The sequence below is a fragment of the Ahaetulla prasina genome, chromosome 1 (assembly GCF_028640845.1).
Source record: "Ahaetulla prasina isolate Xishuangbanna chromosome 1, ASM2864084v1, whole genome shotgun sequence".
Taxonomy (NCBI): Eukaryota; Metazoa; Chordata; class Lepidosauria; order Squamata; family Colubridae; genus Ahaetulla; species Ahaetulla prasina.
The window spans coordinates 315,192,930-315,337,108 of NC_080539.1; the positions used below are offsets into that span (position 1 = coordinate 315,192,930).

Sequence of the window (144,179 nt, forward strand, 5' to 3'; positions counted from 1 at the left end):
CAGCAAAGTGTGGATTCCAAAATGATGCCATGTACACTATATCATCACACAACTGCTATAACATATTTCTATCCTTACATCAGATGCAAGTTTGCAAGTCATAGCATTTGTGCTATCACATTGTAACTTGTGTGTCGTCATTTTCTCTCTCACATCCCTACAGGTACCCAGAACCACAAGCATCCTATCCCATATTCAGAAAGGATTACTTTGAACATCAAAGAGACTAAAAAGGAGAGAGAGAAAACATAACAGATCAACAATCAAAAACCATCCTGATAGTTTAAGAACAATACGTTAATTCTGCAAACAGTACTACAGTATCAGGTCCATTCATACTTCCTCCAATATGTATTTTCCTAGGGTCACAGACCCAGAGTTTTTATTTTTAGGGGGAAAAAAAGTTATTTCCATTTAAACCGTCTTTGGAAATGCTTTGATCTACAGTCTTTTAAAAAGTTAATTTTTTTACATCTCTTTTTTTAGGTGTTTTTTTTCACCTCTTCCTCGACTACGTCTCACTCACACATAAGAGTAGTTTCGATGAGCGCCTACCTTCGGTTACAATCATTTCCCTGGAGAGCTTCTCGCCGCCCCGCCGTCGTTCCCCCGCATCGGTTGTTAAACTCAGTTGCCAATGTGGCTTCTCTCTCCTGACGTGTCCCCAGGCTCGGCACGCTTTTTGCCAGCCGCCAACGCTCCCTAAGGAAAGAGATTCTTCTCACCCATCTGCAGCCACCTCCGCCTCCGGAGTGGGCGAGCCCGGCCAGCCTCTCCCGTCCGGCGCCAGGAAAAGGAGGCAATCAGGAGCTCCGGCAACTCGGGGAAACTTACCGGCCTGCAAGGGAGTCGCTGCTGGGGGAAAGCAGGCGGCACAGGGCGGGGTTCTGATCGGGCTGCCACCGCGCTGGGATCGGAATTCGCCCCTCCGCCTCCGCCTCTCCCGGGGAAACCCGCACCCTCCCTTCGGCCAGGAGGAGGAGTTGGTGGCGGGGCCACCTTCGTCCTCTCCCCCTTCCCCGCTTGGATGGCCGTTTAGGGCCGCCTAATCGGCCCCGGAGCCATCGAACGGCGGCGGCGGCAGCTGAGCGCGGCTCTGCTCCCTCTGCCAAAGCGGCCAAGCTGTGAAGTTGCTTTCTCAGACCGAAAGAGAAGCTGTCGGTGGTGTTTTTTTCCCCCTTCCTCCCGGCGCGACCCCCTTCTCTGCAGCCACTCACACGGCCAAAGCACCGTGGCTGCTGCACATCTTTTAAAATTTCAATTATCCTGAACCGGAAGTTGAGGAAATGGCTTGATCTTTTTATTTTATTTTTTGGGACAGTACTGTAGTGAAGCTGTTTACTTTGGTTTTCAAGCCTTTCAAGTCCTGTGGGTCTCTCGTTTTCCCAGCTGGGCTGAGAAAATGCTTGTGCTTCAATGCGCTGTTGGAAACGGGCCCAGTTTTTATGACTTGAAAGGCAAGTCATTCCACCACCCTGCTTGAATTTCTTCGTGGCTTCAAACCTGTATCCCGTTCATAAGGCTCACCAGCTAAATGTCATTCCTGTGATGTGAATACCTGTGATGTGAATTCCTGCGATCAGTTCATAGATCATAAATTCATAAAACTCTAGCTAAACATGACTCAGCATATTGTGGGAAGAGCCACTGCATTTGAGGAGGGAATTATTACCCAGCAGAAAATGTCTCCATCCTTTAACACAATATGACCGAGCCTCTGTTCACAAAATGTGTTTATTTCATTTGCACACCTTGGATGTGCAGATTCTGTCTCAAATAGCCTCAAATATAATCTGTGTCCTCAGATTTATGGATTATAGCTAGCATCTTGAATTACATTTGGAAACAAATCAGTAACCATTTCAACGCTTTTAACAGTGGTGTATCAGTGCTATAATAGGTGTGACAGGTTCTGTGTGAGCCAAAGATTTAAGGCTATATAGAAAGAATTGTAGTATTCCAGATGACAGATGACAAGTGTATGAGTTTCACTGAATGCCTCTAATTTCAGAATCAATGCCTCTAATTTCACAAAAGGCAGCAATTCTCAAGAGCTGGTTAAAGGGTTTCTGTCACAGCCGCCACCACTTCTCCAGTAAAATCTGTGACCTCCAGAATGATCCAAAGAGCAAGCAATTTTTAAAAATCTGAACTTCATTCACATAAATCCTGGTCTCCTTTGTAGCCTGAGTCAATTTTAGAATTGGCAGGGAGGCAATTTGAGAATCATATTTTATTTCAATTCACTCATTTGAAAGTCAAGAACTACAGAAGTTATACCACTGTACTGAAGACATTAACAAAGGAGACAGAGGTGGAATTTAGGCCCATATTAGGAAGATAAGAGGTTAACCATGCTACAATCCAGCATCTATAGACGCCATAATCCTGCCCAAAGTCCTTCCAAAAATCTCCAGAATTAAAGTGTTTATTAAGAATTATAATTGCAAAGATAAAGATACAAATATAGAACTATTAATCTTCTCATCGTTCCCATCACCAATCTCTTTCCATTTGTGACTATATGACTGTAACTTTGTTGTTGGTAATCCTTATATTGATATTGATTGTTCCTGATTGCTTATTTGTACCCTATGATTATCATTAAGTGTTAAATTGTACCCTATGACCATCATTTGTGTTGTAAATGTTGTACCTTGATGAAGGTATCTTTTCTTTTGTGTACACTGAGAGCATATGCACCAAGACAAATTCATTGTGTGTCCAATCACACTTGGCCAATAAATTCTATTCTATTCTATTCTATTCTATTCTATTCTATTCTATTCTATTCTATTCTATTCTATTCTATTCTATTCGAAAAAGAAAAAATGCAGAAAATAGAAAAAAATAATGTAATGAAAAAGAAATATATAAATTGACTTTATCACAAATATAAACAATGTTAGTAATTTATTACCTTCTCTTAGAAGACAATAAAGTATCTTCTCTATGGAAGGGAAAATGAATTAAATATGGGAATTAGATATGTAATTAAATAAACAATTTAATTAAAGTGTTGTTCTTTAATTTTAATATTTAATAAATCCCTAAAGCCTTGTCATTTCAGTCCTGATCAGCAGAAGTCCATTAAAGATTACCAGAAATAATAAAGTATCTATTTTAACATTAATAAGCATCGAATAAACCAACTTTATATTCCTTACTTTTAACAATCTTGATCTTCAAATAATGTTTTAGAATGTGAGTTCTTTTCATTTTTTTCTTTGTGCTTTCTAACAAAATTCTTCAAAACTTTAATAAGCCTCTTTTGTAAATCCAATATAAGAAAATTATCCAGGTCACTCTCTTAGTTTATTTGTATGTTCCTTTTAATTAATAAGACATCATCAAGTTTCCTTTGTAGTTTAGTGTGGCATCTTTTCCCATATCATTCTTATAGGTTATCGTTACTAAATATACTTTAAAATAGGTCTCAATGTTATCAGGCAAAACCTGTTCCTCTTCCAAACCATTTTTAATACTATCTAAGGAGCAGACACTCTTAAAATTAGCTCCTAGGTCCCTGGTTCAAAAATATCTTTCAATATATCCAATATTAAAATATTTTGCTTCGTTCTGTATTAGTAAGTCACATTTAAGTGTTCTTTAATTTTAATATTAAGTTCCCTCTGTTCCCTGTAGTATTCAAAGTCTCATTCAACCATGTTTTTAAGAATTAAAAAAAAACATTTTCCTATGGTAAGGTCATGATCAATTCCAAAATCTTTTCAAATCCATCTGGACCCTTTGTTTTTAACTTTCCAAAATCAAAATTCTAATTACCCTTTTCCTATTTATTAAAAAAAATGTATGTGTGCATACATGCATCTCTGAGATTCCTGGCAAATGCCTGGACAAGTTTTTGTGACACAATTTCAGAAATGATTTACCATTGCCTGTTTCCTAGAGAGAAAAAGAATGATTGATCCAAAGTCATTAAGCGGTCTTTCATACCTAAGACAGGAATAGAACTCATGGTCCCCAGCTTCTAGTCCAGGGGTGTCAAACTGGCGGCCCTGGTTGCATCACGTGTAGGCCACGCCCACTCGTTTCGCGAAACATCATGTGACGGCAATGTGATGCCGCGAGTTTGACACCCGTTTTCTAGCCTATGCTAGAGCAGTCTTCAAAATTGCAAGCACCTATGCTACTGCCATTCCAGCCTTTCCCCCACATCAGCACAACAGAGATGCCAATAAAGCAACAATTTTGACGCAGGTGTGGGAGGTGAGGTGTGTTTTTGGAGCTCTGCAGCCACCAGTAAACTGAGAAGTATCGCAGCCTTCTGTTTTTCCTACAGAGGCAGTGAATAGTCAGAAAAAATATGTACCCAGGAAAAGAAAGTACCCAGGAAAAGAAAGCACAATTTAGTAAGATGCAAGAGCTCTACCTACTGGCCATTAATAGAGTAGAAAAAAAGAAGAAATCCCAGAGAAAGGGAATAAAAGTTATAATAGGCTCTGTAAGAAGGAACCATTGATGCATATATGATATAGATCATAATCTATAGATAATAATAGTGTAGAGTAGAATAAACATTGTGATAATAATAGAAGATAGGATAGAGGTAATAGGAAGTATGTAGTCTCTCTGTGTGTGGGTATGTGCATATTTGTAGACCCACGCAATCGGCTTGTTTCCGCTTGCCTAATTGCTGCTTCTTTCGGGCTCGCTAAGCCTTCGGCTGCTGCAATCAGTTGCATCAGCTAGCAACTGAATCTGCCTGCCTGCAATCCATCTCCTCGGTGAGCAATTCAATCTGCCTGCCTCCAATTGGGTAAGTAACTGGGGGGAGGACTTTAAAAAATAGTTAATTGGGGTTTTTTAAGGAGTTTTTTTTTAGACAGCAATTTAAAGTTAAGGAAGTTTTAAATTTAGCTGCTTTTATCTAAAAATATAAATAAAATAAAATAATAAAAATTTTGTGCAGCTTTCAGAGATTTGGTGTTTCTATAGTTTCACTCTAACTACAAAAACACACAAAATCTCACAAAGCTGTATGTGGCATTTTGTGTGTGTGAGTCAGTTATGTTGTGTGTGTGTAAAGTGTGAAAGTTGGTTTTTGAGCTTTTTGTGGCTGTGTGAGGTTCCTGCTTGTTGCAGGGGCCATTTTGGGTGAAGTGCAGCTGCTTTTACATTGTGTGTGAGTCAGTTGTATTGTGTTGTGTTGTGTGTGTGTCAAGTGTGAAAGTTGGTTTCTGAGTTTTTTGTGGCTGTGTGAGATTCCTGCTTGTTGCAGGGGCCATTTTGGGTGAAGTGCAGATGCTTTTACATTGTGTGTGAGTCAGTTGTGTTGTGTTGTGTGTGTGTATGTGAAAGTTGGTTTTTGGTATCTCTTATTGTTTTGTGTACTTTGTTTATGATTTTTATTATTGTTATTGACCACGCCCACCTGATCACCTGACCAAGCCACGCCCACCAATTATGCTATGCCCACAGAACCTGTAGGGAAAATTTTTAGATTTCACCCCTGCATGCAGGATAGAGATAATAGGACTGTGTGTACATACAGTGTGCATGTGTGCTTGTATATACAGTATGTCACAGAAGTGAATATATCCGCTCACATTTTCTAAATATTTAAGTATATCTTTTCATGTGACAACACTGACTACAATGTAAAGTAGTAGCTTGTGTAACAGTGTAAATTTGCTGTCCCCTCAAAATAATGCAACACCCAGCCATTAATGTCTAAACTGCTGGCGACAAAAGTGAGTGCACCCCTAAATGATAATGTCCAAATGGGGCCCAAGTAGCCGTTTTCCCTTCCTCATTTCATGTGATGCGTTTAGTGTTTCAAGGTCTCAGGTGTGATGGGGGAGCAGGTGTGTTAAACTTGGTGTTATCACTCTCACTCTCTCATACTGGTCACTGAAAATTCAACATGGCATCTCATGGCAATGAACTCTCTGAGGATCTGAAAAAACAATTGTTGCTCTACATAAAGATGGCCTAGGCTATAAGGAGATTGCCAAGATCCTGAAAATGACCTGCAGCACAGGGGCCAAGACCATACAGTGGTTTAACAGGACAGGCTCCACTCAGAACAGGCCTCACCATGGTCGACCAAAGAAGTTTAGTGTCTGTGCTCAGCATCATATCCAGAGATTGGCTTTGGGAAATAGACGTACGAGTGCTGCCAGCATTGCTGCAGAGGTTGAAGGGGTGGGGGGTGTTGTGACCTATGCCCAAGCAGTTATTACCAGACACAATCTGTCCTAAACAAACATATTTTATTAGAACAGCTGAGAATTACTTCATTCTCAGCATAGTCCAAATTAAGTCCAAAACAAAGTCCTTCAGACTTATCACAAACCTTTGTCTTCTTTGGCACCCTGCCAAAGGCTTTTCTTGGCAAGAACAAAGTTCAGAAACAGGAGACAAGAAACAATTGTAGCAACGTTGCTTTCCTACAAAGCATCCAAGAACCGCTGCTGCTCTTTTAAGCCTTATGGGAGGGACCAATCATCTCCTGGCCTTACTCTCGAGTCATCCTTTTTGCTTTAGCTGCTCTTTTTTTTGTTGTTGTTTACATTTATATCCTGCCCTTCTCCGAAGACTCAGGGCGGCTTACAGTGTGTAAGGCAATAGTCTCATTCTATTTGTATATTTACAAAGTCAACCTATTGCCCCCCCAACAATCTGGGTCCTTATTTTACCTACCTTATAAAGGATGGAAGGCTGAGTCAACCTTGGACCTGGTGGGACTAGAACCTGCAGTAATTGCAGGCAGCTGTGTTTTAATAACAGGCTTCTTACAGCCTGAGCCACACCGCGGCCTTCTGGCAGCTCTTTGCATGCGTGCACTAGGAACAGGTTCCTCCTGTTCCTCTGCCTCTCTGCTGTCCGCCTCTGGAGGCTCCGGAGTCCGCGCATCGCTCCCAGATGGCCCTGACCCCATCTCTGTCTCTGACGCAGAGCCCTCATCCAGGCCAGCTCCGCAGGCTGCTGCCGGACCACATCAGGGGGTCAGCCTGTCAGTGCTCAGACCATATACCACACATTGCATCAAATTGGTCTGCAGGGCTGTTGTCCCAGCAGGAAGCGTCTTCTAAAGATGATGCACAAGAAAGCTTGCAAACTGTTTGCTGCAGACAAGCAGACAAGCAGACTTAGGACATGGATTCCTGGAACCATGTCCTGTGGTCTGATGAGAGCAAGATAAACTTATTTGATTCAGTTGGTGTCAAGTGTGTGTTGCGGCAATCAGGTAAAGAGTACAAAGACAAGTGTGTCTTGCCTACAGTCAAGCATGGTAGTCATGGTTTGGGGCTGCATGAGTGCTGCCAGCACTGGACAGTTACAGTTCATTCAGGGAACCATGAATGCCAACATGTACTTTGACATATTGAAGCAGAGCATGATCCTCTCCCTTTGTAGACTGCGCCGCAGTGCAGTATTCCAACATGATAACGACCCCAAACACACCTCCAAAACGATCACTGCCTTGCTAAAGAAGCTAAGGGTAAAGATGATGGACTGGCCAAGCATGTCTCAATAAGGTTTAGATCTGGAGACATGACCTATTGAGTATCTGTGTCGCATTCTGAAACGTAAGTGGATGTGGGCAAGGTCTCTAACATCTACCAGCTCCGTGACGTCAGGGAGGAGTGGAAGAGGACTCCAGTGGCAACTTGTGAACTCTATGTCTAAGAGAGTTAAGGCAGTGCTAGAAAATAATGGTAGCCACACAAAATATTGACACTTGGAGCCCCATTTGGACATTATCACTTACGAATGTACTCACTTTTGTTGCCAGCAGTTTAAACATTAATGGCTGTGTGTTGCGTTATTTTGAGGGGATAACACATTTACACTGTTATACAAGCTGTATATTCACTACTTCACATTGTAGCCAACTGTCATTTCTTCAGTGCTATCACATGAAAAGATATACTTAAATATTTACAAAATGTGAGGGGGTGTACTTATTTTTGTGACATACTGTATGTCTATATATGTGTATAAGTATGAGTTTGGGCAGAAAAGAAACTATATAGATTAAGAGTTGGCTGAAAAGATTCATGGACCAAAACAAAAGTTTCTTCTGTTGAAGGTTTTTGTTTTCCATGATAGAATTATTGTTTGTTTTCAAACTATGATAAATATGAAATATGAGATAATGTAGCTAAAAATAAATATATTAATATGGACCTAAAGTTACTGGTGGAGATTTCTATTTTCTTTACATACAAACATTAGCATCAGATTAAAGATATTGTTACCTGTAGCACATGTCTCAAAACTCAATCTGATGGGTGAAAGGTCCATTTGTATCTACTCTTAATACTTGTCGGTTTCCATATGTGCCATGCTTCAGGACTACACCAGCTTCTGCACATTTGACATTAGCAGCCAGTTCCTTTTCACATTGAATCACAAACTGGGAATAGAGTTCTAGCCCAATTTCTTTTTCAATGTTGGCATGATATTGCATTCTTCTTCCTTTCAATTTACCACCCAGTGTGGCTTGTGGTATTACAAGTATGCTGCCTGGCAAATCCAAAACAGACACGTATTTGCCATCTTCGCATTCACTTAATTTCACATTCAGGATTGTATTGACTGCAAAAAATAGGGGAAAATACTTGATTAGTAGGTTCAAACACATCATACATTATCAATAACCCATGTTTAAATTACCTTTATTTATTGAACACATTTATACATTTATGAAATACATTTATTCGTTTTTAGTATGAAAAACCCTTAAAACAGGGATGTCCAAACTTGGCCCCTTGAAGAGTGGTGGACTTCAACTCCCAGAATTCCCCAGCCAACAACTTGCTCATATTTATAGCTCATGCTGGCTGGGGAATTCTGGGAGTTGAAGTCCACCACTCTTCAAGGGGCCAAGTTTGGACACCCCTGCCTTAAAAGAACCCACTTGTAGATTAGTAAAATAATACAGACCCTGCTCACATAGTCTAAAAAACATGATAAAGGAAAGAATGGGGAGGGGGAAAAATGAAAACATTCATGCACCAGTTCTTAATCATCAAATACTGTATAAATTGAAATGCGAGTACTGTGATGTTTCCTATACCAACTAAAATAAAACATTTATCTATATGCTAGTTCCCTCTACTGGCTCCTTGAAGCATTTATTTTTCTACACAAAGTCTAAAAATATTTGGAGCAAGGAAATGATTAAACTTCAACTAGATGACTTAGAGAACTGTTCTTTCTAAAAGTTTCCATCCAGCAAACAGTAAGCCCCATGACTTCAAACAACTTTCTGTAATATTGAGATGCCATTCTCAATATTTATTTACTAGTTGAAGTAAGGTCCAACTAAACTGTTTCTAAAGACTACTTCCTATGTATTTAATTACAGATTAATTAATTTAATTTATTATGTAGGAACTGATTTTGTTAAAACAATAATTTAAAAACTATAAAAAGATAAAACAGAATGAGGTACTTGTCTAACTTCTGGAGGCTTGGATATAGTGAAAACTAGACTAGCTCAGGTTTGCCGAGTTCTCTGGCACTGGTAAGTAAGTTGTGTGCCTATGATTTAGCTGTCTGCTGTATCTGTGTTGGTAGTACCTACAAAGCTAACCTGCTTCTGGTGCTTCTGGATGGAAAGTATTTGCTGATGATTTAACTGACTCATATACAATATTAGATATAGGGCCTCAGAAGCAACAAAGGATTTTGGCCTTATCTGTACTTTTAGAAGAGGATGTACAGTAATTGTACAGTACAGCAAAATAAACTGCTAGAAGTAGTTGATGACGTAAGAAAATCTCATCCCCGTCCCATTGATTTCTTAGTTCTAGTTTTAGTATAGTTTTAAAAAACCTAATCTGTGCAGTTTTAATGTTTTAATTATTTTTTCTTCTTGTTTTATAACCTGTAAGCAGCTGAGAATCACCTGACAGATGGGCGGCATAAAACTGTAATAAATAAACAAATAAAAATAAATAAAATGTTGATTTTGTGCCACTTCCCTTGTTTATTTCCAAAACAAACCCGAAAAGATTTTTTGTTAAAAAAAATTACATATAAATGATACTTAGGTATAAACATAAATATAAGAATTTTATTAATGTTTGCTGCCTATTAACAAGAACTGGACATACTGTATGTACAAGTGCAGTTTAGAAGGAAATGTCTGTTGTGGTTACAGAACAAACTTTTGTTTGAGCACAAACACAATAAACACTGTAAATAATCACTAGTTCTAAGAATAATTTATCTGAAAAACCTACCCATTTTGGGAATAATATCTTCACTGGCCCCTTTGAAGAAACATACATAGATAATAAGACCACGGTGGATCTATATAAAATGACAAAGATATATTGAAGTATTGTTACATATGAATTGATTGATTTGGATAGCGTGATTTACTTTTAATGTAATTTAAAAACAATATTCTGAGTCCAAATAGTACAACTCTACAATCCTACAAATTTCAATTTTTTAAAATTTCTTTTGTCACAACAGTATACACAAACAATTGTCATAGATAAAACAACATGTCTTGAAGAAAATATATAAATAAAAAATATGCATCAACTATATTAATTTGATATAATGAAGGGAACAATAGGACAGGAACGGTAGGCACTATTGTGCTCTTATGCATGTCCCTTATAGTCCTTTTAGGAATGGGGTGAGGTCAATAGTAGACAGTTTTTGGTTGAAGATTTTGGGATTTTGAGTAGAGACTATGGAGTCAGGTAATGAGTTCCAAGCATTAACAACTCTGTTACAGAAGTCATATTTTCTGCAATCAAGTTTGAAGCGGTTGACATTTAGCTTGAATCTATTTTTTGCTCTTGTAATATTGCGATTGAAGCTGAAGTAGTCTTTTATAGGAAGGATATTGCAATAGATGATTTTGTGTGTTAAACACAGGTCATGTCGAAGTTGTGAGATTTAAAACCCAAATTTGATATTCACAACTCCAAGACAAGTCTGATTAACAAAATCAAAGATTTATTGTAAAAAAATATGAAAATAAAATAAAATAAAAAAAGCGGTTGCAAGCGCGGCCTCTTAGACTCTTCCCAATTGGATTGAGTTCAAAGAGCGCAAGAAGCAGTTTTCAAGCTACACATTTTATACTCCTACACAATGCACGCCACGCCTAAGAAATTCCCCCCTTACCCACTTTGTCCTTTTAGTTGTTTTACACCTTTAAGGGTCATCTTGGCAATTTCCGTCCATTCTCTGATATCTTTTCTTATTTACTTATAATTTTCACCTTGGGCCGATGTTCCTGTCTCCTGATAGGATTTTTGGCTCAGGTGTAAGTTTCTGTCTCTGGGGAACTCTTATCAAGTCATAATACATTGTCTCCACAATTGATTACATTACCAATTGTAGTCACTTTGCATAGTCAGAAAACAGCAAACAAATAGTCTCACACTTTGGTATTACATTTGTTACAATTTATAAAAGAATAACCTTTATTTATTTCCTTTAATTCCATTCTTTTTCTCTTCTACCTTAATTATTCTTTTATACTTTTAATAATTCATAACTCCCTATGTTTTCTTTAGGTTCCTGTGGAAGCAAGTTTTTATATTCTGAATCTTCTTTCCCCAACCCCTGTTTTCCTACCTTCATTATTAACATTGTTTCTTTCCTTCCACTTTCTATTGAAGTTGTTATTAAAGTCATGCTTTTCATTATTAGTTTTATCATCATTTGTATGAGAGGAATCAAACATGGTAAAAACATAATAGCCAAGAATCCTAATATTGCAAATTTTGCTAATTCTTTCCAATTTGCAAACCATCCTCCGAACCAGTTATTTACCCCATCTAAGGTCAATCCTCTCCAGGTTTGGACTGGGACATGAGCTAATCTTATCTGTAATTTCCTTTACTACCTTTCCACTCTCATCTATTTCAGTGCAGCAATTACTCAAATTAATTACTTCGAGCACTGCTTGCAGCCAAATTACCCTGTTTAAATGGGCTCTCTGGTACCTAAAGTGCCATCTTCCACCCATCTAGCAGGTCCATAATAGTGGATGATCCTCTCTGGAGTCCAATCATCACCCTTCCAACTTCCGATTTTTATATCGCTTGGTTGTATGGCTCTTTTTGCTCGGACTTTATCTGATAAATCATCATACACAGTTAGTCCTAGCAATTGTTTCTGTTCAATGGGGAGGAGAAAAAACTTGGCTTTATTATTCCTAGGATGCAAGATCCATACCACCCCTTGGGTAGATACCCATAGGCATATTTTCCACATATCCAATACATACCTTCCGGGGCTACCCAGTCCAGGGTGTCGTTTTCAGGATCCTTTAAATAAGCCATCTCAGTTATTTCACTTAATATCTCCTCCTTTGATATTCCACTTTCCCCCCACCAACTGTTATTGCTCCATACAGTCAAGCAAATCATGTCCCCTACTGCTATTCTCCTATTTTTCCTTTTTCTTTCATAACATACTTTCCCTACTAAATTCGTAGTTAATGCCCAGGTCCCCTCTTTTCCTTTTGTGAAATTGAGAGTTTTATTTTTCCACATATTTATCACAATATCATGTTTCAATTCTTGAGCTTCCCATGGCCATTGTTCTCCCATATTTGTTCCTCCACACACAAAACAATTACTTACGATTAAAGTTTTAGCAATTTCTTCAGCCAGTTGCACAAACATATTCACTGCTTTCTTAGGAAATTCAGGTAATTCTAATTTCTCAAATTCCTGGTAATATGACCAAAAGATACTTTTGTATTGATTTTACCTTGGTTGTTTCTATTTTTAATACTAGCCACCCCCATGGATCCTTTCCGGTTCCGTCTATTCCTATTCCAAATTCTTTATATTGGATTCCTTGTTCTGTATTAAATTTCATTTTGTATGCAATCTGTTAAGTCAGTTTGCAAACAATCAGGAATCATAGTGTGGTATATCATTGTGTTCTCAATCTTCCCCTCTCTCTTTGTCATTTTTACGCATGGCTCTAATGGTTGGGCAGGTTTTAAGAGTATAATAAGACGGCTTTCCCACACGTACTACCTTGTAATGTGCCAATACATCTACTATGATCTTAATATCACACTCTATTTTACACCCTGTACACAGAACACAATCAATACAGTGAGAACAACAACAATACCCACAAAGGCACCTGCAAAACCAGCACATCCAGGAGATAGTGGATTTTCTCACTCTTTGTTTCTTTTGGTTGAGGCAGAAATATAAACAACAATACAGTTCTTGATAGAAAAATTTGCAAAGTTTTGATCCTTATGCCTCTATTACCCCTCCTTCTTTCAAGAAGATTGACTATTGGTACATTAAGTCCTTTGAACTTTGTCTTGAGTGGGTCTCCTTGGTGAGACTCCACCTCCCACCTCTCTGGGGCTGGCACGGGTCCTTTCACTCGAGTGTAGTGAGTCCAACCCTTCTCGGCTGTCTGGACTGCAGTTTCGGAAGTGAGTAGTACTTGGAATGGTCCCTCCCACTTCGGGGTTAACTTTTCCTCCTTCCAGCTCCAGATCAGCACCCAATCACTGTGGTGGAATTTGTGGACTGGAAACTCCAAAGGTGGTGTTCGAGCCAATAGTCCTTTTTCCTAAGAAAATCAAAATATCTGGACAGTTTATGCACATGTTGTTTCAACACTTTGTCTCTGGTTTTCAGGGAATCCATGCATATGCTTCCTGGATTGAAAGCTACTCCAAACAACAATTCATATGGTGATAATCCAATATTCTTTCTAGGTTGAGTGTAACAAAACTCTTGACACCACTGCTGCTGTAGCATTACTGCAGGGAAAATCTTCAACCCATCCTGTGAGGTGGTCCACTATGACCAATAAATATTTTACTCTCCCCACTTTTGGTAATTCTGGAAAATCCACTTGAATACATTAAATATCTGTCTATAATTGACTTTGCTACAGGATAAATTCCAATACAACCATAGCATTTTAAAAGTTCATCTACAATAGCTTGAATTCCCCAATGAGTCCCTTCATTAAGTTTTTCTATTTATTTTGGTGCTATTGGTTTACTTATTACTTGCCTCCCATCTGGGAGGAACCACTTTCCCTTATTGTTATTATTATTATATTTGGCCAAAGGCATATACTATCTCAAATGCACATCTGGAATCTGTGTATATTGTCCCAATTTTCCCCTCCAAAATACATAAGAGTTTGATTTAGTGCATACAATTCACAAGTTTAAGCAGATCAATTTTGAGGCAAACCCCCTGCTTCCAGGATCTCTTTAGTATGCCAGTTTATCTCCTTTCTCCAGGGGTTTTTCCTCCAATTCAGGCCTTATTTTAGTTTGTAAGTTCATTACTTCAGAACAATAATTTTCTAACCCATACTGATCCATTGATCTGGTGTTGGCTAAGAACTATGCTGGATTCAAATTGTGATCTGTAATTAAAACCCAGTCTGTCTGCTGCATCATATTTTAGATGGGGTGCTCACAATGAGGGCTCTCCCAAAGGTCAATTTCCTACTTTCTTAGACCAATATTGCGGTAGCAGCAATTGCTTGAATACATATTGGCCATCCCCTTATTATTGGATCCATTATTTTTGACAAGAATGCCACAGGCTTCTTTTGTCCTGCCCAGTCCTGAGCCAACACCTCTTGTGCAATTCCATTCTCTGTGTTTACAAATAGATGAAATGGTTTTTCCAAATTTGGTAAACTTAATACAGGAGCCTTGGTTAAAGCTTGTTTCAAATTTTCAAAGCTTTCTTTCGTATCCTCCCATTTCAAATTCCAAGGTTCAGATTGCATTAACTTTGCATACCGATTTGGTGAGATCAGCATACCCATCAATCAATCCAGAGTCTGCAGTATCCAACCAAACCTAATAATTTCCTTAGTTCTTGCTTGTTTTAGATAGAGGCTGAGATGCCACCTCTTCTATTCTATCAGGAGTGATTTTCCTACTCCTTCACTAATTGTGTATTCTAATGCTTTGTCCACTTAATCTCATCTCTGCAGTTAATACTGATATCAAAGCACACTGCCCGGTGTCAATTAAAAACACCACTTCCTCTTCCTTAGGTCCCACTACTAAATTTATCATGGGATCTCCGTGGAATCCAAAAAGGAATCGCCCCTGACACCACTACTATTGACTTTCATCTTCTACCATCATATTGTACACTTATGCCTCCCTTCTTCTGATCAGGCAGTCTTAAACTCTGTTCTCCCTGCCCCACCATGTCTTCTTCCCATTATCACTTGATTCTACCCTTGCATTCCTTTATTCCTTCCCTGTCTGAAGGTTCCCTGTGATAGCTAGCTGGGGTTTCAGATTTCCCTCTATCACTTCCTTACCGTTGCTACCATGTACAACATTCATAAGTTTCCAACATCTGCCTTCCATCCAGTCCTACTTTCTCTAACTCCGTCTCATAACATTCCTCCTACCACTGCCTTCCTGGCTTCCAAGTCAGCTATGTCTATGCAGATCAACTTCTGGCTTCCATCAAAACATCCTCTCTCCCTTCTACTATTGCATATCCATTACTTTTGTCCCCCTTCTCCCACTTGGGAGGATCCCTCTATAAACAAATTAGCTCTTTCTCCCAAGGGAAAATCCATTAAACCAAATTTAACCTTAGACTATAATACAACTACCCCAACAAAATGATGTTCAAGATCTAATCCTCAACTCCTTCAGGTGTTATTTTTGTAGTTCTTACATTAATCAAATGTATTTTGATTAATGTAAGATCCTAAGTATTTTATCTTTCTTTCTACATATTGTAATTGCTAACTCATGTTTGAAACAATTCCTAAAAGGGCAACAACTATATGCTGCTAACAAATAATGCCTTAGAATGGAGTACCTAAGCATTCAAAATCAGAGTATCCCACACACAGACATTAGAAGTTAAAAAAAAAACAGCTTCAAAAAAGAAAACACAAAATCTAAACGAGGTATTTTGGATCAATGCTCTGAAATATATTCGGGCCAAACTTTAGTATCTATTATCTGTTTTAAGTAAAATGTGAGTCAGATTCAGATTCCATTCAGATGGAAGCATATTCTCATTGAATAGGTTAAAACATTTGCAAATATAAGCAAAGTCTTTCAAAATAATTTCTTTTATATATAGGTTTAATTAAGCATTCTAAACAAAAATTTCCAAAAGAAAATAAAATCAAAATTGTATTCAGAGCAGAAAAGAAAATATATCTGCATAGCTTTTATATGCAGATGAAAGAGACCAAAACAATGAGAGGCAAGGCTGCACAAGCAGGTCTCCCATTTGCCCCACCTTTCGCAGACAGGCTCAACAGAGTGGGGGGGATGTAAGAGAAAAAAAATGGTTAAAAGGAGCAGAAAAGCCTCACTCCCCCTCCCTTTCCTACTTCTCTCTCACCTCTAAGGCAAGAAGGTCCTTGAGTAAGAGAAAGAAAAGTAACAACCAGCGAAAGGAAAAAATGTTTAAAACACTGCACAGAAATCTCACCCCTTTCCTCCATTCAGCAGTCTCTCAACAAAATAATTTTCTCCGTTTCTCCTTCTCTTTCTAGCTTTAGTAAATCACACATTTTTCCCATATTTTCCATGGGATCTTTCTCATTTCTTTTCCTTGCAACTTACTGTTTCTTTATACTAAAGAGAATTAAAGTACATTCACACCAACTTTTACCCTCAACATACTCACATTTGCACTGCAATCAAACTGCTTGTGTAAACCAATTTCACATGCAAAAATCCCCTTTCATGAAAAACAAACATTACCATTATTTCAGGGAGCTTTTTCACAAACCAATGAGCTCCATTTGCTAAATAATTTTGTGTACTATTATCAGAGGGTTTCATCCTCCATCTAGGTCAATCTGTAGCTCGTTCCTCAAGCGGTGGGAAAACTCAGGAAGTGGTTTTAATCAAAAATGTGATTTTGGGCCCTAACCACTGCCAGTTTCCCACAGCTTTAAGCCCAAGCTGAAAAATTTACTTAATTTGCTGGCCAGCCAAACATATCACAATCAATTCAATCCCATTCAATTCTACATGCACATCTAAGAATTTTAACAGAAATCACATCAAATTGTTCAAGTCAAATTACATAAAACATAAACTAACCATATCTTCTTTGGTCAGCCCGAGCTTCTAAATCATCTTACTGTATGGAGGGGCTTCCCCAACCTCTTAAGTATTTTTCCCTAAAAGACTATTTACAATTTGGGGTTCTTCTTAATTGTTTCAGTGAACTTCTCACTTTTACTCAAAGTTACATCCATTGTTCTATCTCCTCAAGCACTGGATTGTTGCTAATTGTTTTTGCCCTGAGGATGTTCTGTCCCTTCTGATTCTAGCTTGAATCTCCCAGCCAGCGCTGGCTTATTTTTAAAGATCCAGACTCTTCTCTATCTAGTTTGCACATCTCCCTTAGCAGCTGTCCTAAAAGACTATTGGAAGGGATTTCTACCTCCCTATTTGTTAGTTTTACAGTTACTTTCTTATTATTTGCTTTACAACAACAACAACTGTTTTTACAACAACAATTACTTAGACTCTTGAGAGTTTTCCTGACTATGGTTCCCTGAGGTTCTCGATCTTATGGCCACTCAAAATCCACAACACCAATTCGCTTCCCTTCAGGCTGGCCTTCCCCCTCGCAGGAGTTAAGGAAACGCAACCTTTCAGGTCCTCACTCGCTCTGGACTTACCAGTGTTCCCAGAACACAGTCCAACACACACACACTGCCATTATCGCAGAAACCTCCCATAATCGCTCTCCTGACCACCCAGGTACAATTGCATGTTTCCCTCCTTCGGGGCAAAAGTTTCCTACCTGGGACCTGTGCACTAGGATTACTTGGTCGTCCTGGACCTCTGTTGTTGACTTTCTTTCTCTTTCCTATTCTTTGATTTTGTAAATCAGAGTTGTTAATTTATTTTGGCTCGGAACCCGCAATGGGAAACTAGATCTCAGGCAACTCCAGGCAGTTGAAAACAACTGGCGCGCTCCTGGATTTTACTGAGAACAGCATCCCCTAGAGATTCTTTGAGCCCCACACTGGGCGCCAAGATTGTGAGATTTAAAACCCAAATTTGATATTCACAACTCCAAGACAAGTCTGATTATCAAAATCAAAGATTTATTGTAAAAAATATGAAAATAAAATAAAATAAAAAAAGCGGTTGCAAGCGCGGCCTCTTAGACTCTTCCCAATTGGATTGAGTTCAAAGAGCGCAAGAAGCAGTTTTCAAGCTACACATTTTATACTCCTACACAATGCACGCCACGCCTAAGAAATTCCCCCCTTACCCACTTTGTCCTTTTAGTTGTTTTACACCTTTAAGGGTCATCTTGGCAATTTCCATCCATTCTCTGATATCTTTTCTTATTTACTTATAATTTTCACCTTGGGCCGATGTTCCTGTCTCCTGATAGGATTTTTGGCTCAGGTGTAAGTTTCTGTCTCTGGGGAACTCTTATCAAGTCATAATACATTGTCTCCACAATTGATTACATTACCAATTGTAGTCACTTTGCATAGTCAGACACAAATAGTCTCACATTTTGGTATTACATTTGTTACAATTTATAAAAGAATAACCTTTATTTATTTCCTTTAAAGTCGACGGAGTTGTAAATTTTCTAATCCCAGGATTTCAAGTCTGTTGGTATAAGGTATTTTGTTGTTTTCAGAGGAGTGAAGAACTTTTCTAGTGAAATATTTCTGGACTCGTTCTATTGTATTTATGTCAGAGATGTGGTATGGGTTCCAGACGGATGAGCTGTATTCAAGAATAGGTCTGGCAAATGTTTTGTATGCTCTAGTTAGTAGTGTAGAGTTTTTAGAAAAGAAGCTGCGTAAAATTAGGTTTACAACTCTTAGGGCCTTTTTTGCTATGTAGTTGCAGTGGGCTTTGGCATTAAGGTCATTTGATATGAGAACTCCAAGATCTTTGACAGGGTGGGGGTCATCAGTTAGGTAATGTCCATTAAGTTTGTACTTGATGTTAGGGTTCTTTTTTCCAATATGTAAGACTGAGCATTTGCTGGTAATTAATTAATTAACAGCAAATTAACAAATTAAATTAATTAATTTGCTGATAATTAATTAATTAACAGATAAGATTTACCAAGTTAAATGAAGCTTGATTTCTTACTGAGTATTCAGGAAAAATAATTTATTTCAAAATACATTGATATAATGTTTGTATATCTGTTTTCAATGTTCGGCATGCTAAAAGCAAGTTTCACGAAGGAAACTCTTGAAGAGTTTATGCTAGACTAATTAGAAGACTTCCCTATTGAAATTCCAAATATTACACATTTAGAAATATATTTTAGTGACGAAAGTTTTAAATATTTTTATGTTCTAGATGTCCTGAAGACCTGTATCAAATTTTTACACGTATTTTGAAATATATTCAGAATAGACATATGGCTGCCGTTCTATCAACAGCATAAGAAAAATCGGAAGGTGCCTACATATTTTTGAAAATAAATATCATTTAGTGGGTTTAGTACAAGCTGCAGAAGAGATGTGCGTTATGTCAGTAGATGTCACACTAGTCAAAGCAAGCGAATTTTCACATGCGGTAAAATCCTAAACTATTAAGTATTTTTTTCAGTGCCGGAAATATTTCTAGTAAGTTAGTTTGGGCACCAGAGGGCAGGTATGTTAATAACCAGGTGAAGTACTTCCGTATTATTAAAAATTCGTTACGGATTACTGCAATAATGCACATTATGAGTTCCTGTTCCTTTCAGGAAGGCAGATTACATAAATATGAAAATCTAATCTGCGGTGTTGTAGATAGAGATGGGAACTCCGGATCTCTGCGAATCTCGGAGACCGGTCTGTAGGGGAGTTGCGACGAGAGTGATACAAGCATGCAGCAAAGCGAAGAGAATTTGACCATCAACCCGCAAGATTTGCAATGCTAATATTACCTCTACCCATCTGGCTTCGGAATCTGGCTCAGCAGGCTTCACTTGCAGCTGCGCGTGCAGACACTGCTGCAATATCACACGAGCCAGTGGACTCGGGTTTGGGTCAGCCATAAACGCACGCACACAAACAAACGAGCAACTCAGAGGAAAGCAAACGCGGCGTCTAGTCTTTTTCTCAAACTCCTCCTCCAGTTCCTCCTCTAAGATGACGCAAACTGCTCCCGCTTGTTTTCTTCGTAGCCCTTGACTCTTCATTGAGGGGTAATTCGTTTTTATGCCCCCTTCACACAATGTACTAAACTAGAAAGCAGTACAAATCATCCATTGAATTGGCTGAATTTAGAATTATTTCACAAAACTTGAAAACACAAGAGACTCTTAATTGGTTCCTCCTGTTTTCTAAATCAGGTATATTTAGAATAGAATAGAATAGAATAGAATAGAATTTTTTATTGGCCAAGTGTGATTGGACACACAAGGAATTTGTCTTGGTGCATATGCTCTCAGTGTACATAAAAGAAAAGATACGTTCATCAAGGTACAACATTTACAACACAATTGATGATCAATATATCAATATAAATCATAAGGATTGCCAGCAACAAGTTATAGTCATACAGTCATAAGTGGAAAGAGATTGGTGATGGGAACTATGAAACGATTAATAGTAGTGCAGATTCAGTAAATAGTCTGACAGTGTTGAGGGAATTATTTGTTTAGCAGAGTGATGGCCTTCGGGAAAAAACTGTTCTTGTGTCTAGTTGTTCTGGTGTGCAGTGCTCTATAGCGTCGTTTTGAGGGTAGGAGTTGAAACAGTTTATGTCCAGGATGCGAGGGATCTGCAAATATTTTCACGGCCCTCTTCTTGATTCGTGCAGTATACAGGTCCTCAATGGAAGGCAAGTTGGTAGCAATTATCTTTTCTGCAGTTCTAATTATCCTCTGAAGTCTGTGTTTTTCTTGTTGGGTTGCAGAACCGAACCAGACAGTTATAGAGGTGCAAATGACAGACTCAATAATTCCTCTGTAGAATTGGATCAGCAGCTCCTTGGGCAGTTTGAGCTTACTGAGTTGGCGCAGAAAGAACATTCTTTGTTGTCCTTTTTTAATGATGTTTTTGATGTTAGCTGTCCATTTGAGATCTTGCGATATGATAGAACCCAGAAATTTGAAGGTTTCTACTGTTGATACTGTGTTGTCAAGTATTGTGAGAGGTGGAAGTATGGAAGGGTTTTTCCTAAAGTCTACCACCATTTCTACGGTTTTGAGTGTGTTCAGTTCCAGATTGTTTTGGTTGCACCACAAGGCTAGTCGTTTGACCTCTCGTCTATATGCGGATTCGTCATTGTCTCGAATGAGACCAATCACTGTTGTGTCATCTGCGAACTTCAGTAGCTTAACTGATGGATCATTGGAGATGCAGTCATACATTTATGGAACATTATTAAACTCAACTCTATTTAGTATTTTTTAAATGTACTGTGACACAGCCAAATGATTGAAAGAGAAAGGAAGACTGATTTTTATGGAAGTCAGAGGACTGCAATAAATTTGGTGAAATGAGTAAAGGTGGTTCAAAGACTAGTTAAAAAGGCAGGAAATATCTAGATACTAGGAATCTGGATGCCTGGAGTGTAATTGGCTGGAGATATAACAATGTACAGTTCAGGTACAATGAGCAGTGGTTATAATGCAGTACCGCAGGCTACTTCTGCTGACTGCTGGCTGCCTGCAATTCAATTCTCACCGGCTAAGGTTGACTCAGCCTTTCATCTTTCTGAGGATGGTAAAATGAGGATCCAGATTGTTTGGGACAATATGCTGACTCTATAAACTGCTTAGAGAAGGCTGTAAAGCACTGTGAAGCAATATATAAATCTAAGTGCTATTGCTATAAGGGGAGATGGGTAACTTGATGATGAAGTGAAATAAATAGGTTCTCACTTTGTGATTCTCACTATAGTGTGAAGAGGAAGAAACAAAGCTTAGAGATTGGAAAACATCCAAAAAGATGTGGTGGTGTTGGTAGGAGATGCATGCAGATCATGGACTCTGGAATAAGTTAGTTTTGTCCCAGAAGGAAAGTGATTAGCTGAGGGAAGCCAAAAAAGAGCTAGAGTTCCACTGAGTCACAAGGATTTCTCAGGAATGGAAAAGAAAGAAGGCAAAAGCTGTAGGTTGAATAAATGGTGACTTCTGCATCAAGTAGCTTAAGAAAGCAAAAGGGAAATAAAGCAAAGGTTCCTTGACAGAAGCCCCCTTGTCTGTTTATTGGTGTGCCTACCTCCAACTTGAGCTCAAGAGTAGGTAAATTCCAACCAGAAAGGGAATCAAACGGGTTGGGGAGGTTTGAGACCAAGAAGCCATTTGTATGAGGGATGGATGAGCAGGAGGTACAAGAGGAGCTGATGCAATAGCAAGAGGAGAAGAACTCTGCTTTAGGAGATATTTGCAATGCTGTTGAATTGTATCAGCATCTTTGGAAGTAAAATTTATTGAATTTCCAAAAAGGGCCTCTGTGGATTTTGGATGCCAGGGAGAGATTGCATTCTCTAAGCAAGCCTCCCATCACTTCAAGTTGGGATTCACTCCCACTGAGCTCAATAGATACTGTTATGTCAATTCAGTTGTGCATTTTATCTGTGTAATTTGGATTGTAGTTATGATTGTCATCTGATGCAAGTAGTAAAATAAAGCTGTTCTCAAGTTTTTGGTTCTGAAAACAAGAAAAATATATAGTTTGTTCAGAACAAGAAATGTCATGGGTTGTATTAGATATAGAATGAGGGATGCCCTATAGAGCACCCTGCTTAATAGGAGGCTGAAAAAAGGATGTTGCTTTCAGATTGGAGTCAGGAAACTGACCCAGACTTTTTTTGGAGCTTCATTTGGGGTATAGTTTTCTCAAACTTTGATCTAGTTACTGTGTGAAAAAGAGTGTCACCCAAAGAGTCATGTACTTTAGAGGGAAATTTATTGTTTCTGACTCCATCTTTTACATCCAAGCAACATAAAGGGGCAGCAGGCACCAGCTGCAATCATTTTTAAAATGTATTTCCTTTCTTAGGTAAACTAGCACAACTATGCTAGGACACTTGCTTTTTGTATGGGAGGAGAAAGTGGGATGGATAAAAAAGAACTAAAAACTTTAAAAGGCAATTTAAAAAAAATGATGCCATGGATACTAGACTGTTTTAGAGATTAGTAATATTGGGGGTTGCAACTCTTGCAGTATTACTTAATTAATTATTGATTGGCATTGGGGGCACTCCTGAGGTGCTCATCGCCTAGAAGCGCCCAGCGCTAGTACCTCCAACCCCATTGGGGAAAAGCAATGAAAGCGTTTTACTCCGTTTTGAAGAGGTTTGAATGACAGGGGACTCTTCCCTCCATGTCCCTCCTGTGCCTGTGTTCTAAAGATGCTTATCTTTAGAGGGAAAAGCAAAGAGGTTTGCTTTTCCAATTCTCAGAAGATCTGGTTGGGGAACTCTCCATCCTTACAGTAATGAAGATGCTGTATCTTGAATGTATCCTTTCACAGCTGTTAATAGTGCGGTGGGAATAGGTGGGAATTTTTTGACACTCTGGTACATAACAAACTTCTCCTAAAACTAAAATCCTACGGCATCTCCGGACTCCTCCACAATTGGATAACAGCGTTCCTGTCAAACAGACAACAAGTGGTCAAAATAGGCAGTGCCCTATCAAATCCTGCTCCTGTCAATAGCGGTGTTCCCCAAGGCAGCGTTCTAGGACCAACACTCTTCATATTATACATTAATGATCTCTGTGACCATATTATAAGTAACTGTATTCTCTTCGCTGACGAAGTTAAAGTATTTAACACTACCAACAATACAGCTACCCTTCAAAAAGACCTTGACTTTGTGTCGGAATGGTCAAAAACTTGGCAACTCCAAATCTCAACCAGCAAATGCTCTGTCTTACACATTGAAAAAAAGAATCTAAATACAAGCTTGATGGACTAATTACCTTGTAGTTGACCCCCACCCCATTAAAGACCTTGGAATTTTCATATCAAATGATCTAAGTGCCAAAGCTCACTGCAACTACATCGCAAAAAAGGCTTTAAGAGTTTTAAACTTAATCTTAATCTTCTCCAGAAACACTACACTACTAACCAGAGCATATAAAACATTTGCTAGACCAATTCTTGAATACAGCTCGCCTGTCTGGAACCCATACCTCATTTCGGACATTAATACAATTGAGCGTGTCCAGAAATAATTTACAAGAAGAGTTCTCCACTCCTCTGATTACAACAAAATACCTTATGCCACCAGACTTGAAATCTGGGTTTAGAAAATTTAGAACTCCGCCACCTTCAACATGACCTGAGTTTAACTCATAGAACAATCTGTTACAATGTCCTTCCTGTTGAAGACTACTTCAGCTTCAGTCACAACAATACACGAGCACACAACAGATTTAAGCTTAATGTGAACCTCTCCAATCTTGATTGCAGAAAATATGACTTCAGTAACAGAGTTGTTAATGCCTGGAATGCACTACCAGACTCTGTTGTCTTGTCCCAAAATCCCCAAAGCTTTAACCAAAAACTATTTATAATTGACCTCATCCCATTCCTAAGAGGTCTGTAAGGGGCATGCATAAGAGCACAATAGCGCCTACCGTTCCTGTTCTATTGTTCCCTGTGATTGTTATTACATACGTATGATTATATTTATGCTTATATATCGTATAGTTATTTCATGCTTATGCTTATATATACTGTTGTGACAAATAAATAAATAAATAAATAAATAAAAGGTTTTGCTGTCGCAGTCTTTAAAAGATTCGAGACTGTTAAGGAAGGAAGAAACTCATTCAATCGGTGTTTCTCAACCTTGGCAATTTTAAGATATGTGAGGTTTAACTTTAACTCCTAGAATTCATCCGCCACTGTCCTGAATTGCCAAGGTTGAGAAACGTATGAAATACAGCGCAGTGGGCGAGGAAAACGCTGGAAGAGTCTTTACTGTCGCAAGTGCCGTTCTAGCCAATACAGTCTACTCTATAGTTCCCCGAGATAAAAAAAAAAAAACACAAAAGAACAGCTCTAGCTTTATTGTCCCGGAAATGATTTAGCAAAAACTGGTGCCTGGAAGTGCATAGTTTGCAGTTTCTCACCGGGGACCCTTCCGGTTTGGTTCCTTTTATTTCCTTTAAGACTTAGGGTGAGCGCCTCATCTCAGAATGCAAACTCTATCGTTTTAACTCTTTAGCTGTCAGATTCACCTGAGCGCTAAACTGCATAGTGCAATTTCCTTCGCAGAAAACTGTAGGGGAGCTGCTTGAGAATAACTCCTGCTAATACTGAAGGGGATTTCGAACAAGATAAATGGTTGGCAATCGGTTCTCCGTAAGGCTGCTAAACCGAGTGGCGGCAAATTTGAAAAAAATGGTAGGCTTTTAAGGTGCAGGTCTTTGTCTCGCTCGTTTCGTAAGTGTGATCCATGACTTGCTGTCATATGCAACAGTAATGTAGCAATATTGTGGAATTTTAAGAGGTCCAAGAAGAACAGCAGGCAATTACTGTGAGATGGGACATCTTCCTAGGTTGCTTTTTTTTCTTCAAATCGGCAAACTCTTAACGCATACCGTAGATCAAGTCTTTGAACATGTACACTCTTGCTTTTTCTTTAAAGTCATCAAATACGAAGGATGATGTCCTCCAAGACAAACGTAGCAAGATCATGGCTAGAGGGCTTCCGAAACAAAAGCCGATTGAAGGAGTTAAGCAAGTGCTGCTTGTAGCTTCTGGTAAAGGGGGCGTAGGAAAGTCCACAACGGCTGGTAAGTCGTTCATATTGTATTGGGAATATAGTATATGCATATCTGTGTTTAACGTTTTAATGGATGCATTCCATTTATCGTTACTGTAATTATTACATTTTCTTAACATAACATAACATAACATAACATAACATAACATAACATAACATAACATAACATAACATAACATAACATAACATAACATAACAACAGAGTTGGAAGGGACCTTGGAGGCCTTCTAGTCCAACCCCCTGCCCAGGCAGGAAACCTTACACCATCTCAGTCAGATGGTTATCCAACATTTTCTTAAAAATTTCCAGTGTTTTTCCCTGCCTTGTGTGTGTATACACACAAATACACACATGCATACATAACATTCAAACACATATGCATGCATACACACACATGCATACATAATATTCATACACACATGCATACACACATCATGCATACATAACATTCATAAACACATGCATGCATAAATACATACACACATGTATGCATACATAGCATTCATGCACACATGCATGCATACATACACACATACACACACATGCAAACATAACATTCATACACATATAAGTTACTCAAGGCAGCAAATGATACAGAAATAGCATTATCAAAATGAGTAGTTTTTTTAAGATTAATTTAGAAAGCCAGATCCTGAAGATGAAACTGAAATACTTTGGCCACCTAATGAGAAGGAAGGACTCACTGGAGAAGAGCCTAATGCTGGGAAAGATTGAGGGAAAAAGAAGAACGGGACGACAGAGAACGAGGTGGCTGGATGGAGTCACTGAAGCAGTAGGCATGAGCTTAAATGGACTCCAGAGTATGGTAGAGGACAGGAAGGCCTGGAGGAACGTTGTCCATGGGGTTGCAATGGGTCGGACACGACTTCGCAGCTAACAACAAAAGATATTCAGTCCTTAAAAAGAAGCTTCCCCCCCCCCCCGATTTATCCAATAATCCGCCTACCAGCTGTGTTGGGTTGCTGACTTTCTAATGCCCAACAAATACTTTGTCTTCTTTAATTTGCATTATTTTGTTTGGGTAAGATGAAGACGGAAGATAGCTTTGCTTTTAATGTAGCTTACCATAGCAGAAGGAATAGCTAGCAAGTAGACCAAGCCTTTATAATTTTTCTTCGGACAAAGGAGGACTTGAGATCGCCCATAAATGCTCCTGACAGTTTCTTCTGGCGAGGAGTCACAAGATAGCATTCTCCAGTTGGTTAGAGCTCTAGAAGTTGAGGAAATCACCATCTGATTCAAGCCATGGTTGGCACTTTAAAAGGACACTTAACTTCTTCTACCTCCTTTTCTAATCACTTTTGGAAATTGTTAACTGCCTTTTCAGCAATTAGGAATCTTTAGATCAACATGCTTTAAAGTACCCAATACTTTCCCTCAATCTCACCAAAAGTTTTAACTAAGTGCAGGTAGTCCTTGATTTATGACCAAAATTGGCACTGGAATTTCAGTCACTAAGTGATGCACTTGTTAAGGAAGTCATGATGACTGACCCTGATTTTATGACCTTTTTACAGTGGTTGCTAAATAAATCACTACAGTAGTTAAATGAGTAACATAATTATTAAGTGAATCATGCTCTTGTGAAGCAAATCCAGCTTCCTTCATATTTTTTTTTTTTGCTTGTTGGAAGCTAGGTAGGAAGGTCGCAAATCGCAATCATGTGATTGCAAGATGTGACTGCAACTATCATAAATGCAAGTCTGTGGCCAAGTGCCAAAATTGTGATACCTGACTGTGAGGATGGTTGAATGTTATCACTTCAAGGACAGCTTGTAAGTTACTTTTTCCTAGGTTGTTGTAATTTTGAACTGCCATTAAATGGTTATAAGTCAAGGGCTACTTATAGAACAACTGAATAACATTTTTTTCATTAAACCACAAAAGGGTAATTAAAAATTTGATTTTAGAAAGTTAAAGAATTTGGAAACAAGAATTTGGAATTAATGACAATTTCAAAATTATAATATTCTGTGGGAGAATGTTTTGGATTATGTAATTTAACTATTTAGAAAAAACATAATAAATAAGACTTCAAAAATTGGATATTAGAGGAATCAAGAAGGAAATAAAAATTATATTAAAGGAGAAGTTAAACTTTATTCACTAATACAGAATGAAACAAACTCTTTTGAAGCATTAGATATATTGGATATTTTTTAACAATGAACCCAGAAGTTAATTTTAAGAGTTATTCTCTCTATAGATAATGTTTAAAAGATGCTATGAAACAGAATCAATTTTGCCTGACAAGATTGGTTTTAATTGCCTGAAAGTGATTTTAAACGTAATAGGTCACAAGAATGATCTGGAAAAAGATATTACAGTAGACATACAAAAGAAACCAGCTGATGTCTTAATAATTAAAAGACATATACAAATAATAAGAGAGTGACCTGGATAATTTTTATATATTGGATTTATAAAAAAGATTTATTAAACTTTGAATAATTTTGTGAGAAGTGTAGGAGAAGAAGAGGAGTGCTTGGGTACAGAATCAATCTGGAGTCATTATGTTTCCACAACCATTCCAAATCTAGCCCCCCACCTTTGAATTCCATTAATTCTTATCCAGTGCCAATTTAGTGCTGACCATTAGTTTACCATTAGATTCTTGTGTATAGGCTTGAGCAATAAATATTAACTGGAACTTAAAATGTGATCCTGATTCTTTGCGCCTGACAGAAGGGACAAATAAAAAAATCAAGTTTTAGGATATTATTTAAGAGGCTAAAAATTGAGAATTTTAGAGAAAGGGATGAAAAGTTGGTTTATTTGATCACGGTTAGAATATATATGTTATCTCTAGTAATGGACTTTTGTTGACCTCAAAATTAAAATGACTGGATTTTTTAATAGACAAGATGGGATATGGTAAAAAGAGATAATTTATTGTATTTTAAGAGAATGTGATAAGTTACTAAAATTGTTTATGTATGTTATGATGAAGGGGGAAGTCAATTTATACATTTCCTTTTCTTTATATTCTATTTTTTCTTTCTCTTTTTCTTCTTTGCACCTTTTATTCCTTTGTTTTGTTTTAGTTTATATTAGTTTGTATTGTTGTAAATTGCATTTTTTTAAATAAAATGGTTTGTTAAATAAAGAAATACTTTTCTCTGCCACTTGCAGATGAATTTGATCAATTTTCCAATTAGATTATTTTTTTTGGCTCCCCCCCCCCAAAAAAAAAAAAAAAAAAATTGGTCCTTTTCTATTGCCAGAGACTTACAGTATTCTGCTAATGGACAGACAAGCAAAGTCCAAGCTAAGTTCCATAATTTCTTTTTAATATTCCAGGCTTACAGCTAATTCAGTCTGCTGTTTTATTGCAAATGATTGCCTCCTTCAATTTCATTATACCACTGAACTCTTTAGAGTTGCAGCTTTTTTTATTCCAAATATTTTTTCCTTTGTCCTTCTCCAGTGCTAGATTTAATTCAAAAAGCCTAGGTTGGCATCCAGCACCCTGCAAATCTGCCTTCACCCACCTCAGTCATCCTTTGTGTTATATTCCACTTTTGGTAATATAAGGGAAATGAAGGCCAGGAAGTCCTTTTTCTCAGTTCTTGCTCCAGCTTTACAAAATAGACTCCCCTAGAATTAATATTCACACCATCTGTCTTAACTTTTGGAGAGATATTTAAGTTCAAATGACTAATGAATTGGCACCGCTTTTTAATTTCAAATTATTGCGTTTAATCTTTGTCTTATATTTTGGTTTATGTTAATTATTAATCGTGTAGTTGTATTCAATTGCAAATCATCATGAGACATTGATTTTATGCTCTATAAATAAGAATCAAAATCCCATGCAGTCTTTGGGTGTCATAAAATGTTCCCCATCCTGACTTAAAATGTGCAGATTATGGTTTCCAAGGTATTATTTCCAGCATTTTTATCTGTGGATTACAATAACTACAGCTCAGTAATTGCCCAGATTTTTTTAAAAAAAATTATAACTCAGCAATGTAGACACATTCCTTCTATTGACTGAATTTTTTTTTTATTAAAAAAGTTTTATTTTAACATTCATATCCAATAACATATTTAATGTACCATCATATACAATTAATCGGACCTGCCCGGTCACCACCCCCTTCCTTTAACTCTCTTCCCTTCTCTACCTTCTTCTACTTTCCACAACCATCCTCCCCCTCTCTTATCTACATCCTCTCCTCCTTCCTCCCTACTCCTTTCTTCTCCCTCTTCTATCCCTCTTCCTTCCTTTCCTCTTCCTCCTCTTCTCTTTCCTACCTCCTTCTCTCTTCTACTTCCTTCTTTCCCATCATTCTGAAGTGGTAGCCAGGCAGCTCCGATCTTACATTAATTATACGTCTTCGATCATCTTTGTACATTGACCATCAATCCATTTTCTACCCTCATCCCACCTCCCCCTCCCTTCCCCTTCCTCCCCCCACCCCCCGGGACTTCCCAGAACCGACTACAGGTTATAAAACTAACAACAAAAATTAAAATATAACACAAATCATAATCCATAGTCACTCCTTAAAACCTCAACTCCCCTTCCAGAAACAAAGAAAATACATTTCTTCCAATCCATTATATATTAGACCATTCCACTCCTAGAGTTCTCAGAACTATTGATTGAATTTTTGATGTTAATACTGCAAGAATTTTAATAAATTCTTTTTCTTCCTTTTTCAGTAAACGTAGCCCTTGCATTGGCAGCAAATGAACCGGTAAGTGCCACTGAAGGTTTGTTTCAGGAATTATAAGACATATTACTAACTTCTCTGTAAAGATAGTCTTAAACCAGTTGCAGTACTGTGATTTCAATAGGGGTTTTTTTTGTTTTTGTTTTTTGTTTACATTTATATCCCACCCTTCTCCGAAGACTCAGGGCGGCTTACAGTGTATAAGACAATAGTCTCATTCTATTTGTATATTTTTTACAAAGTCAACTTATTGCCCCCCCAACAATCTGGGTCCTCATTTTACCTACCTTATAAAGGATGGAAGGCTGAGTCAACCTTGGGCCGGGCTTGAACCTGCAGTAATTGCAGGCTCTGTGTTCTAATAACAGGCTTCTTTACCAGCCTGAGCTATCCCGGCCCTTGTTTTAGATAATAAAGGTTAAATTCTTTTCACCCTCTAGGATTCTTTGAATAAAAATGGTGAAGAAAATGTGAAAATTATTATTTCTAATTGCAACATCAATATTGCATAAGTACTATAAGCACTGCACACACTGGGGAGCAATAAAATGTATTCTTAGAATTAAGATTTAATTTTAAAGTTTGATGCATGCATATATCCCGTTGTATAGAATTGTAGAATAAGGCAGGAATTCTTGTATTATCTCGGACAAATTGTTGTCCTATATTGGAAAACCTTCCAGTAATGGAGCACCCACAGCTCTAGGAGGCAAGATGTTCCACTGATTAATAGTTCTTGCTGTCAGGAAATTCCTCATTTTCAGGCTGGATCTACCTCTGATGAGCATTCAAGCATTACTCCTTGCCCTATCCTCAGGTGCTATGGAGAAAAATTGATTCCCTCTTCCCTGTGCCGGCCCTTCAAGTATTGGAAGACTGCTATCATGCCTTCCTTCAGTCTTCTCTTTGTTAAGCTAAACATACCTAGTTCCTTTAGCTGTTCATCTTTTTTGTTCTTCTCTGTACTCTTTCTAGGACCTCAGCATCTTTCTTCTATTGTGATGAGGAGAACTAGAATCAGCATTCTAAATAGGGGCTCACCAGTATGGTACAGAGCATTACTATTCCTATGCAAAGGTCAGGATGAGGAATACCTGGTTTGAAATTTGTGGGGGGAAAGTAAATATGAACTGTCAGCATGGTGTGGTAGTAAAAAAAGAAAAATGCAATTTTTAATCTGCATCAATAGATTATAATTTAAAAATCCTGGGAAGTAATACACTTTCAGTTTTAATTCAGTCACCTCAAGGAATGTGTCTAGTTCCAGTTTCAGAGAAGATAGTACAGCTTCAGAGAAGGATGGTAAGGATTATGATGGATCTAAAAGTTAAATTCTGTGAAGAAAGGTTGAAGGACCAGGGAATGTCTAGCCTTGAGAAGATGCAGAGGAGATAAGAAAACATTCTTCAAATACTTGAACAAATGTCATGCAGAAGGAAATCATGATCTGTTCTAAGTTAGATGAAGGTATATTCTAATTTTATTCATGTATTTGTTTGATTTGTATCTCATCTTTCTTTTATGAGGTGTCATAACTTTTTCTCCATAAAACAATTATTTGAGGTAATGCTATAGTCTGATAATAGAGATAAATGCTCAGTGGCTTCCTTTCAGTGGATCCAAATGAAGCCAACTTCTGTTTGACAGGGATGCATTAATGTGGATTCCTGCACTGAACAGTTTATGACACTTTATGGATCTAATGCTATGGTGTCTTCCAACTTAAATACATTACATACAATGTAATATCGTCCTTTTTTACATTTTATTTAGTGTATGATAGTGATAGGGCCAGAGGATAGGGCCTCTGGTGGCTCAGACTGGTAAGACAGTCTGTTATTAACAGCAGCTGCTTGCAATTACTGCAGGTTCAAGTCCCACCAGGCCCAAGGTTGACTCAGCCTTCCATCCTTTATAAGGTAGGTAAAATGAGGGATTGTTGGGGGGCAATAAGTTGACTTTGTATATAATATACAAATGGATGAAGACTATTGCTTGACATAGTGTAAGCCGCCCTGAGTCTTCGGAGAAGGGCGGGATATAAATGCAAATAAAATAAAATAAAATAAAATCTCTGCACATGGAGTAAATTTTTGTAATTTACGTATTTTTGTAATTTCTCCTTGAGGGGAGAAGTTTCAACTTTTCCCCTCAAGACCCCCACTATAGAGCATTACATGCAAAAACAACTGCACACAAAGATAGTTTCTTCCCCCATGCCATCACTCTGCTAAATACCTAACTCCCACAGCACTGTCTTATGCCTAAAGATACTTACCCATGTAGTAGGCTGTATTGCTATTATCCTTGTCATCATCTTATCTTTTCCATCTTTTTATCTTCTCATCTTTCTCACCGCTCATCTTTCCTACTGTGTTCTCCTATTGGTATATTATGATTTATCAATTGTTTGTATCTTATGTTTTATGATTGTATCTTATGATTTATGATCTAGGACTTATCACTTTGTTGTTTATATGTACACTGAGAGCTTATGCACTGGAGACAAAGTCCTTGTATGTCCAATCATACTTGGCCAATAAAGCTGTTGTCTGTTCTATTCTATTCTATTCTATTCTATTCTATTCTATTCTATTCTATTCTATTCTATTCTATTCTATTCTATTCTATTCTATTCTACTCTACTCTACTCTACTCTACTCTACTCTACTCTACTCTACTCTACTCTACTCTACTCTACTCTATTCTATTCTCATCTTATTTTTAATGTGGTCATAGAAAATAAGCATAAAATTGAAATTGATAAAGTTTACAAAACATTGTGCAGATGCTGAAGGTATCTGCGTGTCTCTAAAGACATGTCTCTGAAGACAGCAGGCATTATACTGTCTTCCTTCTTAGTCAATTGTAATTTTTCTGATAACAGATTTTTTTTTTTAAAAAAAACCCTTTCAAATGGGTCAGGTCTGCTCCCCTAGGAAAACTCTAAAGAGTTCTAAGCTCTTCTACTAGGCTGACAGGCATTCATCCTAGATTGAGTATTTAATAAAAACATAATAACCACAGACAATTTATTGTAGCAGAAGCAATTCAAATTAATAGAAACCAGCTACAATACATCAAGATTTCTTGTTCATGAAGAGGGTGTTTTAGTGAGGAAACACCAGCTGTGTGTGTGACTAAAGGTGGCACAGATCCAGTTGAGAAACTATGCTTATGCTGTCACCATGTGGGGAGAGTTTCTTTAAAAATTGCTTTTATCAAGGAAAGCTGTGACGCTAACCATCAGTTTTGTATGAATTATAGCAAAAGGGAATAATCTGTTTGGTGATGAAAGAAAGGATTGCTGTTAATTTGCAGTTAGCACATTTTGTGTGAATATAAAAAAGGACACCAAGTCAAATAAAAATAAATAAGGAGCCAATTAAGTGAATATACTGTTTCGTCCACTGGGCTATTTATTTATATTTCAGCTGTTTCGCTTCTTTGAAGTGGTGCATGAACTATATTTAAAAAGCATATAATAAAACCACTAAAAACAGCAAAAATCTAAAAAGGCAAACAATTGTAGTAATAATACCCCTTCCCAAGTCCTATTATACTACCTCATTGTGGTGGAGGGGGGTATGGCAGCCCTGGGAGGGATAAGCAAAAAATGCTAGATCTCCATACCAAGAATATATACTATCTGCAAGATTGCCCAAGGCCTGAAGATCTTTCCTGCTGCCCAGCTAAAGCAAATAGGCATTTATGCTGGGCAGCAGAAATATAGGAAGACGAGGAAGATGCATACCAATGTAACAATAGAAAGTCATCACTTCATATTGTGGCAGGCAAAGGCAATGATGACCACGTTTGCATTTTACCAAGAAAATCACATAAATAAATAAAATAAAATGATTGACAATAACGTGCCAATGGATGGACATCTCAGGTCACTCAACTTGCTAATGAGTGACTGTTGAATATCCTTTAGGACAAGAGTCTGCAAACTTGGCTCTTTTAAGACCTGTGGACTTGAAGTTGAAGTCCACAAGTCTTAAAAGAGCCAAGTTTGCAGACCCCTGCTTTAGGGTACTAAAATTGTTTTATAATATGGGTGTTTTTGACTTCGGGATGTCAACTTCCTGATGTCATGCAAAAATCTAAAGAATTATAGTGGGAATATGGAACATGGTAAACCTTAATAGACTGAAAGATGAAATAAATCAGCTATACATTGAATGTTAGGCATCAGTAAAATAAAATGGACTGGAATTGAACACTTTTGCTAGAAGATTGTGCTGTTTACAATGAGGAACATGAAGAACTGGAAAGAAATGGCATTGCTTTCATAATAAGGAAGGATATACAATTAGAAGGATATCCCAATTAGACTTTGTGGACAACTCTTTACTGTGATGATTGTTGAAGTTTATTCACCACACTGATGTAAAGTGGAAACTGGTGAATTTTATGTTCAAGTTCAGTCTGAAATCAACCAAACATGTAAAGTATACTGATTATGTTTGAAGACCGGAATGCAAAATTTAGAAATTAGAAATAGTAAGGAAGAAAATGAAGTTGAATTGTATGACCTAGGAAAATGAAATGAAACAGGACAATAAGTTATTGATTTCTGCCAATTAAATGATTTCTTCATTGCTAACACATTTTACAGATAACCAAAATGAGCCTATATTTATGGACATTACCTGATTGGAGCACACAGAAATCAGCTGGATTATATTATTGATACAAAGGGATGGAAGAACCCAGCAGAAGCAGCAAGGATATAGTTGGCAGCTGTCTATAGAACATACAGTTTCATAAACTGCCCATGTTCAAGTTCCAAGTCAAGCTAAACACAAAGAACAAAATCAACTAGTTTCCATAATATGATGATGAAGATAAACCTGCTGTTTTCAAGACAAATGCCAGGAATTGTTTTTAATTGAAACTCACTGATTGGAAACCAGAGGAGCTTTGAAATTCCATCAAGTTATAAGAGGATATAGGTAGCTCAGGATTGAACTGAGAGGAGCCAAAGCCAAGATCATAGTGCCACTAACTAGAGGTCCCATTCTTGTAGCCACTTGGTAGGAACAACTAGAGAAAGGTCTACGGTTACAGAGCATATGTAGGCAAATATTTAAGAGTATTAGATTTTACAATATTAATATTGTAGAGCAGACTTAACTGCAAGGCAGTCTTTTCTGGCTGTCTCACTCGAAGAGTTATCTATGAAATATAATTGCCTCAGTTAATTCTAGCTGGCAGTCTAGGTGCTGTCTTTTGAACTATATTTAGTTTATGTTTGCATCAGTCATTTACAAAGGAAAATTGATATTAAAAAAAATAGGTATAGGTGAAAAGTATCATGCTTATAATATTCATCTTTCCTTTCTAAGGCCTGCACCCCTGCATACCTGGAAACAATTGTCTGCTTCTGCTTATAGTAATTACAACTTATTTCCTTTGCAACAGCTATTCTATATTGGTTTTTGAAACAGATTAAATTGCTCTCAAATACTTAATTTACGGAACTCAGACTTATAGACTGAAAAATAGTCACCCTTAATGTGTATGCTGAGAGAATATATACTGTATATATAGTAATATTAAACATACGTTTTCAAAATAGGAACACATTGAGAAAAAACCTCTAGCAAATTATCAGAAATTTGCTGAAAAATGTAATGCATCAATGAAAACAAGGCCATTTTCAAAAAAGTGTTGTTTAATGCAGAGGGAGCCAGTAGAGGGTGCTCACCAAATCAAAATTTGTGTTCTGCTGTTTCATCTCCTATGGTACTCCAGTCATGATGTCATAAAAGAAATTTAACATGCGCACACACATCTTTCCTAAAGCAGAGTACTTTTAAGGAATTGGAAGTGGGGAGACGGACTCAAAAATGCAGAAGATTCCATGGTCTAGAATTATCTAGCTGTAACACATACTTGCAAATTGACAAGAAACTGGTTTTATTTTTATAGTCACAATATATTGAACACATTATATGCTGATATTTACTCTGCATTTGGGAGTCTGTCGGCCTCTAGGGAATTTGAATATGGAATCTTAAATTTTTCTTACTGATAGAAAAAGAAAATGGATGAAAAAAGTAATATATGCAATTAAATTTCAAATGCAGAGATCAGAGGCAGGCTAAAATGTTCCCTAATATTTTGATGCATATTATCTCCAAGAAAGGAATGTATCATATTATATGAATTTATTTTGTTTTTATTTTTCAAGTAAGGAATACTAATTATTGGCAATATTATTGCACAAGGAGAAAAATATATTGATTTCTCTATGTCAGCTAATCTCATTCTGCTGTTTTCTATAAGTGTTGAACTTAAGTAGGTATAATTCTGGCTGTAATTCTCTAATTTTGGAAAAGTTGCTTTTATCCTGTGCCATATTCAAATCTATGAATTTACATATCCTGAGCATCACATATGTCTGGTACAGGACATGTCATCTAGGAGTACATATCATTGATATCAGCACAACAAATAACGCTTTTGCATTTAAAAAAATCAATTTTTTATTACAATCAAAGATCAGAAAATATGCACAATTAATAATTTTATTTTATTTTTTATATATTTATATTTATATCCCGCCCTTCTCCGAAGACTCAGGGCGGCTTACAGTGTATAAGGCAATAAAATTTAAAATAATAAATTTTAAAATTATATGAATTATAAAATTAGATTAAAATTAATCAAAGAAATTGCTTGTTGAGAAATTGCTTCACTGTGATCCGATCATAGGTAGCAACACTCCTTGTTACAAATTGATTAATGTCTGACATATGCAACAGTTTAGTGCAGGGCTGTCAAAGTCGCGGCCCACAGGCCAAATGCATCATGTGCTGGCCACTCCCAAGCCCAGTTTAGAGAAGGGGAAAAAAGTTGCAATTTATCACTTGATGCCGTGACGTTTGACAATCCTGGTTCAGTGCATATTCTTTTTGGCCCCCAATCGTTGTTGTAATAAAGATTTGATTTCAATTTGATGCATATCACAAAGATGTGATATATGATAATTTTACCTGAAAGCAGAAATTATCCCCCCTTTCACACACTTCTTGAATACTTTAATTCATTGGGGGACAACTTGTTGCCCAGGGCTATGTGCAGCTTCCTGGAAATTTACATGCAGTCCCTAATAATCCTCTAGATCACTTGTGGTCTGCAGGGTGGATGCATCACGTGCTGGCTATGCCCATGCCTGGTTTAGCAAAGGGGAAAAAAGTTGCAATTTATCACTTGATGCCGTGACGTTTGACAATCCTGGTTCAGTGCATATTCTTTTTGGCCCCCAATCGTTGTTGTAATAAAGATTTGATTTCAATTTGATGCATATCACAAAGATGTGATATATGATAATTTTACCTGAAAGCAGAAATTATCCCCCCTTTCACACACTTCTTGAATACTTTAATTCATTGGGGGACAACTTGTTGCCCAGGGCTATGTGCAGCTTCCTGGAAATTTACATGCAGTCCCTAATAATCCTCTAGATCACTTGTGGTCTGCAGGGTGGATGCATCACGTGCTGGCTATGCCCATGCCTGGTTTAGCAAAGGGGAAAAAAGTTGCGATGAGACATGTGACACCACCATGATGTGAGTTTGATACCCCTGCTCTGAATTTTGATGCTAAATTTCAGGAGTATCAGTGCATCCTATTCTCTGCTGCACCTTAGCGTTCCCTTCTCTCTTTGGTCTCATCCTGCTGTTGCTGTTTTTCTGTCTTGTCTCTCCTGACATTTACTTTAAAAAAACAACAACACAACTTTAATAATATAAAGGAATTATAAACTACCAAAAGGCAAAAGAGAAGAAAAAGAAAAATGAAACTTGGAAGGGGAGAACTAGGCTATCAAAATTTGAACTATAAATAATAAAAAAAAAGAAACCTAAACAAAATAATGGACAATGATTTATTAAACTTGTATGCCACCCATCTCCCAACAACTCTGGGCAGCTTACAACAATAAATTCCAATAAATTCAATAAAATATAAAGATAAAAGATGGGAAGCACAGCAGATCAGATGGAATGAAGGGAACTGACTCACTCTCTCTTGCCAAAGACCTGGGTGAAGAGCCAGGTCTTCATGGCTTTTCTAAACAGAAGTAGAGTGGCGGCCATCTGAATCTTGGGAGAACCTCATTCCAGTGGGCAGGCACTGCTATAAAGAAGGCCCCGATTCTGCCCCCACCCCCCCATAGATGACATTGTTTAATTGAAGAAATCATGAGTTACTCTCTGAAGGGCTCTCCAATCTAGGAATGAGTGCAATTGGTTCGCCAAAAGGAGTTGCGCATGTGCAGCGTCCTTGCTGGCAGTGGCTGAGATCTCTTCAAGCAGGAGTTGCAAGTCCAGGAAAAACCCCAGATTGGGTAGCAACTTTGAAGAGAGAAGTGCAACCCCATCAAGGATGTTATATCCTCAGATTTGGAGTAGATTAACAATTGTATATAATTATGAAATATTACAGCTTATTTTTCATAAAAATCTTCTTCTCAAAACATGATGTTATAACTGCCCAGCGTTGCTGGGAGTGGGGTGACATATAAATGTAACTGATGATGATGATCATACATCATCATCAATATTTCCACTGCTTCAGCTGAATCAGTTTCAGGGTGCACACTGCACATGTTTCTTCAAGACATCTCTTAAAGTGTAGTCTACAAATATCTTTTCAAAATGTGTTACAATTTTTTTCAAGAATCCAGTCACAATAGTTTTAAAGTACTTTATAAATATACTAAATATGGTTCAACAGAATATCAGTATGTTTCATCTTAACTCCCTTACTGAAATCTTAGTTAACAATATTAAGATTATTCAACCCATGGAACAACCAGAGGACATATTCAATCATATATGTTGATTTACTTTAAATTTACTGCATCCGTAACATAAAATATTTGATCTTTAGCGTATACTGCTACTTCTTCCTAAATTGTGCCATTGACTTTCTCTCCATCTTTTTGTATCTTATAATCTCTTCCTTCTGTCCAAACAGGAAACCACATGTAATAATATTAATATTTAATGTAATTGTTATTCGTTTAGCCAGATTTTTAAGGTAGTTCTGTTTTATTTGTGATGCAGCTCCTAGTATACTATTTGAAGACTGATAATAACCCTTTGCCCAGTGAAAATTGTACACCTGTTTTAAGAATTTAAAGAATCTAATGAAATAATAAGCTTATTATTAGTTCCCAACTTGCATTCAAAGCTTGATTCAGTCTGAAATAAATATGCAGATCAATTCCGGAATCTAGGTTTTTTGTGGTTTGTTTGCTATTAAAATGTTAGAACCTATAAATTGAAAAAAGAGTGTTCGCTAGGTTTAAGCATAAGTAAGCAATTCTGCAAATATTTATCTTTCAAGCAATAATTAGGGGATAATGCATTAGGGTGATGACTTGAAGGGTTTGATTAGCTGAAAATACAGATAAAAGGAATGAGTCATGAATTGTCATAATCAGGTAAATTATGTGTTTTGTCTGAGAATAAAGGAGTTTGAAAATAGTATTGAAGTCTTTGAAATTAGGCACAAAAATGTAGCTTCCCAGTTTTAAAATTATGGCTTTCGTGTAGGAGACATGAAACAGCATAATCTGTCAAAGTAACTCCAATAGGATGTTAAATAGCTTTGTGCATATTAAAGAAGCCTAATTGTTTTTAAAAAATAATGTTAAAAGCAATACTAGCTTTGATCTTCATGATTAAGTAAATCATATATGGTACTGTCTTCCAATGACTTTTACATCAATTATTTTTTAGGAAAAACGACATTGATTGATTATGCAATTAGGAAATTGAGATATGCCTCTTAATGGTACAATCAAGAGCATCTTCATGCTTTTACTCATCATATGCTTTCCCATCACTTGGTCTCATGAACAGAGACATATGATTGTAAGGTCTGTAGATTTTTGACGTGAAATGGTCTGTTGAGATTTGAAATATACCAGCATTGGTTGAGTTGTACACAAACTAACTAACACTTAGATTTATATACCGCTTCATAGTGCATTACAGCCCTCTCTAAGGGGTTTACAGAGTCAGCATATCTGGGCCCTCATTTTACCTACCTTGGAAGGATGGAAGGCTGAGTCAACCTTGAGCCGGCCAGAATTGAACTCCTGTCAGTTGGCAGACTTAGCCTGCAATACTGCATTCTGACCACTACACCACTACGGCACTTAGCCACACTGTGCTTAGCCAACATGAATGTATCCATAGTTTAGTGAATAAATAAATAAAACTAGTAACATAATTAGTCTTAAACGAAATCAGGAATCCCTGTTGTTGCTTCTTAGAAAATGATAAACTTCTGTGTATCCCTAGCCTTTGTTTCTATTTGGATTTTTATTATCGACACTGTTTTAATTGATACCATTCTTCTGGGTATTTTATGATAGATAGATAGATAGATAGATAGATAGATAGATAGATAGACAGACAGACAGACAGACAGACAGACAGACAGACAGACAGACAGACAGACAGACAGACAGAGTAACATTTTGCTGTTAGAGAACAATAATGATAGATTTGACATTGCCCAAGAAAAGCACAGGTTTTTGTATTCCATAAACATGTGAAGCAAACAAGATTTGCAAGCTTTTAGTGCTTTAAAAACATGGAAAACATGCTTAATGCAAATGAACAGACCCTTCCCCTTACTGTAATGTGACTCTTTATGGCTGAGAACAGCTCTGTTATGCTTTCCATGATTTTATTAGTGTCTCCTGTGTTGCTGGATGCTTAAAAGACCTAGTCTTAGACCAACAGGGCAAATGTTTCCCTTATATTTGCCAATTTATAGGTATAGATGCTAATTTGGAGTCATTTCCAAAACCGATTTTAATTTGATGCTACCTAATACCTAAATTAGATCATCCAAACAATGATTTCCTTCCAAATAACCCAGGTGAATGTCTCTCGCCCAAATTGAAATTTGCTTCTCAGAAGCTCAATGTGTCTGCCACACTTAATGTTTCTGTATCATGAGCAGCTTTTATTGCTGCTAATTATCACGGCTATGTTTTTCAGTAATACCTCAAATAACCACAAATGAAGGATCAGTTATGCTTTTGTAACAAAAACAAACTTCTGGTAATCCTGCCCCTAACCCCCAAATATGCCTGTATTTTTCTAATTTTCTGAAGAATTAGTATGGCAGAAAATAGCAAGTTAAATAAGACCAATTAACATTCAGAAGCATTTGTTCTGTGCTTGGCCAGCCCTAGTTGTGTTGCATAAACTATAGACAGTCCTAATTAATTACATTAATCTTGAGACCTGAGACAGGCATCATGAAAGTTAGGCTAGAGTGTGGGTGACCATATTCCCCTATTGTCATTATTTTCTCTGGTCTTGTCCTATTCACTGTGAGTGAGGATTTTCAATCCACATGGAAACAAGCAGTGACAACCTAACATCTCAAATCTCTTATTTGTCATGGGATATGATCAGGCCAAAACACTTATCAAATTATCTTATAGCAGACACAGAGGACCTAATGGATCTAGCCAGGACTCCAGCCTTTATTGCCGACAAGTACTCTGCCTCCCCTATGGCCTAGCTAACTAAACCTTTAAGAACTTAAACACAGGAGGGTGTTTATGGGGCATGATATCATGCCCTCTCCTCAGCTGTCTTTAAACGTCACTACACGAATATTCCTTACCTGGGAAGATAATGCTCCTGTCACTCTGGACACAAGAAACAAAGGCCATGTGCTTTTCCAATGCCTGTACAAGTAGTCCTCGACTTACAATGGTTCACTTAGTGGCTCTTCAAAGTTACGACAGCACTGAAAAAAGTGATTTATGACCATTTTTCACACTTATGACCATTGCAGCATCCCCATGATCATGTGATCAAAATTCAGATGCTTGGCAACTGGTTCATATTTATGACTGTTGCTGTGTCCCAAGGTCATGTGATCACCTTTTGTGACCACCTGACAAGCAAAGTCAATGGGGAAAACCAGATATACTTAACAACTGTGTTACTAATTTGCAGTGATTCACACTAACAAATGTGGCAAGAAAACTCGTAAAATGGGGTAAAATTCATTTAACAAATTTCTCACCTAGCAACATAAATTTTGGGCTCAGTTGTGGTCATAAGTTGAGGACTACCTGTACTATTACAAAGACATTTGTTTAGTCTCATCTCACCATTACTGCATAAATATCTTGGTGCCCAAGATAATTTTAAAACACCCTAATTGCTTTCAGATACCAGCCCTGCTATACCATTTAGTGTTGCCAGGTTCTGTACAGCAGCAGTTCAAAATTCTTCAGATTATGACATGTAACTGAACTTAGATATATATTCCATATACTAACTTTTTCTATTCTTCTATACCCATCTAATGTTTCTGCTCCTTATTTTCGATTTTTGTTAATTCATGTGTCTTTTATACAGCTATTAATTTTTACACAATGCAGGTAGTCTTTGACTTACGATGGGTCTTTAACGACAGACTACATTTATATGGCTGTTTACCCGTGGTTACATGACTTAAATTTATAGCGTTTTTTTGCTGAAAACCAATGTTTACAAGCAAAGATGGGTCTGCTTAATGACTGTGGCATTTGCTTTACAACCATGGTGTTTGCTAACATGGGTTACCTGGTTTACAACTGTCATGACTTATTAACGTAATGGGCAGGCTCCATTACAGTCATTAGTCAAGGACTAGCTGTATAGGGAATTTTTGTTTCTAGTTCACAATTGTGTGTGATATTGTAAGTCCTTCTGACATGTGGGATAACCAGAATACAGCATCAAATCCCTTTCAAATATTGCATATTGGTGTCAATTCTGATGGCAGGTGGATAGCCCTTAGAATTTTACACTCAAAATGAATGCAATGAGTAGCAGTGTCTGCAACAATCTGTGACAGCATCAAAAAATTAAGCATGCAATGTCATCCTGCAAATTTCATGTTGATGTTTTTATCTCAGAATGTCTTATGCAAGCATATTGATCATTTGCTCACCTTGCTTTCCTCACCTACCTGCCTCTGGCATCAACAGCATTTAGTGTAACTATTGCTTATTTAGTATTATTAAGCGTACGCTGTCAGCGTTCCAAGCAATGCACCCATAGGAAGCAGAACTTTGAGGCAGGTACATTCCTCAGAAACAATTTATTGGATACATCATATTGGCACATCTAGTGAAAACCGACACTGAAAGTTCCTGTGGTTTTTACCTGAATAAAAAGTAAAAGTTCCCCCTTCCTCCAAGTTATCAGTCATATTGTCCAATAGAGGTGCTGGTCAGTTGCTTGGTTACTCCACTCCTCCTCTCCCTAGCCACCTGTTGGAATGTCCTTGGTTCCCACGGGAAACTTTTTGTTTTGATTACAAACCCCCAGCTATCTATCTCTCCCTTCTCTGTACATTCTTCCTTGTGGCAACCCTGAAGCCTCAAAGATGGCCTCAGCCAGGCTCGCTTCAGGGTTGACATACACTGGGCCAATAAAAGTGGGCCAGTAAAAGCCCACTGGTTTCCCTGCATAAATCAACCATAATGAAATAGCTTTATTTTTGTTCAGATACAAACATTCAAGTGATAATTTAAGAAGCTTATCCAAAAGGAGAAACAGTCTTGAAGAAGAAGAAAAAACAAGAATGTTTATTAATATAATGATTCTCAGTAGTCACTTGGGGCAACCTTTTTTTTTTTTTTTTACATTTATATCCCGCCCTTCTCCAAAGACTCAGGGCGGCTTACATTGTGTAAGGCAATAGTCTCATTCTATTTGTATATTTATATACAAAGTCAACTTATTGCCCACCCCCCAACAATCTGAGTCCTCATTTTACCTACCTTATAAAGGATGGAAGGCTGAGTCAACCTTGGGCCTGGTGGGACTAGAACCTGCAGTAATTGCAGGCAGCTGTGTTTAATAACAGGCTTCTTACAGCCTGAGCCACACCGCGGCCCTTCAGAATTTTAAAAGGCAGCATATTTTTAATGATGCTTTTTATGTCCTTATTTTACTCACATAATGAATTTCATTGGGAATGACATTTAAATATTGCCAAGCACTGATAGTATTTGAAACTTTTTAAATCCCAGTTTTACAGGGACAGTCCTGATTTTGGGGAAGGAAGAGGATTCTTCCTAATGGGAGTGCCCAAAGTAGAGTGGGCAGAACAGTATGGGAACAGATAGCCATGGAAATGATGCCTTTCTATTACTCATCAAATTTCGGATTACTTTATGGTAGAAGGTAACATGGGAATCAAAATATTCCATCATCCATTTCCTGACTGATTGATAAGGGCTACCAGTACTACTTTGCAGAAATAGAGAATAAGAAGCAAAGTTAGCGTTCTTGTATCTCTTTGTTGACAACTAATGGATTTTTTTGCAGACCAGGTCTGATAACCCCATGATGGAGAGAGAGATTTATTGATTGTGAGTCATTTATTAAATTAGTTTGACCTGGAAATCATTTTGCACAGAGCATAGGAGCACAACAGGGAATAGGGATGTTTGGAACGATTTAAGTTGCTTTGTCCAGAAAAGCTGTTCTAAACATCTTTGTGTCCTTTTTCTTCTGATAATTTTTGCCTGTGGTTTCAGGTGAATCAGCTTGCAGATTAATTTGTACATACCCCTGTTTCCCCCCAAATAAGACATCCCCTGATAATAAGCCCAATCGGGCTTTTGAGCGCATGGCAATAAGGCCAAGCGCTTATTTCAGGGTTCAAAAAATATAAGACAGGGTCTTATTTTCGGGGAAACACGGTATGTATGAATTTTTAATATTCATGTATCTAGATTTTTACTTTTGGAAATCAAATCAGCCTACTATTCTATCAGAACAATGTAGAAAGCATTGTGTTTAGTTTTCGTTTCTCTTATCTTTTCCGTTCTTCTGTTCCTTACATTTATATCCAGACTCCTCCTCCTTTCCCATCTGAAATATTTTGTAGAGGTAGTTTTCGTTTAGCAACCATATGTTCAGTGATGGTTCAAAGTTATGGCAATGCTGAAGGAATGGTAGTTTAACCCATTTCCTAAAGTTATGGCCGTTGGGTGCCCACAATCACCTGATCAAAATTCAGTCATTTGATAAGCTGCCTGCTCTTACAACAGTAGGGGCACTTCCACTCCCCCCATCTGCCTATACTCTCCTTTGTCTTTGTCTCCTCTGTCCTTTTTGCCCTCCTGTACTCCACCGTGTCAGCTACCCTTGCTGCCCTGAGCTCTGCTTGCCTGCCCCCCTGCTGCCTCCAGGTGAACTTTGCCATCTTCAATTGCCATTTTCAAATGGGGATTGGTGGAATTGCTGTCACTATGTGATGTAGTCATGTGATGTCACGCTTTATGGCCACCTTGTTTAATGATGGGAATTCCAGTCCCAATTTCTGTTGTATCTTGAGGACTGCCTATATGCTGATTTCTTGATGTTATATTTACATAATTTGAAAAACAAACACAACCAATCTAAATTTGGTATTATGGGAAGAAGCCTACAAACATATGCACAGACTCAACACGTTGTATAGACATTGAACATCTCCTATGACCGCTGCTAGTAAAGGAATTGGAAAGAATTTTAGCAATCATGGTCTACGTGTCTTTCCTATATTGCTATATTTTGCATAAATACTTATTTATGAATGTATTGCAACACAGTGGTTTTTAAACTGGGGGTATTTACCAAGAGGGTAATTTAAGCCTATCCTATAGGAAATGACAAGACAGCCTGAGGGAGGGATCAAACACATCATAAGTCAGGAGTCTCTAAGCACCCACAAGAGACCTAAGTCCAGCCCACCTTGAATGCCTGTCTTGTCTCTCACTCATTTCCCTTGACCATCAGTTGGCCAGATTCTTGTACAGAGCTTAAGCTTGTAATAAATCTTTATACTCATTTGAACTGCCTGAGTCCTGATTTCCCGACACTTGACATATCCTGAGGCAATGGAAGAATTTATTATTTGAACCCCTGTCCTAGCAGATGAATTTTATATATACTTATTCAGTTATTTATTATTTCAGAAAAAGGATTTTTATTATTATTTATTTAATTAATTATTTCAAAGCAGCAGTAGTAAAGCACAGAAACACAGGTCTCGTTTTTACTAAAGAGCTATCCACACATTTATGTTAATTATACAATTATATTAACATGTACAGTAAGTCAGACAAGATAACAATAGGAAAGACAAAGGGAGTTTAATATACAAAATGATATATGCCGTTCAAACTTCTAAAATTAAATCATCTTTAAACTGAGATTCCTGGCAGTTCAGATAGCGAAAGAATACTAGTTTTCAGACCGTTACAATTCCTGATTAATACTTTTCTGGTATCTTTTTTCCCCCTGCAACCATGAAATTTTACTGTAGCCACTTTCATCATTCTTCTGTTAATTTCAAAATGATTATTTTATAATTCAAAAGAACAAAAATATTCTACAAAAATGAATTTTCAGAATAAAATTGATACATGAGATATTAGAAGACATTATAGCATGCAACTATATCATATGAACTGACCTTGCATTTAAGCACTTTACTAATAATTGAATTGAGCAATTTATTTCTGCAAACAATCTACTGAATGTGCCTATCAAATGCAAAATAGTAATGTTGTTCAATTCATTAGAATTTTAAATCTATCCAAATATGATAAAAAAAGTCCATGATCTTCCACTGACTTGTGCCTGTGTACCCAAATAACAAAATTAAGACATATAAAATCTTCCTTTCAATTGTCACATTAATCTGGCATAAATGCAGATCACAGTGGAACACTTTGAAAAGCAGACTAAATGACATTCTTGAGCATCCATACCACAAACAATCTATAGGACTTTAAACATCTACCACGTTCTTTGTCTGCTGCAAAATATAAATATGACAAATGCCCTGCAAAATATTAAATGATAAATAATAGCAAATAATTCTACTTGTATCTTCTTTCTTAACAGAATCTTCTCAGTTGCCTTTATCTTGCTACTGAAAACATTTTTTTAACTGACCCAAATCCAACAGTAATTCTATGTTTTTAGACATAATTAGTGGTTGTGGATGAGAATGTACTTCCTATGTATCCTTTGTGTGTCTAAATTAATTCTGCAGTGGACACTGACTGAGCATGAATCACTTTATTGTAATAAGCTACTGGAATTTTGGTGAATTTTCAGATGCCTTGCTTTAATAAGTAGCTGTTCGAGAAAATATAATTAAAACGTTGCTGTGGTTAATGTGCACAATTTTTCCTCTTTGAAGAATATGTATAATGAGGCCTGACAGATGTGCATTTTCCTTCCACAGACAAAAGCAGTTGGGTTGCTTGATGCAGATATATATGGGCCATCCATACCAAAAATGATGAATCTGAAAGGAAATCCAGAAGTGACATCAAGTAAGTCAGTCTGGATATCACAGTTTTCCCAGGAACTGAAGCTATTTTTTTTTTTGGTACAGGTAATCCTGTATTTACAACCATTTGTTTAGTGAATGTTCAAAATTATAACAGCACTGAAAAAAGAGACTTATAGCCATTTTCCACACTTACGATCGTTGCAGCATCCCCATGATCATACGATCAAAATTCAAACGCTTGGCAACTGGTTGATATTTATGACAGTTGCAATGTCCTTGGCAGTGGTGGGACTTGAATAATTTAACAACCGGTTCTCGGGCTGAGTAGATGTGGCCGGTTGGTCATGTGACAGGGTGGGTGACGTCACTCATCACACCCAGCCCCGCCTTCCAGCCACTTGCCTCAGAGGTAGAGGTAGGATTCAGCCTGTTGGGGCTAATCCCACCACTAGCTGGACCCATCCATTTTTCGGCCTGTTTTTTGGCCATTTTCAGGATGTTTTCAGGCCATTTTTCGGGCCGTTTTTGGCCCCAAAGATGACCCAAAAATGGCCCAGAAAACAGGCTAAAAAATGAGCAGGGGCAGGGCCAGCCAGTGGTGAGATTTGGTGGTTTGCTGAACTTTGTAGAATCTTAACTACCGGTTTGCCCGAACTGGTGCGAACCGGCAGCAGGCCACCTCTGGTCCCGGGGTCATGTGGTCATTGTAACCTTCTGTCAAACAGATTATGGAAGAAACAACTTAATGTTTGTAGAGATTCTGTCATCCAAGTTATGGTTGTCCCAAAGGTGCTTTTTTTCAAAAGATGTCTGGACTTTCTTTGTTTTTATTAAAGACATTTCACTTCTCATCCAAGAGGCTTCAGGTCAGAACTGAAGAAGCTTCTTGGATGAGAAGTGAAATGTCTTCAAGCAAAAACAAAGTCCAGTTGCCTTTTGAAAAAAAAGCACCTTTGGGATTACTAACTTAACAAATGCAGTGAGTCACTTAACAACTGATAAGAAACGTCATAAAAAGGGGCAAAAGTCACTTAACAACTGTCTCAATTAGTAACAGAAATTTTGGGCTGAGTTCTGGTCATAAGTCAAGGACTACCTGTAAACTGCTCTGGAAGGCTATACTTAAAGTTACTTATATATTTTAAAATAAAAGCAAATAATTGAATCTATAAACCTATTGCTTGTCATGAGAATCAGCTTCTGAGTTGTTAGGATTTGACTAACTTCCTGGAGTAGGTACACAGTTGAGTTTTCCTGCAGCTATTTATGCTTCTTAAATACATCGGACTGGGAGGTGCTTCTTACAACCACATAAAGAAGTTCTGAAGAGCAGAAGGAGACTTTAGGTTTCTTTTGTAGATTGCTGAAAGAGGGCCAGGAAAAAGATGCTAAATTATACATACCTAGTTTATACTGAGGAGAGAAGTTCTGTATAGAAAGAAAACAAATAATTGCTTCTTTATTGTGTGTTGAAGTATTTACAAGAGAATGCTTTCAAGGTAGTTCAGATTTCCATAGTACTGATGCAAGCGGGTGGAGATTTCTCAGCAAACCAAATCTTTGTTGTTGTAGTTAAAGAATAACAACAACAACAAAATAGCAGGTTTAAAACCAAACTAACAATTGTGGGAAATGGGGGAGGGTAAAGTTATCACTCGCAGTGCTTTTCTATTTTCCATCACAGAGATTTTGCTAACTGTGCAAGCATTTATCTCTTGGCTTTTTAAGAAAAAAAAATAGTGGGACGAACATTTTCAAGATTTTTTTTACACAAGGGTAGCTTGTTTTAATTTACCGACAGAGAATAGTACAGGCCCTCAATGGAACTGTCCCTGGCTCTCACCAGTACTGAATAGCTTTTTTCCCACTTTACTGGAATAATATACTGTCTGTTAAAACACCCTTTACACGAATGTTTCTGAGTCTTTTTAAACAGAGGCTTATTAGATAAAAATGTGTATCCCGTAGTATGTGTAATGTTGCTTTATTTTCAGGTACATCGAAGCCTGAAATTATAGAAGCTGATGCTACAAGATTTTTGGGATTCCACAAGGTAGATTGTAATTTAAGCCACTTCATATATTGGGAGGTAGTTGTTTAGCCTATGAGTTTAAGGGAATCTAGAGAAATGTAAACTCTTCTATTAACCACCAATGGTTTTTCTAATAAAACTTTGAAGTAAGTTTCTGCTTATTTTAATAGTATTGAGCAATTAGGTCATTTATTAGACCTTTATCTTGTTGCATTCAGGAGCTTCAGGCAATGGTATTTTCCCCACAACAATAACTCTGGGAGATGGATTGAGATAGTGGTTTAATCTCAGATCAGTCAGTGGATTTCCACTGCTGAGGGTGGAATAGTGCATTTGTCTTCCTACTCCGAGCCCCAAACTACTGTACTCATCATTAGGTCTCACAAAACATACACATTATCCTTCAAAGATGATTTTGTGTCTTTAGGAATATGCAAAAATCAAGAATGTGTTTGTTTTCCAATTGGAAATTTAACTGTTACTGCGAGGTAGACTAACCCTGCCAAATGTGCTGGAAGAAAAGAACAACCCTAGATAAAGAGGAAGAACTGAAACATTTGAAAACTTTTCTTTGCTGAGATTAAAAAAAAAAGCAATATAGTACTGAAAATTCTAATAGTTTGAAAATGGAAAAGGAGAGGGTATTTCTGTTCTTCTGTAGAAGCTGAATTTGCTTATTGAGTATAAAAATTAGTAATACTTTGTCATACTCTTCAGTTTTATGCCTGCAATATGTTACTGTAATTCTCATCTCATAAAGTCTGTGCAGCTGTTATTGTAGTAGGAATACAGAGGGAAAATTCCATTATCATTTTGTTTGCCATGATAATCTTGTGTGCTTTCTCTGCTGCAGTCTTCTTTTTAAATTTCTGTATGGCAAACTAACTACTGAGTAACTGCATTGAAATATAATTTGAGACTGTAGTTATTAATATAGATAATTGTGGAAAGTAGGAACTGCAGCAGTCTCTTAAAAATCAAATGTTAATTTTAGACATTTTAAATTGTTGATTACAATTTTATGTGTATTCATTTCACACATATACACTGCTATCCAGGATGAGACCATACTTTAGCAGAGAACAAGCTATATATTCAAGATATTTTCCAGGATTTATGTTATAGTTCTAACTCCTGGGAGAGAAGTAACTTTTATTGAATTGTGGTTGTCTCTTCAGCAGTGGAATCAAACTTGAAATTATTTCAAGCAAAGTACTAGCTGTTTCATCAATGTTCTCTTCCATTCTTTGCTTTTCGGGCTTTCTTTACAATAGAACTTGAGTAAAGAATTTAACCATTTTTGTGGCATTTTATTTAATATTTCTTTTATGCCGCAATTACCTATTTTCTGTCTTTATACATAATAACCTTAAATGAAAGGGTATAAACTTTTCTGGTCATGCCATTGTCTCTGTGGGAATGCAAAAGGATTATTATCATCTTAAATTTTACTAATATCCCTAAATATTTCCTAAAACATCTATTAGATTTTTGACAATATCTGTTAGGAAGGGCTGTAGGTGCTAAAGGCAATACTCACACATTTATTAAATCCCATTAAAATGCGGCGTCTTGATTTCAATTGATAACTTTCATTCATACAAAATGATAGTCATAGGAGATAACAACTTGTATAGGGAATTAGTGCATTAGGAATTAGTTAGCACTAACGATAATGAAACCTATGAAATGGTTGCATGATTTTAATTTGCATTATTCAAGTACAGGTAGTCTTCAACTTACGACAACAACTGAGCTCAAAATTTCTGTTGTTAAATGAGACATTTGTTAAGTGAGTTTGTAAGTAAATCAGTGTAGCTGTTAGGAACACAGTTATTAAGTGAATCTGGCTTCCCAATTGACTTTTCTTGTCAGAAGGTCACAAAAGACAATCACACGACCCCTGGGCGCTGCAACTGTCAGTTGCCAAGCATCTGAATTTTGATTATGTAACCACTGGGATGCTGCAATGGTCATAAGTGTGAAAAAAAGGTCATAAGTCACTTTTTTCAGTGCTGTTGTATAGACCAAGACAAATCCAAAAACGCTAAGGAATTCCTGGAAGCTTGTCATTCAGCAAATCAGTCATCCATAGATACATACAGATCAGGAGTGGGTTCCACTTACCTTCACTACCAGTTAGCAAGAACCGGACCGAACTGGGAGCAACCCACCACTGATACAAATTAACCATATTTATACATATTCAAAAAAGTCAATAAGGAAAATAAAAAAACAGGGCACATTTGTTTTCCAGCAGCCAACAATATTCTAATCAAGGAAGTACAAGGAGAAACCACATCCCCTCCAACAGTAGCAAGGCATGGCGCTGTATATAAATGGAGAGCAACCCCACACTTAACAACATTGATATTACCTAATCAGGTATTGAAATGTCTTCAAGCAAACACCCAAGCCCATAAAGCACCAAAAGACTCCCCAGTTACAGAGTAGTTGTAGAAAGCAAAATAGGAACAAAAACATTCTAAATATTATTTTTAAAGATAAGGTTACACTCAGTGGTGGGTTTCAATTTTTTTTACTACTGGTTTTGTGGGTTTGGCTTGGTGGGCGTGGAATGGCTTGGTGGGCGTGGCTTGGTAGGTGTGGCAGGGGAAGGATACTGTAAAATTTCCATTCCCACCCCACTCCAGAGGAAGGTTACTGCAAAATCCCCATTTCCTCTTGATCAGCTGGGACTTGGGAGGCAGAGAATAGATGGGGGCAAGGACAATCAGAATTTTTACTACCAGTTCTCCGAACTACTCAAAATTTCCGCTACTGGTTCTCCAGAACTGGTCAGAACCTGCTGAAACCCACCTCTGGTTACACTGACAAAAATATCTTTATTATCTTTTAAAGTATTTGAAAGTAGTGGTGGTGGTGGTTTTGCTTTCTAATGGATTATAACCTGCCATGAGATCAAGGTAAATCTCATGAATATTTAAAATAAGTAAATCAAATGAACAAAGGACAAGCTGGAGGATAAACTCATATCCAAACTATACGTGCTATCTCTTATATTCTGCACTAGTTTTGTACACCCATTTGATTAGTGTCTAGTATCCCAATGGAAAATAGGGTAATTGGTTCCAGCTTGACAAAAATAGCCAATTAAAAATTTTAAACATAATTTTTTATGTCTGCTACTGAAGTGCTGTATAACAGTAAAAGAGGACAAACCCATAAACAAAGCGTACGTGCTATGTCCTATATTCTGCTGTAGTTCTTCAAAATATGTTTATTTGAGTTTTCTCCAAACAGAATCTTCTTTTCTATTTTGCACAAATGACAATTAGCGTCTAAAACCCCAAGAGCAACTGTGGCATGTGCTAACCTGAAGTGCACATGTGCTAGCCTCAATACATGTATGGTAGCTTTCCAGTAACTGAAACTTGGCCCACATTAAACACAACCTGGTATCAATTTATAAATCACACTAAATCAAATATTGGGCTGTTTGAAACTCTCACTAATCATTGCCTACTTACAAAGATGTCAATTCCCTAGTAATCCTAAAACTCTGCAATAGTTATTTATGGTGACTGTGTAATTCTGAAGGGCACCAATTTGGAAAAAGGTTTCACTAATGGAAGAACTTCAAGCAGTGAAAACAGAACATTTTATTTATTTATTTATTTATTTATTTATTTATCAAATTTATATACCGCCCTATCTCCCGAAGGACTCAGGGCGGTGTACAGGCATTTAAAACACATAAATACAATGTAAGAAATATAAAAACAGTTAAAAAACTTATTCTAAACGCCTATTAATTTAAAATTAAAAATATAAAATAAAAGCCAATTTAAAAACCAGTAATTTAAAATTTAAAATTTAGCTCAGCCCTGCACAATTAAATAAATGTGTTTTAAGCCCAGCGGAAGGTCCGGAGGTCCAGCTGGCGAGACCGGGGTAGTTCATTCCAGAGGTGGGGCCCCACAGAAGGCCCTTCCTGGGCGTCGCCAGGCGACATTGCAGCGCTGGCGGCACCCTGAGAGACCCTCTCTGTGAGGCGCGCAGGTCGGTGAGAGATATTCGGTAGCAGTAGGCGGTCCCGTAAGTAACCCGGCCCAATGCCATGGGCGCTTTAAAGGTGGTCACCAGCACCTTGAAGCGCACCCGAGACAGGTAGCCAGTGCAGCCTGCGCAGGATGGGTGTTATCACGGAGCCACGGGGCTCCATCTATCACCAGCGCAGCCGCATTCTGGACTAACTGCAGCCTCGGATGCCCTTCAAGGGAGCCCCATGTAGAAACATTGCAGTAATCCAGGCGCGGCGTCACGAGTGCGTGGTGACCGTGCATAGGGCATCCCGGTCCAGAAAGGCGCAACTGGCGTACCAGGCGAACCTGGTAGAACGCTCCCCTGGAGCGGCCGTCAAATGATCTTCTAGAGACAGCCGTTCATCCAGGAGGGCGCCTAAGTTGCGGACCCTTTCCGCCGGGGCCAATGACTCGCCACCGATGGTCAGCCGCGGTTAGCTGACTGTGCGGGATGCGGCATCCACAGCCACTCTGTCTTGGAGGATTGAGCTTGAGCCTATTTCTCCCCATCCAGACCCGTCGGCCTCCAGGCACCGGGACAGCACTTGAGCTTCGTTGGGGTGGTCCGGTGTGAAAAATACAGCTGGGTGTCATCCGCATACAGCTGGTACTTCACACGAAACCACTGATGATCTCACCCAGCGGCTTCATGTAGATGTTGAACAGGAGGCGAGAGGATCGACCCCTGCGGCACCCACAAGTGAGGCGCCTCGGGGCCGACCTCTGCCCCGTCAACACCGACTGCGACGGTCGGAGAGATAGGAGGAGAACCACCGATAAGCGGTGCCTCCACTCCCAATCCTCCAACCGGCGCAGCAGGATACCATGGTCGATGGTATCGAAAGCCGCTGAGAGGTCTAATAGGACCAGGGCAGAGGAGCAACCCCTATCCCTGGCCCTCAGAGATCATCCTGCGACCAAAGCCGTCTCCGTGCTGTAGCCGGGCGAAAACCGGACTGGAGCGGGTCTAGATAGACAGTTTCATCCAGGTGCAAGGGAAATTGATATGCCACCATACTCTCTACAACCTTCGCCAAGCGGGTTGGAGACCGGACGATAATTACCTAAAACAGCGGGTCAGGGCGGCTTCTTAGGAGGGCCTCACCACCGCCTCTTTCAAGGCAGGCGGAAGACACCCTCCACCAAAGAAGCGGTCGTAATCGCCTGGAGCCAGCCTCGTGTCACCTCTCGGTGGCCAGCACCAGCCAAGAGGGCACGGGTCCAGTAAACACGTGGTGGCATTCAACCTACCCAACAACCTGTCCATGTCCTCGGGAGCCACAGGGTCAAACTCATCCCAAACAATGTCACCAAGACCGCCTCGAGCATCTCACCCGCATCACGCAATCTTGGTCCAGACCATCCCGAAGCTGAGCGATTTTATCGTATAGATAACCGTTAAACTCCTCAGCACGTCCCTGCAGCGGGTCGTCCGCTCCCCTGGTGTAGGAGGAGGCGAGTCACCCGAAACAGGGCGGCTGGGCGGTTATCTGCCGATGCAATGAGGGAGGCGTAGCTACGCCTCGCTTCCCTCAATGCCACTAGGTAAGTCCTAGTATAGGACTTCACTAGTGTCGATCAGCTTCGAGCGGCTGAACCTCCAGGAACTCTCTAGGCGTCTTCTCCGGCGTTTCATCCCTCTCAGCTCCTCGGAGAACCAAGGGCGGTTGGGACCTGCGCGGGTCAGAGGCGCAAAGGCACGACACGGTCTAAGGCCCCCGCCGCGGCCCGTTCCCAGGCCGCAACAAGTTCCTCAGCCGAGCCGTGAGCCAGACCCTCAGGAAATGGCCCAAGCTCCGTCCGGAACCCATCCAATTTGATTCCAATTATAAATGTTTTTAATATACTTGGCAGGATTGGAGTGGACCTGATTATATATGGCAGTATTCTGAAGTCAGAATCAAAACATAGATTTGGGTGCTAATGTTAGCGCTCACTTTTCTAAGGAGACCAAAGATTAATTGATTATAGGAAGAGACGTGGGATGATGTTTGAGGAACTGCAATGTTACTTTAGTCAATGAAATTCCCAATTGGGAAGCAGATGGCAGTTTCTTCTCATGCATTTTGATAATGATATATACTGAGTCTGTTGTTACCTAGCAACTAAAAAATAGTTTTACTCTACACATCTAGAAGCAAAAAGAAATATAGTCCCTTGACATAAGGGCCATTAATGATTTTCCCATAGTGATTGCAGAAAGCTTTAATGAGGACTTTCCCTCTAATCAGGCTTTTTTCCTCTTTTGTGTATAAACTAGGATTTTTTAAATACTATCTCAGGATAATTTGGGTACCTTTATCAGCTTGCCTGAAGATCCAGGAAAGAAGATAAAATCTGTTATAGCATTAGGTTTTATTACCAGACAATTGATACCATTCGTTACGCTGCTCTTAAAGAGTTATAAATATTACTTGTAGCAATAGCTTGTTACCAATGATTTGTTTATTAATTTTCTGATCAGAGTATGGTATTGTGTAATGAGTATTTATTCAGACATCCTATGCATTACATTAAATAAATCATTTTGTTTCAGTTTGATTCTAAATCTCTCCCCAATTTTTGTCACCAATCAGATTAGGATTAGAGCTGCTTTCATTGTTTTATACTAAACATTTTTGTAGATGTTAACCTCCTGTCGGTCTATTTGATCTGGAGGAAATGGCTCCTATTCGTCTTTTCCTAAACATCTTGAATTGCTTCCTTAATCTTGGTTCATGGTATAATACATTGAGTTTAAAGGGCTTCAAGACATTGAGCCATGCATTTGAAAAATAAAGACGTAAAAAAAAAAGTCAGTCAGACATAATATATTTAATGCATTTTATTGCAACCAATAGTAAAAGCAGTTTATAATTTCCCACATTAAATAAGACTTCAATGTGCAATGTGTCCTTTACTAACAGTTTTGAAATATAAACCTTTCTTATAATCGAGTATCACAGAACATTATCAAGTATAGCAACCAAATTGGGTAATATAGATTTTCTCAAGACATGAGAGATTTAATTTAATTGTACTCTTCCCAATACAGCAGACAAATGTGTAGCAATGAATTAGATGCTGCTCTTTTGTTCCCAAGATGTTGGCATATCAGTAATATGTAAATCTTTGTCATAGACAGCACATTTTAATTGGATCTCAGTTTTAAGTAAGTGTTAGAGTTTGAGAGCTGCGCTTTTGATTTTGCTAAGTGTTTGGAACAGACATCATGCACATAACTGCTCTGCACTGATATATTTCTGTTGCAATTTGTATAATGTTCAGTTTGCTTTTAGTATTTTTCAGACTAGATAACAATCATTGTTCAGCACTAAGAATCTTATTTATTAAATATTTACAAGCTATTACTAAAATACAGTACTGAGACAGAACAAATCAAACCTTGCACGATAAAATGGATGCCAAATTTCAAGGTAATCAGAGTGGATCAATGAAAGAGCTGTACAAAAAATTAATAAAGTTTACTCCAAGTTATATTTTAAGGGAAAAGCTAGTATAAAATGTTCCACAGATGGTATATAACTATTGACAATTGTCAAGACTGATAAATTATTTATTTTCTTATTATTGTTTATCAAATAAATATAAAAGTACTACAATAAAGAAGAAATATTCTATCATATGTGATGCTTTTGCAAAAGAATTCAGAAGTATTGGAAAGAAACTCAAAACATTTAGGGAATTTTGAAATTGAATTGAAACCAGAAATATTTTTTATTAGTAATGATTAACAAAGAGTATAAATGAAAAGTACCACAATTTATTGGGATATATACTGATGATGGCAAGAATAAATTTATCAAACGATCAATTCATTAAACTTATTTATTTTGAAGAAGAAGTTTATGCTTTTAATCCTTCCATGATTGAACTGGAAAGGAAATAAGCAGACAAATCACAGATTTATCTAGAAGTATTTCTAATACTAAACTATGGCCTAACATTCAGGGTGATTTGGTGTCCATATTTAATTGGAACGCTCCAGGAAAATGTTAATTAAGAAAAAAAATCCCATTTTAAAATACATTATTATTGTCAAAACTGTATGCAAGGGTTTATTTATTCTTTAAATGATACAATGCAGACCATATTCTTATGCAGTGATTCTGAAAAATAGGGTCCTAATATTGCTTCCTTGTAATATTCTCATTCATAGTTGGGCCCAGAATTGATATTATATGAATAACCACATTTGCCATATATATTTACTGACTGATTAGAACAATTTACAGAAAAACTTTAGTGATGTGCTTTTATAAAGAAAAAATATATAGAGCTGCCTGGCAACGAATGATGTTTCTTGCATCAATAGATGTCAGGAAATTATTCCTAGAGAAGAAAATATGAATGCTGTTCTTAAGTAAAATGTAATCACATTCCCAGCATCTGAAATGTTTCACAACACTATATATTAAAGAAGCAAATATTTTAGTGTTTTCCACATATGCATGTTGACTAGCAGATGGTGGATACTACAGGTGTAATTTTATAACCACATTCACTTGTTCATTTGCAAGGAGTAATTCCTGTGGCGGAAGTGTTTTCTTAATTTGAGATAATTTATTCTTGAGGTAATATTTTAATAACATGACATACATATATGGGTACACTTCTGAAAAGGTTAGGAGGATAAGGACTAATCATTTCATGTTTTGTAGAATGTTACTTATAAATATGTCTTACATACAATAATCTTTTTTCCTGAAATTTATCTAATCTAAAGATTTTATTCATTCAAGTTTTCTTGAACTTGAGCGTAGCATTTAATTTTAATATGAGACTTAGGAAAAGCAATGAGGATGCCTCACAAGTCATCCTGTTTCTCAAAAGTTGCAGTATTTGTCTCATGGTGTCCAGAGTACCTTCAGTTCAGGCATTTCACATCAGTTCTCCATTAGGTGGCCGGACCAAGAAATCAACTCCACAGGACCGTTAAAATTACTTTTACTGTGATTGAGTATAATAACACAATTTTGCAAGTCTAATTGTACTATACCACCTTCCTTTTTCATATTCCTGTTAAATAGGAAGGTTTCTCTTTGAGCTTCTTCCTAAAATTATCTGCTTGTTGCTTACAATACACGTTGCCTCTCATTGCTTTGGTAACACAACTTGCATATCTCCATCAAGATCATCTTCTTTATTCTTTATATTAATAGCACAAAACAATGTAATCTATAGTTACCTTCTATAATAGATAGAAGGCTGTGTACATGCGCAGAGGTGGCACGAGCAAGCGAAGCGAGTGCACACACATGCTCACATTTGTAGGGAAGGTAAGTGAATCCCACCTCTGCCTATGACACTTAATCACAAAATTGGATGGGAAGCAATGGGTAGAAACTAATCAAGGAGAGAAGCAACTTAGAATTAAGGAGAAATTTCCTGACAGTTAGAACAATTAATCAGTGGAACAACTTGCCTCCAGAAGTTGTGAATGCTCCAACACTGGAAGTTTTTAAGAAGATGTTGGATAACCATTTGTCTGAAGCAGTGTAGGGTTTCCTGCCTAAGCATGGGGTTGGACTAGAAGATCTACAAGGTCCCTTCCAACTCTGCTTCTTCTCTTCTCTTCTCTTCATCAGAGTTTCAATTGGTGAGCCTCTCATTTCACTGAACAACAGTATTGTAAAATATCTCTCTACTGATCAAGCGTATAGATATATGATCCCACAGGCAATAAGGACAGGAGGACTTATCAAAGATCTGGCTCTTCTGCAAATTGGCCCTATAAGCCATTCATGCTGGTTGACAACTACAAATAGGCTTTGTCAAATACAGGTTTCAAAACATGGCTTTAAAGGCAAAACTCTCCAAAACTTAAGAATGATAGCAGAATACATCATTGATGTGTACTACCCTTGCTGGTTCAACATCAAAGTAAAAGATTCCTGGATTGAAGGCACATGTCATGTTATTCCAGCTGCAGCAAGTCAGACTGCAAAAGAAGGCTGTAATAGATGCTTTTTTGCCAACCATTCAGTGCTCAGCATGATATACTTTCAGTAAAATGATAATCTAGACACTCTTGTGTTCAGATGACATTCAAGCGAGGACAGCTGGTATGCAAAATATCATTGACTTGAGGGGTGCAGACGATGATGTGCTAGGAGATTTTTCTGTATGTGCAAGAAAAATGCCTTTAATCAACATCAGAGCATCCACTCTACTGGAGCTGATTGACTGGTCTGAATATGAGCCATCTTTGAGGTGCAAACTGACTGCAGTGGAAATAAAAAAGTTCACTGACAAACCAATGCAAGTACCACAGTAGTCCTGTTACGCCCAATCAATAGAGAGATGTATGAAACAGGTCACAGAGGCAGCAAGCAGAGTGTATACACATGAGAAACATGAAGGTTATATCAGAGGCCAAGAAGCAAATCAACAGCTGATGTTGAAGAACGAATCAAAACAAGACTTGATGAAACTCAACATTTTTGTAACTCAGATAATGATGTTAGTTTATGATTGCAAAAATGATTATTTTTTGCTTAGATAAGATAAATGCAGAAAAAACCTTTAATTTTTGTAGCACAAGGTGTCATTTTGAGAAGATAAAGTTAACAGCATTTAGTTTACAAGTGACTTTTGTGGAGTATATGATCAGACGTGGATTTACCAAACAAAGCTAAAAGTTGTGCAATTGCAAAAATAACAGCTGATTTCAATTCTTTTAGAACCTCTCACTGAAAAAAATTTCAAAAATTAATTTTTACCCCATTAAACACCCTACCAATAGTTTATTTACAGCTGGTGAGTCACTAAGTTTCTTGGTAGTCCTGATATTCAAGTTTTATGGTGCTCTAGGACCATGATGGCGAACTTTTGGTACGCAGAGTCTTCTCTGTAGGCATGTGCGCCATCACCAGCTGCTCTTCTAAACTTTGCATGTGCTGGAGCCCCAGAAACCCAAAGACCACGTGGTTTTTGAGTTTCTGGGGCTCTGGCATGCGCGTGCGCTCACAGTCACACTCACACTCACACATGCTGGTTTGGGCACTTGGTGCCAAAAAGGTTCACAATCACTGCTCTAGAATCACAGGATGGTTATTCCTATGATTTAATATATCAAGGATTATGATTTGTAAATTGCCATTTGATTAGATTATTACATGTATCTTAAATAAGACATTGTATTTTACTAGAGACAAAGCATTTATACATCATGGTAATTCAGATTTTTTGAGAATGTCTCACCAAGGACCAAGCAATATACAAACTGGTCTAATCTTTTCTGTCGGCAGGACTTCAACAACAGACAAAGATAGATCTGTCTGTAGTTTGTTGCCTGCATCATCCAAGCCAGCATCTGAGGCTTATTTTAACTTAGAAGCAACTGGCTGCTATTTTCTATTTTTGAGCACATAATTTGAAAAGATGACTTGAATATTGATTAATGTCAAGAAGTTGTAAATGATTATCCATAACATTGCCCAGAGCCACTTCTTTGAGATGGCAGCTATGAACTTGAATAAATAAATAGAAACATGTTAACTGATTATTTCACAAAAAAGATTCTTAAACTGACCTACTTTCATAATGCAAAAAAAGACTAAAGAAAAAGTTTAAATCTAAAGACCCTGTCAAGGTTTTGACTGACGAACCCAACCAAAAGCAAGCATGGCTGTCTGCTCAGATTCCCCCAGCCATCCCTTCGACCGGGTCACCACAGTTTGGGTGCTGAAATCCACCTGTGCAGCAGCCAGGGTCTCTTTCGCTGTGGCTTGGCTGTCTGCTCTCCTTAATGTTTCATTCTGGACATCATCTTCTGGGTCTTCACAGCTCTTTCGGAGGTGACCGGAGAGGCTGCAGGAGCCCAAGACTCCTTTGTAGAGTTGTAGAGTTTAATGTCAAGGTTCCGACTAATGAACCCAACCAAGCAAGCACTGTTGAGACTATCCAATCTCTTTATGCAAAACTTTACAGAATGCTTTCATTCTGTGCCAAAATGATGTACTCAATAAAGTTTTGCATAAAGAGATTGGATCGTCTCAACAGCGCTTGCTTGGTTGGATTTGTCAATCGGAACCTTGACAGACCCACTGGAATTGTAAGGAATAGAGGGAATCAGCTGCCTCGGTTAACAGAAGCACTAAGATTACAAGGAAAGTTTCCTTATGGCTCCCTAGGTGGGTTTCTTGCACCCTGGTGATATATTCAGTTTTATCATTGATCAGTCTAATTGACATCTAACTAGTAGTCCCTTTCTTTCTCTTTCTCCAGCACTATTACTCATTTTTATTTGGATCATTTTAACAATAATTTGTGATGTTGATTCCAATACTTATGTTATCTCCAAAAATGTTGAAAATTACAGGGAGTTTGACCTCAATGTTTATGGTGATTTTCTCTCCCCCCTCAATTATTTATACCTTTTCTAGGTTGACTGGCACCAACTGGATTATCTGGTTATTGACATGCCACCAGGGACAGGAGACATTCAGCTGTCAATCTCACAGAATATTCCAGTTGCAGGTATCTTTGGTAGTTTTGCAATGTGGTGTAAGCAGTGCAGCTGGGTGCATTTGAATTACATGGTTGGAGGCAAAGGTTTTGTTTGGAATCTTCTTGTTGCTCCTTTTTCATAAATGTTGCATTTGCTCATCATATGCTTAAAAATATGCATGACTTTGAGGCAGATGAATCCATCGCCTCTTGTTACTTTTTAAATAACTTTATTGGTTTAAAAAAAGTTACAAAGTTAAAAGATAAACAAATGGCAATAGAAAATTAGAAAAAGAAGTCGGTTTGCAAAGGATATAAAGCTGAAAAAAATGTTTTGGGTTACATTTCTATGTAGAGCAATATCTCAAGTCATAGCTGCTCATTTGAAACATCAAAATATTTTCATATTCATACTTCCTCCATTTTTTGGGGAAGAAGAGTTTGATTCTTGCTCTTCAGTGAGATTGTTCTATATTTGATTTCCCCCCACCCCTCTAAAATGTTGAGAATCACTGTAGGAAGCTTGGGCAGGGTAAAATGTTTTGCTGTAAAATATTTTTTAATTCAGTAAATACAAAAAACAGAAGAAAGAAATATTTTAAAAAGTATATTTACAGACACACACATATAGAAATATTAAAGTTCATCTATATGAATCTTTATGAATGACTTCTGCAAAACACTAAATAGTTGGAATCATATCTTTCTGTTTCCACTGCTGAACAATCTTTTGATTATATGTTCATTTTCCCTCTCCAAAGTCCCATATCACTGAGATAAATTGTATCTCAAAATGTTGAGTTAATACACGTGATCTGTGGCCGTGGCTTGGTGGGCATGGTGTGGCTTGGTGGGCGTAGCATGGGAAGGAAACCACAAAATCCCTATTCCCTCCCCATTCCTGGGGGAAAGATCTTGCAAAATCTCCATTCCCACCCCACTGTGGGGCCACCCAGAGGTGGTATTTGCCGGTTCTCCAAACTACTCAAAATTTCTGCTACCGGTTCTCCAGAACCTGTCAGACACTGCTGGATTTCACCCCTGATGTGATCACTTTCAAAATGAGGCAATATATTTAAATAAAACTTTACTTGCATTGCATTTCAACAAAATAAATACAAAATAGCCATTTCTAAAATACTTTTTCTTATTAAAAATGATGCTATCTAAAAATCTGCTAAATTTTCTGGTTTTTTTAAAAACATGTTTCTTCTTTTTTATTCAGTAAATTTAAAAAAGCAAGTAAAGTCCCCCTTCCAACAAAAACTTTTTGGAGTTGGGTGAATTCTTGCAGCAAATGTCATTTAGGGCTGAAGGAATCAAGGAAATTGGTGATAATTGGCTACTCTGATACATGTGAATGGAAGCACTGTTTCTAAAGCATAACCATCATTAATCTTTAATTAGAGATCTATTTTCTGGGCCTATTAAAGATTCTTCTAGGAATTGAAGTACCTGAATGAAACAAAACAATATTGATTTTTCCTGGGGTTTCTTTCTTTCTAGGGGCTGTAATTGTGTCCACTCCACAGGATATAGCTTTATTGGATGCACATAAAGGCGCTGAGATGTTCAGGAAAGTGAATGTGCCAGTAAGTACATCTTATTCGACTCTGCTTGATTATGGATATATATTTAAATTAGAAATGGGCAACCCATTTCAGCAAGATACATTTTTGAAATAATTTTAAAATTATTCCTAATATCCTAGAAAACACTGATATATAAGCATTGGTATTGATATTATTTGATTGCCAATTAAGCTTAATTGATATTATTTAGCTTTGATTACATTGTACTCTAGTACTGTCCCTGCTGTAGCCTTCCTTACTATGAAAGTAATGCTGTGTTTTCTGTGTGTATGTCTTGAGTAATAAATTTCTGATCTTTTGACTGAAAAGTGTCCAGTCAAATTCAATCAAGTCCATTTCAGGTCAGTGATGACTCCAAGATGCCAGATTGTACAGTAGTCAATTCATGTAGTCTTTCACTGCTTTGTATTTTCCCACATTTCTAATTTTTATATTCCAAAGCTCCACTATAATTTTTTTCTTTGCAGTTTTGGATTTTCTTTTCTTGTATGGTTGCATAAATAATTAGACTTCCCAAAGGCTTCAATATAACCACATCATAAATATCAATACTACTCCCAAAAATCCTGAGCTCATCCTTAGTAGACTGTTGAGTACTAACCTACTGGAGGAGCCCATCATCCACACTGTCAATCGCTTTACATTGCTATCCACGTGGTTTCTTCAGTGAAGGAATATTTTATCATTGCCTTCTCCTGCCACAGCATGACATGATGCCTTTGCTATTGTAACTAAAATGATCAGACACCTCTAGCATCTTCTTGTATCATTGTTGCCTGATATAGGTTCCTGATTGTTTTAGATGGGCACTTAAAAATGATCTTCATGACTTGATTGATGCCTTGGATTATGTAGTCTAGGTCTACACTTCCCATGTTTTTTGCTTATTCCTCCCAAGCACATCTAAACATAATAAGACAGCCCAGAAAATCATGAGATAGATAATGGTTCCATACTCAGCTTGTTTTTTGTATCAGAATCCCAGTGCCAAATACAGAAAACCTGTTTTTACATACATGAGTTTTATGTAGTTTATAGCTTTAGCAGACAGATAGTGCAAACAAAAATGTAGCCAGAAATCAGTCAAGAGTTTTTCCTGTGAATGTTGATTTCTTGCATTGTCACATGAAAGTTCTATTAAGCTGCTTATTCTTTGGAAGTCAGATCTGGGAATAAAGAATTATTAAAATTGAAGCCAATTCAGGCGAAAGAAGAGGAAACAAAGGAATTGTTTGTCTCGGGACTCCAGGACTGAATTCTTAGTTCCTTAGAATGATTAGCCTGATACACAGAGAAGAAGGCAAAAACACTGACAACTTTGTAGCCCAAGAGCCAGGCTGGTAGTGAGCCAGCAGCAGCTGCTCAAAGAGCAGAGCCAGGCTGAGTGGGGCACAGTGGCTTATTAATCACACTTGGCAAGGGAGGGAGTTAGGTGAGCTAATGACTGAGTGACCACCTCATATATTGTTCCTAGTGACCTTCTTTGCATTGGCACTAAATCTGTGCTACAGGTCATCAGTTGGGTGCCAGGATACACATGCAGAGTTTAAGAGAGTATAGTCTGGTGATATTGCTTTAAATCTCTCTTCTGTTTCAGTCATATATTTATTTCCCTAACATCTCATTCTGAGCAATGTTTCTGCATTTCCTGCATCAACTACATAGCTCTACAAGGTACCCATGATCTACAGTCTGGGAGCCAGTGATTTTCAGAAAACTCAGATATCCTACCCCAACTTTTTGACAATTTTCTGTAATATAAGTATACTGAAAATGAAAATCACTCCATATGCTATATACTGTCAAAAAAACCACTGTAGTTTGGTAACAAAATGTTTGAATATTAATCAGTGAATTTTTAACAGTTCATCAAAATGTCATGTAACTACAGCCATATTTAGAATGGAAGCAATTGCAATTCTATTAATGTTTTGTCCTCCTTTAATATTCCTGCTGTTGTCATACCAGTTTGTCTCATCACATCAGATGTTCACGCCTTTGCAAATAGTCATCTATTAATTAAATGTTTTTGCTACATCCCATCCCGTAGAACTTCTGCTGGGCAGCATGCGTTTTGCGGTCTGTTTTTGTCAAGAAGACCCCATGTTCCATGTCAGTCTAGACTTTTAGGCATCGTAAACTACTTGGCTGGACTTTCACCATAAGGGAATAGCCATTGGGCAGTCTGCTTTTCGTGCCTATAGTCCATGTTCATTCTACGACATCTCAAAGAAGAGTTAGGAGAGATTTTTGCCTGAAACCAATCACAAAGAAAATACGTTTGTTCCAAATTGTAGACCTCTAAGTCTCTTTTGTCCATGATTTTTATACCATAAGTATACCTGAGGGATTGTGAAGCCGTAGAGAAATATCTGTGCATTTATGAGCAAGATCATTTTTCCACTGCACAACTATTTTGATAATACTAAACTCACATAGAGATGTTGGCCACTTAAAAAACCAAACAGATACTCTGGTTTGTTCCAAGTCTATGGAATAAATGTTGCTGAATATTATAAAATAGGGTAGCAAATAAATAAAATAGTTTGACAAATTAATTGTGAATGTGCTATTTACCAAAATGTAGTCTTTAGAATTAAAGTAAAAATTAGGCAGAAATTCATATGTACATCAATATGTCAAGAAATGTATGTTTCTTTAGAATTAGTATTGAGAATGTTAAGCAAATTAGATTTAAACATTAAGTTTGAATGCCATTTTAAAGTTGGAATTAAAAGAACATCCTTAGAGACTCAAATTACCACTCCAATAGTAAGGTGGTATGGAAACTAAAAGCTATCATCAGGCCTAGTGCTTTTAGTCTTTGCCTTTAGTACACAAAAAATGTGGCTTGCCTGCTGAAAAATCCTGATGAGAAAAGAAAAAAGTAGAAAGGGTCCTTCAGTATTATATATTCTTAACGGTGAATTCATCCTGGATATATATTGCTCTAGATATCATACGAGAAATAAACCTATATTAGAATACTGGAAAATTTAAATTGACAGCACATGATTGTATGCTAGATTGGAATGTAACCCAAAATATGATGAGTTTTTTACACATACATAGGAGAAAAAAATTCTACTAAAAAGTTTTCATATTATTATATGAAATACAACAGGAAAAATGGCAATCATTATATCTAGAAAAGTGAGTGATGTAAAAATCTAACACAAATAAAAAAGGAAAATGTGCTCTAAAATAATCTTCAGAGAGAAATCAAAATAATATTTTTTCTAATGAAATGTATAAACTGCTTCAGCCTCAAGAACTCATGTAATATTGTTGCTTTTTGATTTTGTATTTTAAGGTTTAATTTTTATTGTTATATAGCTGTAATTGTATCATGGGTGTTTTATTCTTATGATGGTAACCCAACAAGAGATTCTTAATTGTGGCAGGCAAATACAAACAAACAAACTGAAAACATAAATATAATCCAGGCGATAAACACTGGCAATAAATTTAGTGCAAAATTCAGTAAGACCTTGATTCTCTGGCATGGTGCCTGGGGCCATAATGTGACATATTTTTGGTATGCAACTTTTTTTCCTTTTCAAAAAAAAAGGGTGGGGGTGGAGAAGTCTGCTCGATGCAAATTAAAACAAAATCAAGCAAAACATAGAATTCCAGTAATGCCTCTGTGCCTTCAGACACCCTCAAAACATTTTTAGAAAATAAAATGGTGGAAGATTGGCGCTCAGAACTTGCCTTCTGGTGAATGAGTGTTTGTAATTGACAGCACCTGCCAAGGCAACAATTTTTTGAATATGCCCATTCATAACATGCTTTCAATATAAATATGCTAATAATAATAATAATCTGGCGGGCATACAGGATTAAAGCAACAGCTACAAACGTCGACCTGTAGTGCCGGCAGTCATCATGCCTAATGTACTCACTAGCCCAAGGAGCTTGGGGAATCTTGTCCTAAAGTTTAGGATATTTAAAAGAATTAATTAATTAATTATGCCTGTGTAAGCAGGCATAATATGGATAAAATCAAGCAGAGCTGCAAAGCAATTCAGCATCAAAGAAATGAGAAATGAGAAACACACACACCATAAGTAGCATATGTTCTATTTTATAATATTCCATAAGCAGAACACTAAGATTCCCAGTTTAAATAGTTCTCACAGTCTAAAATAGACAGTTAAGAAGACAGCAGAAGGAGCAGCAGCTTTTTTCCAGGCTTTAGGTTTTTGGAAAGATAATGTTACCCTACCCTACCCTACCCTACCCTAGTGTTGTTGAATCCCAAGCTTGATCACAGATCAAAATAGATAAATTTTCCTGCATGTAGTTTTTATCTGATCTAAGAAACAGAAGAGTTGATAACTTCTGTTGGCAGAGCTATAGGTATTTCTGAAGTTAAAAAAATGAAAATAAAAGAAGATACCATCATGACTGAATCAAGAAACTGCTTAATAAAAATCCATTAAAAGGCTGTTTGTCTTTTCCAGTTCTGCACAGAATTACTCAGAGTATCTGGTATCTGGGACAGAATGTCCCTGAGAACAAAACAGAAGCCTCATTATGAAATAGCTAAGACTAAAAGTTAATGGGACCTCTCTAAAAGTTATGTTGCAAGTCAGTTACAAAGATTTGTACTCTCCTGGCTTTAATGCAAAAATGTAAGCCTTGTGCTGGACATGACAGATGTATCGTGTCTACTATCTTTGCCAATTAGGTGCCTTTAGGAATGCAGGACCTGAATAGTAATAGTAATAATAATAATAATAATAATATTTTAATTTTTATACTGCCCTTCTCCCGAAGGACTTAGGGCGGTTAACAGCCAGATAAAATACAGTACAATACAATACAATAAAATCACTATTAAAAAACTTATTCGATATTTAATTAAATTAAAATACATAATATAATATAAAACCCCATTTAAAATCCAATTTAAAAAACCCATTTTATGCCAGTCCTGCTCGGAAGAATAAATATGTCTTCAGCTCGTGGCAAAAAGTCAGGAGGTCAGGAAGTTGTCAAAGTCCTGGGGGAAGCTCATTCCAGAGGATAGGTGCCCCCACAGAGAAGGCTCTCCCCCTGGGGGTCGCCAGCCGACACTGTTTGGCTGACGGCACCCTGACGAGACCCTCTCTATGGGAGTGCACCGGTCGGTGGGAGGCATGTGGTAACAGAAGGCGGTCCCGAAGATATCCCAGTCCTAAGCCATGGAGCGCTTTAAAGGTGGTAACCAGCACCTTGAAGTGCACCCGGAAGACCACAGGCAGCCAGTGCAGCCTGCGCAGGATAGGTGTTATATGAGAGCCACGAGTGGCTCCCTCTATCACCCGCGCAGCTGCATTCTGGACCAACTGGAGCCTCCGGGTGCTCCTCAAGGGGACCCCCATGTAGAGAGCATTGCAGTAGTCCAGGCGAGAAGTGACGAGGGCATGAGTGACCGTGCATAGGGAATCCCGGTCTAGAAAGGGGCGTAACTGGCGAACCAGGCATACCTGGTAAAAAGCTCTCCTGGAGACGGTCGCCAAATGATCTTTAAAAGACAACCGTCCATCCAGGAGAATGCCCAGATTGCGCACCCTCTCCATTGGAGCCAATGATTCGCCCCCAACAGTCAGCAGCTGTTGCAGCTGACTGTACCAGGATGCCGGCATCCACAGCCACTCGGGTTGAGCTTGAGCCTGTTTCTCCCCATCCAGACCCGCACGGCCTCCAAACACCGAGACAACACTTCGGCAGCTTCATTGGGGTGGTCAGGGGTGGAAATGTACAGCTGGGTGTCATCCGCGTACAGTTGATAACTCACCCCAAAACCACTGATGACCTCACCCAGCAGCTTCATGTAGTAATATTGGCATTCTTTAATTGTGTTCGTCAGTAGCTGGTATTGACAAGCCTGGTTTGATATTAATGTGAATAATATTTAATCTTACTGGATATAATTAATAAAATGTTTTAATTAATATTACTGGATGTCATCTAATCTTTTTTTATATTGGTAGCTACTATTGGCATCCTATGGTAGTAGGTTCTGTGATTAACAGATTTTTATAAAGTCTTAATTTTTCACCATTCAACCCATGTAAGATCTGCATGTTAATTCAATGTTTGTCAATTTATTAACCATTGTTTTGGTTTGAAGAGTCTATTTGAGAGCTCTTCACCATTCTTTTTTCTTTTAAATACCCTTAATAATGTCTTCTAAGCAAATTTGTCCACCTCCTTCTTATCTTCTGCTTGATAATTACGCTTTACCTATAAACAATTAATGTATTTTTAAAAGGATTTTGAAAGCATAAACAATAACTGTGAAATCAGTTCACCAACAAGACTTTGGGCATAGCTTTAGGTGATCAAGTGGAGCTGTCTGATAATCTTAGCATGCAATTACTTATAAAAATAATAATAATTTATCTGATGAATAATTAAATTTCATTATCAGATCTCCTAACCCGCTCCTGATCTCTCCACACAACTACTGTAAATCTTTTAATTTTTTGGGTCTCTGCTAAAACTTACCTGAAACTCAAATAATTTTTGGCAAGGTGGTGATGGCAGTGGTGGAGCTTTGTAGAGTAGTAGATTTTGTCATTATTTCCTTTTCACCAATATGCAATCATTTCACTGATGATTGGTGGCAAGGTGGATGGCTATTTACAAATAGCCTTCCCTCATATATCAAAGGACCATGGAAGGACTGCTTTTAGCAGTTAATGTTATTTCCTGTTATGAGAAATGGAGAGTAAAAGGAATTGATTAATCTGGGTCACACAGGTTCAGAGTGGGGGTATGACTGAATATTTTTTTCTTGGTTTTTTTTCCTATTGGACAGCCCAATATTCCAATCTTTCAAGCTGATGGATATGAAGGCAATCACTATTTGGCTTCAAATACTTTAGAACAGGGCTGTCCGACCTAGACAATTTTAAGACTTTGTGGACTTCAAGTCCCAGAATTTCAGCCAACACGTGCTAGCTGGGGAATTTGGGGCGTTGAAATAGATCTTAGGGTTGCCAAAGATGGACACCCCTGCTTTAGAAAGTTAGAGGAATGGAAAAGTTAGCTGTGTAGCAATGCCTTAAAATGGTATGACTCATTCACAGAAAAGGTTTCTCGAACAAATGCAACTTATTAAATGATAGCAACTATTTTGCTACTTAAAGTGCAGCTATGCCTAAAGTGTTTTGCTGCTTTCTCCTAAAATTTATGTGAATGTGATAATAAGTATTGATCTGTAAATATGGCTCTTTTTCAAAAGTTGTATATTTACCAAATTTTGTCAGAGTCGTATGAGCTAAAGTCTGTTTCTGAGATCTTTGTATTTCCATGAATATGGAAACATGCTGTTCAACCTAAGGTAGCATGGAAGTTACAAAACTCGATCTCAATTTGAATGTTGATGGGCCCAGGGAAGTTTATTTATTTTTATTTTTATTTATTTATTTTGTCACAACAATATATGTAACTATCAGTTTTTAGGATTATGAGAAGAGACCACAGAGTCAGGTAAAGTATTCCAAGCACTGATGATTCTGTTACAGAAGTATATTTTCTGCAATCTAGATTAAAGCAGTTGACATTAAGTTTAAATCTATTGGTTGCTCTTGTATTATTGCAATTAAAGCTGAAGTAGTCTTATATAAAGAAATCTGTCACCATAACTATTCTTCTGGTAATGTAAACCAAAAACTATTTATGAGAATGATATTTGAAAAGCTGATTACAGAAGTTTGACAAATAATGACTAATGTAAATAACATTCTTAAAGAACAAATAAACCAAGAAAGGTGTGTGTTGGGGAGATAGATATGCATGGGACAGGATCAAGAAATCCCTCTAGAGCAGGAGTATCCAAGCTTGGCAACTTTAAGACTTGTAGACTTCAACTCCCAGAATTCTGGGAATTGAAATCCACAAGTCTTAAACTTGCCAAGTTTGGACACTCCTGCTTTAAAGTGTCTAGGGTACTCAAGTCTGATCTGAAAACCAGATGGAAGTGTGTGTGGAAAAGTTTCCTTGCTGTATATATGACCAGTGCAGACTTACATAGCATTGTTTGCAGCCAGGGATATGCTTGACAGTTTTTATTGCTGTCAATTGTCCTGATCGTGAAAATCTGTTTTAAACAGGAAAGTGACTTGTTTCTGCCTAGGTGTATAGGTGCAGTGCCAACTGTTTAAAACACCTCTACTTATGCGTGAATTATTGCCCACCCCATCAGTGATGCAGATGGCTGTTTACTGCTGCAAGTTGACTCAGATTTTGCATGCTAATTATATCTGTTAACTGTATTTTGATTTCTAGCTGAGAGGGGGGGGAGGGGGAGAGAGAGAGGGAGAAAGAGAGAGAGATGGAGACAGAGGGAAAGAGGGAGGGAAGAAGAGAGAGGGGGAGAGAGAGGAGGATAGGGAGGAGAGAGAAAGAGGGAGGGAGAGAAACACAGAGAGAGAGGTTACATTGAAGTTTTTATTGCCTTATGCTAGGTGGAACTATATTGGTTATTGGCAAATTGCTTTCAAACCCATTGTTAGTTTTAACTCAACACTGAAAGGACTTCCTTCTCCTGAAGTTACTGCAGAAATAGGGGGGGGGGAATATTGAAGTTGTAAATTATTGTCCCAATTTGTCAACCTGAGAGTTCTTTAGCAATGGTACTTCTCCCAACCTGCTGCAGTGGGGAGAATCCCACATTTTCTCCACTGCTGTTTGTGTTCTGCAAGTTATGCATTTAAACATGTATTTTTATTATTTATCAATCTGTTTTTACAGGTAGTTTTTGACTTCTAACCATTAGTTTAGTGATGGTTCAAAGTTTCAAAGACAGTAAAAAAAGGGACTTATGACTGTTTTTCACAATTATGATGGTTGTAGCATCACCATGATGAGGTGGTCAGAATTCAGACATTTGGCAACTGACTCATATTTATGACAGTTGCCGTTTCCTTGGATCATGTGATCACCTTTTGCGACCTTCTGACAGGCAAATCAATTGGAAAGCCAGATTCACTTAACAACCATGTTGCTAAGTTAACAGCAGTGATTCACTTAATAACTTTGGCAATAAAAATCGTAAAATGCGACAAAACTTACTTAACAACTGTCTTGCTTAGCAACGGAAATGTTGAGCTCAATTGTGGTGGTAAGTCAAGGACCACCTACATAGTTTGCTATCTATCCAGATTTCCATCCATAAAATAACCAAGGTAAAACCAAAGCACCAAATAGAATACATAATACTTAATTTAAATGACACATTAATTATCACAGTAATGCTGTCCAAGAGGCACTTAAATGACAAAAGATATAATTAGCCTATGAACACTAAGCTACAAATAGAAAATAATGTTTGCTCCCAGTTTGTACACAAACTCCTCAAACACAGAGAAGAGTACTCCAAAGCTCAGTTGCTAGTAGTACAGAGAAGGCTTTTCAAGGTATCTTCATATAGTTATGGGATGCTGACTATTTTCAAAGCCTTCATTGTCATTATACATCATGTATACAACGAAATTGGTTATGACGATGATCTCCTTACAGATCTTAACATTCAGGCATGTACATCGTTCAGATGTTGGGATCCTAAACCATTAAAGATTTCAATTTGCAATTCTAGCCACTAACCCTGATACACTGAGCTCAGTATTCCTTCTTTATTATAGATGGGCAAATAGATGCCAAAGAAGAAATAGCCTCTATAAGTCTTGATATTGAATGTATAACAATTATAGCACTTCCTGCTAATGATTCTGGGCAGTTTGATCAGTATGCCAGAAGTATTTTTTTATTTATTTTTATTTTATTTTATTTATTTATTTGTCACAACAGTATATATAGGCATAAGCATGAAATAACTATATGATATGTAAGCGTAAGTATGTAATAACTATATGAAATTGGATACAATCAAAGGGAACATTAGGACAGGAACGGTAGGCAAGTGTTGTGGCTCCCGCCCCTGAACCTGGCCCCATGCCCGAAAGTGCCTTGGAGCTGGGCCTGCTGCCAGAAAGTGACTTGGACAGTGAGGGGAAAGGGCCATCAGGACTTACCTCGGAAGCACTGGCCTCCCTGGATCAGCTCCAGGAGCCAGAAGCAGGCCAAGCGAAAGAGATAATGAGGCCTCCTTCTCCTGACTCTTCCCCCCACCCCCCACAGGCCATGCCTGCAGACCTAGCTGACAGCAATCAGGCTTGGCTCAATCCCAGGTTTCGTAGACAGGAGAGAAGAGAACAACAGAAGCAGGGGAGGGGCAGGCCTAGGAAGTACTGAGTCATGGAGCCACACCCCACAGGATATAAAAGGCAGCAAGAGCGGGTGTGTCTCTTTGTATCAGGCAAATCTACGGATTGACTAGAGCTGAAGGTTGTGACTCACCAGCGTCTTGGCAGCTATCAAGGGCTCTTGGCAGACGCTGATTCTTTTGGTGCCAGAGCTGATAAGAGCCGGCTAATTAAGCCAGCGTCCGGACGGAGGGGAGGAGGACACAACAGCATGTTTGTGCTCTTATGCACGCCCCTTACAGACCTCTTAGGAATGGGGTGAGGTCAATAGTAGATAGTTTTTGGTTAAAGCTTTGGGGATTTTGGGAAGAGACCACAGAGTACATCCTAAACACAATTTTTTCTCCAATCACGCACATGCAAAAGTTGGAATTTCTAATATAAAGAGTGTCTGGCAATCCAGCTTACAATTGGCTGTATTTCTCTCTAGGAAGTATGGGCAGTCCTTGCTTACCAACCAGTCATTCAGCAACTGTCTAAATTTGCTACTGTGCTGAATGAATAGTACTTAAAATTTGAAGTCCTGGCCTTGCATCACCCCTGTGATTACGTGATTACAATTTGGGCATTTAGCAAACAACTCACACTGGCAGTTGTAATGCCTCACCATCCCTATTTATGACCTTCCCTACTGGTTTCCCCCAAGCCAAATCAACAGGGAAGCTGTCACAAATTGTTCTGTTAAGTCCCCAGCTTCCCTTCCTTCACCTGGCATGGTGTCCTGCTTCCCTTGACTTTTGCTGTTTCACAGCAGCATGGCATTCTGCTTCCCCCAGCCTCTCTTTGGTCATGTATTGTCTACCCGCACCGTGTGGCATTCCCATGCTCCTTACCTGAGACTTTCTGGTTAATGAACCATATTCCCAAGGTTACAATGGTAACTGGGACTGCTGGAATTGTTGCTAAGTGATGTGGACATGTGATGTCATGCTTTACGACCACATGCCTAGCAAGTACAAACCTAGTCCAATTGCTATCATAATCTGAGAACTATATGCAGTATACTAAGTGCAGATATATGCAGTATACTCACACATACTCAGAGCGCATGTACTGCAGAACAATTGGATATAATAGACAATATTGGGGAAGGACTACCATGGGTTTGCTTGGACTGATTTCAAAACCTTTTCCTGTTTTCTATTTTGTGTAGCAGGGATGAACACCCAATGTATGATTTCTGCTTTTTCAACATAATGTATATAATAATTGTTCTTCTTCATACATACATAGATACGTTAGATTTCTTAGAGTGTATTAGTCCATTGTTCTCTGTACTTCAGTAAGATGTCTAATAGTGCAAATATACCTGTGTGTGTTGTAGGTGCTTTACTATAATCTAGACCCAGAAAAATAGTAAACCAGGAGAATGTAATGTTTTAGGTGAATAGGTTTAATATAAAGATTGAGTGCTGTTTTGACTTTTCCTCCCAAAAATTTGGCAAAGGATAAACATTTTAGTCACCATTATCAGATAAATTAGCTAGATTGCATATAAAAGATTATCTATGTTAATCCATTTACCATTTAAAACACTACATCTAATATAAGTACTGTCAATAACGTGTCATTTTTATAGCTTAAATAATTAAGTTAATTGCTCTTCCAATGTGCTTTTGATTTGTAGAGAGAATAGAAAAGGCTGAGCTACCCTTCCCTTCGGAGTATCAGTGAATACACGTTTTGAAGAGCAGAAATAATGTTGCTCATGTTTTTCTTTTTCTTTCTCTTTTCTATTACTTTAGGGAATTATTGGCCGCTGAAGAATCCAGGCTAATTTAATGAGCAATCAAATCAATAGATTTTGGCAACTCCTATATACAACTATCTTAAAGATACAAATTTGTGAATAAATCCCATTGTACAGACCAGGGCTTACTTCTAAATAAATGTCCATCTGATTAACCATTGTTTAAGGTCATCCCATAAAAGACATTTCAATGATAGCTCACTTGCTGTCATTTGTTTTATAGTGTTCTGGACTTAGAATAACTGATTTTTTTCCTTCCTGCTCAAATGGATTTTAATTTATAAACAGGGTGTTACCAGAACTCTGAACCCTCCAAAGGAAACTAGCATTTCTCTAAAACTGTTGATCAGGGAATTCTGGCGAATGAATACTTTTTTTTCTGACTAGGATATATTTCTGGCTTTATTTTGATAAAATTGGACAAGTAGATGAAACTGATCTTTTACTCTTTCCATAATATTAAACCTATTTCTGATTTGTTCTTGTTTTAACAATTTGCCAGGTATTGGGCCTTATCCAGAACATGAGCGTTTTTCAATGTCCAAAATGCAAACATGAAACGCATATTTTTGGAGCTGATGGAGTGAAGAAATTAGCCAAGAATATTGGTATAGATGTTTTAGGTAAGAATATGTGGTTTAAAATAAAACCTATATTAGAAAAAACAGGATGCAATATAATTTTTCACTAATATGTGTTGAATTTAATGAAACTAAATACGAGTCGTAATAACTGGGACTGTGCTCCTGCATTGTAGTTATTCCTGCTATTCTAATATATGGAATGTTTGTAACTATTATGACTGTAAACAGTGAATGAATGAGAGGTCGTTAACTACCCATAATAACATTGGGTCATTCAGATTGGAATTTAGAAGCTGGTAAAATAAAGGCTTAAAATACTTTCAGAGAACTATTCAGGCTGACAGATCTGGTAGACACCAAATCTATGTGTTTGGTGAGTTAAGCTGTCTTCTGGAAGAGTACCGAGGATTCCTGCCTGAAAGCTAGTTTGTGTTTTACTGCCAGAACAAAACATCTCCCATATTAGAGGAAGTTCCTTATTTATTTCACAAACAAGTATCCATGTATATCTGAAAGCAAACAATAATGAGGAATGACCTGTGCTTAGTGTACAACCAGGAGATCCCGCTGTAAGATTTATATCATATAGCAGCTGTCCCCCCCCAATTTTTGCATGCCAGGGACTGGTGGTATGGATGTGGTTTTTCGTGGGGGGTGGGCGTGGTGTCGCATGTTGCTTGAATCCTGTATGTGCTTGGCTTTCCTCACTTGCATGATCTGGTTCCTGATAGGCCACAAATTGGTGCCGGTCTCCGGTCCATGGGTTGAGTGCCCCTGCTATACAGTATGCTGTAAGATGAGAGATAAAAAATTATAAGTACTTTCAACATCCAATCATTTTGATCTGCCTAGCTGCAGAAAGAATGAGGAGTCCTTGGTGCTCTCTGAGCTTGCTTGTTTTTTTGCAGATGTTTCATTATCCAAACTAGTGCTGCCTGCTGCTGATGTTATCTAGTTTGGGTAATGAAACATCTGCAAGAAAACAAGCAAGCTCAAAGAGCACCAAGGACCCCTCATTGCAACCCTGAGCTACAAATATTCTTTTTTAATGCAGACAGAGTATTTTCAAAACTGTTTATACTTGTTTCCAGTTTTTATTATCATTTTAGCAAATCCTGCATTCATTGAGAAACTGAAATGTTTTATTTTAACCTAAAATTGACTTAGCCTCCTCTATTATGTTGCATATTTGTAATAGCAGCACCAGAAGATTGCTGGCCAGGCCATTACAAATCTAGCGTCCTAGACCCTAGTTGCCTTGCCTAATCCTTAGAACAAATTCTATATGCTCTTTTTTGTGATTCTTTTTTGTGATTCTCAATTTAAGTGTAGATCTGATTTTACAATCTGTTTTTGCATAATGGAATTATTTAAATCTAAAAAGTTAATCTTCTGCAAATAATTTTTTTAACGAGACAATTCTGAGTATTATTATGCAGTTTTTCTTTATTTCTGTGGCAATTGCCTACTGAGTAGAAAAATTCAATATACAGTTAACAGTTGGGAGGGAAAATTAATTAAATATCTAACTAGCACTTAAATCAGTAGTTGTCTGATAACAATAACACTTTCATTTTGGTGATTAAATATTTAAGCATCTGTTTGAATATTGATTAGAATTTTATATCACTGGAAATCAGTAGGGAATGAGATGCAGTGCTGAAGAAATAATGTGTTGCGTGAAGAAGTTATATATTGGAACATTTTACTGTGAATTTATTTTTGTGTGCATTACAAAATATAATATCTGCTCAGTTGGGATTTGGACTTGATTTTTACATATCAAACCACCAAGTACATGCATTGGAGTACAGATTTCTTCAGAACTAACTTGGCTGAAAAGTAAAATGGAGATTAGGAAGTTGAAAAGAAATTGGTCTCAGTGGTGCATATAGATCTGGCATGTTTTCTTTATTATCATCCTAAATAGGTCATATCTGTCTCCACCCACAACCCAGTATTAGATAATTTTAGCAGACAAGAGAGACTGAACATCATTTTGCAGTCATCTTTAGAAACAATTTCTTTTTTAAATAATCTCAATAAGCCAAAACTTTGACAAAGCCTGACTAATTCTCATTTCTAATACTTCTGAAATATGACACGAGGTATATTACTTGTACTACTTCAATTAAAACATTTGTGTATCATTCAACCTTTGTGCCAATTTTCTTATATTTAATGCAGGTGATATTCCACTACATGTCCACATAAGAGAAACATCTGATTCTGGCAAACCTATTGTCATTTCACAGCCCCAGAGCAATGTAGTAAGTTTAATGTAATAAACTTCTTGAATATAGACATTGTTTGATTAGAATGGGTTATTTTTGTGCTAAAAGGATTTCACAGAACTAACTTATCTTATTGGTCTTTACTTCTTTCATAATGACTATTTAGCCATAATTTCAGCAGGCAATAGTTAAGATTTTTGCGTAGGAAAGAAAGCAACAGAAAGTGATTTTTTGAATAATAAAACATTGACTTATGTTTTTCAATTTATTCTTGAATAATTTTATAGGTTTAAATGTCTGACCCTACTTAATGATATTATATTTACCTGACAGGAAAAGAGACTCCCCCCCCCCCCAAATAATTGCCTGAAAACATGGAAACATCATTCACTGACAAAGAGTTATAGAAGAAGGTTCTAGTGAAAGGGAGTAAATAAATAAAAAATGCAAATAATTGAAGAGCCTCAACCAGAGTAAAAAAAGGGGGGACTTTGCTGTCGTTGCATCAAGAAGAGCACACAAGTCCTCCTCTTGTGGTTCTCTCGATATAAATCAATTAGACACAAGGACAGTTTTCCGCTATACCATCCCTCTGCTAAACAACTATTTCCCACAACACTGTCAAACTACTTAGTAGGGCTGTGTTACTGTTATCCTTCTGATCTTTCCGATTACCTATTTCCTTATCTTCTTATGACTATAGCTTTGTTGCTTGTATCTTATGATTTATGTTGATTGTTTTATTTAATATCCTAGTATGAATTATGTTGATTGCTTATTTAGTATCCGATGACTAATACTTAGTGTTGTGTTTTATGATTTACGATGATTGTATTTTATGATTATGATCTGATTTATCACTGAGAGTTTATGCACCGGAGACAAATTCCTTGTGTGTCCAATCATACTTGGCCAATAAAAAAAATCTGTTCTGTTCTGTTCTGTAGATCAGGGGTCCCCAAGCTTTCAGACCTCAGGGACCATTAAGTTCATAATTTTAAATCCTGCGGACCACTAATAGGATCTGCCTAATGATTGGCTGGGTGGGCATGGCTAGGTGATCATGTGACTGGGTGGGCGTGGCCAACTCCTTGCCTCCCCACCTGGGCTTCTTAGGGCTCCAACAAGAAGCAGTTGTTGGAGCTAAGCAGCCACTACGAGAAAGAGTTGGCAAAACAGATCAGTTCAAATTGGATTTGACCAAGAGGGAGGCTCAGCAGAAGCACCTCACTGAGGACTAGAACATAAGCTTTCCAAGCAGAGGGAAGATCTGTGGGAGTGCAAGGCCAGGTACCGGCACCTGAAGGCTTAGCGGGCTGAGGTGGTCACTGGAACAAGGCCCTCCGGCTCTTTGTCACCAATGGCACTTCCCTCCAGCCTTCACCCAAAGCCCCACACCAGGAGACTGAAGCAGACCCCAAGTCAGTATTTCTGCCCCCCTCCAACCCACACAAAAAGACCCCAAAGGGGGGAGACTCTCTGCAGCAAAAGGAAACGTTCACTGCACGTATCCGTCCAAGGCCTTTTGTTTGAGGATCCCTTATTTAGTGCAATATTAAAAATGCAAATAATTTTTCTGCGGACCACCAAAATTTTCTCGCGGAACACCAGTGGTCCATGGACCACCAGTTAGTGACCGCTGCTGTAAATGGTGAATGTTGTCAGTAAAAACTCATTCTATGGAGAACTTCCATAGAGCCAATACATAGATTATTCATGAAAGAGGCTGGCCCACTGACTGAACAGCACTGCAAATCATGTATACTTACCTGAGAATAAGGGTCCCTGAACTCAGTAAGCCTACATGAATCTCACTTGTGCTTACACTTCAGCATAAAGGCTGCCACTGATCTGTCTCCTTTTTACAAATGTAACAAAAAACCCAAACTCTTTTACCCAGTTTGCATCCATGATAAATGACCTAAACAAATCTATCTGTAGTATGGCAACAGTGCAAAATACTTCCCTAGGAGTGAGAGTCACTGAATTTATTCTCTGCTTTTCATGAAGTGAGCTTCAATTTACAAACATTTACGAATGTTTGTGCTTTTTAATGAAATCTGTTCATGTGAAAAGGTGCTAGCTACCAAAGTCCTCCTGTTGGTTGGTTGAATTCAGTAGGATTCCCTTCAGAGTTGTGTTTCCTGACCCCAGAATTTTACAGTGTCTCTTTTGAGTGTAAATCTAGATTGTTTTAGCTTTGTCTGCATGTTTACAGAAATGCAGGTACTCCTCAGTTTATGACTATTTATTTAACAGTGGCTCACAGCCTGGAAAAAACTGTAATCACGTTTATGACTGTTACAGCATCCCGTTGGTCATATGATAAGCAATACAGATGCATTTATGACCAGTTTCAGTATCTGCAGCCATATGACCATAATCTGTTACCTTTTTTTACAACTTCTGGCAAATAAGTGGGATAGCCAGATTCATTTAATGACCATGTGATTTGCTTAATGATCACAGTGATTCATTTAACAACTGCTGTAAAATTCATTGTAAAACTGATTTATCACTGCAACGTCTTAGGATGGAAATTCTGGTCATAATTTGAGGATACCTATAGTTACATGTCATTTCTATCCTGGTTCTAATATATGATGATATTCTATCACGACCCTTTTATAATTCAGAGTATTCAGTGTAAAATTCATCTTAACTCATCAGATTAAGAATTTACATCTTAATATATGCCATGCTGCTAGTTAATAAATATTTGGTTAACAAGTAGACAAATTGCATTGGATTTTATAATAACTTTAGAATGGAAATTATAGCATAGTAGTAGCCAAGGATTAGAAGTTGTGGCAGGATTTTGACCCTAAAGATCTGTAAAGCTATAAAACACCAAACCACTGTGGTCAGTAGAACTTTTGTTCATCTATTGATTTATGAGTCTAGTTCTGCCTTCTGTTTGTGCTATATTTAAGTTTTTGGCCTTCAGATGATTGGTCAGCAGATTAATGGGCAAATGATTAGTGTTAAGCTGTCAACTTTTTTATTTGCTAGAGCAAATGGATCCTTGCTTTGCAGAAATGTGAGCTGTAGTAATTCCCTTAGAAATTCCAAAGCAAAAGAGAACGGAGAAATATCTCTAGTGAACATAAGCTAATATTCATGTGAAGACATTTCTGAAGGATAAATATGAGCTCTATATTTCTGCTTTCAATTTTTCATGTTCTGTTTCCTCTTATTTATTTTTAGTAATGGTGACATTCATGACAGTAGAATGCAGTTTCATTATATGGCCCCTAGTTGAAATGCATGCATACTACATACATACCGTATTTTTCGGAGTATAAGATGCACCTTAGTTTTGGGGGAGAAAAATAAGAAAAAAGCTGATTGGCAGGTGGATTGGCCTCCCAGAATACCCCCAATCAGCTGTTCCCAGAGGTGAATTTTAGCAAATTGGTTGTGAGCTCTGTGCCTTGCTTTTTCTCAACTGTTTTTCTGCCTCTGAAACGCTGTTTCAGAAAACAGCATTGCTTCAAAGGGCCTTCAGTGCTACCTAATGCCTGAAATGATTGTAACAATGGTTTTATGATGGTGTAATTTTTTATTTTTATATCTTGATTATTGTAAACAGCCAACATTAGCCCTAACCACCAAGAATGGTGGGTAAGATATTAGATGGATGGATGGATGGGTAGGTAGGTAAGTAGGTAGGTAGGTAGAAATCATGCCAACATTATTTAATATACTACTTTCCAGTATTCTGCCCTTACAAACTGTGCTTGCTTGCACCACAGCCATTTACCTTCATGCATCATCTTTTGTTCTTTCAACTTCTTACCTCTATTTTCGACAATGTGATCAACTCCATCTAAACATAACTTTCTCAGTCTTCCTCTCAACTCATTCATTCTTTCTTCATAAAGAAAGTCTTCAATCGCTCTAACCAATCGCTTTAACCAAGACATCTCAATATACTTAGATTATGACTTATTCTTTTATTTTATCACAAACACTCCTTAAATATCTCATCGTTTTTTTAGAGGCAGAGTCTTAGCATCCAAAAGAATGCATTAAAGCACTTATTTTGTTTACCAAATCCCTCCAAACTCTTTATGTGAAAAGTTTTGAAGCTTTTATATAATATGAATAAGACTCCTGATTTTTGGTTTTTGGTCTAGGTGTTCCCCCTCCTAGGAACTCATATAACCAGTTTATGCTGATGAGCAACCGCCAAACATTTTTAGATCATGAATTCAAGAAGTCTGATACTCCAGATGTCTTTTTGACATTCCTGTCATACAGCATCTTGGCCTCAAATAGCAATTTGCTTGACTCTTGTGCTAGTTTCAACAGCAATCAATTTATTCATTTTTTAATGGATTCAGTAGGAGATTTTTACCCAGTTTCCTTTTGCCTGACTTCTTCAGAACTTTATCTCTTTCACCTACCTCCACTTTACCTCATTTTTGCCTTAATTAGATATAATTTTCTTTCACACCATAATATTTTACTACATGTCCACCCTTTAGGTCTTTTTCTTACTCATAATTGAGTATCCATTGTTTCTGTTTGGGGATCTTTTTCTGCCAATAATACTACCTATATTTAAGTATAGTATGAGAAAGAACTCAACACATTGTAACTGGGCATCTGCAATACCCTAGTGTTGTCTCTAAACACCTCAAATTAAACATTATAATTTTAGCCATTGTCTATCCACTGCAGGATGAAGGCCTCATCCACATGGTTCCCAACCAACACGTGGCCTCATCCATGTGTTTCCAACCTGAGTTTTCTTTTGCCGATTGGGCCCACAATACTTGCTGATGTCATCTATCCATAACTTAAATTAACGACGCTATAGAGCACTGCACATCAGAACAATTAGACACAAGAACAGTTTTTTCCTGAACACCATTACTCTGCTAAACAAATAATTACCTTAACACTGTCAAACTAGTTACTAAGTCTGTTGTTGTTAGTTGCAAAGTCGTGTCCGACCCATTGCGACCCCATGGACAACGTTCCTCCAGGCCTTCCTATCCTCTACCATCCTCTGGAGTCCATTTAAGCTCACGCCTACTGCTTCAGTGACTCCATCCAGCCACCTCATTCTCTGTCGTCCCATTCTTCTTTTGCCCTCAATCTTTCCCAGCATTAAGCTCTTCTCCAGTGAGTCCTTCCTTCTCATTAGGTGGCCAAAGTATTTGAGTTTCATCTTCAGGATCTGGCCTTCTAAAGAGCAGTCAGGGTTGATCTCCTCTAGGACTGACCGGTTTGATCGCCTTGCAGTCGAAGAGACTCGCAGGAGTCTTCTCCAGCACCAGAGTTCAAAGGCCTCAATTCTTTGGCGCTCAGTCTTTCTTAAGGTCCAACTTTCACAGCCATATATTGCAACTGGGAAAGCCATAGCCTTGACTATACTCACCTTTGTTGGCAGGGGATGTCTCTGCTTTTTAGTACGCTGTCTAGATTTGTCATATCCTTCCCCCACAGGAGCAAGCATCTTTTAATTTCTTGGCTGCAGTTCCCATCTGCAGTGATCTTGGAGCCCAGGAAAATAAAATCTGTCACTATCTCCATTTCTTCCCCTTCTATCTGCCATGAATTGAGAGGGCCGGATGCCATGATTTTAGTTTTCTTAATGTTGAGTTTCAAGCCAACTTTTGCACTCTCCTCCTTCACCCGCATCAAGAGGCTTTTTAGTCCCTCTTCGCTTTCTGCCATTAGAGTGGTATCATCTGCATATCTGAGGTACTAAGTCTGCATTACTATTAATCTTCTCATCGTTCCAATCACCCACCTCCTCCCACCTATGACTGTAGGACTGTAACCTTGTTGCTGGTATCCTTAAGATTTATATTGACTGTTTCCCTATGACTATCATTAAGTATTGTACCATATGATTCTTGACGAATGTATCTTTTCTTTTATGTACATTGAGAGCGTATGCACCAAGACAAATTCCTTGTATGTCCAATCACACTTGGCCAATAAAGAATTCTATTCTTTAAAAACATCATTAAAAAAGGACAACAAAGAATGTTCTTTCTGCGCCAACTCAGTAAGCTCAAACTGCCCAAGGAGTTGCTGATCCAGTTCTACAGAGGAATTATTGAGTCTGTCATTTGCACCTCTATAACTGTCTGGTTCGGTTCTGCAACCCAACAAGAAAAACACAGACTTCAGAGGATAATTAGAACTGCAGAAAAAATAATTGCTACCAACCTGCCTTCCATTGAGGACCTGTATACTGCACGAATCAAGAAGAGGGCCGTGAAAATATTTGCAGATCCCTCGCATCCTGGACATAAACTGTTTCAACTCCTACCCTCAAAACGACGCTATAGAGCACTGCACACCAGAACAACTAGACACAAGAACAGTTTTTTCCCGAAGGCCATCACTCTGCTAAACAAATAATTCCCTCAACACTGTCAGACTATTTACTGAATCTGCACTACTATTAATCGTTTCATAGTTCCCATCACCAATCTCTTTCCACTTATGACTGTATGACTATAACTTGTTGCTGGCAATCCTTATGATTTATATTGATATATTGACCATCAATTGTGTTGTAAATGTTGTACCTTGATGAACGTATCTTTTCTTTTATGTACACTGAGAGCATATGCACCAAGACAAATTCCTTGTGTGTCCAATCACACTTGGCCAATAAAAATTCTATTCTATTCTATTCTATTCTATTCTATTCTATTCTATTCTATTCTATTCTAAATATAAATTTAATTAATTAATTTTTTTAAGTCCCTAGAGTCAATTGAAAATGAGTGGGTGACCATGTAAATCCTCTAAATAAATAAACAAATATGTTCATGCTAAAAATATCCAACTTTTCCTTAGTTTTCCATGTAAGATTCAGGCTTTCTTGCATGCTCTGGTGTTCTTATACCATAATTTGTGGGTGATACTGGTGACATTTCTCATTAACGACAATGTTGCAAGATTTCAGTCTTAGAAGTGAAGAAGTGTTTTGAGTTTCTAATAAAACATCTCCCTATCCCATAAATACAGACTAAAATTTTACATCATAATTGCTATATTATTTGTCAATGTTTTGCTATTGACCGCTTTTTAGGTACAATTAGTATGTTAATCACATATTATAATTATAATTATAACAGCAGTCAGGTGGTGGTGGGCAATTTGTACTCCTGTTTCATAAGAAATATTTTATATTCCATTCTAATCTAGGATATTAATATGATGAATTTGTAAATATCTTGCAGGCTCAAGCCTATTTGAAGATTGCTGCTGAAATAGTGAAAAGACTGTCACTTTTTCCAATTTGAAGTCATCATTTTGAAGAACTGCACCTTGAATTTTATGATTGAGCTGTGACAATGTAGCAAAATAAATAACAAATATTTTATGACTGTGTATTATGGAAAGTTTTTCAGTTATATATTTTAATATTCATATTTAGATTCTTTAATTCCAATAAATTAAACATAGTTTCCAGCAAATAATCTTTTGGTACTTTAGAGACCGATAAACTCATTAAGACATAAGATTTCATGGATTGCAATTTATTTAATCAGATGCATTGAATATAGTCTTGAGAAAGTAGTACTATATTAGGTGCACTGAGTATAGTCCAGAGAAAGAATTATTACATGCGAGGGAGATGGCCCGTTTCAAAATATGATAAATAAATAAACAAATTACATATACCGTCAGCTAAGATGGGTCTAAAAATTCATGATGGCTCTGAAAGTGAACATTTAAAGCATTTGTTTAGTACTTTCTAACATAAGATCCATTAAAAACCCAACTATTCTGTGGCGCTCAATATCATCCATTTAACTGTCCATCATTTATGAAACATGGAAGGTTTTTTTAGAGGGCGGTGTCCCAAACCTATCTATATTTATTACAGAGATTGAGAAATATCAAAAGGATCAACATATGCAAGGAACAATTTGTTCTTCATATGTTTGAGTGTAAAATACAAAAGATAGATACTGGTTTGAATCCAAACTATGACTAAATGATTTTTTTCCCATCCATGAAAGGTATTAGATGCAACAGTGAATTTACATTGGCGAGATTAAGAGGGCAACTGATCTTTGTCAATTTCTCTTTTTCTTATGGAGTAACTCTGTCTGGAGCACTCCAAAGCTTGTTCCAGCAAATTGTGAGACTTTCTGAAAGTGATGTTGGAACTTCATAGCAAGGATATAGTCAGCCAAGATCATCTTGCTTTTCCTTTCTGCTGGTAAAGACTTGGGGAACTTTCGATCCTCCAGGTATTGCAACTTGGGCCATCACCCATCACCTATTTCTTATGCTGACTACAACTACTGGGATTTTCAGTTCAGCAACACTTTGAGAGCTTACCTGGGCTAGCATGATAGTTCTGATCACGGAATGGTCCGATTGATCTGATCTGAATGAGATCTTCTAATTTTTCATACTGATTTAATCAAGTACTGTCTGAAGGTTTTGTGCCAGTCCCTATCTTTCATTCCAAACTGTCTTACAAAGTTATGGGGAGGATAAAATGAAGTGGGATCCCCATAATTTAATCTTTCAAATGAATGCTTAAATATATGTGTAGTAAATTTAAAATAAATAATGGAACTGAAATTTGTTCTACCATGTAAAGTTATTGTGAAATTGTTAGAAATTATTTATTTCGAGATGTAAAGAACGGTCTTTTTAACTTCCATGCGTTATCCTGTGTCAGTTGAAGCTCGATAAATCCTATTTTGTAATTGCTTAGCAAATTGTTCATTTTCTTATATCAAGCATGAATAAACTCAACATTCAGTAGCAAGCTCTTCATTAAAGTAGAAGCATCAGGTTACTGATCAGAGAAGAAACAGGAGATAAAAATTAAGCACTGATCACTGAACATATGATCAGTTTCACAAGAGGGTAATAGCCCCAAATACGTAAACAATATATCTAATTGCCAATTTTTATACAGCACATAGATCTCTATATATACATAATATTTCATTATTATGTGCAGGTTTATAAACATGTACATTACATGAGCATACAAAAGTTTTACTGACTATGCTAAATCACATGTTAGTTCAGGTTACCACTTCTCTTTTATTTATGAACTAACAGGAACACAAACCAAAATGCATAAATTCATTGTTAAATTCATAGCACTAGTATACTTTACAGAAGTTGGTTAGTTTTTCCTTTTTATTTCTAATTGTTTGAGAGCTGGTTTACTCTAATTTTAAAGTTTTCCATTTGTGTTTTATTGGACGGGTTGTAAATTAAATAACTAAAGCAAAAAGATACACAAATATTTAATTGAGCAAGATTGTATGAATATGACTCTCTGTTGAAGTTGAACTTCTATGATTTTATTCTCTAACACATTTCTGTTATTATTTGATATTATGGTTTATGAATTCAAATGATGATGATGATGATAATAATGATAATAATAATAATAATAATAACAATAATAATAATAATTTAATTTGTATACCGCCCTTCTCCCGAAGGACTCAGGGCGGTGCACAGCCAGAATAAAATACACAAATTACACATACAATACAATGATTAGAGCTGTAGTACAGTTAATGTGAAGAGCTGGATAAATTTTCCTGGCTCTTGGGGTGTTTTTTCTTTGTTTGTTTTTTTGCTCAGTCCGACACAGTGTAGAACTTGGGAGACTTTCATAATAGCCAACCTAAGATTAGATTGTAGATTAAGAACATGCCATTAAGTTCAGATTTTCTAGCTTCCACTGATGTGACATCAGTTTTGATGGAATCTCAGTGGTGTGTGTGGAAATAGCATATTTTGGAATCTGGGATTCATTTTGATTTTTTATTCTGGGCAGAGAGTCATATTGTGACAGATACGACATTATCAATTGTATAGGTAAAGGTAAAGGTTCCCTTTGCACATATGTGCTAGTTGTTCCCAACTCTAGGGGGAGGTGCTCCTCTCCGTTTCAAAGCCAAAGAGCCAGCGCTGTCCAAAGATGCTTTCGTGGTCATGTGGCTGGCATGACTAAACGCCAAAGGCGCATGGAATTCTGTTACCTTCCCACCAAACCATTTTTCGACTTGCATTTTTTAACGTGCTTCTGAACTGGTAGGTTGGCAGAAGCTAGGACAAGTAACGGGAGCTCGCCCCATTACACGGCACTAGGGATTTGAACTGTTGAACTGCCGACCTTTCGATCGACAAGCTCAGCGACTTAGCCACTGAGCCATAAGTGCTATTGGGGAATTTGGGGTAAATTAATGTTAAGTATAGAAAGGCTCCTTTCAGATTCTGATAAAATTCACTTCTCTTCATGTGTATGTGCTTTATATATCATTCAGATTTACTACTAAACTGTGGTTTTTAGCCAAAATCTCAGTTAATAGGTAGCTACTTGGAAAAATGTCAAATCCTACAGTAGGACCAAGGATCACCTAATAAAACTGTTCAGAAGGAAGTTTAGAACAGAGTAAGTTAAGTATTGCTTAGCCCTGCATAATTAACCCATGGCACTCATTATCAAAGGATATGATGACTATAAAAGGAGATTGGATAAATTCAGGTTTTCAAAATCTGTTAGCTTTTATACTTAATATTCTCTTTGGGTAAGGGGTTTATACTTAACATAACATAACATAATAACAGAGTTGGAAGGGACCTTGGAGGTCTTCTATCCAACCCCCTGCCGAGGCAGGAAACCCTACACCATTTCAGAAAAATGGCTATCCAACATTTTCTTAAAAATTTCCAATGTTGGTGCATTCACAACTTCTGCAGGCAAGTTGTTCCACTTATTGATTGTTCTAACTGTCAGGAAATTTCTCCTTAGTTCTAAGTTGCTTCTCTCCTTGATTAGTTTCCACCCATTGCCTCTTGTTCTACCCTCAGGTGCTTTGGAGAATAGTTTGACTCCTTCTTCTTTGTGGCAGCCCCTGAGATATTGGAACACTGCTATCATGTCTCCCCTAGTCCTTCTTTTCATTAAACTAGACATACCCAGTTCCTGCAACCGTTCTTCATATGTTTTAGCCTCCAGTCCCCTAATCATCTTTGTTGCTCTTCTCTGCACTCTTTCTAGAGTCTCAACATCTTTTTTACATCGTGGCAACCAAAATTGAATGCAATATTCCAAGTGTGGCCTTACCAAGGCATTATAAAGTGGTATTAACACTTCATGTGATCTTGATTCTATCCCTCTGTTTATGCAGCCCAGAACTGTGCTGGCTTTTTTGGCAGCTGCTGCACACTGCTGGCTCATATCTAAATGGTTGTCCACTAGGACTCCAAGATCCCTCTCACTACTATTGAGCAAGGTACCACATATACAGTACCTGTGCATTTTGTTTTTACTTCTAAATACTAGTTACAGGAGAGGGACATGTGTCCTTGAAGCCACCAAGTAATTTAACTCAAAAGACATTTTACTTTGAACCTTGGTTTTTATATGACTTATTGTCTCCATTCTGCTTTTTCTTCTTTCTTGCTCTGAATGTATTGTAGGGATTCACCTACTATTCTCCACAACTCTTTGAGAGATGAGTAGGGTGAGAGGGTCTGTTAAATCCTTATATGAGTTACTTCTGAATTTATGTCATTAGCAACAACAATTACATTGCATGCTTTCATAATTCATGTAAATGAGGCCATTGTAGTAACACTTCCAATTAAAGGAAAAAGATGTAATTTGATTGTCCATACAATGCGGATAAAGTCCACATAAAACATAGTTAATCTGAATTTTGAAAAACCTTTTCTATGTTTAGCAATCACAGTTCACGCAATGATAAACCTCTGCATAGTTTTTGTGCCTTTCAATATAATAATTTCAATATTTATGTAGATGTTTCTGAAGATTAGTTGGCTGTTGTCCTGTGGGAGGCATGGCTTTCCTACTTTCTATTTTTAATCCTAACCTCAGTAGACTTTTGCATTTATGCACTTCAAGCAATTACAAGATTCAAGCTGATTTCCTATGTGTTAATTGCTTGTTTGTTTCCAGGTTATCTTCTCCACTCACCAAATCTTAACAGTATCTTTTACATATTCTAATGTAATTGCACTGGAAGGATGGGTTATTTTTATTACTTCACTGTAGTAAATCTACAACAGCATAAATGAATAAATGAATGAACATCATATTGCACTATATATCTATTTAAAATCAAGTTTGCACATTGTTTTTAAGAGCAAAACAATACATTTTTCATTACCTTTGTAACTATGAATAGTTTTGATCAGTGATGTGATGGCATACAGGTTAAGTAAGGTAGCTGTTCATAATGTTTATTTGAAATTTCATAGGATTGTGCAAATGAAGTCTGTTCTGATTCACATCAGGTCTCCCAAGTTGGATTGATTCAAATTGAATCTGATTCCAAAGGGCAATTTGTTCTGGAGAAGAAGAAGAAAAAACAGCATTTCTGAACATGTGCAAAAAGTCATTAAATTGTCAAATTGGCTCAGAGACAACCAATCAATTTGACAATGGGATCCAATTTAGAAGGTCTATATTAAATTCATATTTGTTTAATGTTTATTTGTTAGATTGATGACCCATGTGAATTGAATGTCTAAACTGAATCCCAATAAATTGTTTATAAAAGATGTCAAACTTTTAATTCACTGATGTCCATGATGTATTTGTCATATTATTTTGAAACATTAGGTATAATTTGTGAGGCAATTTTTGAAAGCCTTCTGCTATAGTAGCATCTATAACCATTTTGGGATAGTACATCCCAAAATTCCTTCCTTTTGGTCATGCTGATTGACAATTGTAGGGGATAGAGGACCCTAGTTGGAGAAGACTTTTGAAGGAAGCAGGTAGGGAAACTGGCTATACATTCTCACGAGTCAATCCATTAGCAGTCAATCCATTAGCGCATGCAGTCTTATATAAATGTAGAGGTAAGAGCCATAGACAAAATGTAACTTATTGCCAAAGGTTGTTCAATTATAAGTACTCCTCAACTTACAACAATTCATTTAGTAACCATTCAAGGTACATCAGCACTGAAAGTGATTTATAACTATTTTCACACTTACGACCATTGCAGCATTCCAATGGTCACATGATCAAAATTCAGACACTTGGCAATTGACTCCTATTTATTACAGTTGCAGTGTCCCAGGGTCATGTGATCCCGTTTTGTGACCTTCTGACAAAGTCAATGGGGAATCCAGATTCACTTAACCGTGTTACTAATTTAACAATTGCAGTGATTGACTTAACAACTATGGCAATAAAGGTCATAAAATGGGTCAAAGCACACTTAACAAAAGTCTCACTTAGCAACAGAAATTTTAGGCTCAATTGTGGCCATAAGTTGAAGACTACCTGTATAATTGCATTGTACCTAGGATCTTCAGCAGGGTTCCATCACCATTGGTAGACAAAGCAATTTGAGGAGGACTGATTGTAGTCATAAAAATAAATGAATGGGAAAAGATTTTCCTTTCAAACTAGCTCTCATAGCTGCTATTCCTTTGTTTTTAAAAATAGTTTTTGTGTTTTGTGTCCTTTAAATGTTCTTCAGTTTGGCCTCACCATAAATACGCACTTAATTTGGGGGTGTAGGAACATATACATTTCTAATTGCTCTCAGTAATGGGATGATGTCTTAAATCAAGGTATTGTGATGGTACAAAAATAGTTATGTAAAAGTATAAACCATGCAGTGCAATTAAACTTTTCCTACAAGTACAAAGAGTAGCCATGAGATAATTGTGCACATCACATAATTGCCCTTTTTGTTTTAATTAAATGTGTATTTCTCATGTTGATTTTCCTAAGAGCTTTATTTTTAGTCACTATTCTAAATAAAACCACCAATTAGGGAGCAAATGTAGCCTTATAAATGTATCTGCACACAATTTAAGAGTAGCACTGAGGTTTTTAAACCCCGTTTTTTCTGAAATATTGATAAATGTATTGCCACAATTTTGATTACACTTAGCAATCAAATCTATGCTTTAATAGATTGATATTGTGTTTTGGAACACGCTGTACAGTAGAGAGCAGTTTGTCACCAAATTGTATTCAAACAATTGGGAGAGTTGGCAACTAATTTTCCTATCCTGAATATTTTTTACAGTTGTATTATTGTTTTGTAAGCCTGATTTTGGAATTTTAGGAATTTTTGAGAAAATTCTATTATTTTGATGTAAGGTTTCAATAAAGTTATCCCATGTAACTTGTACCAAATATATTATGCAGACATGCTGTCTATTAATATTGTATTATATGATAGTATGTAAGCATAAGAGATGTACATAAATAACTTAGCTTTCTCCACATATAAAATGTATGCAATTTTTTAAAAATATGATCTTGCTTTTAACTGCAGCTGTAAATAGATAAATGCTTTCGATCAGTGGCATTCACTTCACTTTTTTTAAAAATCAATGGGCGAACACTAGTCATTAAAATGGGGTTTAACACTTGTGCTTATTCTGCAGCTGTTCCAACCTGACTTTTTCTGTCATACCCTCTTAACTGCTTGCCTGTATTTTACAGTAATATTTAGAATGGCCACAATAGAGCTGTATGTAGAATCATGATTGCTGCTCTTCTGCTGTATTTATGGTCTCTAGTTTCAGATCTGGAAGGATAAATTTAAAAATTACTTTTAAGCAGCTGTAAAGCTGAGTTGCAGAAACATTTATAGAGAAGTAACCGAGAATAGTAAGTGGTCAGGTTATAAAACCAAGAAAAGCTTAGTTCCTTCTTTTCCCCAGTGCTTCCATTTGTGGCTCTTGACACTCTTTCTGGTGCTGTAACAAAGCAATTTTGTGGTGCTCCCTAAAGGATTCCAATACTGCCAATCATCCTCAAGATGAATGCATGGGATAAATGGAGCTGATATAAGACTATTTCCCACATTCCTAGGTCTTAAAAAGGTTAAGTGAATCATGGCTCTATTCCGGAGCAATGAGTTTCCGGATGCTGAGTTTCAGCCAGTTTCAGTCATTGCTCATTTTAAGCCACCTCTGAAAGAGTGCATCTTCAGTTTTGAACATAATGTAATTTTTTCCCTCTTATTGTTTTTTCAGTTACTCTGTTTAAATATTGTGTCACTGTATTGCAGAAATGAGCTGTCAGAAATAGGGGAAATGACAAAAGCACTGAGTGAAAACCCTCTACAATATGTTCTGTTTGGAATGCAATAATTCTGAAAGTAGAACTAGAGTGGGAATAATTGAAGTCTTTAACTTTCCTTTTTTAAAACAGTTTTGAATAGAAGAATTCTGAAAAGGAAAGGCTAGGTGAGCTCTCTAAAGGTGGTAAAAAGGAAGTGCATGATATGCATATGAATCTTCTCCTGTGAAATGATGAGATGGTCGCAGCACTATTTTTACCTGTCATTGGCAAACATGTGTTCAGCATCTGGCCATCACTAAGGATCAGTAGCCTATGGGGAATGAATAGTGACATTGAAAAGAAGAGTAATATAATACAATGTAAGTGGTGAACATGTATACCTAAAATGATCCTTTCTGATTCTTTTGAAAACTTTTCTGAGTGGAAAGTCAAACTGTCCTGCTTGACTGCGTTTTGGTGAGAAAATAAAGTTTTGAATGAATACCTTTCCTATCCAGGGTGGATGGATATGTGAAATGGGAAACGTGGGTTATATCCTAGGTCAGTATGAAATTTTAAAAAGACTCCCTATATTTCTGCCTCCAATTGATTAGCATCATGTTATTAAGACATGGCTTTAGTTCTAAAGCAGACATTGCCGTGACTGATCAGTGCTTTGATGATGGGTTTTGTTCTCGTTTTTTTCCTGTTACTTGCTTTCTTTACCCAAACTACAGGTGATTATTCTTCCAATGGGCCCAGAGGTTAACATAAACCATATTAAACAGAACACCACTCGCAGAGACTACGGAAATGACTGGTTTCATTGCCTCTGCATCCCATCAACTGATTATTTGGTGACACCCAGGGGGAGGCAAGACAACCTTTTGATCACTAGGCCTATATTAACATTTGCGGGGAGAGCAGCCGCCACGCCAGATGGTAAAAATGATGCAAAATGAGTGGGTCCATGTCAGACTTGTGAATGTGTCAGCATTAGGAGGAAGAGGAGGTTTTTCGGGAGGCTTATTTTATGACTTATCTTACACTTCTTGTATATCCTCTAATTCCAAATATTAGAAAACTGGATGCTTCAAAAAGATGATCCTGAGATTAAGGACTTTAGTTACATACCCATGTTCTAACATAGGCATTCTGTTATGGCTGTTCATGTGCTAAAACTTTATTTTGCTCATGGGATTTTTTTATACTGACTTTCTTTTTCAGTGGTATTTCCAGTGTGATTTCACGTAGACTAAAGCAGCACTCAAGAAAAAAGAATTCTAGATATTGAACAAAACCTATAAAAAAGAATACTAGCTATTGAACAAAACTTAGAAAAAAAAATTCTAACAGTTATTGAACAAAGTTTCACCAATCTGATAAAACAAATTTCAACACAAAAAAATGAATACTCTACTGATCTAAATCTCTTCCCAAATCATCTAACATTACATAATACTCATCCTTCAACTCAACCTAAACAACAAATAACTACTGACCAACTAATTAGAGATGCCATGGAGAGAGGACAAAAAATAAATAATGCAATATTATTTGGACTAGAAAACACAAACGAATCTGATATCACCAAAATTCAAAACATAATTGGAAATTATAATTCATCATCCATCTCCCCAAATGAAATAATTGCAGTCTCCAGAGATGGACCAGAATATAAAAACAGTGACAGATCAATAGCACCAAGATTCTGCAGAGTCATCTGCATAAACGAGAACAGCAAACGTAAGTTCATACATACCATCAACTCACTTGCTAAAACAAACCCTGTCTACAGTAAACTTAAATCATGCCCTGATCTATCTTTCTTACAACGGATACGTTCTCGTGAACGCCGCACTGAACTTAAACAAAGACTAGACAATGGTGAATCAAACCTATATATTGATTACCGTGCCAATTGCATAAAAAATAAATCCTACAATCAAAAACTCACCACCAAACTGACCAACAGCCCAAAACTTCCAACCAGCCATCCCAATGTTCAACCAAGTACCCATCACCCAACCATCCATCGAAACTGCCATCCAATCAGCCATCCAACAAACCATTCAACCAGCCATCCGAACAGCTATCCAACAAACCATCCATCCAGCCATCCGAACATCCATTCAACCAACCTTCCAAACAACCATCCAACCAGCCTTTCAACCATCCATCCAACCAACCATATCAACAAACAGTCAAGTACCTAACATCCAAACACTCACCACCCATAACATCCATCCACCCATCCAACCTCCTATACAACCACCAGTTATACATATCCCTCAACCAACTAATATTCAAAACTAGGTATGCACGACCCTTACCTCTTTAACACCTCTCTCTACAGATGTTACAGATTTTAAGTGTAAACTGATGAATGCAAGAAGTATTGTTAACAAATTACCTGAACTTATCCTCCTGCTAAACAGTCGTACATTTGACATTATATTTATTTGTGAAACATGGCTAATCCCATCCCTCCCTGACTCCATCATTTCAAAGAATATCAAGTTCACCGATCAGATCGTGAAAACCGAAGAGGTGGTGGAGTGGCTATTTTTTTACAAAAAGTCACTGAATCTAAAAAACATTCAAGTTGTACACAAGTTTTCTCTTCCTGAAACTATTGTATGCGACTTATCATCTAACTCCACACTTCGATTCATACTATGCTACAGAGCCCCTGACTACGACATTACTCATGCTAATATTTTAACCTCACTACTAACATGGGCTACCTCTTGCCCATATCCCCTCATTTTCCTGGGTGACCTAAATTTACCTCTCATTAACTGGACAACAAATGAATGTACAACTGATCCAATCCATACTACAATATACAACGCTGTTACAAACCTAGGTCTTGAACAACTTGTAACTAACAGTACAAGACTTAACAATTGCCTTGACCTCATCTTCTGCAACAACACCAATACCATTTACGGACTACAAATAAAAGAACCCTTTTCCAATAGTGATCACTGCATGATTGACTTTCGTCTTAATATACGTCATGACCTAAATCGTCATATCAATAGCATTCCTAACTACAACTTCAAAAAAGCCAACTATGATCTTATAAACAACGATCTTTCATCTCTGGACTGGCAAAATCTGTTCTCAACCTGTATAACTGCCGAATACCACTATAGAGTTTTCCTACTTGAAATTAATAGAGTCATCAAACTATACGTACCACAAACTACCACCAAGATCAGGAAAAGCAAACTACCCATATCAATAAAAAAGCTTCAATCTAAAAAAAAATCCCTCTGGAAAAGAAACAAAAAGGGCTATGTTGCAAATTTTAAAAATCGCTACAGAACTATATGCAACCAAATAAAAACCGAATGCATAAATTACCACACCAAGCAAGAAGAGGATCTTCTGCGCACAAATTCCAGTTGTGCCTTCTATAATTTTGTTAACAATAAGCTTAAAGACTCTAGATCCATCCCACCACTAAAAGATTCTAACAGCAATGAATACAATAACGAAACAACTAAAGCAAACCTCTTTAACAAATTCTTTGGTTCAGTTTTTGTCAACAGTGATGACACACATCCGACATTCCCAAATCGTACAAGAAATGAATATGACGACTTAACAAATATAGATTTTACCGAAGATAATGTTGGAAAAGCTCTTCGCAACTTGAAATCATCTCTATCCATTGGACCTGATGGACTTTGTGCCTACTTCTTAAAAAAACTTTCTAGTAATTTAGCAGAACCCCTAAGTATAATCTTTAATAAAACCTTCACAACCAATTCCCTTCCCAATCTCTGGTCACTAGCCACAGTCATTCCAATTTTCAAAAAAGGTGACCCCAGCTTAGTTGATAATTATAGACCAATCTCCCTATGCTGCGTCACCTGCAAAGTAATGGAATCCATCATCAACCAATCCATTACCTTGCACTTAGAATTACACAACCTACTCTCAAATAAACAGTTTAGCTTCAGAAAAAAATTATCATGTAATTTACAACTTCTCCACTGTAAAAACCTATGGACCACAAATCTTGATCTAGGTAAAACAATAGATGCAATATACATAGACTTCTGTAAAGCTTTTGATTCAGTAGTACATGATAAACTTCTCCGAAAATTAAACTCCTATGGCATTTCAGGACCCTTACACAACTGGATATCTGCTTTTCTGTCGAACAGACAACAAGTGGTTAAGGTTGGTAGTGCTATATCAAATCCTGTTCCTGTCAAGAGTGGTGTTCCTCAAGGTAGCGTTCTTGGACCAACTCTCTTTATAGTATACATAAATGATCTTTGTGATTATATCTCTAGTGACTGTGTTCTCTTTGCTGATGATGTCAAACTTTTTAACACCACTGACATTGCATCTACAATTCAAAAAGACCTCGATCATCTAACCGCTTGGTCTAAAATTTGGCAATTACGAATCTCAACCAGCAAATGCTCAGTCCTACATATTGGAAGAAAGAACCCAATCACTAAGTACATGCTTGATGGACATTACCTCACTGATGACCCCCACCCAGTTAAAGATCGTGGTGTTTTTATATCTAACGATCTAAGTGCTAAAGCCCACTGTAACTATATAGCTAAAAAGACTCTAAAAGTTGTTAACTTAATTCTACGTAGCTTCTTTTCCAAAAACACCACGCTACTGACCAGAGCATATAAAACTTTTGCTATGCCAATTCTTGATTACTGCTCTCCTGTCTGGAACCCATACCATATATCCGATATCAATACAGTTGAGTGTGTCCAAAGGTATTTTACGAGAAGAGTTCTTCACTCCTCCGAAACTAATAAAATACCTTATTCCACCAGACTTGATATCCTGGGTCTAGAAAACTTGGAACTTCGTCACCTTCGACAGGACCTAGGTTTAGCTTATAGAATCATCTGTTGTAATGTCCTTCCTGCCAATGACTACTTCAGTTTCAACTATAATAACACAAGAGCTACCAACAGATTTAAACTTAATGTCAGCCGCACCAGTTTAGATTGCAGAAAACATGATTTCTGTAACAGAATTATCTATGCTTGGAATGCATTACCTGACTCTGTGGCCTCTTCTCATAACCCCAAACGTTTTATTAAAAATCTATCCACTGTTGACCTCACCATATTTCTAAGAGGACTCTAAGGGGCGTGCATAAGAGCACAAATGTGCCTACCGTTCCTGTCCTATTGTTTCTTCCCTATATATATATATGCTTATACTACCTTGTTTCTCCCCATATATATGTTTATATATTATATAATCTTTTGTGTTATGCTTGTTATCCTTGTGTATATTGTTATGACAAAATTAAATAAATAAATAAATAAATAAATAGGCTAGCGGAAAGAAGGACTAGGGGTGATATGATAGCAGCATTCCAGTGTTTGAGGGGCTGCCACAAAGAAGAGGGAGTCAAGTTATTTTCCAAAGAACCAGAAGGCAAGACAAACAATGGATGGAAACTAATCAAGGAGAGAAGCTATCTGAAATTAATGAGAAACTTCCTAACAGAATAATTAACCAGAGAAACAGCTTGCCTTCAGAAGCTGTATGTGCTTCATCAGTGGAGGGTTTTTTTAAAAAAGGCTGGACAGCACCTGGAAATGGTTTAGGGTCTCCTGCTTGAGCAAGGAGTTGGACTAGAAGACCTTCAAGGTCCCTTCCAGCTCTATTCTGATTGATTTTAAGACTCATCACTACCCAACCAAAATTCCGATCCCAATTACTTCATTACACCAAGAACTACCAATACAAGGAAAGTCACAAATTTTCCAGTAAATGGACTTCAGAGGGACTCACCTTGACCTTGATCCTCATGACTTTCATGAATTGGCTTAACTCTTTTTGGAAGCCAACCAAGCTGGTAGCAAGCACCGTATCTCACAGTAGCAAATTTCAAAATTCAATTATGCATTGTGTAAAAAACATTTCTGTTTGTTTGTCCCGATTCTTTCAGGATGCAATTATGTTATGAGACCCCTGGTTTCAGTACTTTGAGAAGAGGAAGATAGCTTCTCCTTATCCACTTTATCTCAACCATGTACACTTCAATCATATCCTCTCTCGTTCACCTCCTTTCTAGACTAAAAAGGCCTAAATGTTACCACTTTTCCTCATCAGGAAGCTGCTTCAGCTCCTTGATTGTAGCTGCCTCTGAACCTTTTCTAGCTTCCCTTATACCCCTGTATTCTTTTTGGAAGGTGGCAACCAGAACTGCCCACACTGTGGTGGGATTCAGCCAGTTTGCATCACTTCAGGAGAACCGGTTGTTAACTTTCTGAGCAGTTTGGCAAATTGGTTGTTGGAAGAAATCATTAGGGCAGAGAACCGGTTGTTAGATAACTGGAATCCCACCACTGTGCCCACAATATTTCATACATGGTTGTTGCAGTATATAAGGCATAATAATATTCTTATCTCTATTTTCTACATGTATCTATTTCTCTTACTTTATCTGTAAATTTCTTACCTAATTTATAAAGTACCTTCTTTTCACTGCCATCCCTTAGAACATCTTCTCCTGGAAGGTTGGTTAGCAGGACATTAGTTGATTGGTGAACCTGAAGAACAGAAATAGCTATTATTGGTGAAGTTTTAATCAGGAAGAAACATGCATTCCTTTCCCACTGAAATGGACAGAATATAGTACCACGTAGGATATCAATGACTGAACAGTCCCAAAATAATCCAATTGTGTTTTATATTAGCAAGGTTTGGGTAAGTAGGTCAGTACGTTGTAAGAAGTATTCATTGGGGAAAGAAATTGCACCTTCTCTCTGATTTTCTCTCTCCCATTTATGAAATTTAAGTTAATATCATAAAACAAAATCAAGTACAAGGAGTTCTAAGCTTATGACCACAATTCAGCTCAAAATTTCTGTTGCTAAGTGAAACATTTGCTAAGTGTATTTTGCCCCATTTTACGATCTTTCTTGCCAGTTGTTAAGTGAATCACTGCAGTTATTAAATTAGCATCACAGGTATAAAGTGAATCTGGCTTCCCCATTGACTTTGCTGATAAGAAAGTCACAAAAGTTGATCACATGACCCAGGGATACTGCAATTGTCACAAATATGAGCCAGTTGCCAAGCATCTGAATTCTAATCACATGACCGTGGGAATGCTGAAATGATCTTAAGTGTGAAAAATGGTAATAAGTCACTTTTTTCAGTGCCATTATAACACTGAACAGTCACTAAATGAACTGTTAGTCGAGGGCTACCTGTATAGTAGGGTTCGGGTGGTCTTTTGAATCCTGCCAGTGTATGTATTCAGGCACCATTCATGCCCTCTACATAACTAATCAAAGAAACAGAAGAACTTTGTAGGTTGCACAGGTAATACCGTGCCTTCTAGATGTTCAGATGTTCCCATAATCCAGAGGTGTGATTCACTTACCTTTCCTACCGGTTCGCAAATATGAGCACACGTGTCTCCTCTGAGCATGCACATGGCCTTCTGCGCATATGTGCAGTGCTCGTGCATTACGTCTGGGCGGGTGGGTGGAGCCTCCTGCAGTCACCGCTACCGGTTCGTCCAATCCAAAGAAAACCAGCTGAATCCCACCACTGCCATTATCCCTTGAGATTATAGTTGATGGTGGCAAGTACAAGGTTGCTGTTTTGTTTTAGGTTCTTGGAATTAAGGAGTCAAGGTCCAGGTTCAAGAACACTCCTTACATTCTCTGCAGCATTTTCTAATGAAAAATGGCTAGCCTCTCACAAAATAGTCACATCCCACAAGATCTGTACTCTTGCATAAGATCTTGGGAAATTTCAGCCATATAATTTCCTTTAATGTAAAAATATTGGTATCTGAGAGGTTGTATGAAATCATGCAGAGGCATCTGAACCAGAGGAAAAAATTGTTGGACCCCTGATATACCCCAAAGGTGCTCAGGAAACAACTGGACTTTCTTGTGTTTTCTTTTGAAGACGTTTCGCTTCTCATCGAAGAAGCTTCTTTAGCTCTGATGGGATGGTGGGGAATGGAAGGATTTATATTCCTTGCAGACGGCTGGTCATTTGCATCCTTTCAGAGGGTTGTTGAAGCACTTGGACCCCTGAGATATTTCTTTATCATAGAAAGCAGCCAGTGGGGCAGCTTTAAAAAATTAACAGTGTTGGAATATCAAGCATGTAACCTTCACTGCTCTTAGACTACATTCAAATTAGATGTAGTATAACATATGCATACATCTGCATACTTATAATCTGGGTTTTTTTTTGTGTGTTACTGATTTTTTTTTTAAATAAGAGCTTTCATTTTTTTCTTTTGCTGATATTAGAACACATAATAGTGTATCTAGCACTAACATAACAATTCATGGTTCTGATGTACCGTATTAGCTACTATGAAAGGATTTATTGATGTGCCAACTCAATGGCCCTTCAATAGACAGAACCAAGCATCAGATTCTTAGCTGTAGCTTTGGTGATGTTAGCCTGCTCTGGTTATAGTTCATGCTTACAAAGACACTCTCAGAGTAAAATTTATTATTTCTGGTTCCTTAGTAACTTCGTAACTGTCTCTGCAGGAGGTCTGTTACTACTCAACAGTAGCAGCTCTAAAAATGAAGTATACGACTAGCAAATCCATTGCATTTATTCCATTTTCATGAAGACTAACACTGTGTGGTTACTGATATAGTATTAAAAAAAACATTTGTGCTAACTCCTGGAATCCCTCCATTATTATAAAAGTAAGCAAGTAAGTTTTTCCTGGTGATGTAATATTTGCTCAAAAGGATTTATAAAATTCTCTGCTGAGAAGGATAGAATTTCATTTAAATCCAGTGCGCTATTAAACATTAAAAACTCTTGTTACACATCTGCCAACTTTCTCAGGAAAAGTGAAGAAACCTTCTGTGCATTGTGCCTGAACAACATAATACTAAACTGAGATGACAATCAATTGTCCCGTAGTCATCAGAAATAGACCCTGATTCAGTGGAATTAAGAAGAACTGGACATTATTAAATTTAAATTATTAAAATTAAATTAATACATTTATTATTAAAATTATTATAATATGGACAACCCCAGGCTCTGAGGCTAGTTGAGCTTAAGAGTGTAGAACAGGGGTCTCCAACCTTGGCAACTTTAAGCCTGGAAGACTTCAACTCCCAGAATTCCCCAGCCAGCAAAGCTTGGAGACCCCTGGTGTAGAAGAAGAGCAGGTAGAGCTGGGGGGCAGATTTAAGTGCACCATTCATTTAGAGTTGTTACATCACCACAAATGGTCCAAGTCCAGCCCCTTTTAAATTCTGTTAATCTTTATTTGGCACCAGTTTAGTACTGAACTTCAGTTGACTAGATTCTTATGTATAGGCTTGCACAATAATGTTTCTGAACTTCAACATAACGTATGGTCCTTTGCGCCTGACAAAGAACTTCCAAAACTTTATAGTATCAAAGACTAAAGGTATTAAATCAAGGGTAGAGGACTTCTAGCCCTTCAGATGTTGCCAATAGACATCCATGCTACTAGGAGCTGATGAGTGCTGTAGCTCATTAACATTTAGAAGTATTTTATTTTATATATAAACATAAGCATGAAATAACTATACGACATATAAGCATATATATAAGTATAAGCATGAAATAATTATACGAGTTGGATACAATCAAGGGGAACATTAGGACAGGAATGGTAGGCATGTTGGTGCTCTTATGCACGCCCCTTACAGACCTCTTAGGAATGGGGTGAGGTCAATAATAGATAGTCTTTGGTTAAAGCTTTGGGGACTTTGGGAAGAGACCACAGAGTCAGTTAGTGCATTCCAGGCATTAACAACTCTGTTACTGAAGTCATATTTTCTGCAATCAAGATTGGAGCGGTTCACATTAAGCTTAAATCTATTGTGTGCTCGTGTATTGTTGCGATTGAAGCTGAAGTAGTCTTCAACAGGAAGGACATTGTAACAGATGATTCTATGAGTTAAGCTTAGGTCATGCCGAAGGCGGCGGAGTTCTAAATTTTCTAAGCCCAGGATTTTAAGTCTGGTGGCATAAGGTATTTTGTTGTATTCAGAGGAGTGGAGAACTCTTCTTGTAAAATATTTCTGGACACGTTCAATTGTATTAATGTCCGAAACGAGGTACAGGCGAGCTATATTCAAGAATTGGTCTTGCAAATGTTTTGTATGCTCTGGTTAGTAGTGTAATATTTCTGGAGAAGAAGCTACGCAAGATTAAGTTTATAACTCTTAGAGCCTTTTTTGCGATGTAGTTGCAGTGGGCTTTGGCACTTAAATCATTTGATATGAAAACTCCAAGGTCTTTAACGGGGTGAGGGTCATCTACAAGGTAATGTCCATCAAGCTTGTATTTAGTGTTCTGATTCTTTTTTCCAATGTGTAAGACAGCGCATTTGCTGGTTGAGATTTGGAGTTGCCATATTTTTGACCATTCCGACACAAAGTCAAGGTCTTTTTGAAGGGTACTATTGAAGTACCATCAGTTTTTGACCCATTTTTTAGTCATTGGGACAACATTGAAGTCTGAAGATTTGAACAAATGCCTCAGATGAAAAAAAAACACTCTGAGGTGGACTACTGTGGAAGAAAGTGGCTTTAATATTCCTAATCCTGATTACAAGCAACTTCCACTGCAGTGTTGTACGAAATTGCGCGGATGATAGAGGGAGCACCTTGTGGCTCCCATGTAACACCCCTCCTGCGTAGTCTGCACTGGCTCCCGGTGGTCTTCCGGGTTCACTTCAAGGTACTTGTTATCACCTTTAAAACGCTCCATGGCCTAGGGCCGGGATATTTATGGGACCGCCTACTGCCACCATTAGCCTCTCACCGACCAGTGCGCTCTCACAGAGAGAGCCTCCTCCGGATACCGTCAGCTAAACAATGTCGGCTGGCGACCTCTAGGGGGAGGGCCTTCTCTGTGGGGGCCCCTACCCTCTGGAACGAGCTCCCTCTGGGGCTTCGTCAGCTTTCCGATCTCAAGTCCTTCCGCCGCGAGCTGAAGACGTTACTATTTCGAAGAGCAGGACTAGCTTGAACGTAGTTTTTAAATTGGGATTTTTAAAAAAAGGGGTTTAAATGAGGTTTTAAAATTTATACTTATAGTTTTAGGGCATCAATTGAATTTAACTGTCTATTCTTTTAGCTGTTTATATGTATTATATGTTTTCTGTTGTTTTTTGGCTGTGAACCGCCCTGAGTCCTTCGGGAGATGGGCGGTATACAAATATAATAATAAATAAATAATAAATAAATAAATAAATACATTTTTAAAATGTTGGTTAAGGTAAATTTTTGAGGCCATGATGGAGGCAGAAGAAGAAAAAAGCTCTTTATCTGTTTCTACTCGTATGATGTTGAATACTATCCTCTAAGGGCAGCCCTTGGTTTAAAAAATAAATCAGAAAGACCAATTTGCTCTCTGAAAAAGGAATTGTATCAGCAGCTTCATACTTTGATCAGAAGTATTGACTGCTAGAATCAGTTTTACAGAAAGCATAAAATGGATTACTAAATTGCAACACAACAAAATTATACTGTGATTGTACCCAGTATAATCACAGTATAATACCCAGTATAACTTTATCATTTGTGGCATAATTTTTTTGTGCTCAGTTGTTTATCTACCTCCTTCATACCAACTGTTGTGTAAAAGCAAGCAAAATATTGAATATACACTCAGTACATGGAAAAATGTAAACTGTCCATCTAAATGCAGTTTAAATTGCCAAATCTATAGGTTCATACTGCCTAATCATTGCTTGTAGATATATACTATAAATCATGGAGGTGGGGATTGTGTATGTATATGTTGTGTTTAGTTTTACTCAACATAGATACTTTACCACTTATGACTACATTATTCATAATAGCTGTGCTCCATTAGCCACGCTTGCTAAAGTGTTTAGAACAAGCCAAAATAACACCCAAACTGTTTATCTTATGATTATCTAATTAGGTTTGATTTGACTTTAATAGGTTTTTTAAAAAAGATCAGATTATATTTGCTCCTTACGTTTATTGCTCCTTATGTCTAATCACAACATGCGTGTAAGCTGTTATCACCGAAGCGAGGGAATTGCAATCAAGAAAATGATTTGTATTGTGAAAAGAGACTCATCCTGCAGAATTAGATTGAGTTTATAATTTCATTTACACATTTTAAGCTGCTTTCTTAAATTATGAAAACTGCATTATAAATAATAATCTAGGAACAAACCATACGCCTTGCAGAGAATGGCAACAATCACGTTCTGAATGATGTGACTAGAGAACAAATGTTATTGAAAATTGCTCAGGAACTTCTTGAGCCAGCAGTATTTGTTAAAAAAATAAATAACTGAAGACAGGTTATTCCTTTCAAGGGTGAGTATGAGTTCAGCTCATAGCACATTCCTTTCTTTGAAGCAATATCTACTTAAATATTATTATTAGCTGCCCAAAATAGAGAAATGTTCTCATCATAATGGATGGCCTGCATATTTATGGATTTATGATCCTTGCTCATGGAAGTGCAGATATAATTTACTTCCAGAAATTTTGAAATTCGGTTCTCATCAACCCCAAAACAGCATGGCCAGTAAAGGTTGTGATAAGATAGATTTGTGCCAAAGCATAACAATTTGTCTTTCCCTAAGTGGTGGCCAATAAGCCAAAAATATCTTTAGGCACTGAAAATATGTTCATCTCTTTTCTATTAGGAAAGTCATTCTGGTCTGTTTTAATATCAAAGAAATAGGAAAAGTTCTTGAAGTTAGCAGCCTGTGAAAGATCATACATTACCCAATCTTGGCCTTTCCTACTCTGATCAGGGAATATTGTCTTTCCATAGGATTTTTTGTTCTGTACTTTTAAGTATAAATTGACATATATGCATACCTGTATCTTCTTTTATGGTAATGCATTTTCTTTTGGAAAGTACATATAAATGGTCATCCTATTCAAGCAATCATACCATGACTTGATTCAGGCATTGCTCTAAACAAGTATTTCCCAGAAGTGGGCTGCTGAAGCCTGAGAAGTTTTACTAAATATACCACGATGAATTTGCACAATGCACACAATTATAAACTATAGTTTACAAACTAAAACAGAAAGGTTTACACAATACATATAGACTAAAATGAAAGCACAATATGTGAACCAAATCAAACCCTTGTTTGATTTAGCATGAGTCTGACATCTGTCAAGTTTTAAAGAATACAAGAATCAGTGTAAGCAGAACTTCATTTTACTTAAGTATCTATTTATCGATAATATATACCGATATATATCTGTATATACAGATAATCCTTGCTTAACAATAGTAATAGGGACTAGAAACTCTGTTGCTAAGTGATGTGATTGCAAAGCACAAATTAATGTGACTGCTGCTTAACGATAGCGGTTCTGGCAGTCCTCAGTTGCTGTCATTAAGCGAATCACTGTAGGTCATTAAATGAGGCCCTTGTGATCCTGACTTGTGACTTCTTGCCAGTTTCCTTATTGACTTTGCTTGTTGGAAGCCTGTGGGAAGATTGAAAATTGCTATATGTGACTGTGGGGCTCTGTAATGTCTATGAATGCTGTTGGTTACCAAGTACGCAAATTGTGATCACATAACTGTGGGGATTGCTGCTGCAATGGCTGGAACTTTGAGGACTGGTCATAAGTATCCCTTGTTCAGTGCTGTTGTAACTTCTTTAACTGATTGTTAAGGAAGCAATACCTGTATTTGGAAAATTCAACTATTATGTGTTTTAGCCCTCCTGTCCTTTTGGCCTCCCTATATTGACAATTTTGGTTACTTAATTTCAGGCTCAGGATGACTGGGAAACCCAAAGCATATCTGAACTGTATTGTGTTCCACTAGCAGTAATTACCTACTTAATCCACAAAGGTAAGTGAGGAACAGAAAGGATGGGAGAAGAGAAAGTGTTGTTTCTGAATTTGGCTGGTAGTTGTGCTGAATGTATAAGATGTACAGAGCCTGAATGTAGAAATGTCAGAGATAATGTTACAATTGCCAATTTTTAAAGTGCTTCTCTCATTAGATTGAGATGAATTTGATTTTTTTTTCTGGTGATAATATGTGGTCTTTATGAATCTCATAAATGTGTTCCATGACCTTTACTGGGTTTTTTTATTGCTTTAGTATAAAAAAAGAGAACAAATAAAAAGAACAAAAAGTGTAAAAAGAAGTTGCAAAAAGAAATTATAATTATAGTATATTCAGCCTAGTTTTTAAATACAGCATGAAACCTTAGCAACCTGGAAACTGTTGATCAATCTTTCCATTATTGTACATTAATAGAAAGCTAGTTCCTAAATGGAAAGCAAATGTGTAACAATGATCCAAGATTCTACATCAGGGTCACACCTCTTCCCAATATTAAGCAGAGTGTTGTTGGGGTTATGCTATGCTTAACAAATTCATAGAGGTAGCCCTCGACTTACGATCATAATTGAGCCTGGAATTAGGGTCATAAGTCATAAGTGGATTGCCATTTGATGGCCTGATTTTATGGTCTTTTTTTGCAACACTTGTTGAGCAAATGCTGTAGTCCTCATGCAAATACCATGGTCCTAAGTGAATGCATTTTAGCCAATGGGCATTTTTTTTTTTTTTGCTGGAAACCAGAAATAAACACCGGTTTTGCCAGCCGGAAAGAAGCTGTAATTAGGTAAGTGAGGAGGGGGGATTGGGTGGGCCAGAGGAAAAAAAGATTTTAAAAGGCTCCTCTGACAATCCCAGCTGAAATTGCCTAATAGCAGCCCAGAAGCTCTTAACTCAGCTGGGATTGCCAGAGGAGCCTTTTAAAACCTTTTGTTTTAACAACTTCTTCAGCCGAAGAGGTTGTTAAAAAAAAACACCAACCTTTTAAAGGGTTCTGATGATCCCTGCTCAGCTGCACGATCATCAGGGTTTTTTTTATTTATTTTAAAAGCCTTTTTTTTGGCTGAAGGAAAGATGCTTTTAAAAGTAAAAAAAAAAAAACCTCTGATGATCGGGGAACTGGTTCAGGGGCGTGGCCAGCCAGCCATTACTACCGGTTCTCCGAACACCAGCAGATTTTTACTACCGGCTCTACAGAATCGGAGCGAATCGGGGGCAACCCACCACTGGCCCAGACTTAATGTGCAAGAACTGTGCATGCACAGAAGGCCATGTGCATGCGCAGATGAGGCATGTGTGAGCGAAGCGAGCGTGCACAAACTCACATTGGCGAACCAGAAGGGGAGGTAAGTGAATCCCACTGCTGGTTTCCAGCTCAAAAGTCATAAATCACAGTCATGTGATTACAGGATACTGCAAGTGGCGTAAATGCAGGTCAACTGCCAAGCACCCAAAATGCATTCTGCCATTGGAACTTCAAAACTGCATTATAAGTAGCTCTAGGAAATTCTATCATAATTTTGAACAATTGGCTGTAATCTGGGGACTGCCTCTATTACTAAATATCAGAATACATGATACAGTGATAGGATTCATATTTTAGTACAATATATAATTCATATTTATCTATTTAAATCATACTGCTTTTGGAACATCATAAGAGTACGAATCTCCTCACCTATTTTATACTTCCAACATAAAGTAAGAGCCAACACGCTCAAAATATTATCTGGTGCATCGAACAAATGTGTATAATAATCTTTTATTGAATTAATATCATTTTAAGGCTGCAAAGAACTTACAATTTTTAAGCTCCTTTGTTATTTAATTGTCAAAATGGAATTCTCCAACTCTTACTGGAAATAATGTCCCTCTTGATCATGTATTATAATTTATAAAATAATATTTAGAATTATTCAAAACATATTCTAAGAGCTGGCAATAATTGGGAGTTTTAGATTTTGCTAATGTATGTGGATTAAATTGTAAAATCAAAAAGCACTTTACTCAAAGATTTTGCAGCTTTAGGAAATTCAAATTGATCTTGCAACAGCTGAAATAATTTAAATGTATGATTGACAGAATGCTTATCTAAAATGGCAAGGACCCTATAAGCCTAGAATTTTATTGTTCCCATTTACTTACTATTTTCAAACTAGGGTGGTCTTTGAGTACTAGTTAAAGTCATAAGAGTCAAAGTTAAATGTTTCTTGCTGCCTTTTATGTAGGATATACATGGAGTAATTGTTTAACATGGACCCAAGCCAGGGGTGAAATCCAAAATTTTTCCCTACAGCTTCTGTGGGCATGGCTTGGTGGGCATGGCAGGGGAAGTATACTGCAAAATCTCCATTCCCACCCCACTCTGGGGCCAGCCAGAGGTGGTATTTGCCGGTTCTCCGAACAACTCAAAATTTCCGCTACCGGTTCTCCAGAACCTGCCAGAACCTGCTGGATTTCACCCTGACCCAAGCCCCTCTCATGATAATTTTCTAAGTGGGTATATAGTTTTTTTTACCCTAGTCATTTGTTCCTGAAAGAAAAATTGAAGCCAAAATATATGCTCACTGATAAAACCAGGAATGTTAACTTCATATAATTATGATAAGATACAAACTATTCAATTATAAATAAATTATGCTAGACTAGATTAGATTAGACTAGATTAAATATAAATTATTAAATTAAATATACATTATAGTAGGAATATGTCAAGTAAATTAGGGATTTGTCCCTACCATACAAAATGTATTAATAGGAATCTGCTTAAAGTAGCAGTATTATAATAGTATAATATAGATAGTATAATATAGATAGATAGATAGATAGATAGATAGATAGATAGATAGATAGATAGATAGATAGATAGATAGGTCTTGGCATATTCGGGTCTTTTCCCGTGTAAGGTTGAGAGTATCTTGGCGACATTTTGACGAGGTCTCACTCATCATCTTCAGGCTGGTGCTTTCAGCTTCGTGCTTCTGTGACGCCTCTCACAAAGGCTTTGCTCACAGAAGCACGAAGCTGAAAGCACCAGCCTGAAGATGATGAGTGAGACCTCGTCGAAACGTCGCCAAGATACTCTCAACCTTACATGGGAAAAGACCCAAATATGCCAAGACCTACATACCTAACCTATACCCGTGAAAACCTACGAAAACAAATACATATATATGTATTTGTATATTATATATATATATATAATAATAGTGAAAGATGGGGCTGGATGAATCAAAAGTTGGAATTAAGATTGCCGGGAGAAATATCAACAGCCTCAGATATGCAGATGATACCACTCTAATGGCAGAAAGTGAAGAGGAACTAAAAAGCCTCTTGATGCGGGTGAAGGAGGAGAGTGCAAAAGTTGGCTTGAAACTCAATATTAAGAAAGATCATGGCATCCGGTCCTCTCAATTCCTGGCAGATAGATGGGGAAGAAATGGAGGTAGTGACAGATTTTATTTTCCTGGGCTCCAAGATCACCACAGATAGGGACTGTAGCCAAGAAATTAAAAGACACTTGCTCCTGGGGAGAAATCTAGACAGCGTACTAAAAAGTAGAGACATCACCCTGCCAACAAAAGTGTGTATAATCAAGGCTATGGTTTTCCCAGTTGCAATGTATGGCTGTGAAAGTTGGATCATTAAGAAAGGCTGAGCACCAAAGAATTGAGGCCTGTGATCTCTGGTGCTGGAGAAGACTCCTGCGAGTCCCTTGGACTGCAAGGCGAACAAACAAGTCAATCCTAGAGAAGATCAATCCTGAGTGCTCTTTAGAAGGCCAGATCCTGTTGGCCATATGTGCTAATCGTTCTCAACCCTAAAGTTGATAACGATTAGCGCATATGTGTGAGGGGAAGCTTTACTTTTACCTTTAATAGGACCAAAGAATTATAATCTCAAATATCCATTTACTTTACATAGGAAATGATTGGTGACAAAAAACAACAACAATGCAATGGGCGAAATCAAGAAAAATTGCAATTCTTTTTATGACAGATAGAAAATAAAATAATGGAAGTGGTGTCAGCTTTCACCATCATGGTTTTTATAAGTTAGTAACAAAGAAACTTTGACATTTGGAAAGAAGGGCATGGAATGATCTCAATCCTCTTATTTTTAAAATTCTTTAAAAATTATAGATGTATTTTATGCCCCCTCCCCATATCCTACTTCAATGAACTTAGTGGCTCCTTAATTTTCAATAGCTCATTTTCAAATTCAACATGCTGCATGTTGCATTGCTTTCTGGTTTGTAATCCCCATTTTTTATTAGTTCCACTAGTATGCATTTACAGTCTTGAGCAAACCTGAGCTAGTTAAGTTACTTTTAGGCACTGCAATTATCTGCAGCTGAGATTAGAAGCATGAGTTTAGTTAACAGCATCATTCTTTTAGCTTCTGTGCATGTATAATCAACTTTTCTTGGAATTTAATAAATCCAATAAATAAATAGGCCCTCCTCAGCTTCTGAATGGTGTTTATTGCCAAAGGTGAGCAGGATTGGGAGAGAGGAAAAAAACTCATTTTGCTGTTGAATTTAAATGTAATTAAAGTGAATTTAATTAAAACACATAATACGGTTAGCCCACATTTCTTCCTGTTACATTATAATTGTAATTTGGCAGAAATGTCTGGAGTTGTTCTGGCTTTTAGGAGGGAGGATGGACAGGTAGTCCTTGGTTAACCACTACTTGTTCAGGGACTGTTTGAAGTTGGGACAGCATTAACAAGTGGTACTTATGAATGGTCCTCAAAGTTCCAGCCATCACATTACCCGAACTGTCACATGATCGCCATTTGTGACCTGCTACAAAGTGAATGGGACAGCTGGCAAGGAATGTGCAAATCACTCCTATAAGTAGTGTAATGTATTACTGTAAGTTTTGGCGGGAGTTTAGGCGGGAAATATCTCGTTCCTGATTGGTTGCAGCCTCAGGCTGAAGTGTATATAAGGAGAGGTTTTTCTCCAGAGTTTTGCTGGGTCACACTATATTAAAGAGCTGTTGTCACTAACCTGGTCTCCTGCCTCGTCAATACCCAAACATAACATTGGCGACGAAGGTGGGATCTTGAGGCAGAGCACCAGAACAGAGCTGAACTCACTACGAGAATCAAACCCAGCAAGGCGATAGCGAATGCAGCGATGACCGGCTACACGCCACCCACTCCGTTTGACCCTGCCCAGGAAACATGGGGAATATATATGACCCGTTTCGAAAGTTTCCTGGAGGCAAACGAGCTACAGGGAGTCTCCGACAACCGCAAACGGGCTTACTTCATAAGCCACTGTGGGTCCGCAGTCATCGCCGTCGCAGAAGCCCTGGCGGAGCCAACACCGCTACACTCCGTGTCGTGGCAGACCCTTCAGACCCTCCTGAAGAATCACTCGCACCAGCCCGTCCAAATCGTTCGGCAGTGCGAGTTTGGGGGCGCAGGCAACAAGAAGGCGAGTCTATCAGCGACTACATGGCAGCCCTGAGACAAGCCTCCAAGCATTGCAGTACCGCGATCTGGACGAAGAGCTGCTGGAACAACTTATACGGGGGTCAGAGACATCCGTTTGAGGAGGCGGTTGCTAGCCAAGAGCAACCTGACATTGGCAAACGCCTGGACGAAGCCAGAGCCCATGAGATGTCCAACCATGCAGCAGACACCTTACAAAGCGACTCACGCCGATGGCGGGCGCAAAGCCGAGCACAGTCCACCACGAAGAAACCTATCGTGAGTCAACCAGCGAAGAGGAGGAAGAAGTCCACTACACCGGAAAATCGACAAGGAAGACCGGAGGAATGCGGAAGTTGCGGGCGACATCAGCGCCAAAGATGTAAGTTCAGGGCGCCATTTGCGGCGGTGTGAAAGGAAGGGCACCTGGCTCAAGTCTGCCGAGCACCCCAACCTTCCGCCGAAAATTCAAATCGGCCAATCAGAGCGGCTCTGAGTCAGAGATGCAAACCCACATTCCGAAATTTCAAACCAGCCAATCAGAGCGCGAGATCGGCAAGGCGACCGCGATTGGCCAGGAAAGAAAGAGCGAAGTCAAACCGAATGACTGTTACCATAGACCACGCAGCTACCCGCATCAAGAAAAGATCTTCACAAACCCGACAATTGAAGGCGTACCGTGCCGACTGGAAGTAGACACAGGATCAGCTATCACAATCATGTCCTGGGACACTTTTGTGAAAGCCTTGCCGCACATCGCATAAGCGCAAGCTACAGAAACAACGGCTCCGGTGCAGGATTACCAGGGCAACCGCATCCCTGTTCGAGGACAACGACCGTCGAGGTCAAGTCACGGAACATACGAAAAGACCCTGCCCATCACGTTAGTCGAGGAACCTTGCCAAGTTTGCTGGGGCTAGACTGGTTCAGGCGTTGGGAATGGGGTGACTGGCGTCCACGGGCGGATGCAACCTGCAAAACGCCCTAATGGAGGAATTCGCAGACGTATTCGAGGACCGTTTAGGCAAGTACAAGGGACCCCTATCTCCTTCAATTTAGACCCCAAATAGCTCCCATTAGGTTAAAGGCAAGGAGGGTTCCTTTTGCACTCAAACCTAAAATCGACAAAGAGTTAGATAAATTAGTCAGCCAGGGATACTAGTGCCAGTTGACCATGCCAAATGGGAGACGCCAATCGTCACCCTATAAAACCAGACGGGTCCATAAGAATTTGCGCTGATTACAAGGCTACCTTGAACAAAGCATTGCAAAAGCGCCTACCCAGTTCCAGTAGTGCAACACTTATTGCACTCACTAGGGCACGGACAAGTTTTCGCCAAATTAGACTTGGCACAAGCTTACCAACAGCTACCCGTAGATGCTAGCACAGCGGAAGCCCAGACCATTGTAACGCACGGGTGCCTTTAAGTGCACCCGGTTACAGTTTGGGGTGAGTGTGGCCCGGGCTATTCAAAATTTGATGGGCGGCTCCTACAAGGGTTACCGAGTCGTGCCCTATTCGATGATGTGTTGGTATCAGGGAAGATTTAAGAGAACTGGGGAAGCGATTAAGGAAAGTTTTGGCCATTTTAGGTCGGCAGGATTAAAAGTTAAAGCAAGCAAGTGTCAGATAGGGTCGAATCTGTTGAATTTCTGGGTTATAGAATAGACAAAAGGATTCACCCACTGAGAGCAAAGTCAAGGCGATAAAGAGAGCCCCAGCACCCAAAAACAAGACAGAACTCCAGGCTTTCCTGGGTCTGGTAAACTTTTACGCCGTGTTTTTAAAGACAAGGCAACCGTTGCTGAACCGTTGCATAAATTGCTTGGAAAAACACAGTTTGGTCGTGGGGAAGTCAGAGAATAGGGCATTTGAGGCAGTAAAAGTTTGCTATCAAGCGATAGCCTGTTAATACAATACAACAACAGACTGCCGTTAGTATTGGTTTGTGATCGTCCCCTATGGAGTAGGAGCTGTACTTAGCCACAGACTCCCAAAGCGGCACTGAAGCCCCTATAGCGTTCTACTCACGAACGATGTCCCGGCTGAGAGAAATTACAGCCAGCTAGATAGGGAGGCTCTACAATAGTGTCAGGGTGAAAAATTTCACGAATACGTTTTGGGAGAGACTTTGACATTATCACTGACCACAGACCACTATTGGGCTTACTGGCTGGCAACCGCCCAACGCCAGTGGCACTATCACCCGGCTGACCAGATGGACTATCTTTTGGCCGCCTACTCTTACAAACTACAGCATCGACCTGGAAAGAGCTGGGGCATGCGGACGCACTGAGCAGATGCCCATTGCCGGGAAATCGAGGACCCTACTCCGGGCACCCCGTTCTACTAATTGACTCTTGGGACTCTGGGCCAGTCACATCGCAGGAAGTGGCTCGGGCCTCCTACCGGACGTTGTCTTAAGAACTGTAATCGGTTGGGTTCAAAGGGATGGCCCGCTCGCGGGCGACCGTTTAGAGAATTTGTAAAGAAAAAGAATTGTCTGTGCAAGGGGTGCCTGCTCTGGGGGATAGGGTGGTAGTTCCAGAGAAGCTGAGGAAAAAGTCCTGGAACTACTGCATGAGGTCACCCAGGAATTGTAAGGATGAAGGGCTAGCCAGGAGCTATGTCTGGTGGCCCCTAATGGACAGGAAATCAGTGACAGGGTTGGCGATGCCAGGTATGTCAGGAATCAGACCACTACCACCTCGGCCCCAGTGTTGGAGTGGGAGAAACCCCAAGGCCCTTGGTCCCGCATTCACATTGATTTTGCCGGCCCTTTCCACGGCCAAACATTTCTAATTGTGGTGGATGCATTCTCCAAATGGCTGGAGATCATCCTAATGAAATCCACAACCGCGGGAGCCGTCATTTCAGCACTAAAACACCTATTCGCCACGCACGGGCTACCGGACACCCTCGTGTCCGATAACGCCCACAGTTCACGCAGCATTATTTGAAGGGTACCTGGCTGAAGAGGGCATCGGACAGGCCCTCTCAGCGCCGTTCCACCCTGCGTAGAGCGGCCTGGCTGAACGTTTTGTGCGGAGTGGGAAAGAACCGCTATCAGGAAGGGGGCGCGGAGAGTGGCAGGCACAAATCGACGCATTCCTAACCGTCCAACACAGGACCCCCTGTGTGGCCACCGGCCGCAGCCCAGCCGAGCTATTAATGGGGCGGAAGCTAAGGTGCCCGCTAGACCGGCTACACCCGAACTACGTGCAGGACGGGTTCAAAACAAAACCAGATAGACTCCGGGAATTAAACATAGGAGACTCAGTGTGGGCCCATAATTATAGCGACGGCCCAAACTGGAAGAGGGGGATAGTCATAGACAAACGGGCCCCAAATCTTATCTAGTGGAAATGAGCGATGGCAGAGTTTGGAGGCGCCACATAGATCAGCTAAGAAACAGATTGAGCGATAAGGCAGAATTAGGCGAGACGAGCCCTGACTATGATTTAATTAACCCCACAGCTGACTGGAACCGAGAACAAACAGAAAGCATAGAACCAAACAGAGACTTATCTGAGCCAGGCGAGGTCCAGCGACACCCTCAGGCCCTCGAGAGGACAGCAGGTCCGAGCGGCGAATAATCCAGGGCCGGATGGCGGGAGGAGGAGCTCAGAGGGCGAAAAGCCCCTCGGGCAAGCCCGACCCAACCCCAGAAAGTGACCTGCGCAGGTCCGGGAGAGTCAGGAGACGCCCCACGTACCTGCAGGACTACGTAGAGAAGTAATATGCAAATATTGGCAAAGTGCCTTCTGGGAGGGAAGGAGTGTAATGTATTACTGTAAGTTTTGGCGGGAGTTTAGGCGGGAAATATCTCGTTCCTGATTGGTTGCAGCCTCAGGCTGAAGTGTATATAAGGAGAGGTTTTTCTCCAGAGTTTTGCTGGGTCACACTATATTAAAGAGCTGTTGTCACTAACCTGGTCTCCTGCCTCGTCAATACCCAAACATAACAAGTAGCTCCTTCCATTTTTTCTCCCAATGAGCCTGTTGTGGAATATAAATTCTCAGGGAACTGTGCTCTGTACGGCCCATATCTCCCCACCTATACATGAGAGTATCTGTCTGCCCACTGTGATTATCTGATGCTGCAATGCCCCCTCCTTTGCCCTCACTTGTACGCACAGCACCCCTTTCCCACAAGCCACACTCATGCTGTACCACAGCATCCTCTCCCTACCTGCCATCATGCCACAACACCACCTCCCCTACCTGCCTACCCTTATGCCACATCATGGCACACTGTCTCCTGCTCACCTGCACTCACACTGCATTGTAGCACCGCCCATGCCAGGCTGTGTTCACCGATCCACCAAGTCTCCTGGGTCTTGTGACTCCCTAACAGCTTCTCCATTGACTTTGCTTGTTGGCGCTGGCAGGAAGTCATACAATATAGTCAAATTAAGTAGTCAGAACAGCCAAGGTTAGGCTTGATTAAGAAGGAGATCTTCCTCTGTTCTTCAGAAATTTGGGTAAATTATATTTTTATATATGTGTAAAATCCTTCCATTCTAGCCTCAAGGACAGGAACAGCTCAAAAGGACATTGTACGGTCCAATATCAAGTAACAGCAATTCTCACAAGACCAAGTAGCACAGAAAGTGAGTATTGCAGGTGTTGGTTTCCTACACACTGTGACTAAGCCAAACAGGGGGTGGAAGCAGAAAAAGCAGTACTTGTGGGTGGCAAGTTGAATGTTCAGGGCATGGAATGTGAAACTTAGGATCAGGTTTGGGAGGGAGCATCATATTACATCAAGTATGAATATTAAAATGGAAGAACTTTTTCTATTGTAGTTATAGTAAAAAATAAAATTTCTAAGTCTTTGAGTTGAATGGATCTTTGTTAATGGAATAACAGAGTTGGAAGGGACCTTGGGGGTCTTCTAGTCCAACCCCCTGCTCAAGCAAGAGACTCTATATCCGTGATGGCGAACCTATGGCATGTGTGCCACAGGTGGCACGCAGAGTCCTCTCTGTGGGCACGCGAGCTGTTGCCCAGCTCAGTTCCAGCCCACATGCGCATGCGCCTCCTGCCGGCCAGCTGATTTTTGGGTCTCTGTCGCACATGCACAGGGGGTGGGGCACATGCCTGAGGGGGTGGGGAAAGGTCACACGTGCATGCTCAGAGGACAGGGAGGCATGCCCCCCGCAGCCCGTTTTGGGCCTAGCAGGCCTCCCCCCCGCAGCCCATTTTTGGACCCAGGAGGCTGCAGGGAGGCCTACTAGGCCCAAAATGGACCGCGTGTGTGTGTTGCGTGCACATTGAATAATGGGTGTGAGCACACACGTGCGCTGTCATGTGGGCACACGCACGCTTTTGGCACACAACAAAAAGTTAACCATCACTGCTCTATATCATTCTGGACAAATGACTGTTCAATTTATTTATTTATTTATTTAAAAAAAACCTCCAGTGATGGAAAACTCATAACTTCTGGGGGCAAGCTGTTCCACTGATTAATTGTTCTGTCAGGAAATTTCTCCTTATTTCTAAGTTGGTTCTTTCCTTGATTAACCTGACAGTAACCAACCCTCTGAAAGGGCTAAAGCAATGTATTCACTCATGTACAGTGAAAAGATATAAATCCCCATACAGATTTTGCCTCTTTCTCCCAAAATATAATTTCTTGCACTTAACTGACTAGTTGATGTTTTATAACTAATGGAGGAGTTTAGTTCCAATGAATTTGTTGCATAAGATACTGAAATTGTACCTTTTTTCAGTCTCACTTTTCCCGTTATGCTTTGAGAAGGCACTGTGATAAGGTCCTTTTTTAGTTTGCATTAGGTGCACCCAGTGGTAAAATCCTTTTTTTTTTACTACCAGTTTGTGGGTGTGGCTTGTTGGGCATGGCAGGGGAAGGATACTGCAAAATCTCCATTCCCACCCCACTACAGGAGAAGGATACTGCAAAATCCACATTCCCTCCCCACTCCTGGGAGAAGGATATTGCAAAAATTCCATTCCTACCCCACTCTGGGGCCAGCCAGAGGTGGTATGTGCTGGTTCTACGATCTACTCAAAATTTCCGCTACCAGTTCTCCAGAACCTGTCAGAACCTGCTGGATTTCACCTCTGAGTGTACCTAAATATGTGACAAGGTGGCAGAATAAATAAAAAAACAAATTATCTATGTTGTTGTTTCCCCTGGTACAACAGTGCAACAGCATCATAAGATACATTTGTCAGCTTCTCTCTCCAGTGTAAAATACAGCATTCCAGTTAAACTGTGTATTTGGCCTTTTCTACAGTAAGATTTATTCATCATTAAGCCATCAGCAAACCATTCCTCATTCTTTTTCCTAATGCTCATCAATCTTGACAATCCATCCTGAATGCTTTGGCCAGCTAAAATCCTGCTTTCTGACAGCTTAAAAAAAATCTGCATCCAAGAAGCGACTTATTGTACATTATCAGCAAGAGTTCAAAATGGTGCATCACATTACAATGAAGGCAATATGTAGAGCAAGTAATCAAGAAATAAGGAAACGGAGTAAATTATATATATATATCATAATGTTTGCTGCAAATTGTGATTTGTACTGTTGGTACAAATTGTGATCTGTTGGTCATTACTCACGGACTCAGTTTTGGACCTGATTAGTTGATTGGGAGAATTTCAGGGCCTCACTGTGCTTATGACACAGTCCCTTTCTACACAAATGCCATAATCCCCTTGCATATCTCTGTCCTTGTAAAACAGCCGAGACATTTGGATGAGCAACCATAACTTAGTTCTTAGATTGCTTATCTTAGTAGAAAACCTCTGGCTTCTGTTCTTTCCACGTTCTTCTTTGCCACATAAGGCATTGGCTCCTCCTGATTACGATCCATTTTGCTACACCTACCATCTCATGAGTCATGACGTTTCTATTTTAATTATAAAACTTTCTTTCCTACATTGCTGTAAGTAGGCTGCAGCTTTTCAACTATGCTCACGCTCTCCTGTCTCCTTCCTGTTTAAAAATAACATCCAGAATCTGGATTACAATCCTTTTTGTAGCCTTTTTGTTAGTCCTAATAATAATCATAATTGTTCTGTTAATACCAATAGACCAATAGAGTCACGATCCAGTAAAGCACTGGATGAATCTGTTTCTACACTGTCTTCCTTTTCCCTTCTTTAAAGAAATGGATTGCCCAAATTGAAAATGTTTGCATATTCCAGAAACATAATAGTCTCAGAGGCAAACCTGAGAGACGATAAATGTCCATGCTAGTAATGCTATATTTTCCAGGAGACAATCATGGATGGGACTCTAAGACGGTAACTTTTGCAAGATCTACCCGTTTCTTTTAATAGAACTAAGAATAGTGCTTTTGCTCTATCATTTTGTCATTTCAAAATGCCAGCTGGGAAGAAAGCTCCCAGATTTGAAAATAGCCCTGAAGAGACTTCTCCCTGATCATTGAGTTTGTATATGAGAGAAGTTCACTTTATGACTAATGACTAATCTCATTGCATTCTATGACAAAATGGCAAAATTAGTGGACCAGAGGGATGCTGTCGATATATTTTACTTGGACTTCAGTAAAGCATTTGATAAAGTAGACCATAACCTACTACTAGATAAAGTAGAAAAATGTGGGTTAGACAGCACCACCACCAGATGGATTTGTAACTAGCTGACCAACCGCACTCAACGTGTAGTCCTCAATGGAACTACATCCACATGGAGGGAAGTATGCAGTGGAGTACCCCAAGGCTCTGTTTTAGGCCCAGTACTCTTCAACATATTCATCAATGACTTGGACGAAGGGATAGATGGGGAACTCATCAGATTTGCAGATGACACCAAGCTGGCAGGAATAGCCAACACTCCAGAAGATAGGCTCAAGATACAGAAGGATCTTGACAGACTTGAACATTGGACGCTATCTAACAAAATGAAATTCAACAGTGAAAAAAGTAAGGTTCTACATTTAGGCAAAAAAAAAATGCACAGGTACCATATATGTGGTACCTTGCTCAATAGTAGTAACTGTGAGAGGGATCTTGGAGTCCTAGTGGACAACCATTTAGATATGAGCCAGCAGTGTGCAGCAGCTGCCAAAAAAGCCAACACAGTTCTAGGCTGCATAAACAGAGGGATAGAATCAAGATCACATGAAGTTTTAATACCACTTTATAATGCCTTAGAAAGGCCACACTTGGAATACTGCATTCAGTTTTGGTCGCCACGATGTAAAAAAGATATTGAGACTCTAGAAAGAGTGCAGAGAAGAGCAACAAACATGATTAGGGGACTGGAGACTAAAACATATGAAGAACGGTTGCAGGAACTTGGTATGTCTAGTTTAATGAAAAGAAGGACTAGGGGAGACATGATAGCAGTGTTCCAATATCTCAGGGGCTGCCACAAAGAAGAGGGAGTCAAACTATTCTCCAAAGCACCTAAGGGCAGGACAAGAAGCAATGGGTGGAAACTAATCAAGGAGAGAAGCAACCTAGAACTAAGGAGAAATTTCCTGACAGTTAGAACAATCAGTGGAACAACTTGCCTCTAGAAGTTGTAAATACTACAACACTGGAAGTTTTTAAGAAGATGTTGGATAACCATTTGTCTGAAGTGGTGTAGGGTTTCCTGCCTAAGGAAGGAGTTGGACTAGAAGACCTCCAAGGTCCCTTCTAACTCTGTTATTCTATTCTATCATTTAGAGTCCAGTGAAGTTAACTTCTTCACATTCCCAAACTCTTTTCTTCTATCATCTATCTATCTATCTATCTATCTATCTATCTATCTATCTATCTATCTATCTATCTATCTATCTATCTATCTATCTATCTATCTATGTATCTAGAATATTAGTCACATGTAATTTGTGAGTGTGTGTGTAAGGACATGTCTGTGTGTCTTGTGTGTGTGTGTGTGAGAGAGAGAGATCAGCATATAACCAAGGCAAAAATAATTAGAACACAGTTGGTGAAGACGTAAAAAGAAGGTAGGAGGTATAAAACCTAACTAACTCAGAGAAGCACACAAACACGATGACATTCTGAGAGAACAATCTGTTCTTTTTCCATGACCATTCCAAATATATGAAAAATTGGGAAAGTTATACAAATGGTCAACTGGTATAATCAGTTGACAAAAGTTTTCATTGCTTCCCAGGAATCTGTTGAATGAAAAGTACTAATTGAAGATGGCATGGAAAAGCAAAGCTTTGTGGCTTATTAAATACTAATTTGTAAATGAAATCAAATGTGATATCAACATGGCTAGTAAAGAACTTGTTTTTATAAAAGCTTTCTGGGCAGACCAGAGCTATAGTGAAGGGAGAAAAAGAATTGAACTCCTTGACTTACAATACAGGTAGTACTCAACTTACAACTGTTCATTTAGTGACTGTTCAAAGTTATAACATCATTGAAAAAAATGACTTATGATAATTTTTCACATTTACAACTGTTGCAGCATTCCCCTGGTCATGTGATCAAAATTCAGTTGCTTGACAACTGACTCATACTTATGACAGTTGCAGTGTCCTAAGGTCATGTGATCACCTTTGTTGACCTTCTGACAAGCAAAGTTAATGGGAAAGCCAGATTCACTTAACAACCGTGTTACTAACTTAACAACTGCAGTGATTCACTTAACAACTGTGGCAAAAAAAGGGGCACAATTCACTTGACGTAAAATGGGGCAAAATTCACTTGACAAATATTTCACATAGCAACATAAATGTTGGGCTCAGTTGTGGGCTACCTATATAGGCAACAAGTAAACAGACAGGCAAATTGCCAGGCTTGAGCCTCAACAGCAGTCCCAGGAAGAGGGAGGCAGCCTATCAGCAGCCCCCTTGCTGTGGAGAGTCAGGGCTGTCCAATGACTACTGTGCTCCTTGGCCTCCAGCGTAATCTGCCTGCCCCGCAAGCAGAAAAATAAAATGTTTTTTGATCTCTGGTATGAGCCATGATGAGATGCATCTTGCCAATCTTTTTTATTCTTTTTTATTTTTATTTTTAAAAAACCCTTTCTCTAACACCTACTTGCTGCATCTGGTGAGTTCCAATTCATTAAGTTATATTCTGTACATCAGTGCCTTCTATTCTTGCCCATCCACATTTGAATGAACTGAGAATTACATTTACATGCCATATTTTTGTATCTTATTAAGTTTGAAAAGAAGCTTTTTAATGAAACTATGAAAACTAGCTGATATTGCTGGACTGATTGCTGGACTTCGATGGACCGATTGGCTTCATTGCCATCATTAACACAAAAGAAAATGCAAAATGCAAAATTGGCTGCCTTATGTTCTTAATTTGTTTAACTTTAGCAAAATGAGTAATCTAATTTATGTTGATAAATATTATTTCTGGGTGACAATTGGATAAAAGATAACTTGCTATAAATAAAATCACGTTGACCTGCCAGAAACATTTGCTAGAAGATATTATTGATTCAATATCAACACATAGGGCTAAAATGGACACACATTTTACACTGCTGTCAGTTGAAAACATATAATTCTACCCAACCACAAGGAAGAAAAAGAAGGTATTGTTACTGTTTTTTTAAAAACAAGATAGCAACTTGAGTTTAGAAAAAGATGTTTAGGAAAAATGAAAGCATAATGTGTTCAAAATCCAATAATCTGAGTCTGGTCACTTGTGTCCTGAATTAGAACTCTTTCATTGATTTTTTTTCTATGATTTGCTTCTTGGCTATCCATAAAATCCTCAGGTGTCTTTCCCAGAACTAAAGTCTAAAAGCATCAATACTCTTTTTCTATCTTGCTTGTCTTTTTTGTAAGGTTCAGACATATCATATTTTTTCCAAAGACTTTATTGCAGGGGTGGGTTCTACTTACCTTTAATACCGGTTCGCAACGGCAGTGTGCGTGCGCACTCACTTTGCTTACACACATGCGCTTCTGCGCATGCGCAGATGTTCCATGATGATGTCCGGGCAGGTGGATGGAGCCTCCCACTGGTTTTACTACCGGTTCGTAAGAACCGGACCGAACCGGGAGCAACCCACCACTGCATTATTGGTACTTACCACACACTAGTCTGCAGTATATTCCATGACTACTGGTTCCTTTACTGTGGGTAGTTCTTTTTAAAGGGCAAAAACTTTGCACCATTTCAGTATCCTCATTGTCAAGCCTGGTTGCTAAACTAGATTTAATGATGCATTAGAGCAGGGGTGTCAAACTCACATCATCATGGCAGCATCACGTGATGTATCGGGGCTTTTTTCCCCTTCACTAAACCGGGCATGGGTGTGGCCAGCATGTCACGCATCTGGCCTGTGGGCCGGGAGTTTGACAGTCCTGTATTAGAGCAAGAGTCTCCAAACTTGGCAATTTTAAGACTTGTGGACTTCAACTCCCAGAATTCCCTAGCCAGCTTGGAAAGCTGAAGGCATGGGAATTGAAGTCCACTTGTCTTAAAGTTGCTAAGTTTGAAGATCCCTGCATTAAAGAGATAAATATGTATTAACACTATTTAAAATAGCATATGGCTCTTGTTTAGTTCATGTTAATTACTTTTATGTGTACCTTTTATTTTACCACAGTTGTATTATTTTTATTTTTGCTTGATAATTTTCACTCTAATATATAACAAAACAACCTACAAAAACAACAAAACCCAATTGTATGACTATTTACCCTGTTTTCCCCAACATAAGACATCCCCTGATAATAAGCCCAATCGGGCTTTTGCGCGCAGGGCAATAAGGCCAAATGCTTATTTCAGGGTTCAAAAATAATAAGACAGGGTCTTATTTTTGGGAAAACAGGGTAGCAAACTAGCATAATGTTGCCTGCATTCTGCTTGGAAATACACATAGCCTACTAACGTGCTCTCTACATTTTCTAAAATAAAGATCCTAGCTTGCACTGAAAATAGGATTTATTCCTAAAACCAAAGAAAACGCAAGCTGTTTGAAGAATCTGACATTTCTTTATTTTCAAATCAACTAAAAGTAGCATGCTGTTCTCCTACGGTTTTAATAAATGTGTTAAGGCAAACATATCTCATATATATATATATATATATATATATATATTTATATATATATATATATATATATATATATATATATATATATATATATATTTATATGTGTGAACTTGAAAGTAAGGAAACTAATTAGTAAGTGAAAAAAGTACAAATAATGATATAGAGAAGAGAAAGAAAAGAAAGATTTAAAAAAATTAAAGAAGTGACAGTTTCTTTTTTTTTTTTTTTTTTTTTTTTTTGTTCAAAAAGTTTTTATTAGTCAAAAAAGGTTTATACAAATACATATCAGGTATGGTAAATTTTCATTTTTCTTATCTAAAATAAGAATTTTACTCAAATTTTTTAACACATACAACAGCCATAAGGCAAGCAGGTGACACGAAGTAGCAAAGTTTGCAAATTTTAAATACGTAATAAAGAAGAGTCAAGAATAAACAGAATATCGTACAAAAGAGAATAAGGAAAACCAACACAATCCCAAATATCTTTATCACTTCCTAGTTTTGGATCTCAGAACTCTGGGTTCAGCCTGACCCAACTCCAGGGCCGCAACAGCGGCAGCCGCTTCAGCCCCATGATCTATAACCTCCCCTTCTTCAATTCCTGGGTCATCTGATTCCAGGAAGGCTTTGTGTTCCTCCACATAGGCCGTAGCCTCCGCAATTGTACTGATTTTTTTCGTAATGCCCTCCCGGAAAATCATCAATCCCTCTGGCATCAGCCATCTGAAGCCCACTCCTTCTGGTACAATTTGCTTGACAAAAATAATATTTCTTTCTTTTTCACGTACCTGTCTGGGAATCTGCCTCAGAATGGCTATCTCCCTGCCCCTGTAAATCAGTGCCCCACTCCTATGTTTTCTAAGAATTTCATCTCGTCTCTCTTCTCACAAATTTGACATGAACCTCTCTGGGAACTGCATGCGTGCGTGCATATTGCGAATTAACTCTATAAACTCGATCCACATCCCAATTCATGAAATCAACACTTCTCCCAAGAAATTCTCCCAACAATTTAGTCACAACATCTCTCAAGTCTTCTTGGTCCACTTCTTCCAAATTTTGAAACCTAAGGAAATAAGACATTTTATCCATCTGTAGTCCAAGCACAGCATTGCCTGTCGTCTCCTCTCTTTTCTGCACTGCCCGCATTTCACCCTCCAGACCTTCCACTTTCTGCTTGTTTTCTGCTGAGACTTGTTGAGTATCCTTTAAATCCTTTTGGATAGTCACAATTTCTTCTCTTATTTCCGTTTGGCCTCTTTGCAAATCATCCAGTTTCTTGTCAAGAAGTGACAGTTTCTGATATACTTAACAGCAGTTATACAAGTACATGTATATTTTACCTTCTCTTTCTTAGGTTACAACATAATTTCCTTCTTTCCTTAGTTTTCACTTTCTAATCATCAAACCCATAAATCACATTTTAAAATTGTTTCAGCAAACAGCCCAGAAGAAGTTTCCAGTCACCACAAAAATGCAGTTACCCTCTATAGATTTCAGTCTAAAGTGTTCTTCAACAGCTTTTCTCAGTGGGCACACTCTAAAATAAACTGGGATTGTGACTTCCAGATTTTTTGGTCAACATGGTTAAAGCCTAAGCATTCTGATAATTTTATCCCAACATGTCCAGAAGACATGAAGTTGGAAGAGTTTGCACTATATTACATTTTTGTTTCAATTTGAATTTGGATGGCAGCAGAGTTGATTGCTACTTAACTGTACAGTTTGCCTAACTGATATAGAGTACCAGAATATCATTACAGAATGATTGTCTTCTAAGCATTCCAAACTAATTGGAATGTAATCTATATTACTTCACCGGTAGGTTCCAGCAGGGTGTAATTCTATAACACTTCTTGCTCTAAGAATAACCTGTTGTTGTGCAATATTTTTCATGTAGAGATATGGTCATTTCCACCTGTGCAATATTGTCAACCTGTTTCTCCTGTTTAAATAGTGACATTTTAAAATTGATTTTGTTTTCAGTTTTCTGTTCAGTTTTTAGCAAAGTAAATGTGCCTGCTTTGAAGCATAGAGATAGCAAACAGCTGAGTTGGAACTGAAAAAGAAATGATAATTGGCCTGTTTACTACATAAAGTAAAAGATAGGATTGATCTTGAGAAACAAACAGTTTCCAGGCTGTGAAAAAAATGGAGAGTGAAATTAATACAAAATATGGACACTAATAGCCCTCTAGAACTTCTCCAAACAAACTAAACTATATTAATTACCCAACATTTTGGCCAAATTCTGTCTTAAATTTAGACAGAATAGCAATGGTTACATCTCCAAATAAAAATGCAAGAACTTGGTTTAAAATACAAAGAAATACCACTGGCTTTCTTGATGGAACACATGAAAAGAGGCTTCAGGCTTATCAGTAGGCCTAGCTGTTTATAATTTGACTCTGGTCACCAAAGCTGCAGGCTGAGAATATCTGAAAAGACTGGCTATTAAAGCCAACATGGTGATGTCTAAGTATCCAGTCCTCTTCCTTCTGTGTGGACACCTTCCAACTGCAGAAATATAATAAAGTTATGCCCAAGGAAAAACACAGCACCAGGGTGTCAAGATCTGAACTCAAATCAGGCTTATCTATTGCCATTGGATCCTGATATCCCAGAGAAAGAGGTTGAGGGAAAGTCAAGAAAATCTTGTATAGCTTCTGTTCTTCTTCTTGAAAAGTTGCAGTAGCCTGTCTCACTGTTTCCAGACTAGCTTCAGGTCCAGGCATTTCATGTCAGTTCCACTGGTAGACCAGTTCAGGAAGAAACTCTGCAGAAAGGCTAAAATTATTTTTATGGAGAAGGGTTTTAATAACAGAAACTTGCGAGTCTGATCCCCCTTCTTAAACTCTTGTGAATTAGGAAAGTATCGGTCTGAGGCTCTTTAGCATATTTTCTGTTTGTTGTGGGCTTAAGATATGTTCTTCCCCTTGTTGCTTTGGTAACAGGGCTGCATATCTCCATCAAGGTAATCTTCCTTACTCTCTACAGTACAGCACCTGGCACTGTTGTTGTTAGCCTTTGCCACACATGCAGAGTCTGATTGTGTTTTGCACACTGTGCTCATTAGTTTTTCAAGCAAAGCTTTCAATGCAAGACAAAATGAAAGATTTTGATTATCAACCAGCTGCAGAGCAACACTGATTAGGTCTGAAAAGGAGTCCAAGGTCAGCCAACTGCTTCCATGACTGAGAGAGGATAAGAACCTGGGTCTCCTCATTCTTAGACCAGCATCTTAACCATTATATCACATTACTCTCATTTTTCACTCTGTGGCTCTGTCTTTTTCACTCTCCACTTACTGTGATTTAAGAAGTGAGGTTTCCTTTGATTTCCACAGATTTCTTTCTACCCATTCCTGCATCTCCATGGGACTGTTACGTGTAATTGAGCTCCTTTTCATGTCTTGTGAAGTTAGGTGCATTGAATTGAATTTCTAGGTTCTATCATATCGCAAGATCTCAAATGGACAGCTAATATCAAAAACATCATTAAAAAAGGACAACAAAGAATGTTCTTTCTGCGCCAACTCAGTAAGCTCAAACTGCCCAAGGAGCTGCTGATCCAGTTCTACAGAGGAATTATTGAGTCTGTCATTTGCACCTCTATAGCTGTCTGGTTCGGTTCTGCAACCCAACAAGAAAAACACAGACTTCAGAGGATAATTAGAACTGCAGAAAAAACAATTGCTACCAACCTGCCTTCCATTGAGGACCTGTATACTGCACGAATCAAGAAGAGGGCCGTGAAAATATTTGCAGATCACTCGCATCCTGGACATAAACTGTTTCAACTCCTACCCTCAAAACGACGCTATAGAGCACTGCACACCAGAACAACTAGACACAAGAACAGTTTTTTCCCGAAGGCCATCACTCTGCTAAACAAATAATTCCCTCAACACTGTCAGACTATTTACTGAATCTGCACTACTATTAATCGTTTCATAGTTCCCATCACCAATCTCTTTCCACTTATGACTGTATGACTATAACTTGTTGCTGGCAATCCTTATGATTTATATTGATATATTGACCATCAATTGTGTTGTAAATGTCGTACCTTGATGAACGTATCTTTTCTTTTATGTACACTGAGAGCATATGCACCAAGACAAATTCCTTGTGTGTCCAATCACACTTGGCCAATAAAATTCTATTCTATTCTATTCTATTCTATTCTATTCTATTCTATTCTATTCTATTCTATTCTATTCTATTCTATTCTATTCTATTCTTATTCTTAGAAAAGTGGTATGGGGCAAAAATGGACAGCCCATAGGACAGGTGAAGTTTCCTAGCACTTCTGCAGAATCTGAAACATTTGTAGAGTAGATCCTTTATTGAAATCCATTTATAGAAGAAAACCAGGCTGTTTATTCCCATTGGAATGAGGTTATAAGCTTCTGCAAGCCCATTTTTTTCCTGACCGTATCATATGGTGATCATATGATAACATTTTTGATCTTTAAATGAATGAGTTTTACAACAGTGGTATTAATTGCCAATTTAACCATAGTATTTATTTCCCACAAATTGGATGAAACACATATTATTATGATTAATATTTGATAAATGGCTAATACAGATAATCAGGAACCCCATCAGTCTTCAGGGACTTCCACCTGAGGAACTTGGATTCTGGAGAATCTTTTGCCAGTGATGACATTTCTTACCACTCAGAAATGGGATATTTAAACATAATATTTGTTTTATATTTTAATGTAACAATCTGTATTGTGGTATCTGAACAAGAACTTTTTAAGCAGCCTTTACTGTCTAATTTCGTAGAATAGATGACATGTTTGAAGTAAAACTAAAACAGATGCTTCACCAGTGTCATTTGGAAAAAAGATATAATTAGGTGATACTATTCTAAACATTATTCTACATGGATGTCAACATCTCTATGTACCCAAAATCTTGTACAGAAAATTATTTTTGTTCATCTTGGTTACATAACTTATTTCTTTTGTCATTTACCACATCTAGAAATGGAAAGAACATCATCACTGCCATAGGGAGATCCTAATTGGTTCTAATGGTATGAGCATCTTGTTGCAGTTATCATTGTCATTATTATTTTGTATTTTATTTTATGACTGGTGTAGAGGTAACAACTGAGGACTGTAGCAACAGAAACCTAGCACAGTATTTGGGTAAGTAGCCAGATACAAGTATATGGTCTTATTTGATACAACAATTAATTCCATGACTAGTTTTTTTCATATATAAATATAATTATTGAATGAAAATGTCTTAAGTATCACCCCTGAGATTTCCACTTAGGATTGGATGATTTCAGGGAATCAACATAATCTCTGCCCATTAATGGTGTGTTCATTCTACGTATACAATTAAAAACCAATAAGAATCTAGCCCACATGGGCTATAAGTACTGTACTTATAGTTCAGCTTGTTGTGCAAACCTATAAGATGAAATTTATTAACTTTAAACAAAGCAGTTAAAAGATGAATGGCGGTAGATGCAAGCATTTCATATTGATTTGTCAGTACCAAACTTACAAGAACACTTTTGTGTTGTATAATAATAATAATAATAATAATAATAATAATAATAATAATAATAATAATAATAATAATATGTATACCGCCCTTCTCCCGAAGGACTCAGGGCGGTTTACAGCCAGAATAAAAATACAGCAATACATACAATATTAAAAACAAACATTAAAAAACTTATTAAATTTGGCCTAATATTAAAATACAAGTAACACTAAAAGTTAATATAAAATTAAAACCCCATAAAATCAGCTAAAAATTAAAATTAAAATTCAAGCCAGTCCAGCAAGACGAAACAAATAAGTCTTAAGTTCGCGGCGAAAGGTCTGAAGGTCAGGTATTTGTCGAAGGCCAGGGGGAACACTATGTTGATTTTTTTTTTATTTGCCCTTCTCCGAAGACTCAGGGCGGCTTACACTGTGTCAAGCAATAGTCTTCATCCATTTGTATATTATATACAAAGTCAACTTATTGCCCCCAACAATCTAGGTCCTCATTTTACCTACCTTATAAAGGATGGAAGGCTGAGTCAACAACTACTATGTTAAAAATCGACATAGAGCATAAAGTCCAGTGAGAGTGTTAATTAGACATATAAAATGTGTGAACACCAACCGATGACAAAACTTATGCCTACGGAAGGCGCAGATTGACTTTGTGTTTCTACACATGCAAAGGAGGCTTCACTGGATTGATGGCAACCACTTCAGCAAACCGCAGAAAACGAGAGTTCCTTCCTTGTTAACTTTAAATGGCTGCCCAATTCACAAAGAAAGAAAGAAATTCACAAAGAAAGCCCAACTCTGGGTAACTTTTAGTTCGTAGAACTTTAAAAAGTGAGGAATTCTAAAATAAAATAAATTCCAGAACAGAAATAAAGCAACAGAGTAACAAAAGTAACACAATTCATAAGGCCACATATCATCCGAAATCTTTCATTCCAGTCAGGTTCATCTTGCATTCTGGCCCAATGACAGAGAAGAATCAGGAGAACAGTTGGGTCAAGGTCACCTGAAACATGAGAGAACTGTTGTTTCCCAAGGCATGCTGTGGATATAAATCAGGATAACTGATTAGATTCACATCAGTGGTAGGTGGCCCCCGTTTCGGACTGGTTCGCAAGAACCGGTAGTAAAACTGGTGGGAGGCCCCGCCCACCGACCTGGACGTCATTAGGAAGCTTCTGCGCATCTGTACGGTCCCATTACGAATTGGTAGCAAAGGTAAGTAGAACCCACCCGTGATTCACATAATACGATGAACTATAAAACACGACAAGCAAACTATAATCACTTGTGTTTAAAGCAACATACTAAACAAAACAAGCCAAATTATGCTTACCATGAATGTGGTTTATGGTTTTCCTTGACTCACACCATATTCAAATGCACACTGTGATTTATTTGGTTTTGGTTTATCCACTGTCATTTGTATACAACAGGATGGCCAGAGGAAGCATACAGCCCCAGTCTTTCTTCTAGAATCCCAGAATGTAGATAAAATTGATGGGCCACATATTAAGCATTTATTGCTTGTTTACAATAGCTTCATTATTGCCTCAATGAACATTTTAGATTCAAGTAGGGATTTACAGTAGTCTCTTAACTCTAACAGTAGAGTTAAGCGCTGAAATCTGAAGTTCAGAAACATCTCAAGAGTCACAACTTCCCCATTTTTCTCCTATAAAAGGTTTAGCAGAAGGGGTTGGAGATTATTGTTTTTAAAAAGGATATGCCTGTTTTAGAGTTTACACTAGAGTTTCCATTTGTTTTGTATCTCAAAATGGCAGGAATTCAGGTGCTGTCAGGTTTCACAGGGCAGGATTTAAGGGCCACAAAAAGATGACTTGAAAAATTGTGGGATTTTAGGCATTTGATCAAATTTGAAAATCTTATAACAGAAAATTCAGAACATCTGTGGTGACTTATTTACAAGTTGTTTATGAAATATGTCTCTATTTACATCTAAATAAAGTTTTAAAAAGGTGCTAGGTTGTCATCACCAGAGTCACCAAGACCCAGTAACCACCTACTCTACTGCTATATGCAACCTGAGCTGATAATTTGGAGAAGAGCTAAAATGACAGAATTAAAATCTGAATATATGTGTATGCTGACAGGAGGTTCTTCAAATACCTGGATCCAAAATGCTTCTTTATTTTATTTTATTTATTTTATTTTATTCTGGTAAATGACCAGCATGAAACTAGTTACATAAAAGCTATCTAAAATAAAAATAAAACAAAATTATATTGATAGAATAAAACAGTGTAAAAATAATGAATATAAAATTACAAAGGACAGGGATTAAATCCTAGGAGAAACCCATATATAATTAAGATAGATAACTATAAAAGGACATAAATTGTAGGATTTGTAAAGCACTATGACACTATAAAGCTGTTATATATTATATAACAGTTAATATAAATAAAAGTTAATATATTAACTTATATTTAGTTTAATACTTGCTGATATCCTGCTAGGGTTTATTGGGATCATGATAATTATGATCCAACCAATTCTAGCAAAGATATAGCAAATTGAAACATTGAATAGTATGTGTATACTTAAAAGGAAAAGAAAAAAGGGTAGGGAAGGAGAACAAGATTATAGAATATAAAGTCAGAAAAAGTTGATAAGTCTATACAAATCAAAGTTTAACTACTCTTGTTAGTTACACTCCCTGATGAATAACTATATTTGATAAAATAAAAAAGAAGCCTTGAAAAAACAAATTGTTCAGGTAACAATATCTCAACAGCTATTTCTGAATGAAAATTGCATATTTTGGGGCACATCATAAGGTTGCACAATCCTCTCCCCACCCCCCGTATTTTGATGATAGTTCCCTAATTTTAGGAGGTGTACAAAGTGAGGCAGAGAATACTGCTCTTCTGTAGCACCACAATCCTTTTGGAATGGCTTTCCATTAGAAGTCAGCCCAAACCTGATTTTAGCCACCTTCCAAAGCAGTTGAAGATGGCAGTTGTTTGTGGGCTGGAACATGCTTTTTGGATAATTTTATTGGATAGTTTTTGGAGGTTTGCTTTGTGTGTTTTAAGTTTTTTGATTTACAAGATTATGAGGTGAGCAAGCAAGCAAGCAAGCAAGCAAGCAAGCAAGCAAGCAAGCAAGCAAGCAAGCAAGCAAGCTCTAAACTGACAGCCCTTTTATATTGGAGCTGTAAACAGCTCAGCCAATAGCAGCTCCTTAATTCTCCCGCCGGCTATAGCATCGGCGGTTAACCAATCAACTGCTGGTTACTGGTCATGTGTTCTCCAGCTGAACACAACAGTTTGCTTTGTGTGTTTTAAGTTTTTTGATTTACAAGATTATGTATATGTGTTTTTATGTATGTATTGAGCACATTTATAGGATACCCAACACCCAGGGGTGAAATGCTCCCGGTTCGGACTGGATCACGCAATCCGGTAACGATGGCAGCGGGTGGTTCAGAGAACTGGTAGCAAAAAAAACCTTTAGAAGCATTTTTTCTACAGCCTCTTCGGCCGAAGAGGCTGTAGAAAAAAATGCTTTTAAAAGTAAAAAAAAAAAAAGTTGGCCACGCCCACCCAGTCACATTACCCCACCACCACCACCAAGCCACGCCCACAGAACCGGTAGTAACAAATTTTACATTTCACCCCTGCCAACACCTAGCGACACTGCATTGTAAATTAAAATAATTCCAATACAGTAAAAACAAAAAGGTAAAAATGTGAAGATTAATATTTCAACAACATTAGTATAGTCCCTACACATTTCCAAAGTAGTGGCTGGAGAAAGAAGCCAGGTTTTTCAAGGCCCAGTTAAAAAAGGGTAGAATCAAGGTAACTCAACATCTGCAGAGATACTTACTATTCCAGAGAGCAGGCCCCATGACAGAGGGGGCATTTCCTGGGTCTCCATCAGATGGCAGTATTTTAAAAAATGAGACTTCGAAAATGTCCACTCTGGCAGAACTTGCCAGAAGGGCAGGAACAGTGACAGAATGAAGTACTTTAGTCCAGAATCGGAAGTTCCAATTTTTAAAACTCTTATATGTACCTATCTATTAAAGAAGGTACAGTAACTTTCACTTCAGGCTGTTAAAATTTTTAATCACAAGGCAAGGTATCCTACCAACTTCTTTTCCAGTATTTGCCCTATGCAGCACGACAGTAAAACTGCCAGCTGCATAAACAGCATCTTTATTATTAGTTTACTATTGTGATACCTGAGAGTCTTATGGGAGTGCAGTAATAGATGCAATGTAATAAATAGCCATGTGTGACAGCCCTTTCTCTTTTATTTTCAGCTTTAATTAAACAAATATAATTAAGGCTGTAATCTCAATCAAATATACTTGGAAATCATTCCTATTGAAGTCAGCGGGGTTGGCCTTTGTATGGACATTCAAAAGGTCAGATTGTCAGTTTCAGTTACCAATTAATTCCTCAATCCAGGCCTGAAACGGAAAAAAAACTTTTGCAGATCTTTGCATTGTTCTTCCTTGAGTGATTTGGAAATGATGACCTGCTGTTGTGCATTTGCAGTGCCCCTGATAGCCAGAAGTTTATCACTGTTGTTCAGCATTCCTTTCTAACATGAAAATATATCTTCAGCGCTACACAATTCATTGCGCTCCAACTGCTGAGTGTACAAAGAGAAAGTCAGAAATATTCATCTCTGCTTTTTCTCATGTATTTTAGAACAAGCTCCAGCATTGATTTTCATGCAATAGAAAATAGAAAAATCATACAATTAATATCCTTGTCCCCAGATCAGACTGGTAAAATTGGGAAGTGTCTCACTATATTATTATTTCATATCCTTTTCTATAGATTTTATTTCTGTTCTTTGTTCAGTGGCATTAGTGCATTTATCATATATTTTCCATTTAAAAAGAAACAATTATTGTGATGTTGTTTCTTTGTCTATTGTGTCATTTGTATAATGTTAGTATTGAAATGGTTGATAAGACTCCAAACTTATTTATAAATTTGATACAACTGCATTGGCTGAGCCATTACAGTAAGATTACTGAAGGAACAACATCACGGTCTTCCCAAAACCAACAAAGTAAATAATATGGTTTACAGTATAGGATATAGTATAGGATGAACTCATACACTGTGACATTGTAAATCAAGTTTATGGTTTAGTATGATATGTGGACCTGGATAATTGTGCTTACTCAAAGCAGTTAAACAGTATTCTTTGCAGTGGTAATGAATGGATTTGAAAGCAATATATAGAGGAAAAAAAGAGAGGAAAGAATATTGATTATGGATCAAAAGATTATTAGAAAACAAATCGGTTGATCCAGTATTTGCCCTTCTCTGTCAATAGCTTAGCATCAAAAACTATTATCCAATCCTGCTCAGTTATTGGCCAGTTTCCGCTGTCTCTCTACTGATTTTTTGCATCTAAACACATGCCTGTCCCATTCTTAAGCAAAGCATATTAAATTGTGAATGGCAAAGCTTCATGATCTTCAAATCTCTTTTCCTGGCATGTTCTACACAAGGTGCAGGGAAGTCATGATCCCAGGAACTGGGTGCTGGTATGCAGAGCATGCCAGTGCCTCTCCAGTGACTAGCCAAACTGCACACTGACTTCAAGGAAGAAAAAAAATGCTGCTACTACTTTAGTAATATTCTCTGAAAGAATCACAATACTCTTGTTGGAACCCTATTTCTGCTGCAAATAGAGTATTTGCCTATCAGCACACTGCTATTCCAGGCTGTATAACATATATAACAGGATAACCATTTTCAAATCACTAGGCTTCATCACAAGAAACTATGGGAGATGGATGAGTAAAGCATGTTAAATTTTTGCAATTGTCATTGTTTAGTAGGCATGTGTTTAACTCAATGACAGAGATGTTGTTATTAAGATTGCTTAGACTTTATTCATATCTGTGATATTCAAATAGTTCCAATGGAGCCAATGCTCTGCTACCCCGCCCCCCTCTTTTTTTGAGTTCCGTAACATGTAGTGCAATGAATCATTTTAGTTTTGTATTCCCTGGGATATGTACTTACCAGTGCCAGGAAGGTCAACACAATCCAGCTCACTGTATACCATTCACTGTTCCATGTAATTGACTGGTGTTCCCCAAAGAAAAGGATGTTACAAATCAGTGTTAATAATATTTCCCCTAGAAGAACTTCACAAAGATTCTGTGTCAAAAAAGTACTATAAACCATCACTTTCCACATTGCAGAAGGTTTTTCTTTCTAAAATCTTGTGCCAGACATTTGGTTAGAATGAGTTGGAAATTAAAATCTGCCTGACTTAGATGTGACTCTAAGGAAGGATGCGGTTTTGTGCCCTTGGGGTATCTGGCCCGTGAATGGTGGCAATTTGCAATATCTCCTAATCTTCTAAGAGCATGACTGACAACAGATATATACCTTGCAGGAAAAGAATAATAATTAGAAATGCATCTTATCATAAATATTGCAGTACTTGAAATAAATGTGTGCTGTGGAAAAGCATGCTTCTATGAACAGAGATCTTTTAAAAACTATAAGATCCATCTCACACAATTATTTACTCTTCAAAGGCTGGGAAAAGAGCACTTACAGCCTATTCCCTATCTGCTCAATAATATTTAAGTGGGCCACAATGGGCAGAGTGGTTTAGCCTTCTGATGGATCATAAAGGTTTGTATTGGTAACTTGCTCTGAACAATCAGATTGCTGTACAGCTCTCAAAGGCCTCTTGGCTACAGATCATCTGAGTGGAAATGATACAACTCTCCCTCCATTTCCGCATACTTAAAAGATACGCTGCAGAGGTGGGTTTCAGCAGGTTCTGACCAGTTCTGGAGAACCGGTAGCGGAAATTTTGAGTAGTTCAGAGAACCGGTAGTAAAAATTCTGACTGGCCCTGCCCCCATCTATTCTCTGCCTCCCAAGTCCCAGCTGATCGGGAAGAAATGGGGATTACCCTTCCTCTGGAGTGGGGTGGAAATGGAGATTTTACAGTATCCTTCCCATGCCACGCTCACCAAGCCATGCTGCGCTCACTAAGCCACACCTACAGAACCGGTAGTAAAAAAAAATTGAAATCCACCACTGATACAATGATGCAAAATTGGATAGGGAAACAGTGATTACAGATTGGTGTGGTTGATCAGTTGATTCAGAACTGTTTGTGGGCAACTTAAGAAGCCTCACTCAAGTCTGTTCTGTTGGTGACTTGTTACAGGATAGTCCTTTGAATAAAGGAGAGTTCTCATTTAGCTGTCTGAATGAAAAAAAAAATCATTTCTTTATGAAGAAAACCAGAGGTGGTATTCAGCAGGTTCTAACCAGTTCTGGAGAACCGGTACCAGAAATTTTGAGTAGTTCGGAGAACTGGTAAATGCCACTCTGACTGGCCCCGCCCCCATCTATTCTCTGCCTCCTGAGTTCCAGCTGATTGGGAGGGAATGGAGATTTTACAGTATCCTTCCCCTGCCATGCTCACCAAGCCACGCTCACAGAACCGGTAGTAAAAATTTTTGAATCCCATCCCTGAAGAAAACCCACAGCTACCTTTTTCTCCCTGGGATTGGGCCGATTGAGAGAAAGACAATGAAAGGTTGAAATTTTGCAGATTTAAACTTAATGAATTCCTTTCATGTAAACTTTTGTCATTTGTTCCCTCTCTTCCTTCAATAAATTTATTTCTTGTTGTACAACATACCTTGTAAGGCCTGTTTCAGACATTGCAATGAGACAACTGGAGAAAAGCTGTATAAATTTCTATTCAGAAGGAGATATTTATTTTGATACTTTATCTCTGATTTTGTGCTTTCATCAATGGAAGTAATTGTAGCCTAAATAAATAAATACAACAATTTCCTGATTTTGGCTTAGTATGAAGCCAACCAATTGTACTTTATTCATTAAACCATGATAATTATGACTTAATGTTATAAGAACTCAGTAAATTGACTGTAATCTTATGAATAAGGACTTCAGATGCTGATTTTATTAAATCTTTCTGACCAAAGAACAGATGGAAAAATCATTAAAGAAAGACTAATGTTTTTGTCCAGTTTATATATTTTATTTATTTCATTAACTGGAATTTGCTTATGATCCCTTAGGCGCTATGATAGGGCAATCCCAATATATGTATAAAAAGGTAAAGGTTCCTCTCTCATTTACGTGCTAGTCATTGCTGACTCTAGGGGGCGGTGCCCATCTCCATTTCAAAGCCGAAGAGCCAGCACTGTCCGAAGACATCTCCGTGGTCATGTGGCCGGCATGACTCAATGCCAAAGGCACACAGAACACTGTTACCTTTCCACCAAAGGTGGTCCCTATTTTTTCTACTTGCATTTTTACGTGCTTTCGAAACTGCTAGGTTGGCAGAAGCTGGGACAAGTAATGGGAGCTCACCCCATTACACGGCAGCACTAGGGATTCAAACCGCCGAGCTTCTGACCTTTCGATCGACAAGCTCAACGTCCTAGCCCCTGAGCCACCGCGTCCCTTTTTATATATGTATACTGAGAACTAAATCATCACACTTAAAATAAATTCTGAATAGGACTGCAGTATTAGTCATTTCTATGATTATACCCAAATGCACTTCTGTCATTTTATTCTAAGGGAGTTGTATTTTGTCTTCCCCTCTTGCCAAGTCCCTCAGTACAACTTTATGAAATGTGATGACAATAATGAGCACAAAAGAAAACAAGCCCTTAAAATAGCAACAAAGTGTGTTGTCCTAGAGGACCTATTAAATAGAAGTTTACATTGTATTTCGACATTTCTTCTTATTTGGAGGGCAGTCATAAAACCTAAGGTTGTGAAATACAGTAGATAGCGTCAGCTTTAATATGGGCATTATTTGTTGACATTCATGATTTAAATGCCAGAGTTTTCTTTTTGACCCTTCACTGCTTCCCATAGAGTCTTCCCAGCAACAATTTGACAGCAAAGTTTGAAATATTTGACCTCTTTCATAGCCATATCCGTCCCTATGCAGGGAGGCATTCTGAAGAGAAACAATTCTTTTCTTAGACTCTTTTTCTTTTAAACCCAGAGATGTAATACTAAATGTTATGCTTTCTACAAAATTGTTCTTCATTGTGAAATAATTTTATTTCATCTCCAAGCAGTTTAATAAAAACAAAAGGCTTGCTATCATTCCAAATAGTCCTTCTGTAAAATAATCACAAAAACCACTAAGTACTTTCAGTTGCTCCATTCCTTTTCTTGTTGTTTTTACTTACTAATTTATTGATTTGATTTCTGTTCTATCTTTCTACTTTTATGTTAACTAAAAGTGATGTTTCTTCTGATGAAATGAACTTTAAGAAGGACTTCAGTACCTGTACTCTTGTCATTCTTACATTTCACAGAAATCCTTTCTGTAAAAAAAAATCTCCCTCGGTTAATGGCAGTTCATGAACAAGAAGAAAAGCTGTAGAAGTTAAATTAGCAAGGAAACATTAGTTGGCAGGAAAAGCACACAAACACAAAAATAAGACCTTTATGACATGATCAGAACAAATATATATACATTTTGAAGGTTGTTAAAATTCCTAGTAATGCCAAATTCCATGGTATTTTACCAACTCAAAATAAATCAGGTAAATAAAGCTATTTCTCATTAATTAAATCCCCACTCCTGAATTCACACACACACACCATATTTCTGCAAGGTTTGGTATAGCTTATGATAGAATGTCTGCTTTGTATGCAAGAGATCCCAGATTCAATCCTCAGCATCTCCAGATAGGGATATAACATTCTTTGTGAAACCTTGTTGCCTATCAGTGTGGATCACAGTGAGAGTTTGTGAATCATAGCAAGCCTACTTCCATGATTATAAATACCATTTATGAAACATATGCAAGAACAGTTTAGATGATTCTACGAATAAAGATGCCTCCATATATCACCATATCACATACTAACTTAATGCCAGTTTTCATTCTGTTTTAGGAACTTAAGACAGCATGAGTATAGCCAAGAAAATTTCCACAGAATGGATAAATATTTTCATTGAAAATCAATGATCTTTTAGCAACATGGCATTAAATCCACTAGTACAATCGCACCATCAGATTCAATAGCAACATTTTTCTGAATAGTGATATCTGGAGAAAATATTATCCTTTGTCCTCATGTGGGTGGATGGCTACTATAGGAAGAAAAATACTGAAAAAAACAAAGGCATTGGATTGATCCAAGAGGGCTTCCTTTTTAAGTTCAGTTTTTTCGTTTCATCCCCTGTTCCCATGATAATCAATTATTTTTAAATGGAAAATCTTATGTGCTACATTTACATTGTTTTCATAGATCAATGGTACTGTACATTTTTTCTCTGTGAAATAATGCAGATGGAATCTCTGACATCTCCTCTCTGAAATCTTAGGCAGAGGATAACTTCAAATCCACATGAATATTTTAAATATTTTACTTAGATATTTAACTTTTACATTGTCCGCCTGGAATAGCTTAGGGGGAGTGATATTAATATGTAAGTTTTACATTACAATTGCCATTAAAACAAAATGATAAATTAAAGTCAGCATAAAAGTCATGTTAAAGACATTTATAACAAAATAACTTAGTCCTATGCTAAAAGCCAGGTCCCTGGAGATGGACCACATATTAATGGTTACAATCATGTCTTTTTGAGGCAAGCACTCTGTTGCTCCATGTCTTACATGAGTGATGAAATAGCCCATTACAGCTGTTGTCAGGACAGAGGCAATAGCTGTCGGAAAGGATTTTTAGCAAGTCTTTTTTTTTTTAACATCTTCAAGGGCAAATAGGCAAGACAAGCCTGACAAATCTTTGCCAGAGATAGGCTGGAAGTCTTAAGTTGTATTTAAGCGTGCCAATGTAAAGCAGTTTCCTGTGTTCTTTTGCCCAGGCCACTAGTCCTCAACTTCTCCCACCTTCCTTTCCTTCCCCACCATCTAGTCAGAGCTGAAGAAGCTTGCTGGATGAGAAATGAAATGTCTTCAAAGAAAAACCAGAAAATCCAGTTGCCTCTTGAAAAAAAAAAGCACCTTTGGGACAACCATGACCTGGATGACTGAGAATCTCCATAGACATTTAGTCCTCAACTTATGACATAACTGAACCCCAAATTTCAGTTGCTAAGTGAAACAGTTTAAGGGAGATGTGGCTCATTTTCTGACCTTCCTGACTACAGTTGTTAAATGAATCACTGCAGTTGTTTTAAGTTAGTAACATGGTTATTAAGTGAATCTGGCTTCCCGATTTACTTTACTTGTCAGAAGATCACAAAAGGGGATCACATGAGCCCGATACAACACAACCATCATAAATATGAGTCAGTTGCCAAGCACCTGAATTTTGATCATGACCATGGGGATGCTGCAACAGTTGTAAGTGTGAAAAGGGTCATAAATCACTTTTTTCAAAGCTGTTGTAACTTTGAATAGTCATTTAATGAACTGTTGTAAGTTGAGGACTACCTGTATTCCTTTCTCATGCCATATCTGTGCTGACCAATTGGCCCCCATCTTCACCCGAATCTTCAATAAATCGCTAGAGATGTGCTATGTTCCTTCTTGCTTCAAACACTCTACTATGATCCCAGTGCCGAAGAAGCCCACCATCAAGGAACTGAATGACTACAGACCAGTTGCTTTAACATCTGTAGTCATGAAAACTGGAAGAAACCCTTCCATACTTCCACCTCTTACAAAACTAGACAACACAGTATCAACAGTAGAGACCTTCAAATTTCTAGGTTCTACTATACCGCAAGATCTAAAGTGGACAGCTAACATCAAAAATGTCATCAAAAAAGCACAACAAAGAATGTTCTTTCTGCACCAACTCAGAAAGCTCAAACTGCCCAAGGAGCTGCTGATCCAGTTCTACTGAGGAATATTGAGTCTGTCATCTGCACCTCTATAACTGTCTGGTTTGGTTCTGCAACCCAACAAGACAGACCCAGACTTCAGAGGATAATTAGAACTGCAGAAAAAACAATTTCTACCAACCTGCCTTCCATTGAGGATCATATACTGCATGAGTCAAAAAGAGGGCTGTGAAAATATTTACAGACCCCTCACATCCTGGACATAAACTGTTTCAACTCCTACCCTCAAAACGACGCTATAGAGCACTGCACACCAGAACAACTAGACACAAGAACAGTTTCTTCCCAAACACTGTCACTCTGCTAAACAAATAATCCCCTCAACACTGTCAAACTATTTACTGAATCTGCACTACTATTAATTGTTTCATAGTTCCCATCACCAATCTCTTTCTACTTATGACTGTATGGCTATAACTTGTTGCTGGCAATCCTTATGATTTATATTGACTGTTTCCTATGACTATCATTAAGTGTTGTACCTTATGATTCTTGATGAACGTATCTTTTCTTTTATGTACATTGAGAGCATATGCACCAAAACAAATTCCTTGTGTGTCCAATCACACTTGGCCTATAAAATTCTATTCTATTCTATTCTATTCTATTCTATTCTATTCTATTCTATTCTATTTGATTGCTTATTTCTACGCTATGACTATCATTAAGTGTACCTTATAATTCTTGATGAAGGTATCTTTTCTTTTATGTACACTGAGAGCATATGCACCAAGACAAATTCCTTGTGTGTCCAATCACACTTGGCCAATAAAAAATTCTATTCTATTCTATTCTATTCTATTCTATTCTATTCTATTCTATTCTATTCTATTCTATTCTATTCTATTCTATTCATTAATCTTTCACTGCATGTTGACTCAGCACTTGGATCTGTGCTGAGATCCATTAACATTTTTATTATTTCACATGACATAAAAAAGCTGTCTTGTTCTGATTAATCAGCAACAATTTGCTGACAATCATGGAGGTATAGGTATCGCTGCTGAAGCTTTTCTAGGATGACTACACCAAATGATGCTAACTTCTTACATTGGAGGTGAAACAATTTACCGTTAAATCAGAAAAACGTTCAAAACAATTTTTATATATTTATATTCTATCTTTCACCCCAAACAATGTCCCATCAGAACACTGGGCAGAAACTTATTTATTACTCTCTACAGCAAAGAGGAGCAGAGATGGTCAAATTGATTCTCTTATCCATAGAAGAGAATATATCTAACTTTGTTTCGATTTTGAAATTGCTTCCAGATTTTGCGCTTGCAATGAAAAAGAAAATGATACTTTGATTTTGTTTTGGTTAACTAGATAGGATTATTGTTCTAAAAATGACTTGTACATACCGTTGTGTAAAAACAAAAAGTTGTGGTTGTAATGTTATCTTCTACTGTGCTAAAGAGAGTTGGAAGTTGGTGCCTTTTTCTTTCCTTTTCTCCATTTACACTATATTTCTCTTCTTTTTCTATATCTATATCTGTCTGTCTATCAGTCTATCTGTCTATCTGTCTATCTATCATCTATTATATCTATCTATCTACCTATCTATTTATCATCTATCTATCTATCTATCTATCTATCTATCTATCTATCTATCTATCTATCTATCTATCTATCTATCTATCTATCTATCACTGGGCAGAAACTTGAACAAGTTTCCTGAATCTTGAATCCTGACTGGATGGTTTGAAAACTTTTCAGTCTAAAGCCATGTAATGTTAAAGTTTTATCTACCAAATTCATTAAGCAACTTAGTTTGAAAAGGACTATGTC

At 37.9% G+C, this 144,179-nt stretch overlaps 2 protein-coding genes across 4 annotated transcripts; one reads left to right on the forward strand and one right to left on the reverse strand.

Annotated features, from left to right (window-relative positions):
* Positions 1–3,803: 3,803 nt before the first annotated feature.
* DTD2 (D-aminoacyl-tRNA deacylase 2) lies at positions 3,804–20,049 on the reverse strand. 2 transcript variants are annotated; one of them, XM_058162229.1, is made up of 4 exons: positions 19,884–20,049; positions 10,221–10,290; positions 8,229–8,568; positions 3,804–7,054 (listed from the first exon to the last, which is right to left on the reverse strand). In XM_058162229.1, exons 1-3 carry the CDS (start codon positions 19,992–19,994, stop codon positions 8,243–8,245), a joined length of 507 nt encoding a protein of 168 aa, XP_058018212.1. In that variant the 5' UTR covers positions 19,995–20,049; the 3' UTR covers positions 3,804–7,054; positions 8,229–8,242. The 2 variants fall into 2 exon arrangements, with proteins under 2 accessions (XP_058018212.1, XP_058018211.1); XM_058162228.1 differs by lacking the exons at positions 3,804–7,054; positions 8,229–8,568; positions 10,221–10,290 and adding an exon at positions 12,724–13,557.
* A 4,949-nt stretch (positions 20,050–24,998) lies between these two features.
* On the forward strand, positions 24,999–91,199 carry NUBPL (NUBP iron-sulfur cluster assembly factor, mitochondrial). Of its 2 annotated transcripts, none has more exons than XM_058162232.1 (10): positions 24,999–25,081; positions 25,553–25,700; positions 30,380–30,414; positions 47,686–47,776; positions 49,731–49,789; positions 62,202–62,295; positions 63,772–63,857; positions 76,369–76,489; positions 78,638–78,720; positions 85,899–91,199. In XM_058162232.1, exons 2-10 carry the CDS (start codon positions 25,601–25,603, stop codon positions 85,959–85,961), a joined length of 732 nt encoding a protein of 243 aa, XP_058018215.1. In that variant the 5' UTR covers positions 24,999–25,081; positions 25,553–25,600; the 3' UTR covers positions 85,962–91,199. The 2 variants fall into 2 exon arrangements, with proteins under 2 accessions (XP_058018215.1, XP_058018213.1); XM_058162230.1 differs by lacking the exon at positions 24,999–25,081 and adding an exon at positions 25,125–25,308.
* Positions 91,200–144,179: the final 52,980 nt, after the last annotated feature.

What these genes read in the sequence shown, in the direction of transcription:
- DTD2 (XM_058162228.1), bottom strand. Translation starts at nt 19,994, where the DNA reads ATGGCTGACCCAAACCCGAGTCCACTGGCTCGTGTGATATTGCAGCAG. An exon ending in CCGAAGCCAGATGGGTAGAG is followed by an intron (nt 13,558 to 19,883) that starts GTAATATTAGCA and finishes TGATTTTCTTAG; the next exon opens with GAAAAAGGACTATTGGCTCG.
- NUBPL (XM_058162230.1), top strand. Translation starts at nt 25,246, where the DNA reads ATGGTTGGCAATCGGTTCTCCGTAAGGCTGCTAAACCGAGTGGCGGCA. An exon ending in CATTGGCAGCAAATGAACCG is followed by an intron (nt 30,415 to 47,685) that starts GTAAGTGCCACT and finishes TTCCTTCCACAG; the next exon opens with ACAAAAGCAGTTGGGTTGCT. An exon ending in TATTGGTATAGATGTTTTAG is followed by an intron (nt 76,490 to 78,637) that starts GTAAGAATATGT and finishes TATTTAATGCAG; the next exon opens with GTGATATTCCACTACATGTC.